Source organism: Ambystoma mexicanum, chromosome 14 (genome assembly GCF_040938575.1).
Source record: "Ambystoma mexicanum isolate Mex_15411 chromosome 14, UKY_AmexF1_1, whole genome shotgun sequence".
In the NCBI taxonomy this organism is placed as follows: domain Eukaryota; kingdom Metazoa; phylum Chordata; class Amphibia; order Caudata; family Ambystomatidae; genus Ambystoma; species Ambystoma mexicanum.
Window position 1 is genome coordinate 660,457,950 of NC_090940.1, and position 144,179 is coordinate 660,602,128.

The following is a 144,179-nucleotide window of genomic DNA, read 5'->3' on the forward strand; positions in this document are numbered from 1 at the left end:
ATGGTGCCATGCACCTCCCTGGTCATTTCTGACCCCTGGCCTCTGTCTACGCTGTGTCCATGGTGCTATGCACCTCCCTGGTCATTTCTGACCCATGGCCTCTCTCTATGCTGTGTCCATGGTGCTGTGCAGCATCTTGGTCATTTCTGACCCATGGCCTCTGTCTATGCTGTGTCCAGGGTGCTATGCACCTCCCTGGTCATTTCTGACCCATGGCCTGTCTCTATGCTGTGTCCATGGTGCTGTGCAGCTTCTTGGTCATTTCTGACCCATGGCCTCTGTCTATGCTGTGTCCATGGTGCTATGCACTTCCCTGGTCATTTCTGACCCCTGTCCTCTGTCTACGCTGTGTCCATGGTGCTATGCACCTCCCTGGTCATTTCTGACCCATGGCCTCTGTCTATGCTGTGTCCAGGGTGCTATGCACCTCCCTGGTCATTCCTGACCCATGGCCTCTGTCTATGCTGTGTCCATGGTGCTATGCACCTCCCTGGTCATTTCTGACCCCTGGCCTCTGGTCATTTCTGACCCATGCCCTCTGTCTATGCTGTGTCCATGGTGCTATGCACCTCCCTGGTCAATGGTGCTATGCACCTCCCTGGTCATTTCTGACCCATGGCCCATGTCTATGCTGTGTCCATGGTGCTATGCACCTCCCTGGCCATTTCTGACCCATGGCCTCTATGCTGTGTCCATGGTGCTATGCACCTCCCTGGTCATTTCTGACCCATGGCCTCTGTCTATGCTGTATCCATAGTGCCATGCACCTCCCTGGTCATTTCTGACCCGTGGCCTATTGGTGCTATGCACCTTCCTGGTCATTTCTGACCCATGGCCTCTGTCTATGCTGTGTCCATGGTGCTATGCACCTCCCTGGTCATGTCTGACCCATTGCCTCTGTCTATCCTATATCCATGGTGCCATGCACCTCCCTGGTCATTTCCGACCCATGGCCTCTCTCTATGCTGTGTCCATGGTGCTGTGCACCTCCCTGGTCATGTCTGACCCATGGCCTCTGTCTATGCTGTGTCCATGGTGCTATGCACCTCCCTGGTCATTTCTGACCCATGGCCTCTATCTACGCTGTGTCCATGGTGCTGTGCACCTCCCTGGTCATTTCTGACCCGTGCCCTCTGGCTATGCTGTGTCCATGGCGCTGTGCACCTCCCTGGTCATTTCTGACCCGTGGCCTCTTGGTGCTATGCACCTCCCTGGTCATGTCTGACCCATGGCCTCTGTCTATCCTGTATCCATGGTGCCATGCACCTCCCTGGTCATTTCTGACCCATGGCATCTGTCTTTGCTGTGTCCATGGTGCTATGCACCTCCCTGGTCCTTTCTGATCCATGCCCTCTGTCTATCCTGTGTCCATGGTGCCATGCACCTCCCTGGTCATTTCTGACCCATGGCCTCTGTCTATGCTGTGTCCATGGTGCTATGCACCTCCCTGGTCATTTCTGACCCATGGCTTCTGTCTATGCTGTGTCCATGGTGCTATGCACCTCCCTGATCATGTCTGACCAGTGGCCTCTGTCTATGCTGTGTCCATGGTGCCATGCACCTCCCTGGTCATTTCTGACCCGTGCCCTCTGTCTATGCTGTGTCCATGGTGCTATGCACCTCCCTGGTCATTTCTGACCCGTGGCCTCTTGGTGCTATGCACCTCCCTGGTCATGCCTGACCCGTGGCCTCTTGGTGCTATGCACCTCCCTGGTCATGTCTGATCCGTGGCCTCTGTCTATGCTGTGTCCATGGTGCTGTGCACCTCCTATGTCATTTTTGACCTGTGCCCTCTGTCTATGCTGTGTCCATGGTGCTATGCATCTCCCTGTCATTTCTGACCCGTGCCCTCTGTCTATGCTGTGTCCATGGTGCTATGCACCTCCCTGGTCATTTCTGACCAATGGCCTCTGTCTATGCTGTGTCCATGGTGCTATGCACTTCCCTGGTCATTTCTGACCCCTGGCCTCTGTCTATGCTGTGTCCATGGTGCTATGCACCTCCCTGGTCATTTCTGACCCATGCCCTCTGTCTATGCTGTGTCCATGGTGCTATGCACCTCCCTGGTCATTTCTGACCCATGCCCTCTGTCTATCCTATATCCATGGTGCCATGCACCTCCCTGGTCATTTCCGACCCATGGCCTCTGTCTATGATGTGTCCAGGGTGCTATGCACCTCCCTGGTCTTTTCTGACCCATGGCCTCTGTCTATGCTGTGTCCATGGTGCTATGCACCTCCCTGGTCATTTCTGACCCATGGCCTCTGTCTATGCTGTGTCCATGGTGCCATGCACCTCCCTGGTCATTTCTGACCCCTGGCCTCTGTCTACGCTGTGTCCATGGTGCTATGCACCTCCCGGGTCATTTCTGACCCGTGCCCTCTGTCTATGCTGTGTCCATGGTGCTATGCACCTCCCTGGTCATTTCTGACCCATTGTCTCTCTCTATGCTGTGTCCATGGTGCTGTGCAGCTTCTTGGTCATTTCGGACCCATGCCCTCTGTCTATGCTGTGTCCATGGTGCCATGCACCTCCCTGGTCATTTCTGACCCCTGGCCTCTGTCTACGCTGTGTCCATGGTGCTATGCACCTTCCTGGTCATTTCTGACCCATGGCCTCTGTCTATGCTGTATCCATAGTGCCATGCACCTCCCTGGTCATTTCTGACCCGTGGCCTATTGGTGCTATGCACCTTCCTGGTCATTTCTGACCCATGGCCTCTATCTACGCTGTGTCCATGGTGCTGTGCACCTCCCTGGTCATTTCTGACCCGTGCCCTCTGGCTATGCTGTGTCCATGGCGCTGTGCACCTCCCTGGTCATTTCTGACCCGTGGCCTCTTGGTGCTATGCACCTCCCTGGTCATGTCTGACCCATGGCCTCTGTCTATCCTGTATCCATGGTGCCATGCACCTCCCTGGTCATTTCTGACCCATGGCATCTGTCTTTGCTGTGTACATGGTGCTATGCACCTCCCTGGTCCTTTCTGATCCATGCCCTCTGTCTATCCTGTGTCCATGGTGCCATGCACCTCCCTGGTCATTTCTGACCCATGGCCTCTGTCTATGCTGTGTCCATGGTGCTATGCACCTCCCTGGTCATTTCTGACCCATGGCTTCTGTCTATGCTGTGTCCATGGTGCTATGCACCTCCCTGATCATGTCTGACCAGTGGCCTCTGTCTATGCTGTGTCCATGGTGCCATGCACCTCCCTGGTCATTTCTGACCCGTGCCCTCTGTCTATGCTGTGTCCATGGTGCTATGCACCTCCCTGGTCATTTCTGACCCGTGGCCTCTTGGTGCTATGCACCTCCCTGGTCATGCCTGACCCGTGGCCTCTTGGTGCTATGCACCTCCCTGGTCAGGTCTGATCCGTGGCCTCTGTCTATGCTGTGTCCATGGTGCTGTGCACCTCCTATGTCATTTTTGACCTGTGCCCTCTGTCTATGCTGTGTCCATGGTGCTATGCATCTCCCTGTCATTTCTGACCCGTGCCCTCTGGCTATGCTGTGTCCATGGTGCTATGCACCTCCCTGGTCATTTCTGACCAATGGCCTCTGTCTATGCTGTGTCCATGGTGCTATGCACTTCCCTGGTCATTTCTGACCCCTGGCCTCTGTCTATGCTGTGTCCATGGTGCTATGCACCTCCCTGGTCATTTCTGACCCATGCCCTCTGTCTATGCTGTGTCCATGGTGCTATGCACCTCCCTTGTCATTTCTGACCCATGCCCTCTGTCTATCCTATATCCATGGTGCCATGCACCTCCCTGGTCATTTCCGACCCATGGCCTCTGTCTATGATGTGTCCAGGGTGCTATGCACCTCCCTGGTCTTTTCTGACCCATGGCCTCTGTCTATGCTGTGTCCATGGTGCTATGCACCTCCCTGGTCATTTCTGACCCATGGCCTCTGTCTATGCTGTGTCCATGGTGCCATGCACCTCCCTGGTCATTTCTGACCCCTGGCCTCTGTCTACGCTGTGTCCATGGTGCTATGCACCTCCCTGGTCATTTCTGACCCATGCCCTCTGTCTATGCTGTGTCCATGGTGCTATGCACCTCCCTTGTCATTTCTGACCCATGCCCTCTGTCTATCCTATATCCATGGTGCCATGCACCTCCCTGGTCATTTCCGACCCATGGCCTCTGTCTATGATGTGTCCAGGGTGCTATGCACCTCCCTGGTCTTTTCTGACCCATGGCCTCTGTCTATGCTGTGTCCATGGTGCTATGCACCTCCCGGGTCATTTCTGACCCGTGCCCTCTGTCTATGCTGTGTCCATGGTGCTATGCACCTCCCTGGTCATTTCTGACCCATTGTCTCTCTCTATGCTGTGTCCATGGTGCTGTGCAGCTTCTTGGTCATTTCGGACCCATGCCTTCTGTCTATGCTGTGTCCATGGTGCCATGCACCTCCCTGGTCATTTCTGACCCCTGGCCTCTGCCTATGCTGTGCCCAGGGTGCTATGCACCTCCCTGGTCATTTCTGACCCATGGCCTGTCTCTATGCTGTGTCCATGGTGCTGTGCAGCTTCTTGGTCATTTCTGACCCATGGCCTCTGTCTATGCTGTGTCTATGGTGCTATGCACTTCCCTGGTCATTTCTGACCCCTGGCCTCTGTCTATGCTGTGTCCATGGTGCCATGCACCTCCCTGGTCATTTCTGACCCCTGGCCTCTGTCTACGCTGTGTCCATGGTGCTATGCACCTCCCTGGTCATTTCTGACCCATGGCCTCTGTCTATGCTGTGTCCAGGGTGCTATGCACCTCCCTGGTCATTTCTGACCCATGGCCTCTGTCTATGCTGTGTCCATGGTGCTATGCACCTCCCTGGTCATTTCTGACCCCTGGCCTCTGGTCATTTCTGATCCATGCCCTCTGTCTATGCTGTGTCCATGGTGCTATGCACCTCCCTGGTCATTTCTGACCCATGGCCCATGTCTATACTGTGTCCTTGGTGCTATGCACCTCCCTGGCCATTTCTGACCCATGGCCTCTGTCTATGCTGTGTCCATGGTCCATGCACCTCCCTGGTCATTTCTGGCCCCTGGCCTCTGTCTACGCTGTGTCCATGGTGCTATGCACCTCCCTGGTCATTTCCGGTCCATGACCTCTGTCTATTTTGTGTCCATGGTGCTATGCACCTCCCTGGTCATTTCTGACCCGTGGCCTCTGTCTATGCTGTGTCCATGGTGCTATGCACCTCCCTGATCATGTCTGACCCGTGGCCTCTGTCTACGCTGTGTCCATGGTGCTGTGCACCTCCCATGTCATTTCTGACCCGTGCGCTCTGTCTATGCTGTGTCCATGGTGCTGTGCACCTCCCAGTCATTTCTGATCCGTGCCCTCTGTCTATGCTGTGTCCATGGTGCTGTGCAACTCCCTGTCATTTGTGACCCATGGCCTCTGTCTATGTTGTGTCCATGGTGCTGTGCACCTCCCTGGTCATTTCTGACCCGTGCCCTCTGTCTATGCTGTGTCCATGGTGCTGTGCACCTCCCTGTCATTTCTGACCCGTGCCCTCTGTCTATGCTGTGTCCATGGTGCTATGCACTTCCCTGGTCATTTCTGACCCGTGCCCTCTGTCTATGCTGTGTCCATGGTGCTATGCACCTCCCTGGTCATTTCTGACCCATGGCCTCTGTCTATGCTGTGTCCATGGTGCTGTGCACCTCCCTGTCATTTGTGACCCATGGCCTCTGTCTATGCTGTGTCCATGGTGCTGTGCACTCCCTGGTCATTTCTGACCCATGGCCCCTGTCTATGCTGTGTCCAGGGTGCTATGCACCTCCGTGGTCATTTCTGACCCGTGGCCTCTTGGTGCTATGCACCTCCCTGGTCATGTCTGACCTGTGGCCTCTGTCTATGCTGTGTCCAGGGTGCTATGCACCTCCCTGTTCATTTCTGACCCATGGCCTCTCTCTATGCTGTGTCCAGGGTGCTATGCACCTCCCTGGTCATTTCTGACCATGGCCTCTGTCTATGCTGTGCCCATGGTTCTGTGCACCTCCCTGGTCATTTCTGACCCGTGGCCTCTTGGTGCTATGCACCTCCCTGGTCATGTCTGACCCATGGCCTCTGTCTATCCTGTATCCATGGTGCCGTGCACCTCCCTGGTCATTTCTGACCCATGGCCTCTGTCTTTGCTGTGTCCATGGTGCTATGCACCGCCCTGGTCATTTCTGATCCATGCCCTCTGTCTATCCTGTGTCCATGGTGCCATGCACCTCCCTGGTCATTTCTGACCCATGGCCTCTGTCTATGCTGTGTCCATGGTGCTATGCACCTCCCTGGTAATTTCTGACCCATGGCCTCTGTCTATGCTGTGTCCATGGTGCTATGCAACTCCCTGATCATGTCTGACCAGTGGCCTCTGTCTATGCTGTGTCCATGGTGCCATGCACCTCCCTGGTCATTTCTGACCCGTGCCCTCTGTCTATGCTGTGTCCATAGTGCTATGCACCTCCCTGGTCATTTCTGACCCGTGGCCCCTTGGTGCTATGCACCTCCCTGGTCATGCCTGACCCGTGGCCTCTTGGTGCTATGCACCTCCCTGGTCATGTCTGATCCGTGGTCTCTGTCTATGCTGTGTCCATGGTGCTGTGCATCTCCCTGTCATTTCTGACCCGTGCCCTCTGTCTATGCTGTGTCCATGGTGCTATGCACCTCCCTGGTCATTTCTGACCAATGGCCTCTGTCTATGATGTGTCCATGGTGCTATGCACTTCCCTGGTCATTTCTGACACCTGGCCTTTGTCTATGCTGTGCCATGGTGCTATGCACCTCCCTGGTCATTTCTGACCCATGCCCTCTGTCTATGCTGTGTCCATGGTGCTATGCACCTCCCTGGTTTTTTCTGACCCATGCCCTCTGTCTATCCTATATCCATGGTGCCATGCACCTCCCTGGTCATTTCCGACCCATGGCCTCTGTCTATGATGTGTCCAGGGTGCTATGCACCTCCCTGGTCTTTTCTGACCCATGGCCTCTGTCTATGCTGTGTCCATGGTGCTATGCACCTGCCTGGTCATTTCTGACCCATGGCCTCTGTCTATGCTGTGTCCATGGTGCTATGCACCTCCCTGGTCATTTCTGACCCATGGCCTCTCTCTATGCTGTGTCCATGGTGCTGTGCAGCATCTTGGTCATTTCTGACCCATGGCCTCTGTCAATGCTGTGTCCAGGGTGCTATGCACCTCCCTGGTCATTTCTGACCCATGGCCTGTCTCTATGCTGTGTCCATGGTGCTGTGCAGCTTCTTGGTCATTTCTGACCCATGGCCTCTGTCTATGCTGTGTCCATGGTGCTATGCACCTCCCTGGTCATTTCTGACCCATGGCCTCTCTCTATGCTGTGTCCATGGTGCTGTGCAGCTTCTTGGTCATTTCGGACCCATGCCCTCTGTCTATGCTGTGTCCATGGTGCCATGCACCTCCCTGGTCATTTCTGACCCCTGGCCTCTGTCTACGCTGTGTCCATGGTGCTATGCACCTCCCTGGTCATTTCTGACCCATGGCCTCTCTCTATGCTGTGTCCATGGTGCTGTGCAGCATCTTGGTCATTTCTGACCCATGGCCTCTGTCTATGCTGTGTCCAGGGTGCTATGCACCTCCCTGGTCATTTCTGACCCATGGCCTGTCTCTATGCTGTGTCCATGGTGCTATGCACCTCCCTGGTCATTTCTGACCCATGGCCTGTCTCTATGCTGTGTCCATGGTGCTGTGCAGCTTCTTGGTCATTTCTGACCCCTGGCCTCTGTCTATGCTGTGTCCATGGTGCTATGCACTTCCCTGGTCATTTCTGACCCCTGGCCTCTGTCTATGCTGTGTCCATGGTGCCATGCACCTCCCTGGTCATTTCTGACCCATGGCCTCTGTCTATGCTGTGTCCAGGGTGCTATGCACCTCCCTGGTCATTCCTGACCCACGGCCTCTGTCTATGCTGTGTCCATGGTGCTATGCACCTCCCTGGTCAATGGTGCTATGCACCTCCCTGGTCATTTCTGACCCATGGCCCATGTCTATGCTGTGTCCATGGTGCTATGCACCTCCCTGGCCATTTCTGACACATGGCCTCTATGCTGTGTCCATGGTGCTATGCACCTCCCTGGTCATTTCTGACCCATGGCCTCTGTCTATGCTGTATCCATAGTGCCATGCACCTCCCTGGTCATTTCTGACCCGTGGCCTATTGGTGCTATGCACCTTCCTGGTCATTTATGACCCATGGCCTCTGTCTATGCTGTGTCCATGGTGCTTTGCACCTCCCTGGTCATGTCTGACCCATTGCCTCTGTCTATCCTATATCCATGGTGCCATGCACCTCCCTGCTCATTTCCGACCCATGGCCTCTCTCTATGCTGTGTCCATGGTGCTGTGCACCTCCCTGGTCATGTCTGACGCATGGCCTCTGTCTATGCTGTGTCCATGGTGCTATGCACCTCCCTGGTCATTTCTGACCCATGGCCTCTGTCTACGCTGTGTCCATGGTGCTGTGCACCTCCCTGGTCATTTCTGACCCGTGCCCTCTGGCTATGCTGTGTCCATGGTGCTGTGCACCTCCCTGGTAATTTCTGACCCGTGGCCTCTTGGTGCTATGCACCTCCCTGGTCATGTCTGACCCATGGCCTCTGTCTATCCTGTATCCATGGTGCCATGCACCTCCCTGGTCATTTCTGACCCATGGCATCTGTCTTTGCTGTGTCCATGGTGCTATGCACCTCCCTGGTCCTTTCTGATCCATGCCCTCTGTCTATCCTGTGTCCATGGTGCCATGCACCTCCCTGGTCATTTCTGACCCATGGCCTCTGTCTATGCTGTGTCCATGGTGCTATGCACCTCCCTGGTCATTTCTGACCCATGGCCTCTGTCTATGCTGTGTCCATGGTGCTATGCACCTCCCTGATCATGTCTGACCAGTGGCCTCTGTCTATGCTGTGTCCATGGTGCCATGCACCTCCCTGGTCATTTCTGACCCGTGCCCTCTGTCTATGCTGTGTCCATGGTGCTATGCACCTCCCTGGTCATTTCTGACCCGTGGCCTCTTGGTGCTATGCACCTCCCTGGTCATGCCTGACCCGTGGCCTCTTGGTGCTATGCACCTCCCTGGTCATGTCTGATCCGTGGCCTCTGTCTATGCTGTGTCCATGGTGCTGTGCACCTCCTATGTCATTTTTGACCTGTGCCCTCTGTCTATGCTGTGTCCATGGTGCTGTGCATCTCCCTGTCATTTCTGACCCGTGCCCTCTGTCTATGCTGTGTCCATGGTGCTATGCACCTCCCTGGTCATTTCTGACCAATGGCCTCTGTCTATGCTGTGTCCATGGTGCTATGCACTTCCCTGGTCATTTCTGACCCCTGGCCTCTGTCTATGCTGTGTCCATGGTGCTATGTACCTCCCTGGTCATTTCTGACCCATGCCCTCTGTCTATGCTGTGTCCATGGTGCTATGCACCTCCCTGGTCATTTCTGACCCATGCCCTCTGTCTATCCTATATCCATGGTGCCATGCACCTCCCTGGTCATTTCCGACCCATGGCCTCTGTCTATGATGTGTCCAGGGTGCTATGCACCTCCCTGGTCTTTTCTGACCCATGGCCTCTGTCTATGCTGTGTCCATGGTGCTATGCACCTCCCTGGTCATTTCTGACCCATGGCCTCTGTCTATGCTGTGTCCATGGTGCCATGCACCTCCCTGGTCATTTCTGACCCCTGGCCTCTGTCTACGCTGTGTCCATGGTGCTATGCACCTCCCGGGTCATTTCTGACCCATGCCCTCTGTCTATGCTCTGTCCATGGTGCTATGCACCTCCCTGGTCATTCCTGACCCATTGTCTCTCTCTATGCTGTGTCCATGGTGCTGTGCAGCTTCTTGGTCATTTCGGACCCATGCCCTCTGTCTATGCTGTGTCCATGGTGCCATGCACCTCCCTGGTCATTTCTGACCCCTGGCCTCTGTCTACGCTGTGTCCATGGTGCTATGCACCTCCCTGGTCATTTCTGACCCATGGCCTCTCTCTATGCTGTGTCCATGGTGCTGTGCAGCATCTTGGTCATTTCTGACCCATGGCCTCTGCCTATGCTGTGTCCAGGGTGCTATGCACCTCCCTGGTCATTTCTGACCCATGGCCTGTCTCTATGCTGTGTCCATGGTGCTGTGCAGCTTCTTGGTCATTTCTGACCCATGGCCTCTGTCTATGCTGTGTCCATGGTGCTATGCACTTCCCTGGTCATTTCTGACCCCTGGCCTCTGTCTATGCTGTGTCCATGGTGCCATGCACCTCCCTGGTCATTTCTGACCCCTGGCCTCTGTCTACGCTGTGTCCATGGTGCTATGCACCTCCCTGGTCATTTCTGACCCATGGCCTCTGTCTATGCTGTGTCCAGGGTGCTATGCACCTCCCTGGTCATTTCTGACCCATGGCCTCTGTCTATGCTGTGTCCATGGTGCTATGCACCTCCCTGGTCATTTCTGACCCCTGGCCTCTGGTCATTTCTGACCCATGCCCTCTGTCTATGCTGTGTCCATGGTGCTATGCACCTCCCTGGTCATTTCTGACCCATGGCCCATGTCTATACTGTGTCCATGGTGCTATGCACCTCCCTGGCCATTTCTGACCCATGGCCTCTGTCTATGCTGTGTCCATGGTGCTATGCACCTCCCTGGTCATTTCTGACCCATGGCCTCTGTCTATGCTGTATACATGGTGCCATGCACCTCCCTGGTCATTTCTGACCCGTGGCCTCTTGGTGCTATGCACCTTCCTGGTCATTTCTGACCCATGGCCTCTGTCTACGCTGTGTCCATGGTGCTATGCACCTCCCTGGTCATTTCTGACCCATGGCCTCTGTCTATGCTGTGTCCAGGGTGCTATGCACCTCCCTGGTCATTTCTGACCCATGGCCTCTGTCTATGCTGTGTCCATGGTGCTATGCACCTCCCTGGTCATTTCTGACCCCTGGCCTCTGGTCATTTCTGACCCATGGCCTCTGTCTATGCTGTGTCCATGGTGCTATGCACCTCCCTGGTCATGTCTGACCCATTGCCTCTGTCTATCCTATATCCATGGTGCCATGCACCTCCCTGGTCATTTCCGACCCATGGCCTCTCTCTATGCTGTGTCCATGGTGCTGTGAACCTCCCTGGTCATGTCTGACCCATGGCCTCTGTCTATGCTGTGTCCATGGTGCTATGCACCTCCCTGGTCATTTCTGACCCATGGCCTCTGTCTACGCTGTCTCCATGGTGCTGTGCACCTCCCTGGTCATTTCTGACCCGTGCCCTCTGGCTATGCTGTGTCCATGATGCTGTGCACTTCCCTGGTCATTTCTGACCCATGGCCTCTGTCTATGCTGTGTCCATGGTGCTATGCACCTCCCTGGTCATTTCTGACCCATGGCCTCTCTCTATGCTGTGTCCATAGTGCTGTGCAGCTTCTTGGTCATTTCTGACCCATGGCCTCTGTCTATGCTGTGTCCAGGGTGCTATGCACCTCCCTGGTCATTTCTGACACATGGCCTCTCTCTATGCTGTGTCCATGGTGCTGTGCAGCTTCTTGGTCATTTCTGACCCATGGCCTCTGTCTATGCTGTGTCCATGGTGCTATGCACTTCCCTGGTCATTTCTGACCCCTGGCCTCTGTCTATGCTGTGTCCATGGTGCCATGCACCTCCCTGGTCATTTCTGACCCATGGCCTCTGTCTATGCTGTGTCCATGGTGCTATGCACCTCCCCGGTCATTTCTGACCCATGGCCTCTGTCTATGCTGCGTCCATGGTGCTGTACACCTCCCTGGTCATGTCTGACCCGTGGCCTCTGTCTATGATGTGTCCAGGGTGCTATGCACCTCCCTGGTCATTTCTGAGACGTGGCCTCTTGGTGCTATGCACCTCCCTGGTCATGTCTGACCCGTGGCCTCTGTCTATGCTGTGTCCATGGTGCTATGCACCTCCCTGGTCATTTCTGACCGCTGGCCTCTGTCTATGCTGTGTCCATGGTGCTATGCACCTCCCATGTCATTTCTGACCCATATCCTCTGTCTATGCTGTGTCCATGGTGCTGTGCAGCTTCCTGGTCATTTCTGACCCCTGGCCTCTGTCTATGCTGTGTCCAGGGTGCTATGCACCTCCCTGGTCATTTCTGACCCATGGCCTCTGTCTATGCTGTGTCCATGGTGCTGTGCATCTCCCATGTCATTTCTGACCCATGGCCTCTGTCTATGCTGTGTCCATGGTGCTGTGATGCACCATCCTGGTCATTTCTGATCCATGCCTTCTGTCTATGCTGTGTCCATGGTGCTATGCACCTCCCTGGTCATTTCTGACACATGGCCTCTGTCTATGCTGTGTCCATGGTGCTATGCACCTCCCTGATCATGTCTGACCCGTGGCCTCTGTCTATGCTGTGTCCATGGTTCTGTGCAGCTTCCTGGTCATTTCTGACCCGTGGCCTCTGTCTATGCTGTGTCCATGGTGCTATGCACCTCCCCGATCATGTCTGACCCGTGGCCTCTGTCTATGCTGTGTCCATGGTGCTGTGCAGCTTCCTGGTCATTTCTGACCTGTGGCCTCTGTCTATGCTGTGTCCATGGTGCTGTGATGCACCGTCCTGGCCATTTCCGACCCATGGCCTCTGTCTATGCTGTGTCCATGGTGCCATGCACCTCCCTGGTCATTTCTGACCCATGACCTCTGTCTACGCTGTGTCCATGGTGCTATGCACCTCCCTGGTCATTTCCGGTCCATGCCCTCTGTCTATGCTGTGTCCATGGTGCTGTGCACCTCCCTGTCATTTCTGACCAATGCCCTCTCTCTATGCTGTGTACATGGTGCTGTGCACCTCCCATGTCATTTCTGACCCATGCCCTCTGTCTATGCTGTGTCCATGGTGCTATGCAGCTTCTTGGTCATTTCTGACCCATGGCCTCTGTCTATGCTGTGTCCATGGTGCCATGCACTTCCCTGGTCATTTCTGACCCGTGCCCTCTGTCTATGTTGTGTCCATGGTGCTATGCACCTCCCTGGTCATTTCTGACCCATGGCCTCTGTCTATGCTGTGTCCATGGTGCTGTGCACCTCCCTGTCATTTGTGACCCATGGCCTCTGTCTATGATGTGTCCATGGTGCTGTGCACTTCCCTGGTCATTTCTGACCCATGGCCCCTGTCTATGCTGTGTCCAGGGTGCTATGCACCTCCCTGGTCATTTCTGACCCGTGGCCTCTTGGTGCTATGCACCTCCCTGGTCATGTCTGACCTGTGGCCTCTGTCTATGCTGTGTCCAGGGTGCTATGCACCTCCCTGGTCATTTCTGACCCATGGCCTCTCTCTATGCTGTGTCCAGGGTGCTATGCACCTCTCTGGTCATTTCTGACCATGGCCTCTGTCTATGCTGTGTCCATGGTGCTGTGCACCTCCCTGGTCATTTCTGACCCGTGGCCTCTTGGTGCTAAGCACCTCCCTGGTCATGTCTGACCCATGGCCTCTGTCTATCCTGTATCCATGGTGCCATGCACCTCCCTGGTCATTTCTGACCCATGGCCTCTGTCTTTGCTGTGTCCATGGTGCTATGCACCTCCCTGGTCATTTCTGACCCATGGCCTCTGTCTATGCTGTGTACATGGTGCCATGCACCTCCCTGGTCATTTCTGACCCATGGCCTCTGTCTATGCTGTGTCCATGGTGCTATGCACCTCCCTGGTCATTTCTGACCCATGGCCTCTGTCTATGCTGTGTCCATGGTGCTATGCACCTCCCTGATCATGTCTGACCAGTGGCCTCTGTCTATGCTGTGTCCATGGTGCTGTGCACCTCCCTGGTCATTTCTGACCCGTGCCCTCTCTCTATGCTGTGTCCATGGTGCTATGCACCTCCCTGGTCATTTCTGACCCGTGGCCTCTTGGTGCTATGCACCTCCCTGGTCATGCCTGACCCGTGGCCTCTTGGTGCTATGCACCTCCCTGGTCATGTCTGATCCGTGGCCTCTGTCTATGCTGTGTCCATGGTGCTGTGCACCTCCCATGTCATTTTTGACCTGTGCCCTCTGTCTATGCTGTGTCCATGGTGCTGTGCATCTCCCTGTCATTTCTGACCCGTGCCCTCTGTCTATGCTGTGTCCATGGTGCTATGCACCTCCCTGGTCATTTCTGACCAATGGCCTCTGTCTATGATGTGTCCATGGTGCTATGCACTTCCCTGGTCATTTCTGACCCCTGGTCTCTGTCTATGCTGTGTCCATGGTGCTATGCACCTCCCTGGTCATTTCTGACCCATGCCCTCTGTCTATGCTGTGTCCATGGTGCTATGCACCTCCCTGGTCATTTCTGACCCATGCCCTCTGTCTATCCTATATCCATGGTGCCATGCACCTCCCTGGTCATTTCCGACCCATGGCCTCTGTCTATGATGTGTCCACGGTGCTATGCACCTCCCTGGTCTTTTCTGACCCATGGCCTCGGTCTATTCTGTGTCCATGGTGCTATGCACCTCCCTGGTCATTTCTGACCCATGGCTTCTGTCTATGCTGTGTCCATGGTGCCATGCACCTCCCTGGTCATTTCTGACCCCTGGCCTCTGTCTACGCTGTGTCCATGGTGCTATGCACCTCCCTGGTCATTTCTGACCCGTGCCCTCTGTCTATGCTGTGTCCATGGTGCTATGCACCTCCCTGGTCATTTCTGACCCATGGCCTCTCTCTATGCTGTGTCCATGGTGCTGTGCAGCTTCTTGGTCATTTCGGACCCATGGCCTCTGTCTATGCTGTGTCCATGGTGCCATGCACCTCCCTGGTCATTTCTGACCCCTGGCCTCTGTCTATGCTGTGTCCATGGTGCTGTGCAGCATCTTGGTCATTTCTGACCCATGGCCTCTGTCTATGCTGTGTCCAGGGTGCTATGCACCTCCCTGGTCATTTCTGACCCATGGCCTGTCTCTATGCTGTGTCCATGGTGCTGTGCAGCTTCTTGGTCATTTCTGACCCATGGCCTCTGTCTATGCTGTGAGATGGTGCTATGCACTTCCCTGGTCATTTCTGACCCCTGGCCTCTGTCTATGCTGTGTCCATGGTGCCATGCACCTCCCTGATCATTTCTGACCCCTGGCCTCTGTCTACGCTGTGTCCATGGTGCTATGCACCTCCCTGGTCATTTCTGACCCATGGCCTCTGTCTATGCTGTGTCCAGGGTGCTATGCACCTCCCTGGTCATTTCTGACCCATGGCCTCTGTCTATGCTGTGTCCATGGTGCTATGCACCTCCCTGGTCATTTCTGACCCCTGGCCTCTGGTCATTTCTGACCCATGCCCTCTGTCTATGCTGTGTCCATGGTGCTATGCACCTCCCTGGTCATGTCTGACCCATGGCCCATGTCTATGCTGTGTCCATGGTGCTATGCACCTCCCTGGCCATTTCTGACCCATGGCCTCTGTCTATGCTGTGTCCATGGTGCTATGCACCTCCCTGGTCATTTCTGACCCATGGCCTCTGTCTATGCTGTATCCATGGTGCCATGCACCTCCCTGGTCATTTCTGACCCGTGGCCTCTTGGTGCTATGCACCTCCCTGGTCATTTCTGACCCATGGCCTCTGTCTATGCTGTGTCCATGGTGCTATGCACCTCCCTGGTTATGTCTGACCCATGGCCTCTGCCTATCCTATATCCATGGTGCCATGCACCTCCCTGGTCATTTCTGACCCGTGCCCTCTGGCTATGCTGTGTCCATGATGCTGTGCACTTCCCTGGTCATTTCTGACCCATGGCCTCTGTCTATGCTGTGTCCATGGTGCTATGCACCTCCCTGGTCATTTCTGACCCATGGCCTCTCTCTATGCTGTGTCCATGGTGCTGTGCAGCTTCTTGATCATTTCTGACCCATGGCCTCTGTCTATGCTGTGTCCAGGGTGCTATGCACCTCCCTGGTCATTTCGGACCCATGGCCTCTCTCTATGCTGTGTCCATGGTGCCATGCACCTCCCTGGTCATTTCTGACCCCTGGCCTCTGTCTACGCTGTGTCCATGGTGCTATGCACCTCCCGGGTCATTTCTGACCCGTGCCCTCTGTCTATGCTGTGTCCATGGTGCTATGCACCTCCCTGGTCATTTCTGACCCATTGTCTCTCTCTATGCTGTGTCCATGGTGCTGTGCAGCTTCTTGGTCATTTCGGACCCATGCCCTCTGTCTATGCTGTGTCCATGGTGCCATGCACCTCCCTGGTCATTTCTGACCCCTGGCCTCTGTCTACGCTGTGTCCATGGTGCTATGCACCTTCCTGGTCATTTCTGACCCATGGCCTCTGTCTATGCTGTATCCATAGTGCCATGCACCTCCCTGGTCATTTCTGACCCGTGGCCTATTGGTGCTATGCACCTTCCTGGTCATTTCTGACCCATGGCCTCTGTCTATGCTGTGTCCATGGTGCTATGCACCTCCCTGGTCATGTCTGACCCATTGCCTCTATCTACGCTGTGTCCATGGTGCTGTGCACCTCCCTGGTCATTTCTGACCCGTGCCCTCTGGCTATGCTGTGTCCATGGCGCTGTGCACCTCCCTGGTCATTTCTGACCCGTGGCCTCTTGGTGCTATGCACCTCCCTGGTCATGTCTGACCCATGGCCTCTGTCTATCCTGTATCCATGGTGCCATGCACCTCCCTGGTCATTTCTGACCCATGGCATCTGTCTTTGCTGTGTACATGGTGCTATGCACCTCCCTGGTCCTTTCTGATCCATGCCCTCTGTCTATCCTGTGTCCATGGTGCCATGCACCTCCCTGGTCATTTCTGACCCATGGCCTCTGTCTATGCTGTGTCCATGGTGCTATGCACCTCCCTGGTCATTTCTGACCCATGGCTTCTGTCTATGCTGTGTCCATGGTGCTATGCACCTCCCTGATCATGTCTGACCAGTGGCCTCTGTCTATGCTGTGTCCATGGTGCCATGCACCTCCCTGGTCATTTCTGACCCGTGCCCTCTGTCTATGCTGTGTCCATGGTGCTATGCACCTCCCTGGTCATTTCTGACCCGTGGCCTCTTGGTGCTATGCACCTCCCTGGTCATGCCTGACCCGTGGCCTCTTGGTGCTATGCACCTCCCTGGTCAGGTCTGATCCGTGGCCTCTGTCTATGCTGTGTCCATGGTGCTGTGCACCTCCTATGTCATTTTTGACCTGTGCCCTCTGTCTATGCTGTGTCCATGGTGCTATGCATCTCCCTGTCATTTCTGACCCGTGCCCTCTGGCTATGCTGTGTCCATGGTGCTATGCACCTCCCTGGTCATTTCTGACCAATGGCCTCTGTCTATGCTGTGTCCATGGTGCTATGCACTTCCCTGGTCATTTCTGACCCCTGGCCTCTGTCTATGCTGTGTCCATGGTGCTATGCACCTCCCTGGTCATTTCTGACCCATGCCCTCTGTCTATGCTGTGTCCATGGTGCTATGCACCTCCCTTGTCATTTCTGACCCATGCCCTCTGTCTATCCTATATCCATGGTGCCATGCACCTCCCTGGTCATTTCCGACCCATGGCCTCTGTCTATGATGTGTCCAGGGTGCTATGCACCTCCCTGGTCTTTTCTGACCCATGGCCTCTGTCTATGCTGTGTCCATGGTGCTATGCACCTACCTGGTCATTTCTGACCCATGGCCTCTGTCTATGCTGTGTCCATGGTGCCATGCACCTCCCTGGTCATTTCTGACCCCTGGCCTCTGTCTACGCTGTGTCCATGGTGATATGCACCTCCCGGGTCATTTCTGACCCGTGCCCTCTGTCTATGCTGTGTCCATGGTGCTATGCACCTCCCTGGTCATTTCTGACCCATTGTCTCTCTCTATGCTGTGTCCATGGTGCTGTGCAGCTTCTTGGTCATTTCGGACCCATGCCCTCTGTCTATGCTGTGTCCATGGTGCCATGCACCTCCCTGGTCATTTCTGACCCCTGGCCTCTGCCTATGCTGTGCCCAGGGTGCTATGCACCTCCCTGGTCATTTCTGACCCATGGCCTGTCTCTATGCTGTGTCCATGGTGCTGTGCAGCTTCTTGGTCATTTCTGACCCATGGCCTCTGTCTATGCTGTGTCTATGGTGCTATGCACTTCCCTGGTCATTTCTGACCCCTGGCCTCTGTCTATGCTGTGTCCATGGTGCCATGCACCTCCCTGGTCATTTCTGACCCCTGGCCTCTGTCTACGCTGTGTCCATGGTGCTATGCACCTCCCTGGTCATTTCTGACCCATGGCCTCTGTCTATGCTGTGTCCAGGGTGCTATGCACCTCCCTGGTAATTTCTGACCCATGGCCTCTGTCTATGCTGTGTCCATGGTGCTATGCACCTCCCTGGTCATTTCTGACCCCTGGCCTCTGGTCATTTCTGATCCATGCCCTCTGTCTATGCTGTGTCCATGGTGCTATGCACCTCCCTGGTCATTTCTGACCCATGGCCCATGTCTATACTGTGTCCTTGGTGCTATGCACCTCCCTGGCCATTTCTGACCCATGGCCTCTGTCTATGCTGTGTCCATGGTCCATGCACCTCCCTGGTCATTTCTGGCCCCTGGCCTCTGTCTACGCTGTGTCCATGGTGCTATGCACCTCCCTGGTCATTTCCGGTCCATGACCTCTGTCTATTTTGTGTCCATGGTGCTATGCACCTCCCTGGTCATTTCTGACCCGTGGCCTCTGTCTATGCTGTGTCCATGGTGCTATGCACCTCCCTGATCATGTCTGACCCGTGGCCTCTGTCTACGCTGTGTCCATGGTGCTGTGCACCTCCCATGTCATTTCTGACCCGTGCGCTCTGTCTATGCTGTGTCCATGGTGCTGTGCACCTCCCTGTCATTTCTGATCCGTGCCCTCTGTCTATGCTGTGTCCATGGTGCTGTGCAACTCCCTGTCATTTGTGACCCATGGCCTCTGTCTATGTTGTGTCCATGGTGCTGTGCACCTCCCTGGTCATTTCTGACCCGTGCCCTCTGTCTATGCTGTGTCCATGGTGCTGTGCACCTCCCTGTCATTTCTGACCCGTGCCCTCTGTCTATGCTGTGTCCATGGTGCTATGCACTTCCCTGGTCATTTCTGACCCGTGCCCTCTGTCTATGCTGTGTCCATGGTGCTATGCACCTCCCTGGTCATTTCTGACCCATGGCCTCTGTCTATGCTGTGTCCATGGTGCTGTGCACCTCCCTGTCATTTGTGACCCATGGCCTCTGTCTATGCTGTGTCCATGGTGCTGTGCACTCCCTGGTCATTTCTGACCCATGGCCCCTGTCTATGCTGTGTCCAGGGTGCTATGCACCTCCCTGGTCATTTCTGACCCGTGGCCTCTTGGTGCTATGCACCTCCCTGGTCATGTCTGACCTGTGGCCTCTGTCTATGCTGTGTCCAGGGTGCTATGCACCTCCCTGTTCATTTCTGACCCATGGCCTCTCTCTATGCTGTGTCCAGGGTGCTATGCACCTCCCTGGTCATTTCTGACCATGGCCTCTGTCTATGCTGTGCCCATGGTTCTGTGCACCTCCCTGGTCATTTCTGACCCGTGGCCTCTTGGTGCTATGCACCTCCCTGGTCATGTCTGACCCATGGCCTCTGTCTATCCTGTATCCATGGTGCCGTGCACCTCCCTGGTCATTTCTGACCCATGGCCTCTGTCTTTGCTGTGTCCATGGTGCTATGCACCGCCCTGGTCATTTCTGATCCATGCCCTCTGTCTATCCTGTGTCCATGGTGCCATGCACCTCCCTGGTCATTTCTGACCCATGACCTCTGTCTATGCTGTGTCCATGGTGCTATGCACCTCCCTGGTAATTTCTGACCCATGGCCTCTGTCTATGCTGTGTCCATGGTGCTATGCAACTCCCTGATCATGTCTGACCAGTGGCCTCTGTCTATGCTGTGTCCATGGTGCCATGCACCTCCCTGGTCATTTCTGACCCGTGCCCTCTGTCTATGCTGTGTCCATAGTGCTATGCACCTCCCTGGTCATTTCTGACCCGTGGCCCCTTGGTGCTATGCACCTCCCTGGTCATGCCTGACCCGTGGCCTCTTGGTGCTATGCACCTCCCTGGTCATGTCTGATCCGTGGTCTCTGTCTATGCTGTGTCCATGGTGCTGTGCATCTCCCTGTCATTTCTGACCCGTGCCCTCTGTCTATGCTGTGTCCATGGTGCTATGCACCTCCCTGGTCATTTCTGACCAATGGCCTCTGTCTATGATGTGTCCATGGTGCTATGCACTTCCCTGGTCATTTCTGACACCTGGCCTTTGTCTATGCTGTGCCATGGTGCTATGCACCTCCCTGGTCATTTCTGACCCATGCCCTCTGTCTATGCTGTGTCCATGGTGCTATGCACCTCCCTGGTTTTTTCTGACCCATGCCCTCTGTCTATCCTATATCCATGGTGCCATGCACCTCCCTGGTCATTTCCGACCCATGGCCTCTGTCTATGATGTGTCCAGGGTGCTATGCACCTCCCTGGTCTTTTCTGACCCATGGCCTCTGTCTATGCTGTGTCCATGGTGCTATGCACCTGCCTGGTCATTTCTGACCCATGGCCTCTGTCTATGCTGTGTCCATGGTGCTATGCACCTCCCTGGTCATTTCTGACCCATGGCCTCTCTCTATGCTGTGTCCATGGTGCTGTGCAGCATCTTGGTCATTTCTGACCCATGGCCTCTGTCTATGCTGTGTCCAGGGTGCTATGCACCTCCCTGGTCATTTCTGACCCATGGCCTGTCTCTATGCTGTGTCCATGGTGCTGTGCAGCTTCTTGGTCATTTCTGACCCATGGCCTCTGTCTATGCTGTGTCCATGGTGCTATGCACCTCCCTGGTCATTTCTGACCCATGGCCTCTCTCTATGCTGTGTCCATGGTGCTGTGCAGCTTCTTGGTCATTTCGGACCCATGCCCTCTGTCTATGCTGTGTCCATGGTGCCATGCACCTCCCTGGTCATTTCTGACCCGTGGCCTCTGTCTACGCTGTGTCCATGGTGCTATGCACCTCCCTGGTCATTTCTGACCCATGGCCTCTCTCTATGCTGTGTCCATGGTGCTGTGCAGCATCTTGGTCATTTCTGACCCATGGCCTCTGTCTATGCTGTGTCCAGGGTGCTATGCACCTCCCTGGTCATTTCTGACCCATGGCCTGTCTCTATGCTGTGTCCATGGTGCTATGCACCTCCCTGGTCATTTCTGACCCATGGCCTGTCTCTATGCTGTGTCCATGGTGCTGTGCAGCTTCTTGGTCATTTCTGACCCCTGGCCTCTGTCTATGCTGTGTCCATGGTGCTATGCACTTCCCTGGTCATTTCTGACCCCTGGCCTCTGTCTATGCTGTGTCCATGGTGCCATGCACCTCCCTGGTCATTTCTGACCCATGGCCTCTGTCTATGCTGTGTCCAGGGTGCTATGCACCTCCCTGGTCATTCCTGACCCACGGCCTCTGTCTATGCTGTGTCCATGGTGCTATGCACCTCCCTGGTCAATGGTGCTATGCACCTCCCTGGTCATTTCTGACCCATGGCCCATGTCTATGCTGTGTCCATGGTGCTATGCACCTCCCTGGCCATTTCTGACACATGGCCTCTATGCTGTGTCCATGGTGCTATGCACCTCCCTGGTCATTTCTGACCCATGGCCTCTGTCTATGCTGTATCCATAGTGCCATGCACCTCCCTGGTCATTTCTGACCCGTGGCCTATTGGTGCTATGCACCTTCCTGGTCATTTATGACCCATGGCCTCTGTCTATGCTGTGTCCATGGTGCTATGCACCTCCCTGGTCATGTCTGACCCATTGCCTCTGTCTATCCTATATCCATGGTGCCATGCACCTCCCTGCTCATTTCCGACCCATGGCCTCTCTCTATGCTGTGTCCATGGTGCTGTGCACCTCCCTGGTCATGTCTGACGCATGGCCTCTGTCTATGCTGTGTCCATGGTGCTATGCACCTCCCTGGTCATTTCTGACCCATGGCCTCTGTCTACGCTGTGTCCATGGTGCTGTGCACCTCCCTGGTCATTTCTGACCCGTGCCCTCTGGCTATGCTGTGTCCATGGTGCTGTGCACCTCCCTGGTAATTTCTGACCCGTGGCCTCTTGGTGCTATGCACCTCCCTGGTCATGTCTGACCCATGGCCTCTGTCTATCCTGTATCCATGGTGCCATGCACCTCCCTGGTCATTTCTGACCCATGGCATCTGTCTTTGCTGTGTCCATGGTGCTATGCACCTCCCTGGTCCTTTCTGATCCATGCCCTCTGTCTATCCTGTGTCCATGGTGCCATGCACCTCCCTGGTCATTTCTGACCCATGGCCTCTGTCTATGCTGTGTCCATGGTGCTATGCACCTCCCTGGTCATTTCTGACCCATGGCCTCTGTCTATGCTGTGTCCATGGTGCTATGCACCTCCCTGATCATGTCTGACCAGTGGCCTCTGTCTATGCTGTGTCCATGGTGCCATGCACCTCCCTGGTCATTTCTGACCCGTGCCCTCTGTCTATGCTGTGTCCATGGTGCTATGCACCTCCCTGGTCATTTCTGACCCGTGGCCTCTTGGTGCTATGCACCTCCCTGGTCATGCCTGACCCGTGGCCTCTTGGTGCTATGCACCTCCCTGGTCATGTCTGATCCGTGGCCTCTGTCTATGCTGTGTCCATGGTGCTGTGCACCTCCTATGTCATTTTTGACCTGTGCCCTCTGTCTATGCTGTGTCCATGGTGCTGTGCATCTCCCTGTCATTTCTGACCCGTGCCCTCTGTCTATGCTGTGTCCATGGTGCTATGCACCTCCCTGGTCATTTCTGACCAATGGCCTCTGTCTATGCTGTGTCCATGGTGCTATGCACTTCCCTGGTCATTTCTGACCCCTGGCCTCTGTCTATGCTGTGTCCATGGTGCTATGTACCTCCCTGGTCATTTCTGACCCATGCCCTCTGTCTATGCTGTGTCCATGGTGCTATGCACCTCCCTGGTCATTTCTGACCCATGCCCTCTGTCTATCCTATATCCATGGTGCCATGCACCTCCCTGGTCATTTCCGACCCATGGCCTCTGTCTATGATGTGTCCAGGGTGCTATGCACCTCCCTGGTCTTTTCTGACCCATGGCCTCTGTCTATGCTGTGTCCATGGTGCTATGCACCTCCCTGGTCATTTCTGACCCATGGCCTCTGTCTATGCTGTGTCCATGGTGCCATGCACCTCCCTGGTCATTTCTGACCCCTGGCCTCTGTCTACGCTGTGTCCATGGTGCTATGCACCTCCCGGGTCATTTCTGACCCATGCCCTCTGTCTATGCTGTGTCCATGGTGCTATGCACCTCCCTGGTCATTTCTGACCCATTGTCTCTCTCTATGCTGTGTCCATGGTGCTGTGCAGCTTCTTGGTCATTTCGGACCCATGCCCTCTGTCTATGCTGTGTCCATGGTGCCATGCACCTCCCTGGTCATTTCTGACCCCTGGCCTCTGTCTACGCTGTGTCCATGGTGCTATGCACCTCCCTGGTCATTTCTGACCCATGGCCTCTCTCTATGCTGTGTCCATGGTGCTGTGCAGCATCTTGGTCATTTCTGACCCATGGCCTCTGCCTATGCTGTGTCCAGGGTGCTATGCACCTCCCTGGTCATTTCTGACCCATGGCCTGTCTCTATGCTGTGTCCATGGTGCTGTGCAGCTTCTTGGTCATTTCTGACCCATGGCCTCTGTCTATGCTGTGTCCATGGTGCTATGCACTTCCCTGGTCATTTCTGACCCCTGGCCTCTGTCTATGCTGTGTCCATGGTGCCATGCACCTCCCTGGTCATTTCTGACCCCTGGCCTCTGTCTACGCTGTGTCCATGGTGCTATGCACCTCCCTGGTCATTTCTGACCCATGGCCTCTGTCTATGCTGTGTCCAGGGTGCTATGCACCTCCCTGGTCATTTCTGACCCATGGCCTCTGTCTATGCTGTGTCCATGGTGCTATGCACCTCCCTGGTCATTTCTGACCCCTGGCCTCTGGTCATTTCTGACCCATGCCCTCTGTCTATGCTGTGTCCATGGTGCTATGCACCTCCCTGGTCATTTCTGACCCATGGCCCATGTCTATACTGTGTCCATGGTGCTATGCACCTCCCTGGCCATTTCTGACCCATGGCCTCTGTCTATGCTGTGTCCATGGTGCTATGCACCTCCCTGGTCATTTCTGACCCATGGCCTCTGTCTATGCTGTATACATGGTGCCATGCACCTCCCTGGTCATTTCTGACCCGTGGCCTCTTGGTGCTATGCACCTTCCTGGTCATTTCTGACCCATGGCCTCTGTCTACGCTGTGTCCATGGTGCTATGCACCTCCCTGGTCATTTCTGACCCATGGCCTCTGTCTATGCTGTGTCCAGGGTGCTATGCACCTCCCTGGTCATTTCTGACCCATGGCCTCTGTCTATGCTGTGTCCATGGTGCTATGCACCTCCCTGGTCATTTCTGACCCCTGGCCTCTGGTCATTTCTGACCCATGGCCTCTGTCTATGCTGTGTCCATGGTGCTATGCACCTCCCTGGTCATGTCTGACCCATTGCCTCTGTCTATCCTATATCCATGGTGCCATGCACCTCCCTGGTCATTTCCGACCCATGGCCTCTCTCTATGCTGTGTCCATGGTGCTGTGAACCTCCCTGGTCATGTCTGACCCATGGCCTCTGTCTATGCTGTGTCCATGGTGCTATGCACCTCCCTGGTCATTTCTGACCCATGGCCTCTGTCTACGCTGTCTCCATGGTGCTGTGCACCTCCCTGGTCATTTCTGACCCGTGCCCTCTGGCTATGCTGTGTCCATGATGCTGTGCACTTCCCTGGTCATTTCTGACCCATGGCCTCTGTCTATGCTGTGTCCATGGTGCTATGCACCTCCCTGGTCATTTCTGACCCATGGCCTCTCTCTATGCTGTGTCCATAGTGCTGTGCAGCTTCTTGGTCATTTCTGACCCATGGCCTCTGTCTATGCTGTGTCCAGGGTGCTATGCACCTCCCTGGTCATTTCTGACACATGGCCTCTCTCTATGCTGTGTCCATGGTGCTGTGCAGCTTCTTGGTCATTTCTGACCCATGGCCTCTGTCTATGCTGTGTCCATGGTGCTATGCACTTCCCTGGTCATTTCTGACCCCTGGCCTCTGTCTATGCTGTGTCCATGGTGCCATGCACCTCCCTGGTCATTTCTGACCCATGGCCTCTGTCTATGCTGTGTCCATGGTGCTATGCACCTCCCCGGTCATTTCTGACCCATGGCCTCTGTCTATGCTGCGTCCATGGTGCTGTACACCTCCCTGGTCATGTCTGACCCGTGGCCTCTGTCTATGATGTGTCCAGGGTGCTATGCACCTCCCTGGTCATTTCTGAGACGTGGCCTCTTGGTGCTATGCACCTCCCTGGTCATGTCTGACCCGTGGCCTCTGTCTATGCTGTGTCCATGGTGCTATGCACCTCCCTGGTCATTTCTGACCCCTGGCCTCTGTCTATGCTGTGTCCAGGGTGCTATGCACCTCCCTGGTCATTTCTGACCCATGGCCTCTGTCTATGCTGTGTCCATGGTGCTGTGCATCTCCCATGTCATTTCTGACCCATGGCCTCTGTCTATGCTGTGTCCATGGTGCTGTGATGCACCATCCTGGTCATTTCTGATCCATGCCTTCTGTCTATGCTGTGTCCATGGTGCTATGCACCTCCCTGGTCATTTCTGACACATGGCCTCTGTCTATGCTGTGTCCATGGTGCTATGCACCTCCCTGATCATGTCTGACCCGTGGCCTCTGTCTATGCTGTGTCCATGGTTCTGTGCAGCTTCCTGGTCATTTCTGACCCGTGGCCTCTGTCTATGCTGTGTCCATGGTGCTATGCACCTCCCCGATCATGTCTGACCCGTGGCCTCTGTCTATGCTGTGTCCATGGTGCTGTGCAGCTTCCTGGTCATTTCTGACCTGTGGCCTCTGTCTATGCTGTGTCCATGGTGCTGTGATGCACCGTCCTGGCCATTTCCGACCCATGGCCTCTGTCTATGCTGTGTCCATGGTGCCATGCACCTCCCTGGTCATTTCTGACCCATGACCTCTGTCTACGCTGTGTCCATGGTGCTATGCACCTCCCTGGTCATTTCCGGTCCATGCCCTCTGTCTATGCTGTGTCCATGGTGCTGTGCACCTCCCTGTCATTTCTGACCAATGCCCTCTCTCTATGCTGTGTACATGGTGCTGTGCACCTCCCATGTCATTTCTGACCCATGCCCTCTGTCTATGCTGTGTCCATGGTGCTATGCAGCTTCTTGGTCATTTCTGACCCATGGCCTCTGTCTATGCTGTGTCCATGGTGCCATGCACTTCCCTGGTCATTTCTGACCCGTGCCCTCTGTCTATGTTGTGTCCATGGTGCTATGCACCTCCCTGGTCATTTCTGACCCATGGCCTCTGTCTATGCTGTGTCCATGGTGCTGTGCACCTCCCTGTCATTTGTGACCCATGGCCTCTGTCTATGATGTGTCCATGGTGCTGTGCACTTCCCTGGTCATTTCTGACCCATGGCCCCTGTCTATGCTGTGTCCAGGGTGCTATGCACCTCCCTGGTCATTTCTGACCCGTGGCCTCTTGGTGCTATGCACCTCCCTGGTCATGTCTGACCTGTGGCCTCTGTCTATGCTGTGTCCAGGGTGCTATGCACCTCCCTGGTCATTTCTGACCCATGGCCTCTCTCTATGCTGTGTCCAGGGTGCTATGCACCTCTCTGGTCATTTCTGACCATGGCCTCTGTCTATGCTGTGTCCATGGTGCTGTGCACCTCCCTGGTCATTTCTGACCCGTGGCCTCTTGGTGCTATGCACCTCCCTGGTCATGTCTGACCCATGGCCTCTGTCTATCCTGTATCCATGGTGCCATGCACCTCCCTGGTCATTTCTGACCCATGGCCTCTGTCTTTGCTGTGTCCATGGTGCTATGCACCTCCCTGGTCATTTCTGACCCATGGCCTCTGTCTATGCTGTGTACATGGTGCCATGCACCTCCCTGGTCATTTCTGACCCATGGCCTCTGTCTATGCTGTGTCCATGGTGCTATGCACCTCCCTGGTCATTTCTGACCCATGGCCTCTGTCTATGCTGTGTCCATGGTGCTATGCACCTCCCTGATCATGTCTGACCAGTGGCCTCTGTCTATGCTGTGTCCATGGTGCTGTGCACCTCCCTGGTCATTTCTGACCCGTGCCCTCTGTCTATGCTGTGTCCATGGTGCTATGCACCTCCCTGGTCATTTCTGACCCGTGGCCTCTTGGTGCTATGCACCTCCCTGGTCATGCCTGACCCGTGGCCTCTTGGTGCTATGCACCTCCCTGGTCATGTCTGATCCGTGGCCTCTGTCTATGCTGTGTCCATGGTGCTGTGCACCTCCCATGTCATTTTTGACCTGTGCCCTCTGTCTATGCTGTGTCCATGGTGCTGTGCATCTCCCTGTCATTTCTGACCCGTGCCCTCTGTCTATGCTGTGTCCATGGTGCTATGCACCTCCCTGGTCATTTCTGACCAATGGCCTCTGTCTATGCTGTGTCCATGGTGCTATGCACTTCCCTGGTCATTTCTGACCCCTGGTCTCTGTCTATGCTGTGTCCATGGTGCTATGCACCTCCCTGGTCATTTCTGACCCATGCCCTCTGTCTATGCTGTGTCCATGGTGCTATGCACCTCCCTGGTCATTTCTGACCCATGCCCTCTGTCTATCCTATATCCATGGTGCCATGCACCTCCCTGGTCATTTCCGACCCATGGCCTCTGTCTATGATGTGTCCACGGTGCTATGCACCTCCCTGGTCTTTTCTGACCCATGGCCTCGGTCTATTCTGTGTCCATGGTGCTATGCACCTCCCTGGTCATTTCTGACCCATGGCTTCTGTCTATGCTGTGTCCATGGTGCCATGCACCTCCCTGGTCATTTCTGACCCCTGGCCTCTGTCTACGCTGTGTCCATGGTGCTATGCACCTCCCTGGTCATTTCTGACCCGTGCCCTCTGTCTATGCTGTGTCCATGGTGCTATGCACCTCCCTGGTCATTTCTGACCCATGGCCTCTCTCTATGCTGTGTCCATGGTGCTGTGCAGCTTCTTGGTCATTTCGGACCCATGGCCTCTGTCTATGCTGTGTCCATGGTGCCATGCACCTCCCTGGTCATTTCTGACCCCTGGCCTCTGTCTATGCTGTGTCCATGGTGCTGTGCAGCATCTTGGTCATTTCTGACCCATGGCCTCTGTCTATGCTGTGTCCAGGGTGCTATGCACCTCCCTGGTCATTTCTGACCCATGGCCTGTCTCTATGCTGTGTCCATGGTGCTGTGCAGCTTCTTGGTCATTTCTGACCCATGGCCTCTGTCTATGCTGTGAGATGGTGCTATGCACTTCCCTGGTCATTTCTGACCCCTGGCCTCTGTCTATGCTGTGTCCATGGTGCCATGCACCTCCCTGATCATTTCTGACCCCTGGCCTCTGTCTACGCTGTGTCCATGGTGCTATGCACCTCCCTGGTCATTTCTGACCCATGGCCTCTGTCTATGCTGTGTCCAGGGTGCTATGCACCTCCCTGGTCATTTCTGACCCATGGCCTCTGTCTATGCTGTGTCCATGGTGCTATGCACCTCCCTGGTCATTTCTGACCCCTGGCCTCTGGTCATTTCTGACCCATGCCCTCTGTCTATGCTGTGTCCATGGTGCTATGCACCTCCCTGGTCATGTCTGACCCATGGCCCATGTCTATGCTGTGTCCATGGTGCTATGCACCTCCCTGGCCATTTCTGACCCATGGCCTCTGTCTATGCTGTGTCCATGGTGCTATGCACCTCCCTGGTCATTTCTGACCCATGGCCTCTGTCTATGCTGTATCCATGGTGCCATGCACCTCCCTGGTCATTTCTGACCCATGGCCTCTGTCTATGCTGTGTCCATGGTGCTATGCACCTCCCTGGTTATGTCTGACCCATGGCCTCTGCCTATCCTATATCCATGGTGCCATGCACCTCCCTGGTCATTTCTGACCCGTGCCCTCTGGCTATGCTGTGTCCATGATGCTGTGCACTTCCCTGGTCATTTCTGACCCATGGCCTCTGTCTATGCTGTGTCCATGGTGCTATGCACCTCCCTGGTCATTTCTGACCCATGGCCTCTCTCTATGCTGTGTCCATGGTGCTGTGCAGCTTCTTGATCATTTCTGACCCATGGCCTCTGTCTATGCTGTGTCCAGGGTGCTATGCACCTCCCTGGTCATTTCGGACCCATGGCCTCTCTCTATGCTGTGTCCATGGTGCTGTGCAGCTTCTTGGTCATTTCTGACCCATGGCCTCTGTCTATGCTGTGTCCATGGTGCTATGCACTTCCCTGGTCATTTCTGACCCCTGGCCTCTGTCTATGCTGTGTCCATGGTGCCATGCACCTCCCTGGTCATTTCTGACCCATGGCCTCTGTCTATGCTGTGTCCATGGTGCTATGCACCTCCCTGGTCATTTCTGACCCATGGCCTCTCTCTATGCTGTGTCCATGGTGCTGTACACCTCCCTGGTCATGTCTGACCCGTGGCCTCTGTCTATGATGTGTCCAGGGTGCTATGCACCTCCCTGGTCATTTCTGAGACGTGGCCTCTTGGTGCTATGCACCTCCCTGGTCATGTCTGACCCGTGGCCTCTGTCTATGCTGTGTCCATGGTGCTATGCACCTCCCTGGTCATTTCTGACCGCTGGCCTCTGTCTATGCTGTGTCCATGGTGCTATGCACCTCCCTGGTCATTTCTGACCCATGTCCTCTGTCTATGCTGTGTCCATGGTGCTGTGCAGCTTCCTGGTCATTTCTGACCCCTGGCCTCTGTCTATGCTGTGTCCAGGGTGCTATGCACCTCCCTGGTCATTTCTGACCCATGGCCTCTCTCTATGCTGTGTCCATGGTGCTATGCACCTCCCATGTCATTTCTGACCCATGGCCTCTGTCTATGCTGTGTCCATGGTGCTGTGATGCACCATCCTGGTCATTTCTGATCCATGCCTTCTGTCTATGCTGTGTCCATGGTGCTATGCACCTCCCTGGTCATTTCTGACACATGGCCTCTGTCTATGCTGTGTCCATGGTGCTATGCACCTCCCTGGTCATTTCTGACACATAGCCTCTGTCTATGCTGTGTCCATGGTGCTATGCACCTCCCCGATCATGTCTGACCCGTGGCCTCTGTCTATGCTGTGTCCATGGTGCTGTGCAGCTTCCTGGTCATTTCTGACCTGTGGCCTCTGTCTATGCTGTGTCCATGGTGCTGTGATGCACCTTCCTGGCCATTTCCGACCCATGGCCTCTGTCTATGCTGTGTCCATGGTGCCATGCACCTCCCTGGTCATTTCTGACCCCTGGCCTTTGTCTACGCTGTGTCCATGGTGCTATGCACCTCCCTGGTCATTTCCGGTCCATGCCCTCTGTCTATGCTGTGTCGATGGTGCTATGCACCTCCCTGGTCATTTCTGACCCGTGGCCTCTGTCTATGCTGTGTCCATGGTGCTATCCACCTCCCTGATCATGTCTGACCCGTGGCCTCTGTCTATGCTGTGTCCATGGTGCTGTGCACCTCCCATGTCATTTCTGACCCGTGCCCTCTGTCTATGCTGTGTCCATGGTGTTGTGCACCTCCCTGTCATTTCTGTCCCGTGCCCTCTCTCTATGCTGTGTCCATGGTGCTGTGCACTTCCCTGGTCATTTCTGACCCCTGGCCTCTGTCTATGCTGTGTTCATGATGCTGTGCACCTCCCTGGTCATTTCTGACCCGTGCCCTCTGTCTATGCTGTGTCCATGGTGCTGTGCACCTCCCTGTCATTTCTGACCCGTGCCCTCTGTCTATGCTGTGTCCATGGTGCTATGCACTTCCCTGGTCATTTCTGACCCGTGCCCTCTGTCTATGCTGTGTCCATGGTGCTATGCACCTCCCTGGTCATTTCTGACCCATGGCCTCTGTCTATGCTGTGTCCATGGTGCTGTGCACTTCCCGGGTCATTTCTGACCCATTGCCCCTGTCTATGCTGTGTCCAGGGTGCTATGCACCTCCCTGGTCATTTCTGACCCGTGGCCTCTTGGTGCTATGCACCTCCCTGGTCATTTCTGACCCGTGCCCTCTGTCTATGCTGTGTCCATGGTGCTATGCACCTCCCTGGTCATTTCTGACCCATGGCCTCTGTCTTTGCTGTGTCCATGGTGCTGTGCACTTCCCGGGTCATTTCTGACCCATGGCCTCTGTCTATGCTGTGTCCATGGTGCTGTGCACTTCCCGGGTCATTTCTGACCCATGGCCCCTGTCTATGCTGTGTCCAGGGTGCTATGCACCTCCCTGGTCATTTCTGACCCGTGGCCTCTTGGTGCTATGCACCTCCCTGGTCATGTCTGACCCGTGGCCTCTGTCTATGCTGTGTCCAGGGTGCTATGCACCTCCCTGGTCATTTCTGACCCATGGCCTCTCTATATGCTGTGTCCAGGGTGCTATGCACCTCCCTGGTCATTTCTGACCATGGCCTCTGTCTATGCTGTGTCCATGGTGCTGTGCACCTCCCTGGTCATTTCTGACCCGTGGCCTCTTGGTGCTATGCACCTCCCTGGTCATGTCTGACCCATGGCCTCTGTCTATCCTGTATCCATGGTGCCATGCACCTCCCTGGTCATTTCTGACCCATGGCCTCTGTCTTTGCTGTGTCCATGGTGCTATGCACCTCCCTGGTCATTTCTGATCCATGCCCTCTGTCTATCCTGTGTCCATGGTGCCATGCACCTCCCTGGTCATTTCAGACCCATGGCCTCTGTCTATGCTGTGTCCATGGTGCTATGCACCTCCCTGGTCATTTCTGACCCATGGCCTCTGTCTATGCTGTGTCCATGTTGCTATGCACCTCCCTGGTCATGTCTGACCCGTGGCCTCTTGGTGCTATGCACCTCCCTGGTCATGTCTGACCCATGGCCTCTGTCTATCCTGTATCCATGGTGCCATGCACCTCCCTGGTCATTTCTGACCCATGGCCTCTGTCTTTGCTGTGTCCATAGTGCTATGCACCTCCCTGGTCATTTCTGATCCATGCCCTCTGTCTATCCTGTGTCCATGGTGCCATGCACCTCCCTGGTCATTTCTGACCCATGGCCTCTGTCTATGCTGTGTCCATGGTGCTATGCACCTCCCTGGTCATTTCTGACCCATGGCCTCTGTCTATCCTGTGTCCATGGTGCCATGCACCTCCCTGGTCATTTCTGACCCATGGCCTGTCTCTATGCTGTGTCCATGGTGCTGTGCAGCTTCTTGGTCATTTCTGACCCATGGCCTCTGTCTATGCTGTGACATGGTGCTATGCACTTCCCTGGTCATTTCTGACCCCAGGCCTCTGTCTATGCTGTGTCCATGGTGCCATGCACCTCCCTGATCATTTCTGACCCCTGGCCTCTGTCTACGCTGTGTCCATGGTGCTATGCACCTCCCTGGTCATTTCTGACCCATGGCCTCTGTCTATGCTGTGTCCAGGGTGCTATGCACCTCCCTGGTCATTTCTGACCCATGGCCTCTGTCTATGCTGTGTCCATGGTGCTATGCACCTCCCTGGTCATTTCTGACCCCTGGCCTCTGGTCATTTCTGACCCATGCCCTCTGTCTATGCTGTGTCCATGGTGCTATGCACCTCCCTGGTCATGTCTGGCCCATGGCCCATGTCTATGCTGTGTCCATGGTGCTATGCACCTCCCTGGCCATTTCTGACCCATGGCCTCTGTCTATGCTGTGTCCATGGTGCTATGCACCTCCCTGGTCATTTCTGACCCATGGCCTCTGTCTATGCTGTATCCATGGTGCCATGCACCTCCCTGGTCATTTCTGACCCGTGGCCTCTTGGTGCTATGCATCTCCCTGGTCATTTCTGACCCATGGCCTCTGTCTATGCTGTGTCCATGGTGCTATTCACCTCCCTGGTCATGTCTGACCCCTGGCCTCTGCCTATCCTATATCCATGGTGCCATGCACCTCCCTGGTCATTTCTGACCCGTGCCCTCTGGCTATGCTGTGTCCATGATGCTGTGCACTTCCCTGGTCATTTCTGACCCATGGCCTCTGTCTATGCTGTGTCCATGGTGCTATGCACCTCCCTGGTCATTTCTGACCCATGGCCTCTCTCTATGCTGTGTCCATGGTGCTGTGCAGCTTCTTGGTCATTTCTGACCCATGGCCTCTGTCTATGCTGTGTCCAGGGTGCTATGCACCTCCCTGGTCATTTCGGACCCATGGCCTCTCTCTATGCTGTGTCCATGGTGCTGTGCAGCTTCTTGGTCATTTCTGACCCATGGCCTCTGTCTATGCTGTGTCCATGGTGCTATGCACTTCCCTGGTCATTTCTGACCCCTGCCCTCTGTCTATGCTGTGTCCATGGTGCCATGCACCTCCCTGGTCATTTCTGACCCATGGCCTCTGTCTATGCTGTGTCCATGGTGCTATGCACCTCCCTGGTCATTTCTGACCCATGGCCTCTCTCTATGCTGTGTCCATGGTGCTGTACACCTCCCTGGTCATGTCTGACCCGTGGCCTCTGTCTATGATGTGTCCAGGGTGCTATGCACCTCCCTGGTCATTTCTGAGACGTGGCCTCTTGGTGCTATGCACCTCCCTGGTCATGTCTGACCCGTGGCCTCTGTCTATGCTGTGTCCATGGTGCTATGCACCTCCCTGGTCATTTCTGACCGCTGGCCTCTGTCTATGCTGTGTCCATGGTGCTATGCACCTCCCTGGACATTTCTGACCCATGTCCTCTGTCTATGCTGTGTCCATGGTGCTGTGCAGCTTCCTGGTCATTTCTGACCCCTGGCCTCTGTCTATGCTGTGTCCAGGGTGCTATGCACCTCCCTGGTCATTTCTGACCCATGGCCTCTGTCTATGCTGTGTCCATGGTGCTATGCACCTCCCATGTCATTTCTGACCCATGGCCTCTGTCTATGCTGTGTCCATGGTGCTGTGATGCACCATCCTGGTCATTTCTGATCCATGCCTTCTGTCTATGCTGTGTCCATGGTGCTATGCACCTCCCTGGTCATTTCTGACACATGGCCTCTGTCTATGCTGTGTCCATGGTGCTATGCACCTCCCTGGTCATTTCTGACACATGGCCTCTGTCTATGCTGTGTCCATGGTGCTATGCACCTCCCCGATCATGTCTGACCCGTGGCCTCTGTCTATGCTGTGTCCATGGTGCTGTGCAGCTTCCTGGTCATTTCTGACCTGTGGCCTCTGTCTATGCTGTGTCCATGGTGCTGTGATGCACCTTCCTGGCCATTTCCAACCCATGGCCTCTGTCTATGCTGTGTCCATGGTGCCATGCACCTCCCTGGTCATTTCTGACCCCTGGCCTTTGTCTAGCTGTGTCCATGGTGCTATGCACCTCCCTGGTCATTTCCGGTCCATGCCCTCTGTCTATGCTGTGTCCATGGTGCTATGCACCTCCCTGGTCATTTCTGACCCGTGGCGTCTGGCTATGCTGTGTCCATGATGCTATCCACCTCCCTGATCATGTCTGACCCGTGGCCTCTGTCTATGCTGTGTCCATGGTGCTGTGCACCTACCATGTCATTTCTGACCCGTGCCCTCTGTCTATGCTGTGTCCATGGTGCTATGCACCTCCCATGTCATTTCTGACCCATGGCCTCTGTCTATGCTGTGTCCATGGTGCTGTGATGCACCATCCTGGTCATTTCTTATCCATGCCTTCTGTCTATGCTGTGTCCATGGTGCTATGCACCTCCCTGGTCATTTCTGACACATGGCCTCTGTCTATGCTGTGTCCATTGTGCTATGCACCTCCCTGGTCATTTCTGACACATGGCCTCTGTCTATGCTGTGTCCATGGTGCTATGCACCTCCCCGATCATGTCTGACCCGTGGCCTCTGTCTATGCTGTGTCCATGGTGCTGTGCAGCTTCCTGGTCATTTCTGACCTGTGGCCTCTGTCTATGCTGTGTCCATGGTGCTGTGATGCACCTTCCTGGCCATTTCCGACCCATGGCCTCTGTCTATGCTGTGTCCATGGTGCCATGCACCTCCCTGGTCATTTCTGACCCCTGGCCTTTGTCTACGCTGTGTCCATGGTGCTATGCACCTCCCTGGTCATTTCCGGTCCATGCCCTCTGTCTATGCTGTGTCCATGGTGCTATGCACCTCCCTGGTCATTTCTGACACATGGCCTCTGTCTATGCTGTGTCCATGGTGCTATGCACCTCCCCGATCATGTCTGACCCGTGGCCTCTGTCTATGCTGTGTCCATGGTGCTGTGCAGCTTCCTGGTCATTTCTGACCTGTGGCCTCTGTCTATGCTGTGTCCATGGTGCTGTGATGCACCTTCCTGGCCATTTCCGACCCATGGCCTCTGTCTATGCTGTGTCCATGGTGCCATGCACCTCCCTGGTCATTTCTGACCCCTGGCCTTTGTCTACGCTGTGTCCATGGTGCTATGCACCTCCCTGGTCATTTCCGGTCCATGCCCTCTGTCTATGCTGTGTCCATGGTGCTATGCACCTCCCTGGTCATTTCTGACCCGTGGCCTCTGTCTATGCTGTGTCCATGATGCTATCCACCTCCCTGATCATGTCTGACCCGTGGCCTCTGTCTATGCTGTGTCCATGGTGCTGTGCACCTACCATGTCATTTCTGACCCGTGCCCTCTGTCTATGCTGTGTCCATGGTGCTATGCACCTCCCATGTCATTTCTGACCCATGGCCTCTGTCTATGCTGTGTCCATGGTGCTGTGATGCACCATCCTGGTCATTTCTGATCCATGCCTTCTGTCTATGCTGTGTCCATGGTGCTATGCACCTCCCTGGTCATTTCTGACACATGGCCTCTGTCTATGCTGTGTCCATGGTGCTATGCACCTCCCTGGTCATTTCTGACACATGGCCTCTGTCTATGCTGTGTCCATGGTGCTATGCACCTCCCCGATCATGTCTGACCCGTGGCCTCTGTCTATGCTGTGTCCATGGTGCTGTCCAGCTTCCTGGTCATTTCTGACCTGTGGCCTCTGTCTATGCTGTGTCCATGGTGCTGTGATGCACCTTCCTGGCCATTTCCGACCCATGGCCTCTGTCTATGCTGTGTCCATGGTGCCATGCACCTCCCTGGTCATTTCTGACCCCTGGCCTTTGTCTACGCTGTGTCCATGGTGCTATGCACCTCCCTGGTCATTTCCGGTCCATGCCCTCTGTCTATGCTGTGTCCATGGTGCTATGCACCTCCCTGGTCATTTCTGACCCGTGGCCTCTGTCTATGCTGTGTCCATGGTGCTATCCACCTCCCTGATCATGTCTGACCCGTGGCCTCTGTCTATGCTGTGTCCATGGTGCTGTGCACCTCCCATGTCATTTCTGACCCGTGCCCTCTGTCTATGCTGTGTCCATGGTGTTGTGCACCTACCTGTCATTTCTGACCCGTGCCCTCTTTCTATGCTGTGTCCATGGTGCTGTGCACTTCCCTGGTCATTTCTGACCCCTGGCCTCTGTCTATGCTGTGTTCATGATGCTGTGCACCTCCCTGGTCATTTCTGACCCGTGCCCTCTGTCTATGCTGTGTCCATGGTGCTGTGCACCTCCCTGTCATTTCTGACCCGTGCCCTCTGTCTATGCTGTGTCCATGGTGCTATGCACTTCCCTGGTCATTTCTGACCCGTGCCCTCTGTCTATGCTGTGTCCATGGTGCTATGCACCTCCCTGGTCATTTCTGACCCATGGCCTCTGTCTATGCTGTGTCCATGGTGCTGTGCACTTCCCGGGTCATTTCTGACCCATGGCCCCTGTCTATGCTGTGTCCAGGGTGCTATGCACCTCCCTGGTCATTTCTGACCCGTGGCCTCTTGGTGCTATGCACCTCCCTGGTCATTTCTGACCCGTGCCCTCTGTCTATGCTGTGTCCATGGTGCTATGCACCTCCCTGGTCATTTCTGACCCATGGCCTCTGTCTATGCTGTGTCCATGGTGCTGTGCACTTCCCGGGTCATTTCTGACCCATGGCCTCTGTCTATGCTGTGTCCATGGTGCTGTGCACTTCCCGGGTCATTTCTGACCCATGGCCCCTGTCTATGCTGTGTCCAGGGTGCTATGCACCTCCCTGGTCATTTCTGACCCGTGGCCTCTTGGTGCTATGCACCTCCCTGGTCATGTCTGACCCGTGGCCTCTGTCTATGCTGTGTCCAGGGTGCTATGCACCTCCCTGGTCATTTCTGACCCATGGCCTCTCTATATGCTGTGTCCAGGGTGCTATGCACCTCCCTGGTCATTTCTGACCATGGCCTCTGTCTATGCTGTGTCCATGGTGCTGTGCACCTCCCTGGTCATTTCTGACCCGTGGCCTCTTGGTGCTATGCACCTCCCTGGTCATGTCTGACCCATGGCCTCTGTCTATCCTGTATCCATCGTGCCATGCACCTCCCTGGTCATTTCTGACCCATGGCCTCTGTCTTTGCTGTGTCCATGGTGCTGTGCACTTCCCTGGTCATTTCTGACCCCTGGCCTCTGTCTATGCTGTGTTCATGATGCTGTGCACCTCCCTGGTCATTTCTGACCCGTGCCCTCTGTCTATGCTGTGTCCATGGTGCTGTGCACCTCCCTGTCATTTCTGACCCGTGCCCTCTGTCTATGCTGTGTCCATGGTGCTATGCACTTCCCTGGTCATTTCTGACCCGTGCCCTCTGTCTATGCTGTGTCCATGGTGCTATGCACCTCCCTGGTCATTTCTGACCCATGGCCTCTGTCTATGCTGTGTCCATGGTGCTGTGCACTTCCCGGGTCATTTCTGACCCATGGCCCCTGTCTATGCTGTGTCCAGGGTGCTATGCACCTCCCTGGTCATTTCTGACCCGTGCCCTCTGTCTATGCTGTGTCCATGGTGCTATGCACCTCCCTGGTCATTTCTGACCCATGGCCTCTGTCTATGCTGTGTCCATGGTGCTGTGCACTTCCCGGGTCATTTCTGACCCATGGCCTCTGTCTATGCTGTGTCCATGGTGCTGTGCACTTCCCGGGTCATTTCTGACCCATGGCCCCTGTCTATGCTGTGTCCAGGGTGCTATGCACCTCCCTGGTCATTTCTGACCCGTGGCCTCTTGGTGCTATGCACCTCCCTGGTCATGTCTGACCCGTGGCCTCTGTCTATGCTGTGTCCAGGGTGCTATGCACCTCCCTGGTCATTTCTGACCCATGGCCTCTCTATATGCTGTGTCCAGGGTGCTATGCACCTCCCTGGTCATTTCTGACCATGGCCTCTGTCTATGCTGTGTCCATGGTGCTGTGCACCTCCCTGGTCATTTCTGACCCGTGGCCTCTTGGTGCTATGCACCTCCCTGGTCATGTCTGACCCATGGCCTCTGTCTATCCTGTATCCATCGTGCCATGCACCTCCCTGGTCATTTCTGACCCATGGCCTCTGTCTTTGCTGTGTCCATGGTGCTATGCACCTCCCTGGTCATTTCTGATCCATGCCCTCTGTCTATCCTGTGTCCATGGTGCCATGCACCTCCCTGGTCATTTCTGACCCATGGCCTCTGTCTATGCTGTGTCCATGGTGCTATGCACCTCCCTGGTCATTTCTGACCCATGGCCTCTGTCTATGCTGTGTCTATGGTGCTATGCACCTCCCTGGTCATGTCTGACCCGTGGCCTCTTGGTGCTATGCACCTCCCTGGTCATGTCTGACCCATGGCCTCTGTCTATCCTGTATCCATGGTGCCATGCACCTCCCTGGTCATTTCTGACCCATGGCCTCTGTCTTTGCTGTGTCCATGGTGCTATGCACCTCCCTGGTCATTTCTGATCCATGCCCTCTGTCTATCCTGTGTCCATGGTGCCATGCACCTCCCTGGTCATTTCTGACCCATGGCCTCTGTCTATGCTGTGTCCATGGTGCTATGCACCTCCCTGGTCATTTCTGACCCATGGCCTCTGTCTACGCTGTGTCCATGGTGCTGTGCACCTCCCTGGTCATTTCTGACCCGTGCCCTCTGGCTATGCTGTGTCCATGGTGCTGTGCACCTCCCTGGTAATTTCTGACCCGTGGCCTCTTGGTGCTATGCACCTCCCTGGTCATGTCTGACCCATGGCCTCTGTCTATCCTGTATCCATGGTGCCATGCACCTCCCTGGTCATTTCTGACCCATGGCATCTGTCTTTGCTGTGTCCATGGTGCTATGCACCTCCCTGGTCATTTCTGATCCATGCCCTCTGTCTATCCTGTGTCCATGGTGCCATGCACCTCCCTGGTCATTTCTGACCCATGGCCTGTCTCTATGCTGTGTCCATGGTGCTGTGCAGCTTTTTGGTCATTTCTGACCCATGGCCTCTGTCTATGCTGTGACATGGTGCTATGCACTTCCCTGGTCATTTCTGACCCCAGGCCTCTGTCTATGCTGTGTCCATGGTGCCATGCACCTCCCTGATCATTTCTGACCCCTGGCCTCTGTCTACGCTGTGTCCATGGTGCTATGCACCTCCCTGGTCATTTCTGACCCATGGCCTCTGTCTATGCTGTGTCCAGGGTGCTATGCACCTCCCTGGTCATTTCTGACCCATGGCCTCTGTCTATGCTGTGTCCATGGTGCTATGCACTTCCCTGGTCATTTCTGACCCCTGGCCTCTGGTCATTTCTGACCCATGCCCTCTGTCTATTCTGTGTCCATGGTGCTATGCACCTCCCTGGTCATGTCTGGCCCATGGCCCATGTCTATGCTGTGTCCATGGTGCTATGCACCTCCCTGGCCATTTCTGACCCATGGCCTCTGTCTATGCTGTGTCCATGGTGCTATGCACCTCCCTGGTCATTTCTGACCCATGGCCTCTGTCTATGCTGTATCCATGGTGCCATGCACCTCCCTGGTCATTTCTGACCCGTGGCCTCTTGGTGCTATGCATCTCCCTGGTCATTTCTGACCCATGGCCTCTGTCTATGCTGTGTCCATGGTGCTATGCACCTCCCTGGTCATGTCTGACCCATGGCCTCTGCCTATCCTATATCCATGGTGCCATGCACCTCCCTGGTCATTTCTGACCCGTGCCCTCTGGCTATGCTGTGTCCATGATGCTATGCACTTCCCTGGTCATTTCTGACCCATGGCCTCTGTCTATGCTGTGTCCATGGTGCTATGCACCTCCCTGGTCATTTCTGACCCATGGCCTCTCTCTATGCTGTGTCCATGGTGCTGTGCAGATTCTTGGTCATTTCTGACCCATGGCCTCTGTCTATGCTGTGTCCAGGGTGCTATGCACCTCCCTGGTCATTTCGGACCCATGGCCTCTGTCTATGCTGTGTCCAGGGTGCTATGCACCTCCCTGGTCATTTCGGACCCATGGCCTCTCTCTATGCTGTGTCCATGGTGCTGTGCAGCTTCTTGGTCATTTCTGACCCATGGCCTCTGTCTATGCTGTGTCCATGGTGCTATGCACTTCCCTGGTCATTTCTGACCCCTGGCCTCTGTCTATGCTGTGTCCATGGTGCCATGCACCTCCCTGGTCATTTCTGACCCATGGCCTCCGTCTATGCTGTGTCCATGGTGCTATGCACCTCCCTGGTCATTTCTGACCCATGGCCTCTCTCTATGCTGTGTCCATGGTGCTGTACACCTTCCTGGTCATGTCTGACCCGTGGCCTCTGTCTATGATGTGTCCAGGGTGCTATGCACCTCCCTGGTCATTTCTGAGACGTGGCCTCTTGGTGCTATGCACCTCCCTGGTCATGTCTGACCCGTGGCCTCTGTCTATGCTGTGTCCATGGTGCTATGCACCTCCCTGGTCATTTCTGACCGCTGGCCTCTGTCTATGCTGTGTCCATGGTGCTATGCACCTCCCTGGTCATTTCTGACCCATGTCCTCTGTCTATGCTGTGTCCATGGTGCTGTGCAGCTTCCTGGTCATTTCTGACCCCTGGCCTCTGTCTATGCTGTGTCCAGGGTGCTATGCACCTCCCTGGTCATTTCTGACCCATGGCCTCTGTCTATGCTGTGTCCATGGTGCTATGCACCTCCCATGTCATTTCTGACCCATGGCCTCTGTCTATGCTGTGTCCATGGTGCTGTGATGCACCATCCTGGTCATTTCTGATCCATGCCTTCTGTCTATGCTGTGTCCATGGTGCTATGCACCTCCCTGGTCATTTCTGACACATGGCCTCTGTCTATGCTGTGTCCATGGTGCTATGCACCTCCCTGGTCATTTCTGACACGTGGCCTCTGTCTATGCTGTGTCCATGGTGCTATGCACCTCCCCGATCATGTCTGACCCGTGGCCTCTGTCTATGCTGTGTCCATGGTGCTGTGCAGCTTCCTGGTCATTTCTGACCTGTGGCCTCTGTCTATGCTGTGTCCATGGTGCTGTGATGCACCTTCCTGGCCATTTCCGACCCATGGCCTCTGTCTATGCTGTGTCCATGGTGCCATGCACCTCCCTGGTCATTTCTGACCCCTGGCCTTTGTCTACGCTGTGTCCATGGTGCTATGCACCTCCCTGGTCATTTCCGGTCCATGCCCTCTGTCTATGCTGTGTCCATGGTGCTATGCACCTCCCTGGTCATTTCTGACCCATGGCCTCTGTCTATGCTGTGTCCATGATGCTATCCACCTCCCTGATCATGTCTGACCCGTGGCCTCTGTCTATGCTGTGTCCATGGTGCTGTGCACCTACCATGTCATTTCTGACCCGTGCCCTCTGTCTATGCTGTGTCCATGGTGTTGTGCACCTCCCTGTCTTTTCTGACCCGTGCCCTCTCTCTATGCTGTGTCCATGGTGCTGTGCACTTCCCTGGTCATTTCTGACCCCTGGTCTGTCTATGCTGTGTTCATGGTGCTGTGCACCTCCCTGGTCTTTTCTGACCCGTTCCCTCTGTCTATGCTGTGTCCATGGTACTGTGCACCTCCCTGTCATTTCTGACCCGTGCCCTCTGTCTATGCTGTGTCCATGGTGCTATGCACTTCCCTGGTCATGTCTGACCCATTGCCTCTGTCTATCCTATATCCATGGTGCCATGCACCTCCCTGGTCATTTCCGACCCATGGCCTCTCTCTATGCTGTGTCCATGGTGCTGTGCACCTCCCTGGTCATGTCTGACCCATGGCCTCTATGCTGTGTCCATGGTGCTATGCACCTCCCTGGTCATTTCTGACCCATGGCCTCTGTCTACGCTGTGTCCATGGTGCTGTGCACCTCCCTGGTCATTTCTGACCCGTGCCCTCTGGCTATGCTGTGTCCATGATGCTATGCACTTCCCTGGTCATTTCTGACCCATGGCCTCTGTCTATGCTGTGTCCATGGTGCTATGCACCTCCCTGGTCATTTCGGACCCATGGCCTCTCTCTATGCTGTGTCCATGGTGCTGTGCAGCTTCTTGGTCATTTCTGACCCATGGCCTCTGTCTATGCTGTGTCCAGGGTGCTATGCACCTCCCTGGTCATTTCTGACCCATGGCCTCTCTCTATGCTGTGTCCATGGTGCTGTGCTTCTTCTTGGTCATTTCTGACCCATGGCCTCTGTCTATGCTGTGTCCATGGTGCTATGCCCTTCCCTGGTCATTTCTGACCCCTGGCCTGATTCTATGCTGTGTCCATGGTGCCATGCACCTCCCTGGTCATTTCTGACCCATGGCCTCTGTCTATGCTGTGTCCATGGTGCTATGCACCTCCCTGGTCATTTCTGACCCATGGCCTCTGTCTATGCTGCGTCCATGGTGCTGTACACCTCCCTGGTCATGTCTGACCCGTGGCCTCTGTCTATGATGTGTCCAGGGTGCTATGCACCACCCTGGTCATTTCTGAGACGTGGCCTCTTGGTGCTATGCACCTCCCTGGTCATGTCTGACCCGTGGCCTCTGTCTATGCTGTGTCCATGGTGCTATGCACCTCCCTGGTCATTTCTGACCGCTGGCCTCTGTCTAGGCTGTGTCCATGGTGCTATGCACCTCCGTGGTCATTTCTGACCCATGTCCTCTGTCTATGCTGTGTCCATGGTGCTGTGCAGCTTCCTGGTCATTTCTGACCCCTGGCCTCTGTCTATGCTGTGTCCAGGGTGCTATGCACCTCCCTGGTCATTTCTGCCCCATGGCCTCTGTCTATGCTGTGTCCATGGTGCTGTGCATCTCCCATGTCATTTCTGACCCATGGCCTCTGTCTATGCTGTGTCCATGGTGCTGTGATGCACCATCCTGGTCATTTCTGATTCATGCCTTCTGTCTATGCTGTGTCCATGGTGCTATGCACCTCCCTGGTCATTTCTGACACATGGCCTCTGTCTATGCTGTGTCCATGGTGCTATGCACCTACCTGATCATGTCTGACCCGTGGCCTCTGTCTATGCTGTGTCCATTGTGCTGTGCAGCTTCCTGGTCATTTCTGACCCGTGGCCTCTGTCTATGCTGTGTCCATGGTGCTATGCACCTCCCCGATCATGTCTGACCCGTGGCCTCTGTCTATGCTGTGTCCATGGTGCTGTGCAGCTTCCTGGTCATTTCTGACCTGTGGCCTCTGTCTATGCTGTGTCCATGGTGCTGTGATGCACCTTCCTGGCCATTTCCGACCCATGGCCTCTGTCTATGCTGTGTCCATGGTGCCATGCACCTCCCTGGTCATTTCTGACCCTTGGCCTCTGTCTACGCTGTGTCCATGGTGCTATGCACCTCCCTGGTCATTTCCGGTCCATGCCCTCTGTCTATGCTGTGTCCATGGTGCTATGCACCTCCCTGGTCATTTCTGACTTGTGGCCTCTGTCTATGCTGTGTCCATGGTGCTGTGCACCTCCCTGTCATTTCTGACCCGTGCCCTCTCTCTATGCTGTGTCCATGGTGCTGTGCACCTCCCATGTCATTTCTGACCCGTGCCCTCTGTCTATGCTGTGTCCATGGTGCTATGCAGCTTCTTGGTCATTTCTGACCCATGGCCTCTGTCTATGCTGTGTCCATGGTGCCATGCACTTCCCTGGTCATTTCTGACCCATGGCCTCTGTCTATGCTGTGTCCATGGTGCTGTGCATCTCCCATGTCATTTCTGACCCATGGCCTCTGTCTATGCTGTGTCCATGGTGCTGTGATGCACCATCCTGGTCATTTCTGATTCATGCCTTCTGTCTATGCTGTGTCCATGGTGCTATGCACCTCCCTGGTCATTTCTGACACATGGCCTCTGTCTATGCTGTGTCCATGGTGCTATGCACCTACCTGATCATGTCTGACCCGTGGCCTCTGTCTATGCTGTGTCCATTGTGCTGTGCAGCTTCCTGGTCATTTCTGACCCGTGGCCTCTGTCTATGCTGTGTCCATGGTGCTATGCACCTCCCCGATCATGTCTGACCCGTGGCCTCTGTCTATGCTGTGTCCATGGTGCTGTGCAGCTTCCTGGTCATTTCTGACCTGTGGCCTCTGTCTATGCTGTGTCCATGGTGCTGTGATGCACCTTCCTGGCCATTTCCGACCCATGGCCTCTGTCTATGCTGTGTCCATGGTGCCATGCACCTCCCTGGTCATTTCTGACCCTTGGCCTCTGTCTACGCTGTGTCCATGGTGCTATGCACCTCCCTGGTCATTTCCGGTCCATGCCCTCTGTCTATGCTGTGTCCATGGTGCTATGCACCTCCCTGGTCATTTCTGACTTGTGGCCTCTGTCTATGCTGTGTCCATGGTGCTGTGCACCTCCCTGTCATTTCTGACCCGTGCCCTCTCTCTATGCTGTGTCCATGGTGCTGTGCACCTCCCATGTCATTTCTGACCCGTGCCCTCTGTCTATGCTGTGTCCATGGTGCTATGCAGCTTCTTGGTCATTTCTGACCCATGGCCTCTGTCTATGCTGTGTCCATGGTGCCATGCACTTCCCTGGTCATTTCTGACCCGTGCCCTCTGCCTATGCTGTGTCCATGGTGCTATGCACCTCCCTGGTCATTTCTGACCCATGGCCTCTGTCTATGCTGTGTCCATGGTGCTGTGCACCTCCCTGTCATTTGTGACCCATGGCCTCTGTCTATGCTGTGTCCATGGTGCTGTGCACTTCCCTGGTCATTTCTGACCCATGGCCCCTGTCTATGCTGTGTCCAGGGTGCTATGCACCTCCCTGGTCATTTCTGACCCGTGGGCTCTTGGTGCTATGCACCTCCCTGGTCATGTCTGACCTGTGGCCTCTGTCTATGCTGTGTCCAGGGTGCTATGCACCTCCCTGGTCATTTCTGACCCATGGCCTCTCTCTATGCTGTGTCCAGGGTGCTAAGCACCTCCCTGGTCATTTCTGACCATGGCCTCTGTCTATGCTGTGTCCATGGTGCTGTGCACCTCCCTGGTCATTTCTGACCCGTGGCCTCTTGGTGCTATGCACCTCCCTGGTCATGTCTGACCCATGGCCTCTGTCTATCCTGTATCCATGGTGCCATGCACCTCCCTGGTCATTTCTGACCCATGGCCTCTGTCTTTGCTGTGTCCATGGTGCTATGCACCTCCCTGGTCATTTCCGATCCATGCCTTCTGTCTATCCTGTGTACATGGTGCCATGCACCTCCCTGATCATGTCTGACCAGTGGCCTCTGTCTATGCTGTGTCCATGGTGCTGTGCACCTCCCTGGTCATTTCTGACCCGTGCCCTCAGTCGTGTCCATGGTGCTATGCACCTCCCTTGTCATTTCTGACCAGTGGCCTCTTGGTGCTATGCACCTCCCTGGTCATGCCTGAACCGTGGCCTCTTGGTGCTATGCACCTCCCTGGTCATGTCTGATCCGTGGCCTCTGTCTATGCTGTGTCCATGGTGCTGTGCACCTCCCATGTCATTTTTGACCTGTGCCCTCTGTCTATGCTGTGTCCATGGTGCTGTGCATTTCCCTGTCATTTCTGACCCGTGCCCTCTGTCTATGCTGTGTCCATGGTGCTATGCACCTCCCTGGTCATTTCTGACCAATGGCCTCTGTCTATGCTGTGTCCATGGTGCTATGCACTTCCCAGGTCATTTCTGACCTCTGGCCTCTGTCTATGCTGTGTCCATGGTGCTATGCACCTCCCTGGTCATTTCTGACCCATGCCCTCTGTCTATGCTGTGTCCATGGTGCTATGCACCTCCCTGGTCATTTCTGACCCATGCCCTCTGTCTATCCTATATCCATGGTGCCATGCACCTCCCTGGTCATTTCCGACCCATGGCCTCTGTCTATGATGTGTCCAGGGTGCTATGCACCTCCCTGGTCTTTTCTGACCCATGGCCTCGGTCTATGCTGTGTCCATGGTGCTATGCACCTCCCTGGTCATTTCTGACCCATGGCCTCTGTCTATGCTGTGTCCATGGTGCCATGCACCTCCCTGGTCATTTCTGACCCCTGGCCTCTGTCTACGCTGTGTCCATGGTGCTATGCACCTCCCTGGTCATTTCTGACCCGTGCCCTCTGTCTATGCTGTGTCCATGGTGCTATGCACCTCCCTGGTGATTTCTGACCCATGGCCTCTCTCTATGCTGTGTCCATGGTGCTGTGCAGCTTCTTGGTCATTTCGGACCCATGGCCTCTGTCTATGCTGTGTCCATGGTGCCATGCACCTCCCTGGTCATTTCTGACCCCTGGCCTCTGTCTACGCTGTGTCCATGGTGCTATGCACCTCCCTGGTCATTTCTGACCCATGGCCTCTCTCTATGCTGTGTCCATGGTGCTGTGCAGCATCTTGGTCATTTCTGACCCATGGCCTCTGTCTATGCTGTGTCCAGGGTGCTATGCACCTCCCTGGTCATTTCTGACCCATGGCCTGTCTCTATGCTGTGTCCATGGTGCTGTGCAGCTTCTTGGTCATTTCTGACCCATGGCCCCTGTCTATGCTGTGTCCATGGTGCTATGCACTTCCCTGGTCATTTCTGACCCCTGGCCTCTGTCTATGCTGTGTCCATGGTGCCATGCACCTCCCTGGTCATTTCTGACCCCTGGCCTCTGTCTACGCTGTGTCCATGGTGCTATGCACCTCCCTGGTCATTTCTGACCCATGGCCTCTGTCTATGCTGTGTCCAGGGTGCTATGCACCTCCCTGGTCATTTCTGACCCATGGCCTCTGTCTATGCTGTGTCCATGGTGCTATGCACCTCCCTGGTCATTTCTGACCCCTGGCCTCTGGTCATTTCTGACCCATGCCCTCTGTCTATGCTGTGTCCATGGTGCTATGCACCTCCCTGGTCATGTCTGACCCATGGCCCATGTCTATGCTGTGTCCATGGTGCTATGCACCTCCCTGGCCATTTCTGACCCATGGCCTCTGTCTATGCTGTGTCCATGGTGCTATGCACCTCCCTGGTCATTTCTGACCCATGGCCTCTGTCTATGCTGTATCCATGGTGCCATGCACCTCCCTGGTAATTTCTGACCCGTGGCCTCTTGGTGCTATGCACCTCCCTGGTCATTTCTGACCCATGGCCTCTGTCCATGCTGTGTCCATGGTGCTATGCACCTCCCTGGTCATGTCTGACCCATGGCCTCTGTCTATCCTATATCCATGGTGCCATGCACCTCCCTGGTCATTTCTGACCCGTGCCCTCTGGCTATGCTGTGTCCATGATGCTGTGCACTTCCCTGGTCATTTCTGACCCATGGCCTCTGTCTATGCTGTGTCCATGGTGCTATGCACCTCCCTGGTCATTTCTGACCCATGGCCTCTCTCTATGCTGTGTCCATGGTGCTGTGCAGCTTCTTGGTCATTTCTGACCCATGGCCTCTGTCTATGCTGTGTCCAGGGTGCTATGCACCTCCCTGGTCATTTCTGACCCATGGCCTGTCTCTATGCTGTGTCCATGGTGCTGTGCAGCTTCTTGGTCATTTCTGACCCATGGCCTCTGTCTATGCTGTGTCCATGGTGCTATGCACCTCCCTGGTCATTTCTGACCCATGGCCTCTCTCTATGCTGTGTCCATGGTGCTGTACACCTCCCTGGTCATGTCTGACCCGTGGCCTCTGTCTATGATGTGTCCAGGGTGCTCTGCACTTCCCTGGTCATTTCTGACCCATGGCCTCTGTCTATGCTGTGTCCATGGTGCTATGCACTTCCCTGGTCATTTCTGACCCATGGCCTCTCTCTATGCTGTGTCCATGGTCTGTGCAGCTTCTTGGTCATTTCTGACCCATGGCCTCTGTCTATGCTGTGTCCAGGGTGCTATGCACCTCCCTGGTCATGTCTGACCCGTGGCCTCTGTCTATGATGTGTCCAGGGTGCTATGCACTTCCCTGGTCATGTCTGACCCGTGGCCTCTGTCTATGATGTGTCCAGGGTGCTATGCACTTCCCTGGTCATTTCTGACCCATGGCCTCTCTCTATGCTGTGTCCATGGTGCTGTGCAGCTTCTTGGTCATTTCTGACCCATGGCCTCTGTCTATGCTGTGTCCAGGGTGCTATGCACCTCCCTGGTCATTTCGGACCCATGGCCTCCCTCTATGCTGTGTCCATGGTGCTGTGCAGCTTCTTGGTCATTTCTGACCCATGGCCTCTGTCTATGCTGTGTCCATGGTGCTATGCACTTCCCTGGTCATTTCTGACCCCTGGCCTCTGTCTATGCTGTGTCCATGGTGCCATGCACCTCCCTGGTCATTTCTGACCCATGGCCTCTGTCTATGCTGTGTCCTAGGTGCTATGCACCTCCCTGGTCATTTCTGACCCATGGCCTCTCTCTATGCTGTGTCCATGGTGCTGTACACCTCCCTGGTCATGTCTGACCCGTGGCCTCTGTCTATGCTGTGTCCATGGTGCTATGCACCTCCCTGGTCATTTCTGACCGCTGGCCTCTGTCTATGCTGTGTCCATGGTGCTATGCACCTCCCTGGTCATTTCTGACCCATGTCCTCTGTCTATGCTGTGTCCATGGTGCTGTGCAGCTTCCTGGTCATTTCTGACCCCTGGCCTCTGTCTATGCTGTGTCCAGGGTGCTATGCACCTCCCTGGTCATTTCTGACCCATGGCCTCTGTCTATGCTGTGTCCATGGTGCTATGCACCTCCCATGTCATTTCTGACCCATGGCCTCTGTCTATGCTGTGTCCATGGTGCTGTGATGCACCATCCTGGTCATTTCTGATCCATGCCTTCTGTCTATGCTGTGTCCATGGTGCTATGCACCTCCCTGGTCATTTCTGACACATGGCCTCTGTCTATGCTGTGTCCATGGTGCTATGCACCTCCCTGGTCATTTCTGACACATGGCCTCTGTCTATGCTGTGTCCATGGTGCTGTGCACCTCCCCGATCATGTCTGACCCGTGGCCTCTGTCTATGCTGTGTCCATGGTGCTGTGCAGCTTCCTGGTCATTTCTGACCTGTGGCCTCTGTCTATGCTGTGTCCATGGTGCTGTGATTCACCTTCCTGGCCATTTCCGACCCATGGCCTCTGTCTATGCTGTGTCCATGGTGCCATGCACCTCCCTGGTCATTTCTGACCCCTGGCCTTTGTCTACGCTGTGTCCATGGTGCTATGCACCTCCCTGGTCATTTCCGGTCCATGCCCTCTGTCTATGCTGTGTCCATGGTGCTATGCACCTCCCTGGTCATTTCTGACCCGTGGCCTCTGTCTATGCTGTGTCCATGGTGCTATGCACCTCCCTGATCATGTCTGACCCGTGGCCTCTGTCTATGCTGTGTCCATGGTGCTGTGCACCTCCCATGTCATTTCTGACCCGTGCCCTCTGTCTATGCTGTGTCCATGGTGTTGTGCACCTCCCTGTCATTTCTGACCCGTGCCCTCTCTCTATGCTGTGTCCATGGTGCTATGCATTTCCCTGGTCATTTCTGACCCCTGGCCTCTGTCTATGCTGTGTTCATGGTGCTGTGCACCTCCCTGGTCATTTCTGACCCGTGCCCTCTGTCTATGCTGTGTCCATGGTGCTGTGCACCTCCCTGTCATTTCTGACCCGTGCCCTCTGTCTATGCTGTGTCCATGGTGCTATGCACTTCCCTGGTCATTTCTGACCAGTGCCCTCTGTCTATGCTGTGTCCATGGTGCTATGCACCTCCCTGGTCATTTCTGACCCATGGCCTCTGTCTATGCTGTGTCCATGGTGCTGTGCACTTCCCGGGTCATTTCTGACCCATGGCCCCTGTCTATGCTGTGTCCAGGGTGCTATGCACCTCCCTGGTCATTTCTGACCCGTGGCCTCTTGGTGCTATGCACCTCCCTGGTCATGTCTGACCCGTGGCCTCTGTCTATGCTGTGTCCAGGGTGCTATGCACCTCCCTGGTCATTTCTGACCCATGGCCTCTCTCTATGCTGTGTCCAGGGTGCTATGCACCTCCCTGGTCATTTCTGATCATGGCCTCTGTCTATGCTGTGTCCATGGTGCTGTGCACCTCCCTGGTCATGTCTGACCCATGGCCTCTGTCTATCCTCTATCCATGGTGCCATGCACCTCCCTGGTCATTTCTGACCCATGGCCTCTGTCTTTGCTGTGTCCATGGTGCTATGCACCTCCCTGGTCATTTCTGATCCATGCCCTCTGTCTATCCTGTGTCCATGGTGCCATGCACCTCCCTGGTCATTTCTGACCCATGGCCTCTGTCTATGCTGTGTCCATGGTGCTATGCACCTCCCATGTCATTTCTGACCCATGGCCTCTGTCTATGCTGTGACCATGGTGCTATACACCTCCCTGGTCATGTCTGACCCATTGCCTCTGTCTATCCTATATCCATGGTGCCATGCACCTCCCTGGTCATTTCCGACCCATGGCCTCTCTCTATGCTGTGTCCATGGTGCTGTGCACCTCCCTGGTCATGTCTGACCCATGGCCTCTGTCTATGCTGTGCCCATGGTGCTATGCACCTCCCTGGTCATGTCTGACCCATGGCCTCTGTCTATCCTGTATCCATGGTGCCATGCACCTCCCTGGTCATTTCTGACCCATGGCCTCTGTCTTTGCTGTGTCCATGGTGCTATGCACCTCCCTGGTCATTTCTGATCCATGCCCTCTGTCTATCCTGTGTCCATGGTGCCATGCACCTCCCTGGTCATTTCTGACCCATGGCCTCTGTCTATGCTGTGTCCATGGTGCTGTGCACTTCCCGGGTCATTTCTGACCCATGGCCCCTGTCTATGCTGTGTCCAGGGTGCTATGCACCTCCCTGGTCATTTCTGACCCGTGGCCTCTTGGTGCTATGCAACTCCCTGGTCATGTCTGACCCTTGGCCTCTGTCTATGCTGTGTCCAGGGTGCTATGCACCTCCCTGGTCATTTCTGACCCATGGCCTCTCTCTATGCTGTGTCCAGGGTGCTATGCACCTCCCTGGTCATTTCTGACCATGGCCTCTGTCTATGCTGTGTCCATGGTGCTGTGCACCTCCCTGGTCATTTCTGACCCGTGGCCTCTTGGTGCTATGCACCTCCCTGGTCATGTCTGACCCATGGCCTCTGTCTATCCTGTATCCATGGTGCCATGCACCTCCCTGGTCATTTCTGACCCATGGCCTCTGTCTATGCTGTGTCCATGGTGCTATGCACCTCCCATGTCATTTCTGACCCATGGCCTCTGTCTATGCTGTGTCCATGGTGCTATACACCTCCCTGGTCATGTCTGACCCATTGCCTCTGTCTATCCTATATCCATGGTGCCATGCACCTCCCTGGTCATTTCCGACCCATGGCCTCTCTCTATGCTGTGTCCATGGTGCTGTGCACCTCCCTGGTCATGTCTGACCCATGGCCTCTGTCTATGCTGTGTCCATGGTGCTATGCACCTCCCTGGTCATTTCTGACCCATGGCCTCTGTCTACGCTGTGTCCATGGTGCTGTGCACCTCCCTGGTCATTTCTGACCCGTGCCCTCTGGCTATGCTGTGTCCATGGTGCTGTGCACCTCCCTGGTCATTTCTGACCCGTGGCCTCTTGGTGCTATGCACCTCCCTGGTCATGTCTGACCCATGGCCTCTGTCTATCCTGTTTCCATGGTGCCATGCACCTCCCTGGTCATTTCAGACCCATGGCATCTGTCTTTGCTGTGTCCATGGTGCTATGCACCTCCCTGGTCATTTCTGATCCATGCCCTCTGTCTATCCTGTGTCCATGGTGCCATGCACCTCCCTGGTCATTTCTGACCCATGGCCTCTGTCTATGCTGTGTCCATGGTGCTATGCACCTCCCTGATCATGTCTGACCAGTGGCCTCTGTCTATGCTGTGTCCATGGTGCCATGCACCTCCCTGGTCATTTCTGACCAGTGCCCTCTGTCTATGCTGTGTCCATGGTGCTATGCACCTCCCTGGTCATTTCTGACCCGTGGCCTCTTGGTGCTATGCACCTCCCTGGTCATGCCTGACCCGTGGCCTCTTGGTGCTATGCACCTCCCTGGCCATGTCTGATCCGTGGCCTCTGTCTATGCTGTGTCCATGGTGCTGTGCACCTCCCATGTCATTTTTGACCTGTGCCCTCTGTCTATGCTGTGTCCATGGTGCTGTGCCTCTCCCTGTCATTTCTGACCAGTGCCCTCTGTCTATGCTGTGTCCATGGTGCTATGCACCTCCCTGGTCATTTCTGACCAATGGCCTCTGTCTATGCTGTGTCCATGGTGCTATGCACTTCCCTGGTCATTTCTGACCCCTGGCCTCTGTCTATGCTGTGTCCATGGTGCTATGCACCTCCCTGGTCATTTCTGACCCATGCCCTCTGTCTATGCTGTGTCCATGGTGCTATGCACCTCCCTGGTCATTTCTGACCCATGCCCTCTGCCTATCCTATATCCATGGTGCCATGCACCTCCCTGGTCATTTCTGACCCATGGCCTCTGTCTATGATGTGTCCAGGGTGCTATGCACCTCCCTGGTCTTTTCTGACCCATGGCCTCTGTCTATGCTGTGTCCATGGTGCTATGCACCTCCCTGGTCATTTCTGACCCATGGCCTCTGTCTATGCTGTGTCCATGGTGCCATGCACCTCCCTGGTCATTTCTGACCCCTGGCCTATGTCTACGCTGTGTCCATGGTGCTATGCACCTCCCGGGTCATTTCTGATCCGTGCCCTCTGTCTATGCTGTGTCCATGGTGCTATGCACCTCCCTGGTCATTTCTGACCCATGGCCTCTCTCTATGCTGTGTCCATGGTGCTGTGCAGCTTCTTGGTCATTTCGGACCCATGCCCTCTGTCTATGCTGTGTCCATGGTGCCATGCACCTCCCTGGTCATTTCTGACCCCTGGCCTCTGTCTACGCTGTGTCAATGGTGCTATGCACCTCCCTGGTCATTTCTGACCCATGGCCTCTCTCTATGCTGTGTCCATGGTGCTGTGCAGCATCTTGGTCATTTCTGACCCATGGCCTCTGCCTATGCTGTGTCCAGGGTGCTATGCACCTCCCTGTTCTGACCCATGGCCTGTCTCTATGCTGTGTCCATGGTGCTGTGCAGCTTCTTGGTCATTTCTGACCCATGGCCTCTGTCTATGCTGTGTCCATGGTGCTATGCACTTCCCTGGTCATTTCTGACCCCTGGCCTCTGTCTATGCTGTGTCCATGGTGCCATGCACCTCCCTGGTCATTTCTGACCCCTGGCCTCTGTCTACGCTGTGTCCATGGTGCTATGCACCTCCCTGGTCATTTCTGACCCATGGCCTCTGTCTATGCTGTGTCCAGGGTGCTATGCACCTCCCTGGTCATTTCTGACCCATGGCCTCTGTCTATGCTGTGTCCATGGTGCTATGCACCTCCCTGGTCATTTCTGACCCCTGGCCTCTGGTCATTTCTGACCCATGCCCTCTGTCTATGCTGTGTCCATGGTGCTATGCACCTCCCTGGTCATTTCTGACCCATGGCCCATGTCTATACTGTGTCCATGGTGCTATGCACCTCCCTGGCCAATTCTGACCCATGGCCTCTGTCTATGCTTTGTCCATGCTGCTATGCACCTCCCTGGTCATTTCTGACCCATGGCCTCTGTCTATGCTGTATACATAGTGCCATGCACTTCCCTGGTCATTTCTGACCCGTGGCCTCTTGGTGCTATGCACCTTCCTGGTCATTTCTGACCCATGGCCTCTGTCTATGCTGTGTCCATGGTGCTATGCACTTCCCTGGTCATTTCGGACCCATGGCCTCTCTCTATGCTGTGTCCATGGTGCTGTGCAGCTTCTTGGTCATTTCTGACCCATGGCCTCTGTCTATGCTGTGTCCAGGGTGCTATGCACCTCCCTGGTCATGTCTGACCCGTGGCCTCTGTCTATGATGTGTCCAGGGTGCTATGCACTTCCCTGGTCATGTCTGACCCGTGGCCTCTGTCTATGATGTGTCCAGGGTGCTATGCACTTCCCTGGTCATTTCTGACCCATGGCCTCTCTCTATGCTGTGTCCATGGTGCTGTGCAGCTTCTTGGTCATTTCTGACCCATGGCCTCTGTCTATGCTGTGTCCAGGGTGCTATGCACCTCCCTGGTCATTTCGGACCCATGGCCTCTCTCTATGCTGTGTCCATGGTGCTGTGCAGCTTCTTGGTCATTTCTGACCCATGGCCTCTGTCTATGCTGTGTCCATGGTGCTATGCACTTCCCTGGTTATTTCTGACCCATGGGCTCTCTCTATGCTGTGTCCATGGTGCTGTGCAGCTTCTTGGTCATTTCTGCCCCATGGCCTCTGTCTATGCTGTGTCCAGGGTGCTATGCACCTCCCTGGTCATGTCTGACCCGTGGCCTCTGTCTATGATGTGTCCAGGGTGCTATGCACTTCCCTGGTCATGTCTGACCTGTGGCCTCTGTCTATGATGTGTCCAGGGTGCTATGCACTTCCCTGGTCATTTCTGACCCATGGCCTCTCTCTATGCTGTGTCCATGGTGCTGTGCAGCTTCTTGGTCATTTCTGACCCATGGCCTCTGTCTATGCTGTGTCCAGGGTGCTATGCACCTCCCTGGTAATTTCGGACCCATGGCCTCTCTCTATGCTGTGTCCATGGTGCTGTGCAGCTTCTTGGTCATTTCTGACCCATGGCCTCTGTCTATGCTGTGTCCATGGTGCTATGCACTTCCCTGGTCATTTCTGACCCCTGGCCTCTGTCTATGCTGTGTCCATGGTGCCATGCACCTCCCTGGTCATTTCTGACCCATGGCCTCTGTCTATGCTGTGTCCTAGGTGCTATGCACCTCCCTGGTCATTTCTGACCCATGGCCTCTCTCTATGCTGTGTCCATGGTGCTGTACACCTCCCTGGTCATGTCTGACCCGTGGCCTCTGTCTATGCTGTGTCCATGGTGCTATGCACCTCCCTGGTCATTTCTGACCGCTGGCCTCTGTCTATGCTGTGTCCATGGTGCTATGCACCTCCCTGGTCATTTCTGACCCATGTCCTCTGTCTATGCTGTGTCCATGGTGCTGTGCAGCTTCCTGGTCATTTCTGACCCCTGGCCTCTGTCTATGCTGTGTCCAGGGTGCTATGCACCTCCCTGGTCATTTCTGACCCATGACCCCTGTCTATGCTGTGTCCATGGTGCTATGCACCTCCAATGTCATTTCTGACCCATGGCCTCTGTCTATGCTGTGTCCATGGTGCTGTGATGCACCATCCTGGTCATTTCTGATCCATGCCTTCTGTCTATGCTGTGTCCATGGTGCTATGCACCTCCCTGGTCATTTCTGACACATGGCCTCTGTCTATGCTGTGTCCATGGTGCTATGCACCTCCCTGGTCATTTCTGACACATGGCCTCTGTCTATGCTGTGTCCATGGTGCTGTGCACCTCCCCGATCATGTCTGACCCGTGGCCTCTGTCTATGCTGTGTCCATGGTGCTGTGCAGCTTCCTGGTCATTTCTGACCTGTGGCCTCTGTCTATGCTGTGTCCATGGTGCTGTGATTCACCTTCCTGGCCATTTCCGACCCATGGCCTCTGTCTATGCTGTGTCCATGGTGCCATGCACCTCCCTGGTCATTTCTGACCCCTGGCCTTTGTCTACGCTGTGTCCATGGTGCTATGCACCTCCTTGGTCATTTCCGGTCCATGCCCTCTGTCTATGCTGTGTCCATGGTGCTATGCACCTCCCTGGTCATTTCTGACCCGTGGCCTCTGTCTATGCTGTGTCCATGGTGCTATGCACCTCCCTGATCATGTCTGACCCGTGGCCTCTGTCTATGCTGTGTCCATGGTGCTGTGCACCTCCCATGTCATTTCTGACCCGTGCCCTCTGTCTATGCTGTGTCCATGGTGTTGTGCACCTCCCTGTCATTTCTGACCCGTGCCCTCTCTCTATGCTGTGTCCATGGTGCTATGCATTTCCCTGGTCATTTCTGACCCCTGGCCTCTGTCTATGCTGTGTTCATGGTGCTGTGCACCTCCCTGGTCATTTCTGACCCGTGCCCTCTGTCTATGCTGTGTCCATGGTGCTGTGCACCTCCCTGTCATTTCTGACCCGTGCCCTCTGTCTATGCTGTGTCCATGGTGCTATGCACTTCCCTGGTCATTTCTGACCCGTGCCCTCTGTCTATGCTGTGTCCATGGTGCTATGCACCTCCCTGGTCATTTCTGACCCATGGCCTCTGTCTATGCTGTGTCCATGGTGCTGTGCACTTCCCGGGTCATTTCTGACCCATGGCCCCTGTCTATGCTGTGTCCAGGGTGCTATGCACCTCCCTGGTCATTTCTGACCCGTGGCCTCTTGGTGCTATGCACCTCCCTGGTCATGTCTGACCCGTGGCCTCTGTCTATGCTGTGTCCAGGGTGCTATGCACCTCCCTGGTCATTTCTGACCCATGGCCTCTCTCTATGCTGTGTCCAGGGTGCTATGCACCTCCCTGGTCATTTCTGACCATGGCCTCTGTCTATGCTGTGTCCATGGTGCTGTGCACCTCCCTGGTCATTTCTGACCCGTGGCCTCTTGGTGCTATGCACCTCTCTGGTCATGTCTGACCCATGGCCTCTGTCTATCCTCTATCCATGGTGCCATGCACCTCCTTGGTCATTTCTGACCCATGGCCTCTGTCTTTGCTGTGTCCATGGTGCTATGCACCTCCCTGGTCATTTCTGATCCATGCCCTCTGTCTATCCTGTGTCCATGGTGCCATGCACCTCCCTGGTCATTTCTGACCCATGGCCTCTGTCTATGCTGTGTCCATGGTGCTATGCACCTCCCATGTCATTTCTGACCCATGGCCTCTGTCTATGCTGTGTCCATGGTGCTATACACCTCCCTGGTCATGTCTGACCCATTGCCTCTGTCTATCCTATATCCATGGTGCCATGCACCCCCCTGGTCATTTCCGACCCATGGCCTCTCTCTATGCTGTGTCCATGGTGCTGTGCACCTCCCTGGTCATGTCTGACCCATGGCCTCTGTCTATGCTGTGTCCATGGTGCTATGCACCTCCCTGGTCATGTCTGACCCATGGCCTCTGTCTATCCTGTATCCATGGTGCCATGCACCTCCCTGGTCATTTCTGACCCATGGCCTCTGTCTTTGCTGTGTCCATGGTGCTATGCACCTCCCTGGTCATTTCTGATCCATGCCCTCTGTCTATCCTGTGTCCATGGTGCCATGCACCTCCCTGGTCATTTCTGACCCATGGCCTCTGTCTATGCTGTGTCCATGGTGCTGTGCACTTCCCGGGTCATTTCTGACCCATGGCCCCTGTCTATGCTGTGTCCAGGGTGCTATGCACCTCCCTGGTCATTTCTGACCCGTGGCCTCTTGGTGCTATGCAACTCCCTGGTCATGTCTGACCCTTGGCCTCTGTCTATGCTGTGTCCAGGGTGCTATGCACCTCCCTGGTCATTTCTGACCCATGGCCTCTCTCTATGCTGTGTCCAGGGTGCTATGCACCTCCCTGGTCATTTCTGACCATGGCCTCTGTCTATGCTGTGTCCATGGTGCTGTGCACCTCCCTGGTCATTTCTGACCCGTGGCCTCTTGGTGCTATGCACCTCCCTGGTCATGTCTGACCCATGGCCTCTGTCTATCCTGTATCCATGGTGCCATGCACCTCCCTGGTCATTTCTGACCCATGGCCTCTGTCTTTGCTGTGTCCATGGTGCTATGCACCTCCCTGGTCATTTCTGATCCATGCCCTCTGTCTATCCTGTGTCCATGGTGCCATGCACCTCCCTGGTCATTTCTGACCCATGGCCTCTGTCTATGCTGTGTCCATGGTGCTATGCACCTCCCATGTCATTTCTGACCCATGGCCTCTGTCTATGCTGTGTCCATGGTGCTATACACCTCCCTGGTCATGTCTGACCCATTGCCTCTGTCTATCCTATATCCATGGTGCCATGCACCTCCCTGGTCATTTCCGACCCATGGCCTCTCTCTATGCTGTGTCCATGGTGCTGTGCACCTCCCTGGTCATGTCTGACCCATGGCCTCTGTCTATGCTGTGTCCATGGTGCTATGCACCTCCCTGGTCATTTCTGACCCATGGCCTCTGTCTACGCTGTGTCCATGGTGCTGTGCACCTCCCTGGTCATTTCTGACCCGTGCCCTCTGGCTATGCTGTGTCCATGGTGCTGTGCACCTCCCTGGTCATTTCTGACCCGTGGCCTCTTGGTGCTATGCACCTCCCTGGTCATGTCTGACCCATGGCCTCTGTCTATCTTGTTTCCATGGTGCCATGCACCTCCCTGGTCATTTCAGACCCATGGCATCTGTCTTTGCTGTGTCCATGGTGCTATGCACCTCCCTGGTCATTTCTGATCCATGCCCTCTGTCTATCCTGTGTCCATGGTGCCATGCACCTCCCTGGTCATTTCTGACCCATGGCCTCTGTCTATGCTGTGTCCATGGTGCTATGCACCTCCCTGATCATGTCTGACCAGTGGCCTCTGTCTATGCTGTGTCCATGGTGCCATGCACCACCCTGGTCATTTCTGACCAGTGCCCTCTGTCTATGCTGTGTCCATGGTGCTATGCACCTCCCTGGTCATTTCTGACCCGTGGCCTCTTGGTGCTATGCACCTCCCTGGTCATGCCTGACCCGTGGCCTCTTGGCGCTATGAACCTCCCTGGTCATGTCTGATCCGTGGCCTCTGTCTATGCTGTGTCCATGGTGCTGTGCACCTCCCATGTCATTTTTGACCTGTGCCCTCTGTCTATGCTGTGTCCATGGTGCTGTGCCTCTCCCTGTCATTTCTGACCAGTGCCCTCTGTCTATGCTGTGTCCATGGTGCTATGCACCTCCCTGGTCATTTCTGACCAATGGCCTCTGTCTATGCTGTGTCCATGGTGCTATGCACTTCCCTGGTCATTTCTGACCCCTGGCCTCTGTCTATGCTGTGTCCATGGTGCTATGCACCTCCCTGGTCATTTCTGACCCATGCCCTCTGTCTATGCTGTGTCCATGGTGCTATGCACCTCCCTGGTCATTTCTGACCCATGCCCTCTGTCTATCCTATATCCATGGTGCCATGCACCTCCCTGGTCATTTCCGACCCATGGCCTCTGTCTATGATGTGTCCAGGGTGCTATGCACCTCCCTGGTCTTTTCTGACCCATGGCCTCTGTCTATGCTGTGTCCATGGTGCTATGCACCTCCCTGGTCATTTCTGACCCATGGCCTCTGTCTATGCTGTGTCCATGGTGCCATGCACCTCCCTGGTCATTTCTGACCCCTGGCCTATGTCTACGCTGTGTCCATGGTGCTATGCACCTCCCGGGTCATTTCTGATCCGTGCCCTCTGTCTATGCTGTGTCCATGGTGCTATGCACCTCCCTGGTCATTTCTGACCCATGGCCTCTCTCTATGCTGTGTCCATGGTGCTGTGCAGCTTCTTGGTCATTTCGGACCCATGCCCTCTGTCTATGCTGTGTCCATGGTGCCATGCACCTCCCTGGTCATTTCTGACCCCTGGCCTCTGTCTATGCTGTGTTCATGATGCTGTGCACCTCCCTGGTCATTTCTGACCCGTGCCCTCTGTCTATGCTGTGTCCATGGTGCTGTGCACCTCCCTGTCATTTCTGACCCGTGCCCTCTGTCTATGCTGTGTCCATGGTGCTATGCACTTCCCTGGTCATTTCTGACCCGTGCCCTCTGTCTATGCTGTGTCCATGGTGCTATGCACCTCCCTGGTCATTTCTGACCCATGGCCTCTGTCTATGCTGTGTCCATGGTGCTGTGCACTTCCCGGGTCATTTCTGACCCATGGCCCCTGTCTATGCTGTGTCCAGGGTGCTATGCACCTCCCTGGTCATTTCTGACCCGTGGCCTCTTGGTGCTATGCACCTCCCTGGTCATTTCTGACCCGTGCCCTCTGTCTATGCTGTGTCCATGGTGCTATGCACCTCCCTGGTCATTTCTGACCCATGGCCTCTGTCTATGCTGTGTCCATGGTGCTGTGCACTTCCCGGGTCATTTCTGACCCATGGCCTCTGTCTATGCTGTGTCCATGGTGCTGTGCACTTTCCGGGTCATTTCTGACCCATGGCCCCTGTCTATGCTGTGTCCAGGGTGCTATGCACCTCCCTGGTCATTTCTGACCCGTGGCCTCTTGGTGCTATGCACCTCCCTGGTCATGTCTGACCCGTGGCCTCTGTCTATGCTGTGTCCAGGGTGCTATGCACCTCCCTGGTCATTTCTGACCCATGGCCTCTCTATATGCTGTGTCCAGGGTGCTATGCACCTCCCTGGTCATTTCTGACCATGGCCTCTGTCTATGCTGTGTCCATGGTGCTGTGCACCTCCCTGGTCATTTCTGACCCGTGGCCTCTTGGTGCTATGCACCTCCCTGGTCATGTCTGACCCATGGCCTCTGTCTATCCTGTATCCATCGTGCCATGCACCTCCCTGGTCATTTCTGACCCATGGCCTCTGTCTTTGCTGTGTCCATGGTGCTATGCACCTCCCTGGTCATTTCTGATCCATGCCCTCTGTCTATCCTGTGTCCATGGTGCCATGCACCTCCCTGGTCATTTCTGACCCATGGCCTCTGTCTATGCTGTGTCCATGGTGCTATGCACCTCCCTGGTCATTTCTGACCCATGGCCTCTGTCTACGCTGTGTCCATGGTGCTGTGCACCTCCCTGGTCATTTCTGACCCGTGCCCTCTGGCTATGCTGTGTCCATGGTGCTGTGCACCTCCCTGGTAATTTCTGACCCGTGGCCTCTTGGTGCTATGCACCTCCCTGGTCATGTCTGACCCATGGCCTCTGTCTATCCTGTATCCATGGTGCCATGCACCTCCCTGGTCATTTCTGACCCATGGCATCTTTCTTTGCTGTGTCCATGGTGCTATGCACCTCCCTGGTCATTTCTGATCCATGCCCTCTGTCTATCCTGTGTCCATGGTGCCATGCACCTCCCTGGTCATTTCTGACCCATGGCCTGTCTCTATGCTGTGTCCATGGTGCTGTGCAGCTTTTTGGTCATTTCTGACCCATGGCCTCTGTCTATGCTGTGACATGGTGCTATGCACTTCCCTGGTCCTTTCTGACCCCAGGCCTCTGTCTATGCTGTGTCCATGGTGCCATGCACCTCCCTGATCATTTCTGACCCCTGGCCTCTGTCTACGCTGTGTCCATGGTGCTATGCACCTCCCTGGTCATTTCTGACCCATGGCCTCTGTCTATGCTGTGTCCAGGGTGCTATGCACCTCCCTGGTCATTTCTGACCCATGGCCTCTGTCTATGCTGTGTCCATGGTGCTATGCACTTCCCTGGTCATTTCTGACCCCTGGCCTCTGGTCATTTCTGACCCATGCCCTCTGTCTATTCTGTGTCCATGGTGCTATGCACCTCCCTGGTCATGTCTGGCCCATGGCCCATGTCTATGCTGTGTCCATGGTGCTATGCACCTCCCTGGCCATTTCTGACCCATGGCCTCTGTCTATGCTGTGTCCATGGTGCTATGCACCTCCCTGGTCATTTCTGACCCATGGCCTCTGTCTATGCTGTATCCATGGTGCCATGCACCTCCCTGGTCATTTCTGACCCGTGGCCTCTTGGTGCTATGCATCTCCCTGGTCATTTCTGACCCATGGCCTCTGTCTATGCTGTGTCCATGGTGCTATGCACCTCCCTGGTCATGTCTGACCCATGGCCTCTGCCTATCCTATATCCATGGTGCCATGCACCTCCCTGGTCATTTCTGACCCGTGCCCTCTGGCTATGCTGTGTCCATGATGCTGTGCACTTCCCTGGTCATTTCTGACCCATGGCCTCTGTCTATGCTGTGTCCATGGTGCTATGCACCTCCCTGGTCATTTCTGACCCATGGCCTCTCTCTATGCTGTGTCCATGGTGCTGTGCAGATTCTTGGTCATTTCTGACCCATGGCCTCTGTCTATGCTGTGTCCAGGGTGCTATGCACCTCCCTGGTCATTTCGGACCCATGGCCTCTGTCTATGCTGTGTCCAGGGTGCTATGCACCTCCCTGGTCATTTCGGACCCATGGCCTCTCTCTATGCTGTGTCCATGGTGCTGTGCAGCTTCTTGGTCATTTCTGACCCATGGCCTCTGTCTATGCTGTGTCCATGGTGCTATGCACTTCCCTGGTCATTTCTGACCCCTGGCCTCTGTCTATGCTGTGTCCATGGTGCCATGCACCTCCCTGGTCATTTCTGACCCATGGCCTCCGTCTATGCTGTGTCCATGGTGCTATGCACCTCCCTGGTCATTTCTGACCCATGGCCTCTCTCTATGCTGTGTCCATGGTGCTGTACACCTTCCTGGTCATGTCTGACCCGTGGCCTCTGTCTATGATGTGTCCAGGGTGCTATGCACCTCCCTGGTCATTTCTGAGACGTGGCCTCTTGGTGCTATGCACCTCCCTGGTCATGTCTGACCCGTGGCCTCTGTCTATGCTGTGTCCATGGTGCTATGCACCTCCCTGGTCATTTCTGACCGCTGGCCTCTGTCTATGCTGTGTCCATGGTGCTATGCACCTCCCTGGTCATTTCTGACCCATGTCCTCTGTCTATGCTGTGTCCATGGTGCTGTGCAGCTTCCTGGTCATTTCTGACCCCTGGCCTCTGTCTATGCTGTGTCCAGGGTGCTATGCACCTCCCTGGTCATTTCTGACCCATGGCCTCTGTCTATGCTGTGTCCATGGTGCTATGCACCTCCCATGTCATTTCTGACCCATGGCCTCTGTCTATGCTGTGTCCATGGTGCTGTGATGCACCATCCTGGTCATTTCTGATCCATGCCTTCTGTCTATGCTGTGTCCATGGTGCTATGCACCTCCCTGGTCATTTCTGACACATGGCCTCTGTCTATGCTGTGTCCATGGTGCTATGCACCTCCCTGGTCATTTCTGACACGTGGCCTCTGTCTATGCTGTGTCCATGGTGCTATGCACCTCCCCGATCATGTCTGACCCGTGGCCTCTGTCTATGCTGTGTCCATGGTGCTGTGCAGCTTCCTGGTCATTTCTGACCTGTGGCCTCTGTCTATGCTGTGTCCATGGTGCTGTGATGCACCTTCCTGGCCATTTCCGACCCATGGCCTCTGTCTATGCTGTGTCCATGGTGCCATGCACCTCCCTGGTCATTTCTGACCCCTGGCCTTTGTCTACGCTGTGTCCATGGTGCTATGCACCTCCCTGGTCATTTCCGGTCCATGCCCTCTGTCTATGCTGTGTCCATGGTGCTATGCACCTCCCTGGTCATTTCTGACCCATGGCCTCTGTCTATGCTGTGTCCATGATGCTATCCACCTCCCTGATCATGTCTGACCCGTGGCCTCTGTCTATGCTGTGTCCATGGTGCTGTGCACCTACCATGTCATTTCTGACCCGTGCCCTCTGTCTATGCTGTGTCCATGGTGTTGTGCACCTCCCTGTCTTTTCTGACCCGTGCCCTCTCTCTATGCTGTGTCCATGGTGCTGTGCACTTCCCTGGTCATTTCTGACCCCTGGTCTGTCTATGCTGTGTTCATGGTGCTGTGCACCTCCCTGGTCTTTTCTGACCCGTTCCCTCTGTCTATGCTGTGTCCATGGTACTGTGCACCTCCCTGTCATTTCTGACCCGTGCCCTCTGTCTATGCTGTGTCCATGGTGCTATGCACTTCCCTGGTCATGTCTGACCCATTGCCTCTGTCTATCCTATATCCATGGTGCCATGCACCTCCCTGGTCATTTCCGACCCATGGCCTCTCTCTATGCTGTGTCCATGGTGCTGTGCACCTCCCTGGTCATGTCTGACCCATGGCCTCTATGCTGTGTCCATGGTGCTATGCACCTCCCTGGTCATTTCTGACCCATGGCCTCTGTCTACGCTGTGTCCATGGTGCTGTGCACCTCCCTGGTCATTTCTGACCCGTGCCCTCTGGCTATGCTGTGTCCATGATGCTATGCACTTCCCTGGTCATTTCTGACCCATGGCCTCTGTCTATGCTGTGTCCATGGTGCTATGCACCTCCCTGGTCATTTCGGACCCATGGCCTCTCTCTATGCTGTGTCCATGGTGCTGTGCAGCTTCTTGGTCATTTCTGACCCATGGCCTCTGTCTATGCTGTGTCCAGGGTGCTATGCACCTCCCTGGTCATTTCTGACCCATGGCCTCTCTCTATGCTGTGTCCATGGTGCTGTGCTTCTTCTTGGTCATTTCTGACCCATGGCCTCTGTCTATGCTGTGTCCATGGTGCTATGCCCTTCCCTGGTCATTTCTGACCCCTGGCCTGATTCTATGCTGTGTCCATGGTGCCATGCACCTCCCTGGTCATTTCTGACCCATGGCCTCTGTCTATGCTGTGTCCATGGTGCTATGCACCTCCCTGGTCATTTCTGACCCATGGCCTCTGTCTATGCTGCGTCCATGGTGCTGTACACCTCCCTGGTCATGTCTGACCCGTGGCCTCTGTCTATGATGTGTCCAGGGTGCTATGCACCACCCTGGTCATTTCTGAGACGTGGCCTCTTGGTGCTATGCACCTCCCTGGTCATGTCTGACCCGTGGCCTCTGTCTATGCTGTGTCCATGGTGCTATGCACCTCCCTGGTCATTTCTGACCGCTGGCCTCTGTCTAGGCTGTGTCCATGGTGCTATGCACCTCCGTGGTCATTTCTGACCCATGTCCTCTGTCTATGCTGTGTCCATGGTGCTGTGCAGCTTCCTGGTCATTTCTGACCCCTGGCCTCTGTCTATGCTGTGTCCAGGGTGCTATGCACCTCCCTGGTTATTTCTGCCCCATGGCCTCTGTCTATGCTGTGTCCATGGTGCTGTGCATCTCCCATGTCATTTCTGACCCATGGCCTCTGTCTATGCTGTGTCCATGGTGCTGTGATGCACCATCCTGGTCATTTCTGATTCATGCCTTCTGTCTATGCTGTGTCCATGGTGCTATGCACCTCCCTGGTCATTTCTGACACATGGCCTCTGTCTATGCTGTGTCCATGGTGCTATGCACCTACCTGATCATGTCTGACCCGTGGCCTCTGTCTATGCTGTGTCCATTGTGCTGTGCAGCTTCCTGGTCATTTCTGACCCGTGGCCTCTGTCTATGCTGTGTCCATGGTGCTATGCACCTCCCCGATCATGTCTGACCCGTGGCCTCTGTCTATGCTGTGTCCTTGGTGCTGTGCAGCTTCCTGGTCATTTCTGACCTGTGGCCTCTGTCTATGCTGTGTCCATGGTGCTGTGATGCACCTTCCTGGCCATTTCCGACCCATGGCCTCTGTCTATGCTGTGTCCATGGTGCCATGCACCTCCCTGGTCATTTCTGACCCTTGGCCTCTGTCTACGCTGTGTCCATGGTGCTATGCACCTCCCTGGTCATTTCCGGTCCATGCCCTCTGTCTATGCTGTGTCCATGGTGCTATGCACCTCCCTGGTCATTTCTGACTTGTGGCCTCTGTCTATGCTGTGTCCATGGTGCTGTGCACCTCCCTGTCATTTCTGACCCGTGCCCTCTCTCTATGCTGTGTCCATGGTGCTGTGCACCTCCCATGTCATTTCTGACCCGTGCCCTCTGTCTATGCTGTGTCCATGGTGCTATGCAGCTTCTTGGTCATTTCTGACCCATGGCCTCTGTCTATGCTGTGTCCATGGTGCCATGCACTTCCCTGGTCATTTCTGACCCATGGCCTCTGTCTATGCTGTGTCCATGGTGCTGTGCATCTCCCATGTCATTTCTGACCCATGGCCTCTGTCTATGCTGTGTCCATGGTGCTGTGATGCACCATCCTGGTCATTTCTGATTCATGCCTTCTGTCTATGCTGTGTCCATGGTGCTATGCACCTCCCTGGTCATTTCTGACACATGGCCTCTGTCTATGCTGTGTCCATGGTGCTATGCACCTACCTGATCATGTCTGACCCGTGGCCTCTGTCTATGCTGTGTCCATTGTGCTGTGCAGCTTCCTGGTCATTTCTGACCCGTGGCCTCTGTCTATGCTGTGTCCATGGTGCTATGCACCTCCCCGATCATGTCTGACCCGTGGCCTCTGTCTATGCTGTGTCCATGGTGCTGTGCAGCTTCCTGGTCATTTTTGACCTGTGGCCTCTGTCTATGCTGTGTCCATGGTGCTGTGATGCACCTTCCTGGCCATTTCCGACCCATGGCCTCTGTCTATGCTGTGTCCATGGTGCCATGCACCTCCCTGGTCATTTCTGACCCTTGGCCTCTGTCTACGCTGTGTCCATGGTGCTATGCACCTCCCTGGTCATTTCCGGTCCATGCCCTCTGTCTATGCTGTGTCCATGGTGCTATGCACCTCCCTGGTCATTTCTGACTTGTGGCCTCTGTCTATGCTGTGTCCATGGTGCTGTGCACCTCCCTGTCATTTCTGACCCGTGCCCTCTCTCTATGCTGTGTCCATGGTGCTGTGCACCTCCCATGTCATTTCTGACCCGTGCCCTCTGTCTATGCTGTGTCCATGGTGCTATGCAGCTTCTTGGTCATTTCTGACCCATGGCCTCTGTCTATGCTGTGTCCATGGTGCCATGCACTTCCCTGGTCATTTCTGACCCGTGCCCTCTGCCTATGCTGTGTCCATGGTGCTATGCACCTCCCTGGTCATTTCTGACCCATGGCCTCTGTCTATGCTGTGTCCATGGTGCTGTGCACCTCCCTGTCATTTGTGACCCATGGCCTCTGTCTATGCTGTGTCCATGGTGCTGTGCACTTCCCTGGTCATTTCTGACCCATGGCCCCTGTCTATGCTGTGTCCAGGGTGCTATGCACCTCCCTGGTCATTTCTGACCAGTGGGCTCTTGGTGCTATGCACCTCCCTGGTCATGTCTGACCTGTGGCCTCTGTCTATGCTGTGTCCAGGGTGCTATGCACCTCCCTGGTCATTTCTGACCCATGGCCTCTCTCTATGCTGTGTCCAGGGTGCTAAGCACCTCCCTGGTCATTTCTGACCATGGCCTCTGTCTATGCTGTGTCCATGGTGCTGTGCACCTCCCTGGTCATTTCTGACCCGTGGCCTCTTGGTGCTATGCACCTCCCTGGTCATGTCTGACCCATGGCCTCTGTCTATCCTGTATCCATGGTGCCATGCACCTCCCTGGTCATTTCTGACCCATGGCCTCTGTCTTTGCTGTGTCCATGGTGCTATGCACCTCCCTGGTCATTTCCGATCCATGCCTTCTGTCTATCCTGTGTACATGGTGCCATGCACCTCCCTGATCATGTCTGACCAGTGGCCTCTGTCTATGCTGTGTCCATGGTGCTGTGCACCTCCCTGGTCATTTCTGACCCGTGCCCTCAGTCGTGTCCATGGTGCTATGCACCTCCCTTGTCATTTCTGACCAGTGGCCTCTTGGTGCTATGCACCTCCCTGGTCATGCCTGAACCGTGGCCTCTTGGTGCTATGCACCTCCCTGGTCATGTCTGATCCGTGGCCTCTGTCTATGCTGTGTCCATGGTGCTGTGCACCTCCCATGTCATTTTTGACCTGTGCCCTCTGTCTATGCTGTGTCCATGGTGCTGTGCATTTCCCTGTCATTTCTGACCCGTGCCCTCTGTCTATGCTGTGTCCATGGTGCTATGCACCTCCCTGGTCATTTCTGACCAATGGCCTCTGTCTATGCTGTGTCCATGGTGCTATGCACTTCCCAGGTCATTTCTGACCTCTGGCCTCTGTCTATGCTGTGTCCATGGTGCTATGCACCTCCCTGGTCATTTCTGACCCATGCCCTCTGTCTATGCTGTGTCCATGGTGCTATGCACCTCCCTGGTCATTTCTGACCCATGCCCTCTGTCTATCCTATATCCATGGTGCCATGCACCTCCCTGGTCATTTCCGACCCATGGCCTCTGTCTATGATGTGTCCAGGGTGCTATGCACCTCCCTGGTCTTTTCTGACCCATGGCCTCGGTCTATGCTGTGTCCATGGTGCTATGCACCTCCCTGGTCATTTCTGACCCATGGCCTCTGTCTATGCTGTGTCCATGGTGCCATGCACCTCCCTGGTCATTTCTGACCCCTGGCCTCTGTCTACGCTGTGTCCATGGTGCTATGCACCTCCCTGGTCATTTCTGACCCGTGCCCTCTGTCTATGCTGTGTCCATGGTGCTATGCACCTCCCTGGTGATTTCTGACCCATGGCCTCTCTCTATGCTGTGTCCATGGTGCTGTGCAGCTTCTTGGTCATTTCGGACCCATGGCCTCTGTCTATGCTGTGTCCATGGTGCCATGCACCTCCCTGGTCATTTCTGACCCCTGGCCTCTGTCTACGCTGTGTCCATGGTGCTATGCACCTCCCTGGTCATTTCTGACCCATGGCCTCTCTCTATGCTGTGTCCATGGTGCTGTGCAGCATCTTGGTCATTTCTGACCCATGGCCTCTGTCTATGCTGTGTCCAGGGTGCTATGCACCTCCCTGGTCATTTCTGACCCATGGCCTGTCTCTATGCTGTGTCCATGGTGCTGTGCAGCTTCTTGGTCATTTCTGACCCATGGCCCCTGTCTATGCTGTGTCCATGGTGCTATGCACTTCCCTGGTCATTTCTGACCCCTGGCCTCTGTCTATGCTGTGTCCATGGTGCCATGCACCTCCCTGGTCATTTCTGACCCCTGGCCTCTGTCTACGCTGTGTCCATGGTGCTATGCACCTCCCTGGTCATTTCTGACCCATGGCCTCTGTCTATGCTGTGTCCAGGGTGCTATGCACCTCCCTGGTCATTTCTGACCCATGGCCTCTGTCTATGCTGTGTCCATGGTGCTATGCACCTCCCTGGTCATTTCTGACCCCTGGCCTCTGGTCATTTCTGACCCATGCCCTCTGTCTATGCTGTGTCCATGGTGCTATGCACCTCCCTGGTCATGTCTGACCCATGGCCCATGTCTATGCTGTGTCCATGGTGCTATGCACCTCCCTGGCCATTTCTGACCCATGGCCTCTGTCTATGCTGTGTCCATGGTGCTATGCACCTCCCTGGTCATTTCTGACCCATGGCCTCTGTCTATGCTGTATCCATGGTGCCATGCACCTCCCTGGTAATTTCTGACCCGTGGCCTCTTGGTGCTATGCACCTCCCTGGTCATTTCTGACCCATGGCCTCTGTCCATGCTGTGTCCATGGTGCTATGCACCTCCCTGGTCATGTCTGACCCATGGCCTCTGTCTATCCTATATCCATGGTGCCATGCACCTCCCTGGTCATTTCTGACCCGTGCCCTCTGGCTATGCTGTGTCCATGATGCTGTGCACTTCCCTGGTCATTTCTGACCCATGGCCTCTGTCTATGCTGTGTCCATGGTGCTATGCACCTCCCTGGTCATTTCTGACCCATGGCCTCTCTCTATGCTGTGTCCATGGTGCTGTGCAGCTTCTTGGTCATTTCTGACCCATGGCCTCTGTCTATGCTGTGTCCAGGGTGCTATGCACCTCCCTGGTCATTTCTGACCCATGGCCTGTCTCTATGCTGTGTCCATGGTGCTGTGCAGCTTCTTGGTCATTTCTGACCCATGGCCTCTGTCTATGCTGTGTCCATGGTGCTATGCACCTCCCTGGTCATTTCTGACCCATGGCCTCTCTCTATGCTGTGTCCATGGTGCTGTACACCTCCCTGGTCATGTCTGACCCGTGGCCTCTGTCTATGATGTGTCCAGGGTGCTATGCACTTCCCTGGTCATTTCTGACCCATGGCCTCTGTCTATGCTGTGTCCATGGTGCTATGCACTTCCCTGGTCATTTCTGACCCATGGCCTCTCTCTATGCTGTGTCCATGGTCTGTGCAGCTTCTTGGTCATTTCTGACCCATGGCCTCTGTCTATGCTGTGTCCAGGGTGCTATGCACCTCCCTGGTCATGTCTGACCCGTGGCCTCTGTCTATGATGTGTCCAGGGTGCTATGCACTTCCCTGGTCATGTCTGACCCGTGGCCTCTGTCTATGATGTGTCCAGGGTGCTATGCACTTCCCTGGTCATTTCTGACCCATGGCCTCTCTCTATGCTGTGTCCATGGTGCTGTGCAGCTTCTTGGTCATTTCTGACCCATGGCCTCTGTCTATGCTGTGTCCAGGGTGCTATGCACCTCCCTGGTCATTTCGGACCCATGGCCTCTCTCTATGCTGTGTCCATGGTGCTGTGCAGCTTCTTGGTCATTTCTGACCCATGGCCTCTGTCTATGCTGTGTCCATGGTGCTATGCACTTCCCTGGTCATTTCTGACCCCTGGCCTCTGTCTATGCTGTGTCCATGGTGCCATGCACCTCCCTGGTCATTTCTGACCCATGGCCTCTGTCTATGCTGTGTCCTAGGTGCTATGCACCTCCCTGGTCATTTCTGACCCATGGCCTCTCTCTATGCTGTGTCCATGGTGCTGTACACCTCCCTGGTCATGTCTGACCCGTGGCCTCTGTCTATGCTGTGTCCATGGTGCTATGCACCTCCCTGGTCATTTCTGACCGCTGGCCTCTGTCTATGCTGTGTCCATGGTGCTATGCACCTCCCTGGTCATTTCTGACCCATGTCCTCTGTCTATGCTGTGTCCATGGTGCTGTGCAGCTTCCTGGTCATTTCTGACCCCTGGCCTCTGTCTATGCTGTGTCCAGGGTGCTATGCACCTCCCTGGTCATTTCTGACCCATGGCCTCTGTCTATGCTGTGTCCATGGTGCTATGCACCTCCCATGTCATTTCTGACCCATGGCCTCTGTCTATGCTGTGTCCATGGTGCTGTGATGCACCATCCTGGTCATTTCTGATCCATGCCTTCTGTCTATGCTGTGTCCATGGTGCTATGCACCTCCCTGGTCATTTCTGACACATGGCCTCTGTCTATGCTGTGTCCATGGTGCTATGCACCTCCCTGGTCATTTCTGACACATGGCCTCTGTCTATGCTGTGTCCATGGTGCTGTGCACCTCCCCGATCATGTCTGACCCGTGGCCTCTGTCTATGCTGTGTCCATGGTGCTGTGCAGCTTCCTGGTCATTTCTGACCTGTGGCCTCTGTCTATGCTGTGTCCATGGTGCTGTGATTCACCTTCCTGGCCATTTCCGACCCATGGCCTCTGTCTATGCTGTGTCCATGGTGCCATGCACCTCCCTGGTCATTTCTGACCCCTGGCCTTTGTCTACGCTGTGTCCATGGTGCTATGCACCTCCCTGGTCATTTCCGGTCCATGCCCTCTGTCTATGCTGTGTCCATGGTGCTATGCACCTCCCTGGTCATTTCTGACCCGTGGCCTCTGTCTATGCTGTGTCCATGGTGCTATGCACCTCCCTGATCATGTCTGACCCGTGGCCTCTGTCTATGCTGTGTCCATGGTGCTGTGCACCTCCCATGTCATTTCTGACCCGTGCCCTCTGTCTATGCTGTGTCCATGGTGTTGTGCACCTCCCTGTCATTTCTGACCCGTGCCCTCTCTCTATGCTGTGTCCATGGTGCTATGCATTTCCCTGGTCATTTCTGACCCATGGCCTCTGTCTACGCTGTGTCCATGGTGCTGTGCACCTCCCTGGTCATTTCTGACCCGTGCCCTCTGGCTATGCTGTGTCCATGGTGCTGTGCACCTCCCTGGTCATTTCTGACCCGTGGCCTCTTGGTGCTATGCACCTCCCTGGTCATGTCTGACCCATGGCCTCTGTCTATCCTGTTTCCATGGTGCCATGCACCTCCCTGGTCATTTCAGACCCATGGCATCTGTCTTTGCTGTGTCCATGGTGCTATGCACCTCCCTGGTCATTTCTGATCCATGCCCTCTGTCTATCCTGTGTCCATGGTGCCATGCACCTCCCTGGTCATTTCTGACCCATGGCCTCTGTCTATGCTGTGTCCATGGTGCTATGCACCTCCCTGATCATGTCTGACCAGTGGCCTCTGTCTATGCTGTGTCCATGGTGCCATGCACCTCCCTGGTCATTTCTGACCAGTGCCCTCTGTCTATGCTGTGTCCATGGTGCTATGCACCTCCCTGGTCATTTCTGACCCGTGGCCTCTTGGTGCTATGCACCTCCCTGGTCATTTCTGACCCATGGCCTCTGTCTATGCTGTGTCCTAGGTGCTATGCACCTCCCTGGTCATTTCTGACCCATGGCCTCTCTCTATGCTGTGTCCATGGTGCTGTACACCTCCCTGGTCATGTCTGACCCGTGGCCTCTGTCTATGCTGTGTCCATGGTGCTATGCACCTCCCTGGTCATTTCTGACCGCTGGCCTCTGTCTATGCTGTGTCCATGGTGCTATGCACCTCCCTGGTCATTTCTGACCCATGTCCTCTGTCTATGCTGTGTCCATGGTGCTGTGCAGCTTCCTGGTCATTTCTGACCCCTGGCCTCTGTCTATGCTGTGTCCAGGGTGCTATGCACCTCCCTGGTCATTTCTGACCCATGGCCTCTGTCTATGCTGTGTCCATGGTGCTATGCACCTCCCATGTCATTTCTGACCCATGGCCTCTGTCTATGCTGTGTCCATGGTGCTGTGATGCACCATCCTGGTCATTTCTGATCCATGCCTTCTGTCTATGCTGTGTCCATGGTGCTATGCACCTCCCTGGTCATTTCTGACACATGGCCTCTGTCTATGCTGTGTCCATGGTGCTATGCACCTCCCTGGTCATTTCTGACACATGGCCTCTGTCTATGCTGTGTCCATGGTGCTGTGCACCTCCCCGATCATGTCTGACCCGTGGCCTCTGTCTATGCTGTGTCCATGGTGCTGTGCAGCTTCCTGGTCATTTCTGACCTGTGGCCTCTGTCTATGCTGTGTCCATGGTGCTGTGATTCACCTTCCTGGCCATTTCCGACCCATGGCCTCTGTCTATGCTGTGTCCATGGTGCCATGCACCTCCCTGGTCATTTCTGACCCCTGGCCTTTGTCTACGCTGTGTCCATGGTGCTATGCACCTCCCTGGTCATTTCCGGTCCATGCCCTCTGTCTATGCTGTGTCCATGGTGCTATGCACCTCCCTGGTCATTTCTGACCCGTGGCCTCTGTCTATGCTGTGTCCATGGTGCTATGCACCTCCCTGATCATGTCTGACCCGTGGCCTCTGTCTATGCTGTGTCCATGGTGCTGTGCACCTCCCATGTCATTTCTGACCCGTGCCCTCTGTCTATGCTGTGTCCATGGTGTTGTGCACCTCCCTGTCATTTCTGACCCGTGCCCTCTCTCTATGCTGTGTCCATGGTGCTATGCATTTCCCTGGTCATTTCTGACCCCTGGCCTCTGTCTATGCTGTGTTCATGGTGCTGTGCACCTCCCTGGTCATTTCTGACCCGTGCCCTCTGTCTATGCTGTGTCCATGGTGCTGTGCACCTCCCTGTCATTTCTGACCCGTGCCCTCTGTCTATGCTGTGTCCATGGTGCTATGCACTTCCCTGGTCATTTCTGACCAGTGCCCTCTGTCTATGCTGTGTCCATGGTGCTATGCACCTCCCTGGTCATTTCTGACCCATGGCCTCTGTCTATGCTGTGTCCATGGTGCTGTGCACTTCCCGGGTCATTTCTGACCCATGGCCCCTGTCTATGCTGTGTCCAGGGTGCTATGCACCTCCCTGGTCATTTCTGACCCGTGGCCTCTTGGTGCTATGCACCTCCCTGGTCATGTCTGACCCGTGGCCTCTGTCTATGCTGTGTCCAGGGTGCTATGCACCTCCCTGGTCATTTCTGACCCATGGCCTCTCTCTATGCTGTGTCCAGGGTGCTATGCACCTCCCTGGTCATTTCTGACCATGGCCTCTGTCTATGCTGTGTCCATGGTGCTGTGCACCTCCCTGGTCATGTCTGACCCATGGCCTCTGTCTATCCTCTATCCATGGTGCCATGCACCTCCCTGGTCATTTCTGACCCATGGCCTCTGTCTTTGCTGTGTCCATGGTGCTATGCACCTCCCTGGTCATTTCTGATCCATGCCCTCTGTCTATCCTGTGTCCATGGTGCCATGCACCTCCCTGGTCATTTCTGACCCATGGCCTCTGTCTATGCTGTGTCCATGGTGCTATGCACCTCCCATGTCATTTCTGACCCATGGCCTCTGTCTATGCTGTGACCATGGTGCTATACACCTCCCTGGTCATGTCTGACCCATTGCCTCTGTCTATCCTATATCCATGGTGCCATGCACCTCCCTGGTCATTTCCGACCCATGGCCTCTCTCTATGCTGTGTCCATGGTGCTGTGCACCTCCCTGGTCATGTCTGACCCATGGCCTCTGTCTATGCTGTGCCCATGGTGCTATGCACCTCCCTGGTCATGTCTGACCCATGGCCTCTGTCTATCCTGTATCCATGGTGCCATGCACCTCCCTGGTCATTTCTGACCCATGGCCTCTGTCTTTGCTGTGTCCATGGTGCTATGCACCTCCCTGGTCATTTCTGATCCATGCCCTCTGTCTATCCTGTGTCCATGGTGCCATGCACCTCCCTGGTCATTTCTGACCCATGGCCTCTGTCTATGCTGTGTCCATGGTGCTGTGCACTTCCCGGGTCATTTCTGACCCATGGCCCCTGTCTATGCTGTGTCCAGGGTGCTATGCACCTCCCTGGTCATTTCTGACCCGTGGCCTCTTGGTGCTATGCAACTCCCTGGTCATGTCTGACCCTTGGCCTCTGTCTATGCTGTGTCCAGGGTGCTATGCACCTCCCTGGTCATTTCTGACCCATGGCCTCTCTCTATGCTGTGTCCAGGGTGCTATGCACCTCCCTGGTCATTTCTGAACATGGCCTCTGTCTATGCTGTGTCCATGGTGCTGTGCACCTCCCTGGTCATTTCTGACCCGTGGCCTCTTGGTGCTATGCACCTCCCTGGTCATGTCTGACCCATGGCCTCTGTCTATCCTGTATCCATGGTGCCATGCACCTCCCTGGTCATTTCTGACCCATGGCCTCTGTCTATGCTGTGTCCATGGTGCTATGCACCTCCCATGTCATTTCTGACCCATGGCCTCTGTCTATGCTGTGTCCATGGTGCTATACACCTCCCTGGTCATGTCTGACCCATTGCCTCTGTCTATCCTATATCCATGGTGCCATGCACCTCCCTGGTCATTTCCGACCCATGGCCTCTCTCTATGCTGTGTCCATGGTGCTGTGCACCTCCCTGGTCATGTCTGACCCATGGCCTCTGTCTATGCTGTGTCCATGGTGCTATGCACCTCCCTGGTCATTTCTGACCCATGGCCTCTGTCTACGCTGTGTCCATGGTGCTGTGCACCTCCCTGGTCATTTCTGACCCGTGCCCTCTGGCTATGCTGTGTCCATGGTGCTGTGCACCTCCCTGGTCATTTCTGACCCGTGGCCTCTTGGTGCTATGCACCTCCCTGGTCATGTCTGACCCATGGCCTCTGTCTATCCTGTTTCCATGGTGCCATGCACCTCCCTGGTCATTTCAGACCCATGGCATCTGTCTTTGCTGTGTCCATGGTGCTATGCACCTCCCTGGTCATTTCTGATCCATGCCCTCTGTCTATCCTGTGTCCATGGTGCCATGCACCTCCCTGGTCATTTCTGACCCATGGCCTCTGTCTATGCTGTGTCCATGGTGCTATGCACCTCCCTGATCATGTCTGACCAGTGGCCTCTGTCTATGCTGTGTCCATGGTGCCATGCACCTCCCTGGTCATTTCTGACCAGTGCCCTCTGTCTATGCTGTGTCCATGGTGCTATGCACCTCCCTGGTCATTTCTGACCCGTGGCCTCTTGGTGCTATGCACCTCCCTGGTCATGCCTGACCCGTGGCCTCTTGGTGCTATGCACCTCCCTGGCCATGTCTGATCCGTGGCCTCTGTCTATGCTGTGTCCATGGTGCTGTGCACCTCCCATGTCATTTTTGACCTGTGCCCTCTGTCTATGCTGTGTCCATGGTGCTGTGCCTCTCCCTGTCATTTCTGACCAGTGCCCTCTGTCTATGCTGTGTCCATGGTGCTATGCACCTCCCTGGTCATTTCTGACCAATGGCCTCTGTCTATGCTGTGTCCATGGTGCTATGCACTTCCCTGGTCATTTCTGACCCCTGGCCTCTGTCTATGCTGTGTCCATGGTGCTATGCACCTCCCTTGTCATTTCTGACCAATGCCCTCTGTCTATGCTGTGTCCATGGTGCTATGCACTTTCCTGGTCATTTCTGACCCCTGGCCTCTGTCTATGCTGTGTCCATGGTGCTATGCACCTCCCTGGTCATTTCTGATCCATGCCCTCTGAATATGCTGTGTCCATGGTGCTATGCACCTCCCTGGTCATTTCTGACCCATGCCCTCTGTCTATCCTATATCCATGGTGCCATGCACCCCCCTGGTCATTTCCGACCCATGGCCTCTGTCTATGATGTGTCCAGGGTGCTATGCACCTCCCTGGTCTTTTCTGACCCATGGCCTCGGTATATGCTGTGTCCATGGTGCTATGCACCTCCCTGGTCATTTCTGAACCATGGCCTCTGTCTATGCTGTGTCCATGGTGCCATGCACCTCCCTGGTCATTTCTGACCCCTGGCCTCTGTCTACGCTGTGTCCATGGTGCTATGCACCTCCCTGGTCATTTCTGACCCGTGCCCTCTGTCTATGCTGTGTCCATGGTGCTATGCACCTCCTTGGTCATTTCTGACCCATGGCCTCTCTCTATGCTGTGTCCATGGTGCTGTGCAGCTTCTTGGTCATTTCGGACACATGGCCTCTGTCTATGCTGTGTCCATGGTGCTATGCACCTCCCTGCTCATTTCTGACACATGGCCTCTGTCTATGCTGTGTCCATGGTGCTGTGCACCTCCCCGATCATGTCTGACCCGTGGCCTCTGTCTATGCTGTGTCCATGGTGCTGTGCAGCTTCCTGGTCATTTCTGACCTGTGGCCTCTGTCTATGCTGTGTCCATGGTGCTGTGATTCACCTTCCTGGCCATTTCCGACCCATGGCCTCTGTCTATGCTGTGTCCATGGTGCCATGCACCTCCCTGGTCATTTCTGACCCCTGGCCTTTGTCTACGCTGTGTCCATGGTGCTATGCACCTCCCTGGTCATTTCCGGTCCATGCCCTCTGTCTATGCTGTGTCCATGGTGCTATGCACCTCCCTGGTCATTTCTGACCCGTGGCCTCTGTCTATGCTGTGTCCATGGTGCTATGCACCTCCCTGATCATGTCTGACCCGTGGCCTCTGTCTATGCTGTGTCCATGGTGCTGTGCACCTCCCATGTCATTTCTGACCCGTGCCCTCTGTCTATGCTGTGTCCATGGTGTTGTGCACCTCCCTGTCATTTCTGACCCGTGCCCTCTCTCTATGCTGTGTCCATGGTGCTATGCATTTCCCTGGTCATTTCTGACCCCTGGCCTCTGTCTATGCTGTGTTCATGGTGCTGTGCACCTCCCTGGTCATTTCTGACCCGTGCCCTCTGTCTATGCTGTGTCCATGGTGCTGTGCACCTCCCTGTCATTTCTGACCCGTGCCCTCTGTCTATGCTGTGTCCATGGTGCTATGCACTTCCCTGGTCATTTCTGACCAGTGCCCTCTGTCTATGCTGTGTCCATGGTGCTATGCACCTCCCAGGTCATTTCTGACCCATGGCCTCTGTCTATGCTGTGTCCATGGTGCTGTGCACTTCCCGGGTCATTTCTGACCCATGGCCCCTGTCTATGCTGTGTCCAGGGTGCTATGCACCTCCCTGGTCATTTCTGACCCGTGGCCTCTTGGTGCTATGCACCTCCCTGGTCATGTCTGACCCGTGGCCTCTGTCTATGCTGTGTCCAGGGTGCTATGCACCTCCCTGGTCATTTCTGACCCATGGCCTCTCTCTATGCTGTGTCCAGGGTGCTATGCACCTCCCTGGTCATTTCTGACCATGGCCTCTGTCTATGCTGTGTCCATGGTGCTGTGCACCTCCCTGGTCATGTCTGACCCATGGCCTCTATCTATCCTCTATCCATGGTGCCATGCACCTCCCTGGTCATTTCTGACCCATGGCCTCTGTCTTTGCTGTGTCCATGGTGCTATGCACCTCCCTGGTCATTTCTGATCCATGCCCTCTGTCTATCCTGTGTCCATGGTGCCATGCACCTCCCTGGTCATTTCTGACCCATGGCCTCTGTCTATGCTGTGTCCATGGTGCTATGCACCTCCCATGTCATTTCTGACCCATGGCCTCTGTCTATGCTGTGACCATGGTGCTATACACCTCCCTGGTCATGTCTGACCCATTGCCTCTGTCTATCCTATATCCATGGTGCCATGCACCTCCCTGGTCATTTCCGACCCATGGCCTCTCTCTATGCTGTGTCCATGGTGCTGTGCACCTCCCTGGTCATGTCTGACCCATGGCCTCTGTCTATGCTGTGCCCATGGTGCTATGCACCTCCCTGGTCATGTCTGACCCATGGCCTCTGTCTATCCTGTATCCATGGTGCCATGCACCTCCCTGGTCATTTCTGACCCATGGCCTCTGTCTTTGCTGTGTCCATGGTGCTATGCACCTCCCTGGTCATTTCTGATCCATGCCCTCTGTCTATCCTGTGTCCATGGTGCCATGCACCTCCCTGGTCATTTCTGACCCATGGCCTCTGTCTATGCTGTGTCCATGGTGCTGTGCACTTCCCGGGTCATTTCTGACCCATGGCCCCTGTCTATGCTGTGTCCAGGGTGCTATGCACCTCCCTGGTCATTTCTGACCCATGGCCTCTTGGTGCTATGCAACTCCCTGGTCATGTCTGACCCTTGGCCTCTGTCTATGCTGTGTCCAGGGTGCTATGCACCTCCCTGGTCATTTCTGACCCATGGCCTCTCTCTATGCTGTGTCCAGGGTGCTATGCACCTCCCTGGTCATTTCTGACCATGGCCTCTGTCTATGCTGTGTCCATGGTGCTGTGCACCTCCCTGGTCATTTCTGACCCGTGGCCTCTTGGTGCTATGCACCTCCCTGGTCATGTCTGACCCATGGCCTCTGTCTATCCTGTATCCATGGTGCCATGCACCTCCCTGGTCATTTCTGACCCATGGCCTCTGTCTATGCTGTGTCCATGGTGCTATGCACCTCCCATGTCATTTCTGACCCATGGCCTCTGTCTATGCTGTGTCCATGGTGCTATACACCTCCCTGGTCATGTCTGACCCATTGCCTCTGTCTATCCTATATCCATGGTGCCATGCACCTCCCTGGTCATTTCCGACCCATGGCCTCTCTCTATGCTGTGTCCATGGTGCTGTGCACCTCCCTGGTCATGTCTGACCCATGGCCTCTGTCTATGCTGTGTCCATGGTGCTATGCACCTCCCTGGTCATTTCTGACCCATGGCCTCTGTCTACGCTGTGTCCATGGTGCTGTGCACCTCCCTGGTCATTTCTGACCCGTGCCCTCTGGCTATGCTGTGTCCATGGTGCTGTGCACCTCCCTGGTCATTTCTGACCCGTGGCCTCTTGGTGCTATGCACCTCCCTGGTCATGTCTGACCCATGGCCTCTGTCTATCCTGTTTCCATGGTGCCATGCACCTCCCTGGTCATTTCAGACCCATGGCATCTGTCTTTGCTGTGTCCATGGTGCTATGCACCTCCCTGGTCATTTCTGATCCATGCCCTCTGTCTATCCTGTGTCCATGGTGCCATGCACCTCCCTGGTCATTTCTGACCCATGGCCTCTGTCTATGCTGTGTCCATGGTGCTATGCACCTCCCTGATCATGTCTGACCAGTGGCCTCTGTCTATGCTGTGTCCATGGTGCCATGCACCTCCCTGGTCATTTCTGACCAGTGCCCTCTGTCTATGCTGTGTCCATGGTGCTATGCACCTCCCTGGTCATTTCTGACCCGTGGCCTCTTGGTGCTATGCACCTCCCTGGTCATTTCTGACCCATGGCCTCTGTCTATGCTGTGTCCTAGGTGCTATGCACCTCCCTGGTCATTTCTGACCCATGGCCTCTCTCTATGCTGTGTCCATGGTGCTGTACACCTCCCTGGTCATGTCTGACCCGTGGCCTCTGTCTATGCTGTGTCCATGGTGCTATGCACCTCCCTGGTCATTTCTGACCGCTGGCCTCTGTCTATGCTGTGTCCATGGTGCTATGCACCTCCCTGGTCATTTCTGACCCATGTCCTCTGTCTATGCTGTGTCCATGGTGCTGTGCAGCTTCCTGGTCATTTCTGACCCCTGGCCTCTGTCTATGCTGTGTCCAGGGTGCTATGCACCTCCCTGGTCATTTCTGACCCATGGCCTCTGTCTATGCTGTGTCCATGGTGCTATGCACCTCCCATGTCATTTCTGACCCATGGCCTCTGTCTATGCTGTGTCCATGGTGCTGTGATGCACCATCCTGGTCATTTCTGATCCATGCCTTCTGTCTATGCTGTGTCCATGGTGCTATGCACCTCCCTGGTCATTTCTGACACATGGCCTCTGTCTATGCTGTGTCCATGGTGCTATGCACCTCCCTGGTCATTTCTGACACATGGCCTCTGTCTATGCTGTGTCCATGGTGCTGTGCACCTCCCCGATCATGTCTGACCCGTGGCCTCTGTCTATGCTGTGTCCATGGTGCTGTGCAGCTTCCTGGTCATTTCTGACCTGTGGCCTCTGTCTATGCTGTGTCCATGGTGCTGTGATTCACCTTCCTGGCCATTTCCGACCCATGGCCTCTGTCTATGCTGTGTCCATGGTGCCATGCACCTCCCTGGTCATTTCTGACCCCTGGCCTTTGTCTACGCTGTGTCCATGGTGCTATGCACCTCCCTGGTCATTTCCGGTCCATGCCCTCTGTCTATGCTGTGTCCATGGTGCTATGCACCTCCCTGGTCATTTCTGACCCGTGGCCTCTGTCTATGCTGTGTCCATGGTGCTATGCACCTCCCTGATCATGTCTGACCCGTGGCCTCTGTCTATGCTGTGTCCATGGTGCTGTGCACCTCCCATGTCATTTCTGACCCGTGCCCTCTGTCTATGCTGTGTCCATGGTGTTGTGCACCTCCCTGTCATTTCTGACCCGTGCCCTCTCTCTATGCTGTGTCCATGGTGCTATGCATTTCCCTGGTCATTTCTGACCCCTGGCCTCTGTCTATGCTGTGTTCATGGTGCTGTGCACCTCCCTGGTCATTTCTGACCCGTGCCCTCTGTCTATGCTGTGTCCATGGTGCTGTGCACCTCCCTGTCATTTCTGACCCGTGCCCTCTGTCTATGCTGTGTCCATGGTGCTATGCACTTCCCTGGTCATTTCTGACCAGTGCCCTCTGTCTATGCTGTGTCCATGGTGCTATGCACCTCCCTGGTCATTTCTGACCCATGGCCTCTGTCTATGCTGTGTCCATGGTGCTGTGCACTTCCCGGGTCATTTCTGACCCATGGCCCCTGTCTATGCTGTGTCCAGGGTGCTATGCACCTCCCTGGTCATTTCTGACCCGTGGCCTCTTGGTGCTATGCACCTCCCTGGTCATGTCTGACCCGTGGCCTCTGTCTATGCTGTGTCCAGGGTGCTATGCACCTCCCTGGTCATTTCTGACCCATGGCCTCTCTCTATGCTGTGTCCAGGGTGCTATGCACCTCCCTGGTCATTTCTGACCATGGCCTCTGTCTATGCTGTGTCCATGGTGCTGTGCACCTCCCTGGTCATGTCTGACCCATGGCCTCTGTCTATCCTCTATCCATGGTGCCATGCACCTCCCTGGTCATTTCTGACCCATGGCCTCTGTCTTTGCTGTGTCCATGGTGCTATGCACCTCCCTGGTCATTTCTGATCCATGCCCTCTGTCTATCCTGTGTCCATGGTGCCATGCACCTCCCTGGTCATTTCTGACCCATGGCCTCTGTCTATGCTGTGTCCATGGTGCTATGCACCTCCCATGTCATTTCTGACCCATGGCCTCTGTCTATGCTGTGACCATGGTGCTATACACCTCCCTGGTCATGTCTGACCCATTGCCTCTGTCTATCCTATATCCATGGTGCCATGCACCTCCCTGGTCATTTCCGACCCATGGCCTCTCTCTATGCTGTGTCCATGGTGCTGTGCACCTCCCTGGTCATGTCTGACCCATGGCCTCTGTCTATGCTGTGCCCATGGTGCTATGCACCTCCCTGGTCATGTCTGACCCATGGCCTCTGTCTATCCTGTATCCATGGTGCCATGCACCTCCCTGGTCATTTCTGACCCATGGCCTCTGTCTTTGCTGTGTCCATGGTGCTATGCACCTCCCTGGTCATTTCTGATCCATGCCCTCTGTCTATCCTGTGTCCATGGTGCCATGCACCTCCCTGGTCATTTCTGACCCATGGCCTCTGTCTATGCTGTGTCCATGGTGCTGTGCACTTCCCGGGTCATTTCTGACCCATGGCCCCTGTCTATGCTGTGTCCAGGGTGCTATGCACCTCCCTGGTCATTTCTGACCCGTGGCCTCTTGGTGCTATGCAACTCCCTGGTCATGTCTGACCCTTGGCCTCTGTCTATGCTGTGTCCAGGGTGCTATGCACCTCCCTGGTCATTTCTGACCCATGGCCTCTCTCTATGCTGTGTCCAGGGTGCTATGCACCTCCCTGGTCATTTCTGAACATGGCCTCTGTCTATGCTGTGTCCATGGTGCTGTGCACCTCCCTGGTCATTTCTGACCCGTGGCCTCTTGGTGCTATGCACCTCCCTGGTCATGTCTGACCCATGGCCTCTGTCTATCCTGTATCCATGGTGCCATGCACCTCCCTGGTCATTTCTGACCCATGGCCTCTGTCTATGCTGTGTCCATGGTGCTATGCACCTCCCATGTCATTTCTGACCCATGGCCTCTGTCTATGCTGTGTCCATGGTGCTATACACCTCCCTGGTCATGTCTGACCCATTGCCTCTGTCTATCCTATATCCATGGTGCCATGCACCTCCCTGGTCATTTCCGACCCATGGCCTCTCTCTATGCTGTGTCCATGGTGCTGTGCACCTCCCTGGTCATGTCTGACCCATGGCCTCTGTCTATGCTGTGTCCATGGTGCTATGCACCTCCCTGGTCATTTCTGACCCATGGCCTCTGTCTACGCTGTGTCCATGGTGCTGTGCACCTCCCTGGTCATTTCTGACCCGTGCCCTCTGGCTATGCTGTGTCCATGGTGCTGTGCACCTCCCTGGTCATTTCTGACCCGTGGCCTCTTGGTGCTATGCACCTCCCTGGTCATGTCTGACCCATGGCCTCTGTCTATCCTGTTTCCATGGTGCCATGCACCTCCCTGGTCATTTCAGACCCATGGCATCTGTCTTTGCTGTGTCCATGGTGCTATGCACCTCCCTGGTCATTTCTGATCCATGCCCTCTGTCTATCCTGTGTCCATGGTGCCATGCACCTCCCTGGTCATTTCTGACCCATGGCCTCTGTCTATGCTGTGTCCATGGTGCTATGCACCTCCCTGATCATGTCTGACCAGTGGCCTCTGTCTATGCTGTGTCCATGGTGCCATGCACCTCCCTGGTCATTTCTGACCAGTGCCCTCTGTCTATGCTGTGTCCATGGTGCTATGCACCTCCCTGGTCATTTCTGACCCGTGGCCTCTTGGTGCTATGCACCTCCCTGGTCATGCCTGACCCGTGGCCTCTTGGTGCTATGCACCTCCCTGGCCATGTCTGATCCGTGGCCTCTGTCTATGCTGTGTCCATGGTGCTGTGCACCTCCCATGTCATTTTTGACCTGTGCCCTCTGTCTATGCTGTGTCCATGGTGCTGTGCCTCTCCCTGTCATTTCTGACCAGTGCCCTCTGTCTATGCTGTGTCCATGGTGCTATGCACCTCCCTGGTCATTTCTGACCAATGGCCTCTGTCTATGCTGTGTCCATGGTGCTATGCACTTCCCTGGTCATTTCTGACCCCTGGCCTCTGTCTATGCTGTGTCCATGGTGCTATGCACCTCCCTTGTCATTTCTGACCAATGCCCTCTGTCTATGCTGTGTCCATGGTGCTATGCACTTTCCTGGTCATTTCTGACCCCTGGCCTCTGTCTATGCTGTGTCCATGGTGCTATGCACCTCCCTGGTCATTTCTGATCCATGCCCTCTGAATATGCTGTGTCCATGGTGCTATGCACCTCCCTGGTCATTTCTGACCCATGCCCTCTGTCTATCCTATATCCATGGTGCCATGCACCCCCCTGGTCATTTCCGACCCATGGCCTCTGTCTATGATGTGTCCAGGGTGCTATGCACCTCCCTGGTCTTTTCTGACCCATGGCCTCGGTATATGCTGTGTCCATGGTGCTATGCACCTCCCTGGTCATTTCTGAACCATGGCCTCTGTCTATGCTGTGTCCATGGTGCCATGCACCTCCCTGGTCATTTCTGACCCCTGGCCTCTGTCTACGCTGTGTCCATGGTGCTATGCACCTCCCTGGTCATTTCTGACCCGTGCCCTCTGTCTATGCTGTGTCCATGGTGCTATGCACCTCCTTGGTCATTTCTGACCCATGGCCTCTCTCTATGCTGTGTCCATGGTGCTGTGCAGCTTCTTGGTCATTTCGGACACATGGCCTCTGTCTATGCTGTGTCCATGGTGCTATGCACCTCCCTGGTCATTTCTGACACATGGCCTCTGTCTATGCTGTGTCCATGGTGCTGTGCACCTCCCCGATCATGTCTGACCCGTGGCCTCTGTCTATGCTGTGTCCATGGTGCTGTGCAGCTTCCTGGTCATTTCTGACCTGTGGCCTCTGTCTATGCTGTGTCCATGGTGCTGTGATTCACCTTCCTGGCCATTTCCGACCCATGGCCTCTGTCTATGCTGTGTCCATGGTGCCATGCACCTCCCTGGTCATTTCTGACCCCTGGCCTTTGTCTACGCTGTGTCCATGGTGCTATGCACCTCCCTGGTCATTTCCGGTCCATGCCCTCTGTCTATGCTGTGTCCATGGTGCTATGCACCTCCCTGGTCATTTCTGACCCGTGGCCTCTGTCTATGCTGTGTCCATGGTGCTATGCACCTCCCTGATCATGTCTGACCCGTGGCCTCTGTCTATGCTGTGTCCATGGTGCTGTGCACCTCCCATGTCATTTCTGACCCGTGCCCTCTGTCTATGCTGTGTCCATGGTGTTGTGCACCTCCCTGTCATTTCTGACCCGTGCCCTCTCTCTATGCTGTGTCCATGGTGCTATGCATTTCCCTGGTCATTTCTGACCCCTGGCCTCTGTCTATGCTGTGTTCATGGTGCTGTGCACCTCCCTGGTCATTTCTGACCCGTGCCCTCTGTCTATGCTGTGTCCATGGTGCTGTGCACCTCCCTGTCATTTCTGACCCGTGCCCTCTGTCTATGCTGTGTCCATGGTGCTATGCACTTCCCTGGTCATTTCTGACCAGTGCCCTCTGTCTATGCTGTGTCCATGGTGCTATGCACCTCCCTGGTCATTTCTGACCCATGGCCTCTGTCTATGCTGTGTCCATGGTGCTGTGCACTTCCCGGGTCATTTCTGACCCATGGCCCCTGTCTATGCTGTGTCCAGGGTGCTATGCACCTCCCTGGTCATTTCTGACCCGTGGCCTCTTGGTGCTATGCACCTCCCTGGTCATGTCTGACCCGTGGCCTCTGTCTATGCTGTGTCCAGGGTGCTATGCACCTCCCTGGTCATTTCTGACCCATGGCCTCTCTCTATGCTGTGTCCAGGGTGCTATGCACCTCCCTGGTCATTTCTGACCATGGCCTCTGTCTATGCTGTGTCCATGGTGCTGTGCACCTCCCTGGTCATGTCTGACCCATGGCCTCTGTCTATCCTCTATCCATGGTGCCATGCACCTCCCTGGTCATTTCTGACCCATGGCCTCTGTCTTTGCTGTGTCCATGGTGCTATGCACCTCCCTGGTCATTTCTGATCCATGCCCTCTGTCTATCCTGTGTCCATGGTGCCATGCACCTCCCTGGTCATTTCTGACCCATGGCCTCTGTCTATGCTGTGTCCATGGTGCTATGCACCTCCCATGTCATTTCTGACCCATGGCCTCTGTCTATGCTGTGACCATGGTGCTATACACCTCCCTGGTCATGTCTGACCCATTGCCTCTGTCTATCCTATATCCATGGTGCCATGCACCTCCCTGGTCATTTCCGACCCATGGCCTCTCTCTATGCTGTGTCCATGGTGCTGTGCACCTCCCTGGTCATGTCTGACCCATGGCCTCTGTCTATGCTGTGCCCATGGTGCTATGCACCTCCCTGGTCATGTCTGACCCATGGCCTCTGTCTATCCTGTATCCATGGTGCCATGCACCTCCCTGGTCATTTCTGACCCATGGCCTCTGTCTTTGCTGTGTCCATGGTGCTATGCACCTCCCTGGTCATTTCTGATCCATGCCCTCTGTCTATCCTGTGTCCATGGTGCCATGCACCTCCCTGGTCATTTCTGACCCATGGCCTCTGTCTATGCTGTGTCCATGGTGCTGTGCACTTCCCGGGTCATTTCTGACCCATGGCCCCTGTCTATGCTGTGTCCAGGGTGCTATGCACCTCCCTGGTCATTTCTGACCCATGGCCTCTTGGTGCTATGCAACTCCCTGGTCATGTCTGACCCTTGGCCTCTGTCTATGCTGTGTCCAGGGTGCTATGCACCTCCCTGGTCATTTCTGACCCATGGCCTCTCTCTATGCTGTGTCCAGGGTGCTATGCACCTCCCTGGTCATTTCTGACCATGGCCTCTGTCTATGCTGTGTCCATGGTGCTGTGCACCTCCCTGGTCATTTCTGACCCGTGGCCTCTTGGTGCTATGCACCTCCCTGGTCATGTCTGACCCATGGCCTCTGTCTATCCTGTATCCATGGTGCCATGCACCTCCCTGGTCATTTCTGACCCATGGCCTCTGTCTATGCTGTGTCCATGGTGCTATGCACCTCCCATGTCATTTCTGACCCATGGCCTCTGTCTATGCTGTGTCCATGGTGCTATACACCTCCCTGGTCATGTCTGACCCATTGCCTCTGTCTATCCTATATCCATGGTGCCATGCACCTCCCTGGTCATTTCCGACCCATGGCCTCTCTCTATGCTGTGTCCATGGTGCTGTGCACCTCCCTGGTCATGTCTGACCCATGGCCTCTGTCTATGCTGTGTCCATGGTGCTATGCACCTCCCTGGTCATTTCTGACCCATGGCCTCTGTCTACGCTGTGTCCATGGTGCTGTGCACCTCCCTGGTCATTTCTGACCCGTGCCCTCTGGCTATGCTGTGTCCATGGTGCTGTGCACCTCCCTGGTCATTTCTGACCCGTGGCCTCTTGGTGCTATGCACCTCCCTGGTCATGTCTGACCCATGGCCTCTGTCTATCCTGTTTCCATGGTGCCATGCACCTCCCTGGTCATTTCAGACCCATGGCATCTGTCTTTGCTGTGTCCATGGTGCTATGCACCTCCCTGGTCATTTCTGATCCATGCCCTCTGTCTATCCTGTGTCCATGGTGCCATGCACCTCCCTGGTCATTTCTGACCCATGGCCTCTGTCTATGCTGTGTCCATGGTGCTATGCACCTCCCTGATCATGTCTGACCAGTGGCCTCTGTCTATGCTGTGTCCATGGTGCCATGCACCTCCCTGGTCATTTCTGACCAGTGCCCTCTGTCTATGCTGTGTCCATGGTGCTATGCACCTCCCTGGTCATTTCTGACCCGTGGCCTCTTGGTGCTATGCACCTCCCTGGTCATGCCTGACCCGTGGCCTCTTGGTGCTATGCACCTCCCTGGCCATGTCTGATCCGTGGCCTCTGTCTATGCTGTGTCCATGGTGCTGTGCACCTCCCATGTCATTTTTGACCTGTGCCCTCTGTCTATGCTGTGTCCATGGTGCTGTGCCTCTCCCTGTCATTTCTGACCAGTGCCCTCTGTCTATGCTGTGTCCATGGTGCTATGCACCTCCCTGGTCATTTCTGACCAATGGCCTCTGTCTATGCTGTGTCCATGGTGCTATGCACTTCCCTGGTCATTTCTGACCCCTGGCCTCTGTCTATGCTGTGTCCATGGTGCTATGCACCTCCCTGGTCATTTCTGACCCATGCCCTCTGTCTATGCTGTGTCCATGGTGCTATGCACCTCCCTGGTCATTTCTGACCCATGCCCTCTGCCTATCCTATATCCATGGTGCCATGCACCTCCCTGGTCATTTCCGACCCATGGCCTCTGTCTATGATGTGTCCAGGGTGCTATGCACCTCCCTGGTCTTTTCTGACCCATGGCCTCTGTCTATGCTGTGTCCATGGTGCTATGCACCTCCCTGGTCATTTCTGACCCATGGCCTCTGTCTATGCTGTGTCCATGGTGCCATGCACCTCCCTGGTCATTTCTGACCCCTGGCCTATGTCTACGCTGTGTCCATGGTGCTATGCACCTCCCGGGTCATTTCTGATCCGTGCCCTCTGTCTATGCTGTGTCCATGGTGCTATGCACCTCCCTGGTCATTTCTGACCCATGGCCTCTCTCTATGCTGTGTCCATGGTGCTGTGCAGCTTCTTGGTCATTTCGGACCCATGCCCTCTGTCTATGCTGTGTCCATGGTGCCATGCACCTCCCTGGTCATTTCTGACCCCTGGCCTCTGTCTACGCTGTGTCAATGGTGCTATGCACCTCCCTGGTCATTTCTGACCCATGGCCTCTCTCTATGCTGTGTCCATGGTGCTGTGCAGCATCTTGGTCATTTCTGACCCATGGCCTCTGCCTATGCTGTGTCCAGGGTGCTATGCACCTCCCTGTTCTGACCCATGGCCTGTCTCTATGCTGTGTCCATGGTGCTGTGCAGCTTCTTGGTCATTTCTGACCCATGGCCTCTGTCTATGCTGTGTCCATGGTGCTATGCACTTCCCTGGTCATTTCTGACCCCTGGCCTCTGTCTATGCTGTGTCCATGGTGCCATGCACCTCCCTGGTCATTTCTGACCCCTGGCCTCTGTCTACGCTGTGTCCATGGTGCTATGCACCTCCCTGGTCATTTCTGACCCATGGCCTCTGTCTATGCTGTGTCCAGGGTGCTATGCACCTCCCTGGTCATTTCTGACCCATGGCCTCTGTCTATGCTGTGTCCATGGTGCTATGCACCTCCCTGGTCATTTCTGACCCCTGGCCTCTGGTCATTTCTGACCCATGCCCTCTGTCTATGCTGTGTCCATGGTGCTATGCACCTCCCTGGTAATTTCTGACCCATGGCCCATGTCTATACTGTGTCCATGGTGCTATGCACCTCCCTGGCCAATTCTGACCCATGGCCTCTGTCTATGCTTTGTCCATGCTGCTATGCACCTCCCTGGTCATTTCTGACCCATGGCCTCTGTCTATGCTGTATACATAGTGCCATGCACTTCCCTGGTCATTTCTGACCCGTGGCCTCTTGGTGCTATGCACCTTCCTGGTCATTTCTGACCCATGGCCTCTGTCTATGCTGTGTCCATGGTGCTATGCACTTCCCTGGTCATTTCGGACCCATGGCCTCTCTCTATGCTGTGTCCATGGTGCTGTGCAGCTTCTTGGTCATTTCTGACCCATGGCCTCTGTCTATGCTGTGTCCAGGGTGCTATGCACCTCCCTGGTCATGTCTGACCCGTGGCCTCTGTCTATGATGTGTCCAGGGTGCTATGCACTTCCCTGGTCATGTCTGACCCGTGGCCTCTGTCTATGATGTGTCCAGGGTGCTATGCACTTCCCTGGTCATTTCTGACCCATGGCCTCTCTCTATGCTGTGTCCATGGTGCTGTGCAGCTTCTTGGTCATTTCTGACCCATGGCCTCTGTCTATGCTGTGTCCAGGGTGCTATGCACCTCCCTGGTCATTTCGGACCCATGGCCTCTCTCTATGCTGTGTCCATGGTGCTGTGCAGCTTCTTGGTCATTTCTGACCCATGGCCTCTGTCTATGCTGTGTCCATGGTGCTATGCACTTCCCTGGTTATTTCTGACCCATGGGCTCTCTCTATGCTGTGTCCATGGTGCTGTGCAGCTTCTTGGTCATTTCTGCCCCATGGCCTCTGTCTATGCTGTGTCCAGGGTGCTATGCACCTCCCTGGTCATGTCTGACCCGTGGCCTCTGTCTATGATGTGTCCAGGGTGCTATGCACTTCCCTGGTCATGTCTGACCCGTGGCCTCTGTCTATGATGTGTCCAGGGTGCTATGCACTTCCCTGGTCATTTCTGACCCATGGCCTCTCTCTATGCTGTGTCCATGGTGCTGTGCAGCTTCTTGGTCATTTCTGACCCATGGCCTCTGTCTATGCTGTGTCCAGGGTGCTATGCACCTCCCTGGTAATTTCGGACCCATGGCCTCTCTCTATGCTGTGTCCATGGTGCTGTGCAGCTTCTTGGTCATTTCTGACCCATGGCCTCTGTCTATGCTGTGTCCATGGTGCTATGCACTTCCCTGGTCATTTCTGACCCCTGGCCTCTGTCTATGCTGTGTCCATGGTGCCATGCACCTCCCTGGTCATTTCTGACCCATGGCCTCTGTCTATGCTGTGTCCTAGGTGCTATGCACCTCCCTGGTCATTTCTGACCCATGGCCTCTCTCTATGCTGTGTCCATGGTGCTGTACACCTCCCTGGTCATGTCTGACCCGTGGCCTCTGTCTATGCTGTGTCCATGGTGCTATGCACCTCCCTGGTCATTTCTGACCGCTGGCCTCTGTCTATGCTGTGTCCATGGTGCTATGCACCTCCCTGGTCATTTCTGACCCATGTCCTCTGTCTATGCTGTGTCCATGGTGCTGTGCAGCTTCCTGGTCATTTCTGACCCCTGGCCTCTGTCTATGCTGTGTCCAGGGTGCTATGCACCTCCCTGGTCATTTCTGACCCATGACCCCTGTCTATGCTGTGTCCATGGTGCTATGCACCTCCAATGTCATTTCTGACCCATGGCCTCTGTCTATGCTGTGTCCATGGTGCTGTGATGCACCATCCTGGTCATTTCTGATCCATGCCTTCTGTCTATGCTGTGTCCATGGTGCTATGCACCTCCCTGGTCATTTCTGACACATGGCCTCTGTCTATGCTGTGTCCATGGTGCTATGCACCTCCCTGGTCATTTCTGACACATGGCCTCTGTCTATGCTGTGTCCATGGTGCTGTGCACCTCCCCGATCATGTCTGACCCGTGGCCTCTGTCTATGCTGTGTCCATGGTGCTGTGCAGCTTCCTGGTCATTTCTGACCTGTGGCCTCTGTCTATGCTGTGTCCATGGTGCTGTGATTCACCTTCCTGGCCATTTCCGACCCATGGCCTCTGTCTATGCTGTGTCCATGGTGCCATGCACCTCCCTGGTCATTTCTGACCCCTGGCCTTTGTCTACGCTGTGTCCATGGTGCTATGCACCTCCTTGGTCATTTCCGGTCCATGCCCTCTGTCTATGCTGTGTCCATGGTGCTATGCACCTCCCTGGTCATTTCTGACCCGTGGCCTCTGTCTATGCTGTGTCCATGGTGCTATGCACCTCCCTGATCATGTCTGACCCGTGGCCTCTGTCTATGCTGTGTCCATGGTGCTGTGCACCTCCCATGTCATTTCTGACCCGTGCCCTCTGTCTATGCTGTGTCCATGGTGTTGTGCACCTCCCTGTCATTTCTGACCCATGCCCTCTCTCTATGCTGTGTCCATGGTGCTATGCATTTCCCTGGTCATTTCTGACCCCTGGCCTCTGTCTATGCTGTGTTCATGGTGCTGTGCACCTCCCTGGTCATTTCTGACCCGTGCCCTCTGTCTATGCTGTGTCCATGGTGCTGTGCACCTCCCTGTCATTTCTGACCCGTGCCCTCTGTCTATGCTGTGTCCATGGTGCTATGCACTTCCCTGGTCATTTCTGACCCGTGCCCTCTGTCTATGCTGTGTCCATGGTGCTATGCACCTCCCTGGTCATTTCTGACCCATGGCCTCTGTCTATGCTGTGTCCATGGTGCTGTGCACTTCCCGGGTCATTTCTGACCCATGGCCCCTGTCTATGCTGTGTCCAGGGTGCTATGCACCTCCCTGGTCATTTCTGACCCGTGGCCTCTTGGTGCTATGCACCTCCCTGGTCATGTCTGACCCGTGGCCTCTGTCTATGCTGTGTCCAGGGTGCTATGCACCTCCCTGGTCATTTCTGACCCATGGCCTCTCTCTATGCTGTGTCCAGGGTGCTATGCACCTCCCTGGTCATTTCTGACCATGGCCTCTGTCTATGCTGTGTCCATGGTGCTGTGCACCTCCCTGGTCATTTCTGACCCGTGGCCTCTTGGTGCTATGCACCTCTCTGGTCATGTCTGACCCATGGCCTCTGTCTATCCTCTATCCATGGTGCCATGCACCTCCTTGGTCATTTCTGACCCATGGCCTCTGTCTTTGCTGTGTCCATGGTGCTATGCACCTCCCTGGTCATTTCTGATCCATGCCCTCTGTCTATCCTGTGTCCATGGTGCCATGCACCTCCCTGGTCATTTCTGACCCATGGCCTCTGTCTATGCTGTGTCCATGGTGCTATGCACCTCCCATGTCATTTCTGACCCATGGCCTCTGTCTATGCTGTGTCCATGGTGCTATACACCTCCCTGGTCATGTCTGACCCATTGCCTCTGTCTATCCTATATCCATGGTGCCATGCACCCCCCTGGTCATTTCCGACCCATGGCCTCTCTCTATGCTGTGTCCATGGTGCTGTGCACCTCCCTGGTCATGTCTGACCCATGGCCTCTGTCTATGCTGTGTCCATGGTGCTATGCACCTCCCTGGTCATGTCTGACCCATGGCCTCTGTCTATCCTGTATCCATGGTGCCATGCACCTCCCTGGTCATTTCTGACCCATGGCCTCTGTCTTTGCTGTGTCCATGGTGCTATGCACCTCCCTGGTCATTTCTGATCCATGCCCTCTGTCTATCCTGTGTCCATGGTGCCATGCACCTCCCTGGTCATTTCTGACCCATGGCCTCTGTCTATGCTGTGTCCATGGTGCTGTGCACTTCCCGGGTCATTTCTGACCCATGGCCCCTGTCTATGCTGTGTCCAGGGTGCTATGAACCTCCCTGGTCATTTCTGACCCGTGGCCTCTTGGTGCTATGCAACTCCCTGGTCATGTCTGACCCTTGGCCTCTGTCTATGCTGTGTCCAGGGTGCTATGCACCTCCCTGGTCATTTCTGACCCATGGCCTCTCTCTATGCTGTGTCCAGGGTGCTATGCACCTCCCTGGTCATTTCTGACCATGGCCTCTGTCTATGCTGTGTCCATGGTGCTGTGCACCTCCCTGGTCATTTCTGACCCGTGGCCTCTTGGTGCTATGCACCTCCCTGGTCATGTCTGACCCATGGCCTCTGTCTATCCTGTATCCATGGTGCCATGCACCTCCCTGGTCATTTCTGACCCATGGCCTCTGTCTTTGCTGTGTCCATGGTGCTATGCACCTCCCTGGTCATTTCTGATCCATGCCCTCTGTCTATCCTGTGTCCATGGTGCCATGCACCTCCCTGGTCATTTCTGACCCATGGCCTCTGTCTATGCTGTGTCCATGGTGCTATGCACCTCCCATGTCATTTCTGACCCATGGCCTCTGTCTATGCTGTGTCCATGGTGCTATACACCTCCCTGGTCATGTCTGACCCATTGCCTCTGTCTATCCTATATCCATGGTGCCATGCACCTCCCTGGTCATTTCCGACCCATGGCCTCTCTCTATGCTGTGTCCATGGTGCTGTGCACCTCCCTGGTCATGTCTGACCCATGGCCTCTGTCTATGCTGTGTCCATGGTGCTATGCACCTCCCTGGTCATTTCTGACCCATGGCCTCTGTCTACGCTGTGTCCATGGTGCTGTGCACCTCCCTGGTCATTTCTGACCCGTGCCCTCTGGCTATGCTGTGTCCATGGTGCTGTGCACCTCCCTGGTCATTTCTGACCCGTGGCCTCTTGGTGCTATGCACCTCCCTGGTCATGTCTGACCCATGGCCTCTGTCTATCTTGTTTCCATGGTGCCATGCACCTCCCTGGTCATTTCAGACCCATGGCATCTGTCTTTGCTGTGTCCATGGTGCTATGCACCTCCCTGGTCATTTCTGATCCATGCCCTCTGTCTATCCTGTGTCCATGGTGCCATGCACCTCCCTGGTCATTTCTGACCCATGGCCTCTGTCTATGCTGTGTCCATGGTGCTATGCACCTCCCTGATCATGTCTGACCAGTGGCCTCTGTCTATGCTGTGTCCATGGTGCCATGCACCTCCCTGGTCATTTCTGACCAGTGCCCTCTGTCTATGCTGTGTCCATGGTGCTATGCACCTCCCTGGTCATTTCTGACCCGTGGCCTCTTGGTGCTATGCACCTCCCTGGTCATGCCTGACCCGTGGCCTCTTGGCGCTATGCACCTCCCTGGTCATGTCTGATCCGTGGCCTCTGTCTATGCTGTGTCCATGGTGCTGTGCACCTCCCATGTCATTTTTGACCTGTGCCCTCTGTCTATGCTGTGTCCATGGTGCTGTGCCTCTCCCTGTCATTTCTGACCAGTGCCCTCTGTCTATGCTGTGTCCATGGTGCTATGCACCTCCCTGGTCATTTCTGACCAATGGCCTCTGTCTATGCTGTGTCCATGGTGCTATGCACTTCCCTGGTCATTTCTGACCCCTGGCCTCTGTCTATGCTGTGTCCATGGTGCTATGCACCTCCCTGGTCATTTCTGACCCATGCCCTCTGTCTATGCTGTGTCCATGGTGCTATGCACCTCCCTGGTCATTTCTGACCCATGCCCTCTGTCTATCCTATATCCATGGTGCCATGCACCTCCCTGGTCATTTCCGACCCATGGCCTCTGTCTATGATGTGTCCAGGGTGCTATGCACCTCCCTGGTCTTTTCTGACCCATGGCCTCTGTCTATGCTGTGTCCATGGTGCTATGCACCTCCCTGGTCATTTCTGACCCATGGCCTCTGTCTATGCTGTGTCCATGGTGCCATGCACCTCCCTGGTCATTTCTGACCCCTGGCCTATGTCTACGCTGTGTCCATGGTGCTATGCACCTCCCGGGTCATTTCTGATCCGTGCCCTCTGTCTATGCTGTGTCCATGGTGCTATGCACCTCCCTGGTCATTTCTGACCCATGGCCTCTCTCTATGCTGTGTCCATGGTGCTGTGCAGCTTCTTGGTCATTTCGGACCCATGCCCTCTGTCTATGCTGTGTCCATGGTGCCATGCACCTCCCTGGTCATTTCTGACCCCTGGCCTCTGTCTACGCTGTGTCAATGGTGCTATGCACCTCCCTGGTCATTTCTGACCCATGGCCTCTCTCTATGCTGTGTCCATGGTGCTCTGCAGCATCTTGGTCATTTCTGACCCATGGCCTCTGCCTATGCTGTGTCCAGGGTGCTATGCACCTCCCTGTTCTGACCCATGGCCTGTCTCTATGCTGTGTCCATGGTGCTGTGCAGCTTCTTGGTCATTTCTGACCCATGGCCTCTGTCTATGCTGTGTCCATGGTGCTATGCACTTCCCTGGTCATTTCTGACCCCTGGCCTCTGTCTATGCTGTGTCCATGGTGCCATGCACCTCCCTGGTCATTTCTGACCCCTGGCCTCTGTCTACGCTGTGTCCATGGTGCTATGCACCTCCCTGGTCATTTCTGACCCATGGCCTCTGTCTATGCTGTGTCCAGGGTGCTATGCACCTCCCTGGTCATTTCTGACCCATGGCCTCTGTCTATGCTGTGTCCATGGTGCTATGCACCTCCCTGGTCATTTCTGACCCCTGGCCTCTGGTCATTTCTGACCCATGCCCTCTGTCTATGCTGTGTCCATGGTGCTATGCACCTCCCTGGTCATTTCTGACCCATGGCCCATGTCTATACTGTGTCCATGGTGCTATGCACCTCCCTGGCCATTTCTGACCCATGGCCTCTGTCTATGCTTTGTCCATGCTGCTATGCACCTCCCTGGTCATTTCTGACCCATGGCCTCTGTCTATGCTGTATACATAGTGCCATGCACTTCCCTGGTCATTTCTGACCCGTGGCCTCTTGGTGCTATGCACCTTCCTGGTCATTTCTGACCCATGGCCTCTGTCTATGCTGTGTCCATGGTGCTATGCACCTCCCTGGTCATTTCTGACCCCTGGCCTCTGGTCATTTCTGACCCATGGCCTCTGTCTATGCTGTATACATAGTGCCATGCACTTCCCTGGTCATTTCTGACCCGTGGCCTCTTGGTGCTATGCACCTTCCTGGTCATTTCTGACCCATGGCCTCTGTCTATGCTGTGTCCATGGTGCTATGCTCCTCCCTGGTCATTTCTGACCCATGGCCTCTGTCTATGCTGTATACATAGTGCCATGCACTTCCCTGGTCATTTCTGACCCGTGGCCTCTTGGTGCTATGCACCTTCCTGGTCATTTCTGACCCATGGCCTCTGTCCTTGCTGTGTCCATGGTGCTATGCACCTCCCTGGTCATGTCTGACCCATTGCCTCTGTCTATCCTATATCCATGGTGCCGTGCACCTCCCTGGTCATTTCCGACCCATGGCCTCTCTCTATGCTGTGTCCATGGTGCCGTGCACCTCCCTGGTCATGTCTGACCCATGGCCTCTGTCTATGCTGTGTCCATGGTGCTATGCATCTCCCTGGTCATTTCTGACCCATGGCCTCTGTCTGCGCTGTGCCCATGGTGCTGTGCACCTCCCTGGTCATTTCTGACCCGTGCCCTCTGGCTATGCTGTGTCCATGATGCTGTGCACTTCCCTGGTCATTGCTGACCCATGGCCTCTGTCTATGCTGTGTCCATGGTGCTATGCACCTCCCTGGTCATTTCTGACCCATGGCCTCTCTCTATGCTGTGTCCATGGTGCTGTGCAGCTTCTTGGTCATTTCTGACCCATGGCCTCTGTCTATGCTGTGTCCAGGGTGCTATGCACCTCCCTGGTCATTTCTGACCCATGGCCTCTGTCTGCGCTGTGTCCATGGTGCTGTGCACCTCCCTGGTCATTTTTGACCCGTGCCCTCTGGCTATGCTGTGTCCATGGTGCTATGCACTTCCCTGGTCATTTCTGACCCCTGGCCTCTGTCTATGCTGTGTCCATGGTGCCATGCACCTCCCTGGTCATTTCTGACCCATGGCCTCTGTCTATGCTGTGTCCATGGTCCTATGCACCTCCCTGGTCATTTCTGACCCATGGCCTCTGTCTATGCTGCGTCCATGGTGCTGTACACCTCCCTGGTCATGTCTGACCCCTGGCCTCTGTCTATGATGTGTCCAGGGTGCTATGCACCTACCTGGTCATTTCTGAGACGTGGCCTCTTGGTGCTATGCACCTCCCTGGTCATGTCTGACCCGTGGACTCTGACTATGCTGTGTCCAGGGTGCTATGCACCTCCCTGGTAATTTCGGACCCATGGCCTCTGTCTGTGCTGTGTCCATGATGCTGTGCATCTCCCATGTCATTTCTGACCCATGGCCTCTGTCTATGCTGTGTCCATGGTGCTGTGATGCACCATCCTGGTCATTTCTGATCCATGCCTTCTGTCTATGCTGTGTCCATGGTGCTATGCACCTCCCTGGTCATTTCTGACACATGGCCTCTGTCTATGCTGTGTCCATGGTGCTATGCACCTCCCTGATCATGTCTGACCCGTGGCCTCTGTCTATGCTGTGTCCATGGTGCTGTGCAGCTTCCTGGTCATTTCTGACCCGTGGCCTCTGTCTATGCTGTGTCCATGGTGCTATGCACCTCCCCGATCATGTCTGACCCGTGGCCTCTGTCTATGCTGTGTCCATGGTGCTGTGCAGCTTCCTGGTCATTTCTGACCCGTGGCCTCTGTCTATGCTGTGTCCATGGTGCTATGCACCTCCCCGATCATGTCTGACCCGTGGCCTCTGTCTATGCTGTGTCCATGGTGCTGTGCAGCTTCCTGGTCATTTCTGACCCATGGCCTCTGTCTATGCTGTGTCCATGGTGCTATGCTCCTCCCTGGTCATTTCTGACCCATGGCCTCTGTCTATGCTGTATACATAGTGCCATGCACTTCCCTGGTCATTTCTGACCCGTGGCCTCTTGGTGCTATGCACCTTCCTGGTCATTTCTGACCCATGGCCTCTGTCCTTGCTGTGTCCATGGTGCTATGCACCTCCCTGGTCATGTCTGACCCATTGCCTCTGTCTATCCTATATCCATGGTGCCGTGCACCTCCCTGGTCATTTCCGACCCATGGCCTCTCTCTATGCTGTGTCCATGGTGCCGTGCACCTCCCTGGTCATGTCTGACCCATGGCCTCTGTCTATGCTGTGTCCATGGTGCTATGCATCTCCCTGGTCATTTCTGACCCATGGCCTCTGTCTGCGCTGTGCCCATGGTGCTGTGCACCTCCCTGGTCATTTCTGACCCGTGCCCTCTGGCTATGCTGTGTCCATGATGCTGTGCACTTCCCTGGTCATTGCTGACCCATGGCCTCTGTCTATGCTGTGTCCATGGTGCTATGCACCTCCCTGGTCATTTCTGACCCATGGCCTCTCTCTATGCTGTGTCCATGGTGCTGTGCAGCTTCTTGGTCATTTCTGACCCATGGCCTCTGTCTATGCTGTGTCCAGGGTGCTATGCACCTCCCTGGTCATTTCTGACCCATGGCCTCTGTCTGCGCTGTGTCCATGGTGCTGTGCACCTCCCTGGTCATTTTTGACCCGTGCCCTCTGGCTATGCTGTGTCCATGGTGCTATGCACTTCCCTGGTCATTTCTGACCCCTGGCCTCTGTCTATGCTGTGTCCATGGTGCCATGCACCTCCCTGGTCATTTCTGACCCATGGCCTCTGTCTATGCTGTGTCCATGGTGCTATGCACCTCCCTGGTCATTTCTGACCCATGGCCTCTGTCTATGCTGCGTCCATGGTGCTGTACACCTCCCTGGTCATGTCTGACCCCTGGCCTCTGTCTATGATGTGTCCAGGGTGCTATGCACCTACCTGGTCATTTCTGAGACGTGGCCTCTTGGTGCTATGCACCTCCCTGGTCATGTCTGACCCGTGGACTCTGTCTATGCTGTGTCCAGGGTGCTATGCACCTCCCTGGTAATTTCGGACCCATGGCCTCTGTCTGTGCTGTGTCCATGATGCTGTGCATCTCCCATGTCATTTCTGACCCATGGCCTCTGTCTATGCTGTGTCCATGGTGCTGTGATGCACCATCCTGGTCATTTCTGATCCATGCCTTCTGTCTATGCTGTGTCCATGGTGCTATGCACCTCCCTGGTCATTTCTGACACATGGCCTCTGTCTATGCTATGTCCATGGTGCTATGCACCTCCCTGATCATGTCTGACCCGTGGCCTCTGTCTATGCTGTGTCCATGGTGCTGTGCAGCTTCCTGGTCATTTCTGACCCGTGGCCTCTGTCTATGCTGTGTCCATGGTGCTATGCACCTCCCCGATCATGTCTGACCCGTGGCCTCTGTCTATGCTGTGTCCATGGTGCTGTGCAGCTTCCTGGTCATTTCTGACCTGTGGCCTCTGTCTATGCTGTGTCCATGGTGCTGTGATGCACCTTCCTGGCCATTTCCGACCCATGGCCTCTGTCTATGCTGTGTCCATGGTGCCATGCACCTCCCTGGTCATTTCTGACCCCTGGCCTCTGTCTACGCTGTGTCTATGGTGCTATGCACCTCCCTGGTCATTTCCGGTCCATGCCCTCTGACTCGTGGCCTCTGTCTATGCTGTGTCCATGGTGCTGTGCACCTCCCTGTCATTTCTGACCCGTGCCCTCTCTCTATGCTGTGTCCATGGTGCTGTGCACCTCCCATGTCATTTCTGACCCGTGCCCTCTGTCTATGCTGTGTCCATGGTGCTATGCAGCTTCTTGGTCATTTCTGACCCATGGCCTCTGTCTTTGCTGTGTCCATGGTGCCATGCACTTCCCTGGTCATTTCTGACCCGTGCCCTCTGTCTATGCTGTGTCCATGGTGCTATGCACCTCCCTGGTCATTTTTGACCCATGGCCTCTGTCTATGCTGTGTCCATGGTGCTGTGCACCTCCCTGTCATTTGTGACCCATGGCCTCTGGCTATGCTGTGTCCATGGTGCTGTGCACTTCCCTGGTCATTTCTGACCTATGGCCCCTGTCTATGCTGTGTCCAGGGTGCTATGCACCTCCCTGGTCATTTCTGACCCGTGGCCTCTTGGTGCTATGCACCTCCCTGATCATGTCTGACCCGTGGCCTCTGTCTATGCTGTGTCCATGGTGCTGTGCAGCTTCCTGGTCATTTCTGACCCCTGGCCTCTGTCTATGCTGTGTCCATGGTGCTATGCACCTCCCCGATCATGTCTGACCCGTGGCCTCTGTCTATGCTGTGTCCATGGTGCTGTGCAGCTTCCTGGTCATTTCTGACCTGTGGCCTCTGTCTATGCTGTGTCCATGGTGCTGTGATGCACCTTCCTGGCCATTTCCGACCCATGGCCTCTGTCTATGCTGTGTCCATGGTGCCATTCACCTCCCTGGTCATTTCTGACCCCTGGCCTCTGTCTACGCTGTGTCTATGGTGCTATGCACCTCCCTGGTCATTTCCGGTCCATGCCCTCTGACTCGTGGCCTCTGTCTATGCTGTGTCCATGGTGCTGTGCACCTCCCTGTCATTTCTGACCCGTGCCCTCTCTCTATGCTGTGTCCATGGTGCTGTGCACCTCCCATGTCATTTCTGACCCGTGCCCTCTGTCTATGCTGTGTCCATGGTGCTATGCAGCTTCTTGGTCATTTCTGACCCATGGCCTCTGTCTTTGCTGTGTCCATGGTGCCATGCACTTCCCTGGTCATTTCTGACCCGTGCCCTCTGTCTATGCTGTGTCCATGGTGCTATGCACCTCCCTGGTCATTTCTGACCCATGGCCTCTGTCTAGGCTGTGTCCATGGTGCTGTGCACCTCCCTGTCATTTGTGACCCATGGCCTCTGTCTATGCTGTGTCCATGGTGCTGTGCACTTCCCTGGTCATTTCTGACCTATGGCCCCTGTCTATGCTGTGTCCAGGGTGCTATGCACCTCCCTGGTCATTTCTGACCCGTTGCCTCTTGGTGCTATGCACCTCCCTGGTCATGTCTGACCTGTGGCCTCTGTCTATGCTGTGTCCAGGGTGCTATGCACCTCCCTGGTCATTTCTGGCCCATGGCCTCTCTCTATGCTGTGTCCAGGGTGCTATGCACCTCCCTGGTCATTTCTGACCATGGCCTCTGTCTATGCTGTGTCCATGGTGCTGTGCACCTCCCTGGTCATTTCTGACCAGTGGCCTCTTGGTGCTATGCACCTCCCTGGTCATGTCTGACCCATGGCCTCTGTCTATCCTGTATCCATGGTGCCATGCACCTCCCTGGTCATTTCTGACCCATGGCCTCTGTCTTTGATGTGTCCATGGTGCTATGCACCTCCCTGGTCATTTCTGATCCATGCCCTCTGTCTGTCCTGTGTACATGGTGCCATGCACCTCCCTGGTCATTTCTGACCCATGGCCTCTGTCTATGCTGTGTCCATGGTGCTATGCACCTCCCTGGTCATTTCTGACCCATGGCCTCTGTCTATGCTGTGTCCATGGTGCTATGCACCTCCCTGATCATGTCTGACCAGTGGCCTCTGTCTATGATGTGTCCATGGTGCTGTGCACCTCCCTGGTCATTTCTGACCCGTGACCTCTGTCTATGCTGTGTCCATGGTGCTATGCACCTCCCTGGTCATTTCTGACCCGTGGCCTCTTGGTGCTATGCACCTCCCTGGTCATGCCTGACCCGTGGCCTCTTGGTGCTATGCACCTCCCTGGTCATGTCTGATCCGTGGCCTCTGTCTATGCTGTGTCCATGGTGCTGTGCACCTCCCATGTCATTTTTGACCTGTGCCCTCTGTCTATGCTGTGTCCATGGTGCTGTGCATCTCCCTGTCATTTCTGACCCGTGGCCTCTGTCTATGCTGTGTCCATGGTGCTATGCACCTCCCTTGTCATTTCTGACCAATGCCCTCTGTCTATGCTGTGTCCATGGTGCTATGCACTTTCCTGGTCATTTCTGACCCCTGGCCTCTGTCTATGCTGTGTCCATGGTGCTATGCACCTCCCTGGTCATTTCTGATCCATGCCCTCTGAATATGCTGTGTCCATGGTGCTATGCACCTCCCTGGTCATTTCTGACCCATGCCCTCTGTCTATCCTATATCCATGGTGCCATGCACCCCCCTGGTCATTTCCGACCCATGGCCTCTGTCTATGATGTGTCCAGGGTGCTATGCACCTCCCTGGTCTTTTCTGACCCATGGCCTCGGTATATGCTGTGTCCATGGTGCTATGCACCTCCCTGGTCATTTCTGAACCATGGCCTCTGTCTATGCTGTGTCCATGGTGCCATGCACCTCCCTGGTCATTTCTGACCCCTGGCCTCTGTCTACGCTGTGTCCATGGTGCTATGCACCTCCCTGGTCATTTCTGACCCGTGCCCTCTGTCTATGCTGTGTCCATGGTGCTATGCACCTCCTTGGTCATTTCTGACCCATGGCCTCTCTCTATGCTGTGTCCATGGTGCTGTGCAGCTTCTTGGTCATTTCGGACCCATGGCCTCTGTCTATGCTGTGTCCATGGTGCCATGCACCTCCCTGGTCATTTCTGACCCCTGACCTCTGTCTACGCTGTGTCCATGGTGCTATGCACCTCCCTGGTCATTTCTGACCCATGGCCTCTCTCTATGCTGTGTCCATGGTGCTGTGCAGCATCTTGGTCATTTCTGACCCATGGCCTCTGTCTATGCTGTGTCCAGGGTGCTATGCACCTCCCTGGTCATTTCTGACCCATGGCCTGTCTCTATGCTGTGTCCATGGTGCTGTGCAGCTTCTTGGTCATTTCTGACCCATGGCCTCTGTCTATGCCGTGTCCATGGTGCTATGCACTTCCCTGGTCATTTCTGACCCCTGGCCTCTGTCTATGCTGTGTCCATGGTGCCATGCACCTCCCTGGTCATTTCTGACCCCTGGCCTCTGTCTACGCTGTGTCCATGGTGCTATGCACCTCCCTGGTCATTTCTGACCCATGGCCTCTGTCTATGCTGTGTCCAGGGTGCTATGCACCTCCCTGGTCATTTCTGACCCATGGCCTCTGTCTATGCTGTGTCCATGGTGCTATGCACCTCCCTGGTCATTTCTGACCCCTGGCCTCTGGTCATTTCTGACCCATGCCCTCTGTCTATGTTGTGTCCATGGTGCTATGCACCTCCCTGGTCATGTCTGACCCATGGCCCATGTCTATGCTGTGCCCATGGTGCTATGCACCTCCCTGGCCATTTCTGACCCATGGCCTCTGTCTATGCTGTGTCCATGGTGCTATGCACCTCCCTGGTCATTTCTGACCCATGGCCTCTGTCTATGCTGTATCCATGGTGCCATGCACCTCCCTGGTCATTTCTGACCCGTGGCCTCTTGGTGCTATGCACCTCCCTGGTCATTTCTGACCCATGGCCTCTGTCTATGCTGTGTCCATGGTGCTATGCACCTCCCTGGTCATGTCTGACCCATGGCCTCTGTCTATCCTATATCCATGGTGCCATGCACCTCCCTGGTCATTTCCGACCCATGGCCTCTGTCTATGCTGTGTCCATGGTGCTATGCACCTCCCTGGTCATTTCTGACCCATGGCCTCTGTCTACGCTGTGTCCATGGTGCTGTGCACCTCCCTGGTCATTTCTGACCCGTGCCCTCTGGCTATGCTGTGTCCATGATGCTGTGCACTTCCCTGGTAATTTCTAACCCATTGCCTCTGTCTATGCTGTGTCCATGGTGCTATGCACCTCCCTGGTCATTTCTGACCCATGGCCTCTCTCTATCCTGTGTCCATGGTGCTGTGCATCTTCTTGGTCATTTCTGACCCATGGCCTCTGTCTATGCTGTGTCCAGGGTGCTATGCACCTCCCTGGTCATTTCGGACCCATGGCCTCTCTCTATGCTGTGTCCATGGTGCTGTGCAGCTTCTTGGTCATTTCTGACCCATGGCCTCTGTCTATGCTGTGTCCATGGTGCTATGCACTTCCCTGGTCATTTCTGACCACTGGCCTCTGTCTATGCTGTGTCCATGGTGCCATGCACCTCCCTGGTCATTTCTGACCCATGGCCTCTGTCTATGCTGTGTCCATGGTGCTATGCACCTCCCTGGTCATTTCTGACCCATGGCCTCTCTCTATGCTGTGTCCATGGTGCTGTACACCTCCCTGGTCATGTCTGACCCGTGGCCTCTGTCTATGATGTGTCCAGGGTGCTATGCACCTCCCTGGTAATTTCTGAGACGTGGCCTCTTGGTGCTATGCACCTCTCTGGTCATGTCTGACCCGTGGCCTCTGTCTATGCTGTGTCCATGGTGCTATGCACCTCCCTGGTCATTTCTGACCGCTGGCCTCTGTCTATGCTGTGTCCATGGTGCTATGCACCTCCCTGGTCATTTCTGACCCATGTCCTCTGTCTATGCTGTGTCCATGGTGCTGTGCAGCTTCCTGGTCATTTCTGACCCCTGGCCTCTGTCTATGCTGTGTCCAGGGTGCTATGCACCTCCCTGGTCATTTCTGACCCATGGCCTCTGTCTATGCTGTGTCCATGGTGCTATGCACCTCCCATGTCATTTCTGACCCATGGCCTCTGTCTATGCTGTGTCCATGGTGCTGTGATGCACCATCCTGGTCATTTCTGATCCATGCCTTCTGTCTATGCTGTGTCCATGGTGCTATGCACCTCCCTGGTCATTTCTGACACATGGCCTCTGTCTATGCTGTGTCCATGGTGCTATGCACCTCCCTGGTCATTTCTGACACATGGCCTCTGTCTATGCTGTGTCCATGGTGCTATGCACCTCCCCGATCATGTCTGACCCGTGGCCTCTGTCTATGCTGTGTCCATGGTGCTGTGCAGCTTCCTGGTCATTTCTGACCTGTGGCCTCTGTCTATGCTGTGTCCATGGTGCTGTGATGCACCTTCCTGGCCATGTCCGACCCATGGCCTCTGTCTATGCTGTGTCCATGGTGCCATGCACCTCCCTGGTCATTTCTGACCCCTGGCCTTTGTCTACGCTGTGTCCATGGTGCTATGCACCTCCCTGGTCATTTCCGGTCAATGCCCTCTGTCTATGCTGTGTCCATGGTGCTATGCACCTCCCTTGTCATTTCTGACCCGTGGCCTCTGTCTATGCTGTGTCCATGGTGCTATGCACCTCCCTGATCATGTCTGACCCGTGGCCTCTGTCTATGCTGTGTCCATGGTGCTGTGCACCTCCCATGTCATTTCTGACCCGTGCCCTCTGTCTATGCTGTGTCCATGGTGTTGTGCACCTCCCTGTCATTTCTGACCCGTGCCCTCTCTCAATGCTGTGTCCATGGTGCTATGCACTTCCCTGGTCATTTCTGACCCCTGGCCTCTGTTTATGCTGTGTTCATGGTGCTGTGCACCTCCCTGGTCATTTCTGACCCGTGCCCTCTGTCTATGCTGTGTCCATGGTGCTGTGCACCTCCCTGTCATTTCTGACCCGTGCCCTCTGTCTATGCTGTGTCCATGGTGCTATGCACTTCCCTGGTCATTTCTGACCCGTGCCCTCTGTCTATGCTGTGTCCATGGTGCTGTGCACTTCCCGGGTCATTTCTGACCCATGGCCCCTGTCTATGCAGTGTCCAGGGTGCTATGCACCTCCCTGGTCATTTCTGACCCGTGGCCTCTTGGTGCTATGCACCTCCCTGGTCATGTCTGACCCGTGGCCTCTGTCTATGCTGTGTCCAGGGTGCTATGCACCTCCCTGGTCATTTCTGACTCATGGCCTCTCTCTATGCTGTGTCCAGGGTGCTATGCACCTCCCTGGTCATTTCTGACCATGGCCTCTGTCTATGCTGTGTCCATGGTGCTGTGCACCTCCCTGGTCATTTCTGACCCGTGGCTTCTTGGTGCTATGCACCTCCCTGGTCATGTCTGACCCATGGCCTCTGTCTATCCTGTATCCATGGTGCCATGCACCTCCCTGGTCATTTCTGACCCATGGCCTCTGTCTTTGCTGTGTCCATGGTGCTATGCACCTCCCTGGTCATTTCTGATCCATGCCCTCTGTCTATCCTGTGTCCATGGTGCCATGCACCTCCCTGGTCATTTCCGACCCATGGCCTCTGTCTATGCTGTGTCCATGGTGTGCTATGCACCTCCCTGGTCATTTCTGACCCATGGCCTCTGTCTATGCTGTGGGCTACGTTCCTTCATTGCTGTTTCCATCTGCTCCTCGATCCATGCTTGAGCCTTTGCACATTGTGCAAGGCTGCTCATCGGAGGTCTGTAGCTATGCTGGGTTATGGGCACCTTTCTCATGCGGCTTCTGATCTGTGACCTGAATCTCTCCAGCAAGCCAGGCTTCCTTACTGCTGGCTGCTATTGGTAAAGCATGTCCTGCTCCTATGCCAGGGCACAAGTACCCTCACCATGGACTGTTAAGCTTGCCCTGGAAATGCCACTTTTTCATTCTGATTCCAGCACCGTTGAAGGGGCTTCTAGGAATACCCCGTGCTTCTTGTGATTGCTGCCAGGGCAGCCTATCAACATGTCTGATGGTACAAGGACAAGGTGGGGGAAAAAGGTTCCTGGAGCCCTTAATGTATTTGATGTGTAGTGTGAGGTGGTAAATTGGCTGTGCCTCGGTCCTCAGAAACCCTTAGGGCCCGATTCATGGAAATGTGCACAGAAATCCTGCAAGGGCCACACACCAAGAAGGACACTTTGCGAGCCTGCGCGCAGAATAAAAAATGTACGCCCCCTGCGCAAAGTAACCGTATTCGTAAGTCGCAGCCGGAACGCCCCAGCCACGCCAGAACAGCTACCTTTGAGCGCTCCCCCCGACCGCGAATACACGCACTTTTTAAACAGTTTGTGGTGTCCCCCAAAAGCACGTGTGCATCTTGGGAACCCTGCGCAGTGACCCACAATAACATGCGTATGAAAAATTATAACTCGCTCTCATACTTCCTGCACCCTGCTCGCAGAGCCCTGCCAGCTTTTATTCTGATAACCGCTCTCACACTACCTGCACGATGCTCGCAGAGCCCTGCTAGCTTTCATTCTGATCAACGCTTTCATACTTCCTGCACAATGCTCGCAGAGTCCTGGTAGCTTTTATTCTGATCCCCGCTCTCATGCTCCCTGCACCATGCTTGCAGACCCCTGCTAACTTTCATTCTGATCCTGACTCTCATGCTCCCTGCACCCTGCTTGCAGAGCCCTGCGAGCTTGCTCGCAGAGCCTTGCTAGCTTTCATTCTTATCAATGCTCTCATACTTCCTGCACCATGCACGCAGAGCCCTGCCAGCTTTTATTCTGATCCCCGCTCGCACACTCCCTGCACCATGCTCGCAGAGCCCTGCCAGCTTTTATTCTGATCCCCGCTCTCATACTTCCTGCACCCTGCTCGCAGAGCCCTGCCAGCTTTTATTCTGATAACCATTCTCACACTACCTGCACCATGCTCGCAGAGCCCTGCTAGCTTTCATTCTGATCAACGCTTTCATACTTCCTGCACCATGCTCGCAGAGTCCTGGTAGCTTTCATTCTGATCACTGCTCTCATACTCCCTGCAGCATGCTCGCAGAGCCCTGCTAGCTTTCATTTTGATCACCGCTCTCATACTCCCTGCACCATGCTCGCAGAGCTGTGCTAGCTTTCATTCTGATCCCCACTCTCATACTCCCTGCACCCTGCTTGCAGAGCCTTGCTAGCTTTCATTCTGATCCCCACTCTCATACTCCCTGCACCATGCTTCCAGAACCCTGCCAGCTTTTATTCTGTTACCCTCTCTCATACTCCCTGCACCCTGCTTGCAGAGCCCGGCTAGCTTTTATTCTGATCCCCGCTCTCATACTTCCTGCACCATGCTCGCAGTGCCCTGCCAGCTTTCATTCTGATCACCGCTCTCACACTCCCTGCACCATGCTCGCAGAGCCCTGCTAGCTTTCAATCTGATCACCGCTCTCATACGCCCTGCACCATGCTCGCAGAGCCATGCTAGCTTTCATTCTGATCCCCACTCTCATACTCCCTGCACCCTGCTTGCAGAGCCCTGCTAGCTTTCATTCTGATCACCGCTCTTGTACTCCCTGCACCATGCTCGCAGAGCCGTGCTAGCTTTCATTCTGATCACTGCTCTCATACTCCCTGCACCATGCTCGCAGAGCCGTGCTAGCTTTCATTCTGATCCCCACTCTCATACTCCCTGCACCCTGCTTGCAGAGCCCTGCTAGCTTTCATTTTGATCACCGCTCTCATACTCATGCTCCATGCTTGCAGAGCCCTGCTAGCTTTCATTCTGATCCACGCTCTCATACTCCCTCCACCACGCTTGCAGAGCCCTGCTAGCTTTCATTCTGTTCCCTGCTCTCATACTCCCTCCACCACGCTTGCAGAGCCTTGCTAGCTTTCATTCTGATCCACGCTCTCATACTCCCTCCACCACGCTTGCAGAGCCCTGCTAGCTTTCATTCTGATCCCTGCTCTCATACTTCCTCCACCACGCTTGCAGAGCCTTGCTAGCTTTCATTCTGATCCCTGTTCTCATACTCCCTCCACCATGCTTGAAGAGCCTTGCTAGCTTTCATTCTGATCCCCGCTCTCATACTCCCTGCACCATGCTCGCAGAGCCCTGCTAGCTTTCATTCTGAACCCCTCTCTCATACTCTCTGCACCCTGCTTGCATAGCCCTTCTAGCTTTCATTCTGATTGCCTCTCTCATACTCCCTCCACCACGCTTGCAGAGCCCTGCTAGCTTTGATTCTGATCCCTGCTCTCATACTCCCTCCACCATGCTCGCATAGCCCTGCTAGCTTTCATTCTGATCCCTTCTCTCATACTCCCTGCACCCTGCTTGCATAGCCCTGCTAGCTTTCATTCTGATCGCCTCTCTCATACTCCCTCCACCACGCTTGCAGAGCCTTGCTAGCTTTCATTCTGATCCCCGCTCTCATACTCCCTCCACCACGCTTGCAGAGCCTTGCTAGCTTTCATTCTGATCACCGCTCTCATACTCCCTCCACCACGCTTGCAGAGCCCTGCTAGCTTTCATTCTGATCACCAATCTCATACTCCCTCCACCACGCTTGCAGAGCCCTGCTAGCTTTCATTCTGATCGCCTCTCTCATACTCCCTGCACCATGCTTGCAGAGCCCTGCTAGCTTTCATTCTGATCCACCCTCTCATACTCCCTCCACCACGCTTGCAGAGCCCTGCTAGCTTTCATTCTGATCCCCGCTCTCATACTCCCTCCACCATGCTTGCAGAGCCCTGATAGCTTTCATTCTGATCCCCGCTCTCATACTCCCTGCACCATGCTCGCAGAGCCGTGCTAGCTTTCATTCTGATCCCTGCTCTCATACTCCCTGCACCATGCTTGCATAGCCCTGCTAGCTTTCATTCTGATCACTGCTCTCCTACTCAATTCACCATGCTCGCAAAGCCTTGCTAGCTTTCATGCTCATCCCGCTCACATACTCCCTGCACCATGCTCGCCGAGCCCGGCTACCTTTAATTTTGATCACCGCTCTCATACTCATGCTCCATGCTTGCAGAGCCCTGCTAGCTTTCATTCTGATCCACGCTCTCATACTCCCTCCACCACGCTTGCAGAGCCCTGCTAGCTTTCATTCTGATCCCCGCTCTCATACTCCCTCCACCACGCTTGCAGAGCCTTGCTAGCTTTCATTCTGATCCACGCTCTCATAATCCCTCCACCACGCTTGCAGAGCCCTGCTAGCTTTCATTCTGATCCCTGCTCTCATACTCCCTCCACCACGCTTCAGAGCCTTGCTAGCTTTCATTCTGATCCCTGCTCTCATACTCCCTCCACCACGCTTGAAGAGCCTTGCTAGCTTTCATTCTGATCCCCGCTCTCATACTCCCTCCACAATGCTTGCAGAGCCCTGCTAGCTTTCATTCTGATCCATGCTCTCATACTCCCTGCACCATGCTCGCATAGCCCTGCTAGCTTTCATTCTGATCCCCTCTCTCATACTCCCTGCACCCTGCTTGCATAGCCCTGCTAGCTTTCATTCTGATCGCCTCTCTCATACTCCCTCCACCACGCTTGCAGAGCCATGCTAGCTTTCATTCTGATCCCTGCTCTCATACTCCCTCCACCATGCTCGCAGAGCCCTGCTAGCTTTCATTCTGATCCCCTCTCTCATACTCCCTGCACCCTGCTTGCATACCCCTGCTAGCTTTCATTCTGATCGCCTCTCTCATACTCCCTGCACCATGCTTGCAGAGCCCTGCTAGCTTTCATTCTGATCCACCCTCTCATACTCCCTCCACCACGCTTGCAGAGCCCTGCTAGCTTTCATTCTGATCCCCTCTCTCATTCTCCCTGCACCCTGCTTGCATAGCCCTGCTAGCTTTCATTCTGATCACCTCTCTCATTCTCCCTGCACCATGCTCGCTGAGCCCTGCCAGCTTTTATTCTGATCCCCGCTCGCACACTCCCTGCACCATGCTCGCAGAGCCCTGCCAGCTTTTATTCGGATCCCCGCTCTCATACTTCCTGCACCCTGCTCGCAGAGCCCTGCCAGCTTTCATTCTGATCACCGCTCTCACACTCCCTGCACCATGCTCGCAGAGCCCTGCTAGCTTTCATTCTGATCAACGCTCTCATACTTCCTGCACCATGCTCGCAGAGTTCTGTTAGCTTTCATTCTGATCACCGCTCTCATACTCCCTGCAGCATGCTCGAAGAGCCCTGCTAGCTTTCATTTTGATCACCGCTCTCATACTCCCTGCACCATGCTCCAGAGCCATGCTAGCTTTCATTCTGATCCCCACTCTCATACTCCCTGCACCATGCTTCCAGAACCCTGCCAGCTTTTATTCTGATACCCTCTCTCATACTCCCTGCACCCTGCTTGCAGAGCCTTGCTAGCTTTCATTCTGATCCCCACTCTCATACTCCCTGCACCATGCTTCCAGAACCCTGCCAGCTTTTATTCTGATACCCTCTCTCATACTCCCTGCACCCTGCTTGCAAAGCCCGGCTAGCTTTTATTCTGATCCCCGCTCTCATACTTCCTGCACCATGCTCGCAGTGCCCTGCCAGCTTTCATTCTGATCACCGCTCTCACACTCCCTGCACCATGCTCTCAGAGCCCTGCCGGCTTTTATTCTGATCCCCGCTCTCATGCTCCCTGCACCATGCTTGCAGACCCCTGCTAACTTTCATTCTGATCCTGACTCTCATGCTGCCTGCACTCTGCTTGCAGAGCCCTGCGAGCTTGCTCGCAGAGCCTTGCTAGCTTTCATTCTAATCAATGCTCTCATACTTCCTGCACCATGCTCGCAGAGCCCTGTCAGCTTTTATTCTGATCACCACTCTCACACTCCGTGCACCATGCTCGCAGAGCCCTGCCAGCTTTTATTCTGATCCCCGCTCTCATGCTTCCTGCACCATGCTTGCAGACCCCTGCTAACTTTCATTCTGATCCTGACTCTCATGCTGCCTGCACCCTGCTTGCAGAGCCCTGCGAGCTTGCTCGCAGAGCCTTGCTAGCTTTCATTCTGATCAATGCTCTCATACTTCCTGCACCATGCTCGCAGAGCCCTGTCAGCTTTTATTCTGATCACCACTCTCACACTCCGTGCACCATGCTCGCAGAGCCCTGCCAGCTTTTATTCTGATCCCCGCTCTCATGCTCCCTGCACCATGCTTGCAGACCCCTGCTAACTTTCATTCTGATCCTGACTCTCATGCTTCCTGCACCCTGCTTGCAGAGCCCTGCGAGCTTGCTCGCAGAGCCTTGCTGGCTTTCATTCTTATCAATGCTCTCATACTTCCTGCACCATGCTCGCAGAGCCCTGCCAGCTTTTATTCTGATACCCGCTCGCACACTCCCTGCACCATGCTCGCAGAGCCCTGCCAGCTTTTATTCTGATCCCCGCTCTCATACTTCCTGCACCCTGTTTGCAGAGCACTGCCAGCTTTTATTCTGATCACCGCTCTCACACTACCTGCACCATGCTCGCAGAGCCCTGCTAGCTTTCATTCTGATCAACGCTTTCATACTTCCTGCACCATGCTCGCAGAGTCCTGGTAGCTTTCATTCTGATCACCGCTCTCATACTCCCTGCAGCATGCTCGCAGAGCCCTGCTAGCTTTCATTTTGATCACCGCTCTCATACTGCCTGCACCATGCTCGCAGAGCCGTGCTAGCTTTCATTCTGATCCCCACTCTCATACTCCCTGCACCCTGCTTGCAGAGCCTTGCTAGCTTTCATTCTGATCCCCACTCTCATACTCCCTGCACCATGCTTCCAGAACCCTGCCAGCTTTTATTCTGATACCCTCTCTCATACTCCCTGCACCCTGCTTGCAAAGCCCGGCTAGCTTTTATTCTGATCCCCGCTCTCATACTTCCTGCACCATGCTTGCAGTGCCCTGCCAGCTTTCATTCTGATCACCGCTCTCACACTCCCTGCACCATGCTCGCAGAGCCCTGCTAGCTTTCATTCTGATCACCGCTCTCATACGCCCTGCACCATGCTCGCAGAGCCATGCTAGCTTTCATTCTGATCCCCACTCTCATACTCCCTGCTTCCAGATCCCTGCCAGTTTTTATTCTGATCCCCGCTCTCATGCTCCCTGCACCATGCTTGCAGACCCCTGCTAACTTTCATTCTGATCCCGACTCTCATGCTCCCTGCACCCTGCTTGCAGAGCCCTGCGAGCTTGCTCGCAGAGCCTTGCTAGCTTTCATTCTGATCAATGCTCTCATACTTCCTGCACCATGCTCGCAGAGCCCTGCCAGCTTTTATTCTGATCCCCGCTCGCACACTCCCTGCACCATGCTCGCAGAGCCCTGCCAGCTTTTATTCTGATCACCGCTCTCATACTCCCTGCAGCATGCTCGCAGAGCCCTGCTAGCTTTCATTTTGATCACCGCTCTCATACTCCCTGCACCATGCTCGCAGAGCCGTGCTAGCTTTCATTCTGATCCCCACTCTCATACTCCCTGCACCCTGCTTGCAGAGCCTTGCTAGCTTTCATTCTGAACCCCACTCTCATACTCCCTGCACCATGCTTCCAGAACCCTGCCAGCTGTTATTCTGATACCCTCTCTCATACTCCCTGCACCCTGCTTGCAGAGCCCGCTAGCTTTTATTCTGATCCCCGCTCTCATACTTCCTGCACCATGCTCGCAGTGCCCTGCCAGCTTTCATTCTGATCACCGCTCTCACACTCCCTGCACCATGCTAGCAGAGCCCTGCCAGCTTTTATTCTGATCCCCGCTCTCATGCTCCCTGCACCATGCTTGCAGACCCCTGCTAACTTTCGTTCTGATCCTGACTCTCATGCTCCCTGCACCATGCTTGCAGAGCCCTGCGAGCTTGCTCGCAGAGCCTTGCTAGCTTTCATTCTGATCAATGCTCTCATACTTCCTTCACCATGCTCGCAGAGCCCTGCCAGCTTTTATTCTGATCACCGCTCTCACACTCCGTGCACCATGCTCGCAGAGCCCTGCCAGATTTTATTCTGATCCCCGCTCTCATGCTCCCTGCACCATGCTTGCAGACCCCTGCTAACTGTCATTCTGATCCTGACTCTCATGCTCCCTGCACCCTGCTTGCAGAGCCCTGCGAGCTTGCTCGCAGAGCCTTGCTAGCTTTCATTCTTATCAATGCTCTCATACTTCCTGCACCATGCTCGCAGAGCCCTGCCAGCTTTTATTCTGATCCCCGCTCGCACACTCCCTGCACCATGCTCGCAGAGCCCTGCCAGCTTTTATTCTGATCCCCGCTCTCATACTTCCTGCACCCTGCTCGCAGAGCCCTGCCAGCTTTTATTCTGATAACCGCTCTCACACTACCTGCACGATGCTCGCAGAGCCCTGCTAGCTTTCATTCTGATCAACGCTTTCATACTTCCTGCACCATGCTCGCAGAGTCCTGGTAGCTTTCATTCTGATCACCGCTCTCATACTCCCTGCAGCATGCTCGCAGAGCCCTGCTAGCTTTCATTTTTATCCCCACTCTCATACTCCCTGCACCCTGCTTGCAGAGCCTTGCTAGCTTTCATTGTGATCCCCACTCTCATACTCCCTGCACCATGCTTCCAGAACCCTGCCAGCTTTTATTCTGATACCCTCTCTCATACTCCCTGCACCCTGCTCGCAGTGCCCTGCCAGCTTTTATTCTGATCCCCGCTCTCATGCTCCCTGCACCATGCTTGCAGACCCCTGCTAACTTTCATTCTGATCCTGACTCTCATGCTCCCTGCACCCTGCTTGCAGAGCCCTGCGAGCTTGCTCGCAGAGCCTTGCTAGCTTTCATTCTTATCAATGCTCTCATACTTCCTGCACCATGCACGCAGAGCCCTGCCAGCTTTTATTCTGATCCCCACTCGCACACTCCCTGCACCATGCTCGCAGAGCCCTGCCAGCTTTTATTCTGATCCCCGCTCTCATACTTCCTGCACCCTGCTCGCAGAGCCCTGCCAGCTTTTATTCTGATAACCGCTCTCACACTACCTGCACCATGCTCGCAGAGCCCTGCTAGCTTTCATTCTGATCAACGCTTTCATACTTCCTGCACCATGCTCGCAGAGTCCTGGTAGCTTTCATTCTGATCACTGCTCTCATACTCCCTGCAGCATGCTCGCAGAGCCCTGCTAGCTTTCATTTTGATCACCGCTCTCATACTCCCTGCACCATGCTCGCAGAGCTGTGCTAGCTTTCATTCTGATCCCCACTCTCATACTCCCTGCACCCTGCTTGCAGAGCCTTGCTAGCTTTCATTCTGATCCCCACTCTCATACTCCCTGCACCATGCTTCCAGAACCCTGCCAGCTTTTATTCTGATACCCTCTCTCATACTCCCTGCACCCTGCTTGCAGAGCCCGGCTAGCTTTTATTCTGATCCCCGCTCTCATACTTCCTGCACCATGCTCGCAGTGCCCTGCCAGCTTTCATTCTGATCACCGCTCTCACACTCCCTGCACCATGCTCGCAGAGCCCTGCTAGCTTTCATTCTGATCACCGCTCTCATACGCCCTGCACCATGCTCGCAGAGCCATGCTAGCTTTCATTCTGATCCCCACTCTCATACTCCCTGCACCCTGCTTGCAGAGCCCTGCTAGCTTTCATTCTGATCACCGCTCTTATACTCCCTGCACCATGCTCGCAGAGCCGTGCTAGCTTTCATTCTGATCACTGCTCTCATACTCCCTGCACCATGCTCGCAGAGCCGTGCTAGCTTTCATTCTGATCCCCACTCTCATACTCCCTGCACCCTGCTTGCAGAGCCCTGCTAGCTTTCATTCTGATCACCGCTCTCATACTCCCTGCACCATGCTCGCAGAGCCGTGCTAGCTTTCATTCTGATCCCCGCTCTCATACTCCCTGCACCATGCTCGCCGAGCACAGCTACCTTTCATTTTGATCACCGCTCTCATACTCATGCTCCATGCTTGCAGAGCCCTGCTAGCTTTCATTCTGATCCACGCTCTCATACTCCCTCCACCACGCTTGCAGAGCCCTGCTAGCTTTCATTCTGATCCCCGCTCTCATACTCCCTCCACCACGCTTGCAGAGCCTTGCTAGCTTTCATTCTGATCCACGCTCTCATACTCCCTCCACCACGCTTGCAGAGCCCTGCTAGCTTTCATTCTGATCCCTGCTCTCATACTCCCTCCACCACGCTTGCAGAGCCTTGCTAGCTTTCATTCTGATCCCTGTTCTCATACTCCCTCCACCATGCTTGAAGAGCCTTGCTAGCTTTCATTCTGATTCCCGCTCTCATACTCCCTCCACAATGCTTGCAGAGCCCTGCCAGCTTTTATTCTGATCACCGCTCTCACACTCCGTGCACCATGCTCGCAGAGCCCTGCCAGCTTTTATTCTGATCCCCGCTCTCATGCTCCCTGCACCATGCTTGCAGACCCCTGCTAACTTTCATTCTGATCTTGACTCTCATGCTCCCTGCACCCTGCTTGCAGAGCCCTGCGAGCTTGCTCGCAGAGCCTTGCTAGCTTTCATTCTTATCAATGCTCTCATACTTCCTGCACCATGCTCGCAGAGCCCTGCCAGCTTTTATTCTGATACCCGCTCGCACACTCCCTGCACCATGCTCGCAGAGCCCTGCCAGCTTTTATTCTGATCCCCGCTCTCATACTCCCTGCACCATGCTCGCAGAGCCGTGCTAGCTTTCATTCTGATCCCCGCTCTCATACTCCCTGCACCATGCTCGCCGAGCCCAGCTACCTTTCATTTTGATCACCGCTCTCATACTCATGCTCCATGCTTGCAGAGCCCTGCTAGCTTTCATTCTGATCCACGCTCTCATACTCCCTCCACCACGCTTGCAGAGCCCTGCTAGCTTTCATTCTGATCCCTGCTCTCATACTCCCTCCACCACGCTTGCAGAGCCTTGCTAGCTTTCATTCTGATCCCTGTTCTCATACTCCCTCCACCATGCTTGAAGAGCCTTGCTAGCTTTTATTCTGATTCCCGCTCTCATACTCCCTCCACAATGCTTGCAGAGCCCTGCCAGCTTTTATTCTGATCACCGCTCTCACACTCCGTGCACCATGCTCGCAGAGCCCTGCCAGCTTTTATTCTGATCCCCGCTCTCATGCTCCCTGCACCATGCTTGCAGACCCCTGCTAACTTTCATTCTGATCCTGATTCTCATGCTCCCTGCACCCTGCTTGCAGAGCCCTGCGAGCTTGCTCGCAGAGCCTTGCTAGCTTTCATTCTTATCAATGCTCTCATACTTCCTGCACCATGCTCGCAGAGCCCTGCCAGCTTTTATTCTGATCCCCGCTCGCACACTCCCTGCACCATGCTCGCAGAGCCCTGCCAGCTTTTATTCTGATCCCCGCTCTCATACTTCCTGCACCCTGCTCGCAGAGCCCTGCCAGCTTTTATTCTGATAACCGCTCTCACACTACCTGCACGATGCTCGCAGAGCCCTGCTAGCTTTCATTCTGATCAACACTTTCATACTTCCTGCACCATGCTCGCAGAGTCCTGGTAGCTTTCATTCTGATCACCGCTCTCATACTCCCTGCAGCATGCTCGCAGAGGCCTGCTAGCTTTCATTTTTATCCCCACTCTCATACTCCCTGCACCCTGCTTGCAGAGCCTTGCTAGCTTTCATTCTGATCCCCACTCTCATACTCCCTGCACCATGCTTCCAGAACCCTGCCAGCTTTTATTCTGATACCCTCTCTCATACTCCCTGCACCCTGCTCGCAGTGCCCTGCCAGCTTTCATTCTGATCACCGCTCTCACACTCCCTGCACCATGCTAGCAGAGCCCTGCCAGCTTTTATTCTGATCCCCGCTCTCATGCTCCCTGCACCATGCTTGCAGACCCCTGCTAACTTTCATTCTGATCCCGACTCTCATGCTCCCTGCACCCTGCTTGCAGAGCCCTGCGAGCTTGCTCGCAGAGCCTTGCTAGCTTTCATTCTTATCAATGCTCTCATACTTCCTGCACCATGCACGCAGAGCCCTGCCAGCTTTTATTCTGATCCCCGCTCGCACACTCCCTGCACCATGCTCGCAGAGCCCTGCCAGCTTTTATTCTGATCCCCGCTCTCATACTTCCTGCTCCCTGCTCGCAGAGCCCTGCCAGCTTTTATTCTGATAACCGCTCTCACACTACCTGCACCATGCTCGCAGAGCCCTGCTAGCTTTCATTCTGATCAACGCTTTCATACTTCCTGCACCATGCTCGCAGAGTCCTGGTAGCTTTCATTCTGATCACTGCTCTCATACTCCCTGCAGCATGCTCGCAGAGCCCTGCTAGCTTTCATTTTGATCACCGCTCTCATACTCCCTGCACCATGCTCGCAGAGCTGTGCTAGCTTTCATTCTGATCCCCACTCTCATACTCCCTGCACCCTGCTTACAGAGCCTTGCTAGCTTTCATTCTGATCCCCACTCTCATACTCCCTGCACCATGCTTCCAGAACCCTGCCAGCTTTTATTCTGATACCCTCTCTCATACTCCCTGCACCCTGCTTGCAGAGCCCGGCTAGCTTTTATTCTGATCCCCGCTCTCATACTTCCTGCACCATGCTCGCAGTGCCCTGCCATCTTTCATTCTGATCACCGCTCTCACACTCCCTGCACTATGCTCGCAGAGCCCTGCTAGCTTTCATTCTGATCACCGCTTTCATACGCCCTGCACCATGCTCGCAGAGCCATGCTAGCTTTCATTCTGATCCCCACTCTCATACTCCCTGCACCCTGCTTGCAGAGCCCTGCTAGCTTTCATTCTGATCACCGCTCTTATACTCCCTGCACCATGCTCGCAGAGCCGTGCTAGCTTTCATTCTGATCACTGCTCTCATACTCCCTGCACCATGCTCGCAGAGCCGTGCTAGCTTTCATTCTGATCCCCACTCTCATACTCCCTGCACCCTGCTTGCAGAGCCCTGCTAGCTTTCATTCTGATCACCGCTCTCATACTCCCTGCACCATGCTCGCAGAGCCGTGCTAGCTTTCATTCTGATCCCCGCTCTCATACTCCCTGCACCATGCTCGCCGAGCCCAGCTACCTTTCATTTTGATCACCGCTCTCATACTCATGCTCCATGCTTGCAGAGCCCTGCTAGCTTTCATTCTGATCCACGCTCTCATACTCCCTCCACCACGCTTGCAGAGCCCTGCTAGCTTTCATTCTGATCCCCGCTCTCATACTCCCTCCACCACGCTTGCAGAGCCTTGCTAGCTTTCATTCTGATCCACGCTCTCATACTCCCTCCACCACGCTTGCAGAGCCCTGCTAGCTTTCATTCTGATCCCTGCTCTCATACTCCCTCCACCACGCTTGCAGAGCCTTGCTAGCTTTCATTCTGATCCCTGTTCTCATACTCCCTCCACCATGCTTGAAGAGCCTTTCTAGCTTTCATTCTGATCCCCGCTCTCATACTCCCTCCACAATGCTTGCAGAGCCCTGCTAGCTTTCATTCTGATCCCCGCTCTCATACTCCCTGCACCATGCTCGCAGAGCCCTGCTAGCTTTCATTCTGATTGCCTCTCTCATACTCCCTCCACCACGCTTGCAGAGCCCTGCTAGCTTTGATTCTGATCCCTGCTCTCATACTCCCTCCACCATGCTCGCAGCGCCCTGCTAGCTTTCATTCTGATCCCTTCTCTCATACTCCCTGCACCCTGCTTGCATAGCCCTGCTAGCTTTCATTCTGATCGCCTCTCTCATACTCCCTCCACCACGCTTGCAGAGCCTTGCTAGCTTTCATTCTGATCCCCGCTCTCATACTCCCTCCACCATGCTTGCAGAGCCTTGCTAGCTTTCATTCTGATCACCGCTCTCATACTCCCTCCACCACGCTTGCAGAGCCCTGCTAGCTTTCCTTCTGATCGCCTCTCTCATACTCCCTGCACCATGCTTGCAGAGCCCTGCTAGCTTTCATTCTGATCGCCTCTCTCATACTCCCTCCACCACGCTTGCAGAGCCTTGCTAGCTTTCATTCTGATCCCCGCTCTCATACTCCCTGCACCATGCTCGCAGAGCCGTGCTAGCTTTCATTCTGATCCCCACTCTCATACTCCCTGCACCCTGCTTGCAGAGCCTTGCTAGCTTTCATTCTGAACCCCACTCTCATACTCCCTGCACCATGCTTCCAGAACCCTGCCAGCTGTTATTCTGATACCCTCTCTCATACTCCCTGCACCCTGCTTGCAGAGCCCGGCTAGCTTTTATTCTGATCCCCGCTCTCATACTTCCTGCACCATGCTCGCAGTGCCCTGCCAGCTTTCATTCTGATCACCGCTCTCACACTCCCTGCACCATGCTAGCAGAGCCCTGCCAGCTTTTATTCTGATCCCCGCTCTCATGCTCCCTGCACCATGCTTGCAGACCCCTGCTAACTTTCGTTCTGATCCTGACTCTCATGCTCCCTGCACCCTGCTTGCAGAGCCCTGCGAGCTTGCTCGCAGAGCCTTGCTAGCTTTCATTCTGATCAATGCTCTCATACTTCCTGCACCATGCTCGCAGAGCCCTGCCAGCTTTTATTCTGATCACCGCTCTCACACTCCGTGCACCATGCTCGCAGAGCCCTGCCAGCTTTTATTCTGATCCCCGCTCTCATGCTCCCTGCACCATGCTTGCAGACCCCTGCTAACTGTCATTCTGATCCTGACTCTCATGCTCCCTGCACCCTGCTTGCAGAGCCCTGCGAGCTTGCTCGCAGAGCCTTGCTAGCTTTCATTCTTATCAATGCTCTCATACTTCCTGCACCATGCTCGCAGAGCCCTGCCAGCTTTTATTCTGATCCCCGCTCGCACACTCCCTGCACCATGCTCGCAGAGCCCTGCCAGCTTTTATTCTGATCCCCGCTCTCATACTTCCTGCACCCTGCTCGCAGAGCCCTGCCAGCTTTTATTCTGATAACCGCTCTCACACTACCTGCACGATGCTCGCAGAGCCCTGCTAGCTTTCATTCTGATCAACGCTTTCATACTTCCTGCACCATGCTCGCAGAGTCCTGGTAGCTTTCATTCTGATCACCGCTCTCATACTCCCTGCAGCATGCTCGCAGAGCCCTGCTAGCTTTCATTTTTATCCCCACTCTCATACTCCCTGCACCCTGCTTGCAGAGCCTTGCTAGCTTTCATTGTGATCCCCACTCTCATACTCCCTGCACCATGCTTGCAGACCCCTGCTAACTTTCATTCTGATCCTGACTCTCATGCTCCCTGCACCCTGCTTGCAGAGCCCTGCGAGCTTGCTCGCAGAGCCTTGCTAGCTTTCATTCTTATCAATGCTCTCATACTTCCTGCACCATGCACGCAGAGCCCTGCCAGCTTTTATTCTGATCCCCACTCGCACACTCCCTGCACCATGCTCGCAGAGCCCTGCCAGCTTTTATTCTGATCCCCGCTCTCATACTTCCTGCACCCTGCTCGCAGAGCCCTGCCAGCTTTTATTCTGATAACCGCTCTCACACTACCTGCACCATGCTCGCAGAGCCCTGCTAGCTTTCATTCTGATCAACGCTTTCATACTTCCTGCACCATGCTCGCAGAGTCCTGGTAGCTTTCATTCTGATCACTGCTCTCATACTCCCTGCAGCATGCTCGCAGAGCCCTGCTAGCTTTCATTTTGATCACCGCTCTCATACTCCCTGCACCATGCTCGCAGAGCTGTGCTAGCTTTCATTCTGATCCCCACTCTCATACTCCCTGCACCCTGCTTGCAGAGCCTTGCTAGCTTTCATTCTGATCCCCACTCTCATACTCCCTGCACCATGCTTCCAGAACCCTGCCAGCTTTTATTCTGATACCCTCTCTCATACTCCCTGCACCCTGCTTGCAGAGCCCGGCTAGCTTTTATTCTGATCCCCGCTCTCATACTTCCTGCACCATGCTCGCAGTGCCCTGCCAGCTTTCATTCTGATCACCGCTCTCACACTCCCTGCACCATGCTCGCAGAGCCCTGCTAGCTTTCATTCTGATCACCGCTCTCATACGCCCTGCACCATGCTCGCAGAGCCATGCTAGCTTTCATTCTGATCCCCACTCTCATACTCCCTGCACCCTGCTTGCAGAGCCCTGCTAGCTTTCATTCTGATCACCGCTCTTATACTCCCTGCACCATGCTCGCAGAGCCGTGCTAGCTTTCATTCTGATCACTGCTCTCATACTCCATGCACCATGCTCGCAGAGCCGTGCTAGCTTTCATTCTGATCCCCACTCTCATACTCCCTGCACCCTGCTTGCAGAGCCCTGCTAGCTTTCATTCTGATCACCGCTCTCATACTCCCTGCACCATGCTCGCAGAGCCGTGCTAGCTTTCATTCTGATCCCCGCTCTCATACTCCCTGCACCATGCTCGCCGAGCCCAGCTACCTTTCATTTTGATCACCGCTCTCATACTCATGCTCCATGCTTGCAGAGCCCTGCTAGCTTTCATTCTGATCCACGCTCTCATACTCCCTCCACCACGCTTGCAGAGCCCTGCTAGCTTTCATTCTGATCCCCGCTCTCATACTCCCTCCACCACGCTTGCAGAGCCTTGCTAGCTTTCATTCTGATCCACGCTCTCATACTCCCTCCACCACGCTTGCAGAGCCCTGCTAGCTTTCATTCTGATCCCTGCTCTCATACTCCCTCCACCACGCTTGCAGAGCCTTGCTAGCTTTCATTCTGATCCCTGTTCTCATACTCCCTCCACCATGCTTGAAGAGCCTTGCTAGCTTTCATTCTGATTCCCGCTCTCATACTCCCTCCACAATGCTTGCAGAGCCCTGCCAGCTTTTATTCTGATCACCGCTCTCACACTCCGTGCACCATGCTCGCAGAGCCCTGCCAGCTTTTATTCTGATCCCCGCTCTCATGCTCCCTGCACCATGCTTGCAGACCCCTGCTAACTTTCATTCTGATCCTGACTCTCATGCTCCCTGCACCCTGCTTGCAGAGCCCTGCGAGCTTGCTCGCAGAGCCTTGCTAGCTTTCATTCTTATCAATGCTCTCATACTTCCTGCACCATGCTCGCAGAGCCCTGCCAGCTTTTATTCTGATCCCCGCTCGCACACTCCCTGCACCATGCTCGCAGAGCCCTGCCAGCTTTTATTCTGATCCCCGCTCTCATACTCCCTGCACCATGCTCGCAGAGCCGTGCTAGCTTTCATTCTGATCCCCGCTCTCATACTCCCTGCACCATGCTCGCCGAGCCCAGCTACCTTTCATTTTGATCACCGCTCTCATACTCATGCTCCATGCTTGCAGAGCCCTGCTAGCTTTCATTCTGATCCACGCTCTCATACTCCCTCCACCACGCTTGCAGAGCCCTGCTAGCTTTCATTCTGATCCCCGCTCTCATACTCCCTCCACCACGCTTGCAGAGCCTTGCTAGCTTTCATTCTGATCCACGCTCTCATACTCCCTCCACCACGCTTGCAGAGCCCTGCTAGCTTTCATTCTGATCCCTGCTCTCATACTCCCTCCACCACGCTTGCAGAGCCTTGCTAGCTTTCATTCTGATCCCTGTTCTCATACTCCCTCCACCATGCTTGAAGAGCCTTGCTAGCTTTTATTCTGATTCCCGCTCTCATACTCCCTCCACAATGCTTGCAGAGCCCTGCCAGCTTTTATTCTGATCACCGCTCTCACACTCCGTGCACCATGCTCGCAGAGCCCTGCCAGCTTTTATTCTGATCCCCGCTCTCATGCTCCCTGCACCATGCTTGCAGACCCCTGCTAACTTTCATTCTGATCCTGACTCTCATGCTCCCTGCACCCTGCTTGCAGAGCCCTGCGAGCTTGCTCGCAGAGCCTTGCTAGCTTTCATTCTTATCAATGCTCTCATACTTCCTGCACCATGCTCGCAGAGCCCTGCCAGCTTTTATTCTGATCCCCACTCGCACACTCCCTGCACCATGCTCGCAGAGCCCTGCCAGCTTTTATTCTGATCCCCGCTCTCATACTTCCTGCACCCTGCTCGCAGAGCCCTGCCAGCTTTTATTCTGATAACCGCTCTCACACTACCTGCACGATGCTCGCAGAGCCCTGCTAGCTTTCATTCTGATCAACACTTTCATACTTCCTGCACCATGCTCGCAGAGTCCTGGTAGCTTTCATTCTGATCACCGCTCTCATACTCCCTGCAGCATGCTCGCAGAGCCCTGCTAGCTTTCATTTTTATCCCCACTCTCATACTCCCTGCACCCTGCTTGCAGAGCCTTGCTAGCTTTCATTCTGATCCCCACTCTCATACTCCCTGCACCATGCTTCCAGAACCCTGCCAGCTTTTATTCTGATACCCTCTCTCATACTCCCTGCACCCTGCTCGCAGTGCCCTGCCAGCTTTCATTCTGATCACCGCTCTCACACTCCCTGCACCATGCTAGCAGAGCCCTGCCAGCTTTTATTCTGATCCCCGCTCTCATGCTCCCTGCACCATGCTTGCAGACCCCTGCTAACTTTCATTCTGATCCCGACTCTCATGCTCCCTGCACCCTGCTTGCAGAGCCCTGCGAGCTTGCTCGCAGAGCCTTGCTAGCTTTCATTCTTATCAATGCTCTCATACTTCCTGCACCATGCACGCAGAGCCCTGCCAGCTTTTATTCTGATCCCCGCTCGCACACTCCCTGCACCATGCTCGCAGAGCCCTGCCAGCTTTTATTCTGATCCCCGCTCTCATACTTCCTGCACCGTGCTCGCAGAGCCCTGCCAGCTTTTATTCTGATAACCGCTCTCACACTACCTGCACCATGCTCGCAGAGCCCTGCTAGCTTTCATTCTGATCAACGCTTTCATACTTCCTGCACCATGCTCGCAGAGTCCTGGTAGCTTTCATTCTGATCACTGCTCTCATACTCCCTGCAGCATGCTCGCAGAGCCCTGCTAGCTTTCATTTTGATCACCGCTCTCATACTCCCTGCACCATGCTCGCAGAGCTGTGCTAGCTTTCATTCTGATCCCCACTCTCATACTCCCTGCACCCTGCTTACAGAGCCTTGCTAGCTTTCATTCTGATCCCCACTCTCATACTCCCTGCACCATGCTTCCAGAACCCTGCCAGCTTTTATTCTGATACCCTCTCTCATACTCCCTGCACCCTGCTTGCAGAGCCCGGCTAGCTTTTATTCTGATCCCCGCTCTCATACTTCCTGCACCATGCTCGCAGTGCCCTGCCATCTTTCATTCTGATCACCGCTCTCACACTCCCTGCACTATGCTCGCAGAGCCCTGCTAGCTTTCATTCTGATCACCGCTTTCATACGCCCTGCACCATGCTCGCAGAGCCATGCTAGCTTTCATTCTGATCCCCACTCTCATACTCCCTGCACCCTGCTTGCAGAGCCCTGCTAGCTTTCATTCTGATCACCGCTCTTATACTCCCTGCACCATGCTCGCAGAGCCGTGCTAGCTTTCATTCTGATCACTGCTCTCATACTCCCTGCACCATGCTCGCAGAGCCGTGCTAGCTTTCATTCTGATCCCCACTCTCATACTCCCTGCACCCTGCTTGCAGAGCCCTGCTAGCTTTCATTCTGATCACCGCTCTCATACTCCCTGCACCATGCTCGCAGAGCCGTGCTAGCTTTCATTCTGATCCCCGCTCTCATACTCCCTGCACCATGCTCGCCGAGCCCAGCTACCTTTCATTTTGATCACCGCTCTCATACTCATGCTCCATGCTTGCAGAGCCCTGCTAGCTTTCATTCTGATCCACGCTCTCATACTCCCTCCACCACGCTTGCAGAGCCCTGCTAGCTTTCATTCTGATCCCCGCTCTCATACTCCCTCCACCACGCTTGCAGAGCCTTGCTAGCTTTCATTCTGATCCACGCTCTCATACTCCCTCCACCACGCTTGCAGAGCCCTGCTAGCTTTCATTCTGATCCCTGCTCTCATACTCCCTCCACCACGCTTGCAGAGCCTTGCTAGCTTTCATTCTGATCCCTGTTCTCATACTCCCTCCACCATGCTTGAAGAGCCTTTCTAGCTTTCATTCTGATCCCCGCTCTCATACTCCCTCCACAATGCTTGCAGAGCCCTGCTAGCTTTCATTCTGATCCCCGCTCTCATACTCCCTGCACCATGCTCGCAGAGCCCTGCTAGCTTTCATTCTGATCCCCTCTCTCATACTCTCTGCACCCTGCTTGCATAGCCCTTCTAGCTTTCATTCTGATTGCCTCTCTCATACTCCCTCCACCACGCTTGCAGAGCCCTGCTAGCTTTGATTCTGATCCCTGCTCTCATACTCCCTCCACCATGCTCGCAGCGCCCTGCTAGCTTTCATTCTGATCCCTTCTCTCATACTCCCTGCACCCTGCTTGCATAGCCCTGCTAGCTTTCATTCTGATCGCCTCTCTCATACTCCCTCCACCACGCTTGCAGAGCCTTGCTAGCTTTCATTCTGATCCCCGCTCTCATACTCCCTCCACCATGCTTGCAGAGCCTTGCTAGCTTTCATTCTGATCACCGCTCTCATACTCCCTCCACCACGCTTGCAGAGCCCTGCTAGCTTTCATTCTGATCGCCTCTCTCATACTCCCTGCACCATGCTTGCAGAGCCCTGCTAGCTTTCATTCTGATCGCCTCTCTCATACTCCCTCCACCACGCTTGCAGAGCCTTGCTAGCTTTCATTCTGATCCCCGCTCTCATACTCCCTCCACCACGCTTGCAGAGCCTTGCTAGCTTTCATTCTGATCACCGCTCTCATACTCCCTCCACCATGCTTGCAGAGCCCTGCTAGCTTTCATTCTCATCACCGCTCTCATACTCCCTCCACCACGCTCGCAGAGCCGTGCTAGCTTTCATTCTGATCACTGCTCTCATACTCCCTGCACCATGCTCGCAGAGCCGTGCTAGCTTTCATTCTGATCCCCACTCTCATACTCCCTGCACCCTGCTTGCAGAGCCCTGCTAGCTTTCATTCTGATCACCGCTCTCATACTCCCTGCACCATGCTCGCAGAGCCGTGCTAGCTTTCATTCTGATCCCCGCTCTCATACTCCCTGCACCATGCTCGCCGAGCCCAGCTACCTTTCATTTTGATCACCGCTCTCATACTCATGCTCCATGCTTGCAGAGCCCTGCTAGCTTTCATTCTGATCCACGCTCTCATACTCCCTCCACCACGCTTGCAGAGCCCTGCTAGCTTTCATTCTGATCCCCGCTCTCATACTCCCTCCACCACGCTTGCAGAGCCTTGCTAGCTTTCATTCTGATCCACGCTCTCATACTCCCTCCACCACGCTTGCAGAGCCCTGCTAGCTTTCATTCTGATCCCTGCTCTCATACTCCCTCCACCACGCTTGCAGAGCCTTGCTAGCTTTCATTCTGATCCCTGTTCTCATACTCCCTCCACAATGCTTGCAGAGCCCTGCTAGCTTTCATTCTGATCCCCGCTCTCATACTCCCTGCACCATGCTCGCAGAGCCCTGCTAGCTTTCATTCTGATCCCCTCTCTCATACTCTCTGCACCCTGCTTGCATAGCCCTTCTAGCTTTCATTCTGATTGCCTCTCTCATACTCCCTCCACCACGCTTGCAGAGCCCTGCTAGCTTTGATTCTGATCCCTGCTCTCATACTCCCTCCACCATGCTCGCAGAGCCCTGCTAGCTTTCATTCTGTTCCCTTCTCTCATACTCCCTGCACCCTGCTTGCATAGCCCTGCTAGCTTTCATTCTGATCGCCTCTCTCATACTCCCTCCACCACGCTTGCAGAGCCTTGCTAGCGTTGATTCTGATCCCCGCTCTCATACTCCCTCCACCACGCTTGCAGAGCCTTGCTAGCTTTCATTCTGATCACCGCTCTCATACTCCCTCCACCACGCTTGCAGACCCCTGCTAGCTTTCATTCTGATCACCGCTCTCATACTCCCTCCACCACGCTTGCAGAGCCCTGCTAGCTTTCATTCTGATCGCCTCTCTCATACTCCCTGCACCATGCTTGCAGAGCCCTGCTAGCTTTCACACTGACCACCCTCTCATACTCCCTCCACCACGCTTGGAGAGCCCTGCTAGCTTTCATTCTGATCCCCGCTCTCATACTCCCTCCACCATGCTTGCAGAGCCCTGATAGCTTTCATTCTGATCCCCGCTCTCATACTCCCTGCACCATGCTCGCAGAGCCGTGCTAGCTTTCATTCTGATCCCCGCTCTCATACTCCCTGCACCATGCTTGCATAGCCCTGCTAGCTTTCATTCTGATCACTGCTCTCGTACTCAATTCACCATGCTCGCAGAGCCTTGCTAGCTTTCATGCTCATCCCGCTCACATACTCCCTGCACCATGCTCGCCGAGCCCGGCTACCTTTAATTTTGATCACCGCTCTCATACTCATGCTCCATGCTTGCAGAGCCCTGCTAGCTTTCATTCTGATCGACGCTCTCATACTCCCTCCACCACGCTTGCAGAGCCCTGCTAGCTTTCATTCTGATCCCCGCTCTCATACTCCCTCCACCACGCTTGCAGAGCCTTGCTAGCTTTCATTCTGATCCACGCTCTCATACTCCCTCGACCACGCTTGCAGAGCCCTGCTAGCTTTCTTTCTGATCCCTGCTCTCATACTCCCTCCACCACGCTTCAGAGCCTTGCTAGCTTTCATTCTGATCCCTGCTCTCATACTCCCTCCACCACGCTTGAAGAGCCTTGCTAGCTTTCATTCTGATCCCCGCTCTCATACTCCCTCCACAATGCTTGCCGAGCCCTGCTAGCTTTCATTCTGATCCATGCTCTCATACTCCCTGCACCATGCTCGCATAGCCCTGCTAGCTTTCATTCTGATCCCCTCTCTCATACTCCCTGCACCCTGCTTGCATAGCCCTGCTAGCTTTCATTCTGATCGCCTCTCTCATACTCCCTCCACCACGCTTGCAGAGCCCTGCTAGCTTTCATTCTGATCCCTGCTCTCATACTCCCTCCACCATGCTCGCAGAGCCCTGCTAGCTTTTATTCTGATCCCCTCTCTCATACTCCCTGCACCCTGCTTGCATAGCCCTGCTAGCTTTCATTCTGATCGATTCTCTCATACTCCCTTCACCACGCTTGCAGAGCCTTGCTAGCTTTCATTCTGATCCCCGCTCTCATACTCCCTCCACCACGCTTGCAGAGCCTTGATAGCTTTCATTGTGATCACCGCTCTCATACTCCCTCCACCACGCTTGCAGAGCCCTGCTAGCTTTCATTCTGATCACCGCTCTCATACTCCCTCCACCATGCTTGCAGAGCCCTGCTAGCTTTCATTCTGATCCCCGCTCTCATACTACCTGCACCCTGCTTGCATACCCCTGCTAGCTTTCATTCTGATCGCCTCTCTCATACTCCCTGCACCATGCTTGCAGAGCCCTGCTAGCTTTCATTCGGATCCACCCTCTCATACTCCCTCCACCACGCTTGCAGAGCCCTGCTAGCTTTCATTCTGATCCCCTCTCTCATTCTCCCTGCACCCTGCTTGCATAGCCCTGCTAGCTTTCATTCTGATCACCTCTCTCATACTCCCTGCACCATGCTCGCAGAGCCCTGCTACCTTTCATTCTGATCCCCGCTCTCATTCTCCCTCCACCATGCTCGCAGAGCCCTGCTAGCTTTCATTCTGATCCCCGCCCTCATTCTCCCTCCACCATGCTCGCAGAGCCCTGCTAGCTTTCATTCTGATCCCTGTTCTCATTCTCCCTCCACCACGCTTGCAGAGCCCTGCTAGCTTTCATTCTGATCGCCTCTCTCATACTCCTTGCACCAAGCTCGCAAAGCCCTGCTACCTTTCATTGTGATCACCTCTCTCATACTCCCTCCACCACGCTTGCAGAGCCCTGCTAGCTTTCATTCTGATCACCGCTCTCATACTCCCTCCACCATGCTTGCAGAGCCCTGCTAGCTTTCATTCTGATCCCTGCTCTCATACTACCTGCACCCTGCTTGCATACCCCTGCTAGCTTTCATTCTGATCGCCTCTCTCATACTCCCTGCACCATGCTTGCAGAGCCCTGCTAGCTTTCATTCTGATCCACCCTCTCATACTCCCTCCACCACGCTTGCAGAGCCCTGCTAGCTTTCATTCTGATCGCCTCTCTCATACTCCCTGCACCATGCTTGCAGAGCCCTGCTAGCTTTCATTCTGATCCACCCTCTCATACTCCCTGCACCACGCTTGCAGAGCCCTGCTAGCTTTCATTCTGATCCCCTCTCTCATTCTCCCTGCACCCTGCTTGCATAGCCCTGCTAGCTTTCATTCTGATCACCTCTCTCATACTCCCTGCACCATGCTCGCAGAGCCCTGCTACCTTTCATTCTGATCCCCGCTCTCATTCTCCCTCCACCATGCTCGCAGAGCCCTGCTAGCTTTCATTCTGATCCCCGCCCTCATTCTCCCTCCGCCATGCTCGCAGAGCCCTGCTAGCTTTCATTCTGATCCCTGTTCTCATTCTCCCTCCACCACGCTTGCAGAGCCCTGCTAGCTTTCATTCTGATCGCCTCTCTCATAGTCCTTGCACCAAGCTCGCAGAGCCCTGCTACCTTTCATTGTGATCACCTCTCTCATACTCCCTGCACCACGCTTGCAGAGCCCTGCTAGCTTTCATTCTGATCCCCTCTCTCATTCTCCCTGCACCCTGCTTGCATAGCCCTGCTAGCTTTCATTCTGATCACCTCTCTCATTCTCCCTGCACCCTGCTTGCATAGCCCTGCTAGCTTTCATTCTGATCACCTCTCTCATACTCCCTGCACCATGCTTGCAGAGCCCTGCTAGCTTTCATTCTGATCCACCCTCTCATACTCCCTCCACCACGCTTGCAGAGCCCTGCTAGCTTTCATTCTGATTGCCTCTCTCATACTCCCTGCACCATGCTCGCAGAGCCCTGCTACCTTTCATTCTGATCCACCCTCTCATACTCCCTGCACCACGCTTGCAGAGCCCTGCTAGCTTTCATTCTGATCCCCTCTCTCGTTCTCCCTGCACCCTGCTTGCATAGCCCTGCTAGCTTTCATTCTGATCACCTCTCTCATACTCCCTGCACCATGCTCGCAGAGCCCTGCTACCTTTCATTCTGATCCCCGCTCTCATTCTCCCTCCACCATGCTCGCAGAGCCCTGCTAGCTTTCATTCTGATCCCCGCCCTCATTCTCCCTCCACCATGCTCACAGAGCCCTGCTAGCTTTCATTCTGATCCCCGCTCTCATTCTCCCTCCACCACGCTTGCAGAGCCCTGCTAGCTTTCATTCTGATCCCCTCTCTCATACTCCTTGCACCAAGCTCGCAGAGCCCTGCTAGCTTTCATTCTGATCCCCGCTCTCATTCTCCCTCCACCATGCTCGCAGAGCCCTGCTACCTTTCATTCTGATCCCCGCTCTCATTCTCCCTCCACCATGCTCGCAGAGCCCTGCTAGCTTTCATTCTGATCCCTGTTCTCATTCTCCCTCCACCACGCTTGCAGAGCCCTGCTAGCTTTCATTCTGATCCCTGTTCTCATTCTCCCTCCACCACGCTTGCAGAGCCCTGCTAGCTTTCATTCTGATCCCTGTTCTCATACTCCCTCCACCACGCTTGCAGAGCCATGCTAGCTTTCATTCTGATCCCTGTTCTCATACTCCCTCCACCACGCTTGCAGAGCCCTGCTAGCTTTCATTCTGATCCCTGTTCTCATACTCCTTGCACCAAGCTCGCAGAGCCCTGCTACCTTTCATTCTGATACCCTCTCTCATACTCCCTGCACCCTGCTTGCAGAGCCCGGCTAGCTTTTATTCTGATCCCCGCCCTCATTCTCCCTCCACCATGCTCGCAGAGCCCTGCTACCTTTCATTCTGATCCCCGCTCTCATACTCCCTCCACAATGCTTGCAGAGCCCTGCTAGCTTTCATTCTGATCCCCGCTCTCATACTCCCTGCACCCTGCTTGCAGAGCCCTGCTACCTTTCATTCTGATCCCCGCTCTCATACTCCCTGCACCATGCTTGCAGAGCCTTGCTAGCTTTCATTCTGATCCCCGCTCTCATACTCCCTGCACTGTTGGTCAGCTTCTTTAATAACCCTCAATGAACTTGGGCTTTCCCCTAAATTATCTTCCACAGGCAACAAATGGAATAGGGGTCCAATTCCATCCATTTTGTAGATTCCCTTAATGGGATGGAGTCCAATGTGGTATTCTTGTGGCTATACCCTGCTCCATTGCTGATGGCATGATGTGAGTAGCCAGGAGAACCTCCCCACACTGCTCTTAGGGCAAGCATCATAGAGTGTGTGGCTGCACCTGCCACTCTAGGTAACCCCAACATTTCACCCCCTAACTCAGGTAGGGGGCTGACACACAACATACTCTGCCATCACTTATAATAACCACGAGGACCAATCACCCAGTCAATCATTTTAGGCTGCAAAATGCATATAGTAGTGTAAAGACTGGAGGGGGTTTCTGCACTTCTGACCACTATATAGTTGGGGGAGAGACACAGAGCACCACAGCCAAGGCTCTCAATTGGTAGCAACGGACGAGCAGCCAAGGCTGAGACTCAAGGGAGGTGATGCAGGCTGGTTCTTAGGTACAGTGAATCCCCAAAGCCCCACAAAGGAATGTCCACACAATATGTTAGGTGCTACCCTGGTTATTTTATTCACCAACATAAAGGGTACAAAGTCAGGTAGGTATATACAAATAAATAAGACAGACTTTATACTAGAAATCTAAAGAGGTAATGTACCTTAAGATATATATATATATAGTTCTATGTGGTACCACTGTTACCTTTCAATTCAATTGGAAGCACAAACTGCTGACAATTAGTCAAAAGCATTTAAATTATTAGGCAAGGGTTAACTTCATAACACATTACTGTAGAAGGGCAGGTAATGATTAGTACATGGGCAGGCTGCTTTCCTTAGGATAAAAATGCAATACTGTGTGAGGACCCCCCACCTTGGCAACCTGTAAGGAAACGTTAAGGTTGTACTTTAAGGTGTATAGTACAGCCCAGTCCAAATATGTTTATTAATAGTCTGGTTCTCTTTCTACAGATCCACTACCCCCATAGTACCTGGGAAGCCACAGGAGAACAGGATCCAACATGTATCTGGGACCCCCGGATGAATCCTGAGGATGGAAGATGCTCTTTCTCGTTGCAGTTCCTTGGGTGCTTTGGAACAAGAAGTGGTGGAGTTTCTTGGCTTTACTTGATGAGACCCCTTGAGGGTAGACCCCCCCTTGGAAGGAGGAGTCACTGGGATGTCGGTGTCGGGAAGAAGAAGGGATCCAAGCCATGTCAAAAAGGCAGTATGCAGGTCTTTCGCGGTGGTCTCCGATGATGGGGGAGTACGTTGGTTGTGGATGTCCCACAAAGATGAAATTTGCTGTGGACCTCAACAAGGCCTGGCCGAAGAAGATAAGACCATTTGTGTCTGTGGATTACTTTCAGTGGTGAAGGGTGGAGTGGCAAAAGTAGATGTTGGGTTTCAAAATGTAACGGTTCACCATCTTTTGAGTCATCAGTGCTGCAGTCGCAGCACAGACCTCAGGATGGCTTCCGGGAACCTGGATAGAACCATTGAACTGGACTGCAGACCCTCACCAAGTCTGGACCCTTGGGACATCTCTTTCGGGATTTTGGTGGCGGGAAACCCACCAGCGGATACTCCTCTGCAGACAGTGACCCTGGATCTTCTCTGGTGTGGAAAAGTGGATCACTATCATGGCAGAGATGCCCCTTGAAGATTTCCTCAGATGGTTGAAACTTTGTCAGCTCCGGATGTCAGACAGCACTATGCCAGGGAACCCCCCCTTCCGGGCGCTACTCAGCAGCTTGGCTTCCAGTGGTCACAAACACTCCTCTGGATCCTTGGTGATACAGACAGGCTTTTTGGATTCACAATGTCCAGGCACTCCTCTTCTGGACCCATGAAGATCCCTTCTCTGGCAGGCAGGCACACAGGACTGGCTTCCATGACACTGTATGTGAAGAGCAGCAGCTGCACGATGTTCCCTCATAGTTCAGGAAGAGGTCCCCTATCCAGGTCCTCTCTGGTTAAGTTCTTGAGCCAGCACAGCAGCTTTCGGATTCAATACAGAGTTACAGCCGCAGATGTCGTCCTCTAGCTGGACTCCAGGATACAAGCTTAAGCTTCTGCTTCTGGTTTTTTGTGTCAGCTTGTGAGAAGGTGGTGAGTGTGAGGCCCCTGTTATAAAGAACAATCTCCATTCACTCACGCAGAGCCAGGCAATCACACACACATGCAATCATGCAGGCAGCACCCAATCAGGCTCACAGGCATACAGGCCATTCACCAGAAACCCGACACCCACAACACAGGATGTGGATTTGGGGCTGCTCCCCTGCTTTTCATATCACTACACTGAATGCATTCCAGTTTCAGTCAGGGTAGGCACAGGCATTGTGTCACACAACCAAAACACAGAAAACATACTGACTACTCACTGCATTCATGCAGGCTGCACCCCAAGGGTGTACCTGCAACAAGCAGCCCCTGGGAAGGATCCAGCCAGACTAGCAGAAGGCAGCCCCAGAGCCATACATGGTCCTTCCACCTAACAGCCTTTCAGGGGAAGGGAACAGGGCCAGGGCTTCTCAGGACTTTGAGAAACAAGGGGGGGACCAACAGGCCACCAGTGGCCATCTTGCCTTTGTGTAGGAATCCATTGATTCCAATGGCAGGGCCTGTGTATCCAACAAATGAAGGAAACTCAGAGTCACTATCAAGTCAGCATGTAGCTGACACCAGCCCATACAATGCTATGTGGGCAAAACACATGGGCACAAAACATAGAATAGGGGTACAAGGATATACCCCCTACCAATGAGTGCCCTAAGGGTATCCCAGCGGTACTGTTCACCAAAAGGTAAAAATGAAGAGCTACACTCCCAGGAGTCCAAACTGGACTCCTGTACAGAAAAGCACACAGAAGACACCAACAGAATATGTAGAACAAGGACGAGGAGGCCCTGTCGCTCCAAAAGCATTTCCAGCATCACACGTGATTCACAAGACATACAGTGTAGCAGCACTGACCTGTCATAATAGTGCATGCAGACTCACAAGCAGCATTTCTCCTAAATGAAAATAAGGTTTACCCTTAAAGGTGAGCAATTATTGTGCAGGAAAGGTGTGTGCTCTGGGAAACCTCGATTCACCATCAGTGAATCAAGGGGTATCCACTTGAGGAGCGTCTCTGCTAAAAGTGACATCCATCGGCCTGGAGTTCCCGCTCATACTATCATCCCTGAGCGTGTGAAGCGAAAGAGAGTGTGCAGCATAACCCCATGCACAGTATCACAAGCACCCACAAATTAAATCCCAGAAGCCGGTGTGTCAGCAGCAACACAGCGATATGCTAGTGCAAGCTCACAAAATCTCGCAAGCCAGACGAGAAATATCACGGAAACATGACCGCTTGAGATCACGGCCACACTGGTGAAAACATCAGTAGCCATTCGACCACTCAGTGGGACTAAAAACATTCCAAAGAGCCTGAATGCAAAGCACTGCTTGCCCAGGAACAATATGACAACGTTTGACAACAGCTGTGTACCTCACTAATCAAAAAAAGCTGCCATAAAAAAAACAAAGTTCTGAGCTGCTGAAGGTGAACCGGATGCCTTATAAGTGGCTGGATAGCAAACCGGGTCGCGCTCAGCTCTGCAGCGTAACAGGCGCCCTGGTCCCAGAGGGAGCGAGAGGCCGCAGAAAGATATAGTGTCGAGAAGCCACTCTCCATAGGAAAAGGCACATAGGAAGTGATGCAGTGTGATATAGAAGAGAAGTGGCGAAGAGCTCCAACAGGAATGAGTGAGATTGGGAGCAGCCAATGGCAGCACACATTACATTTGAACACTAGTTACTGTGAGCAAAATGCACGCCCCTTTCTATGCACACGGCCTTGATCTTGTGGTTGTACATGTTGGGCACGTTCTGGAAGCTTCCAATGGGCCTTTCGGGAACGCTTATAGTGTACACCACGATGTGACACTAGTGCAGTGCCGCTGGAAATCCACACTGCGCATGCTGGGCAACCCATGGGAGCAGGTCAGCGCCCGCGCTAGCAGCCAAAGCAGAGCACCTAAAAAGGAGCTCACTTCTATTTGACAACGTGCACAAAATACATGAAGAAAATAAACGGACGGTTGAGGCATCTCCTGTGTAGTACGGCAGCTGCACGATACCATGAAGCACAGAAGCAAGAGTCTGTGGGTGTCCGCGAGGCGCTGGAGTACCTGCACTCTAGCTAGACGCGAACCTGCCCAAAAACAGATGGGAACACAATGAAAACAGAGCCTAAAGGTACTGGCAGGCGCGTACCCCGCCCGATGCCTTGGCCACGAGCTGCTCCGTGACCCGTCCCGGGGGGTGCTAACACTTCCAGTGGCGGGCTTTTAAGGCTCAGGAGAGCGAGCACATGCATGTTGCAACACGGGAGCCCCTCCCGCTCACTTACCTCACTGGGGCCTCAGTGGGCCACATCCCCTCCCGCTAACTTACCTCACTGGGGCCTCAGCGGGCCACGGATCCCCTCCCGCTCACTTACCTCACTGGTGCCTCAGCGGGCCACGGATCCCCTCCCGCTCACTTACCTCACTGGGACCTCAGCGGGCCACGGATCCCCTCGCCTGCACTTATCTGACAGTTTCCTCTGCTGCCCACCAGACACATGGGCCGCCCCGGGCATGCGTGGTCATGGGTGCAAGTGTCCCCCCGCTCCTGCTAGTTACTGCCTTCCCTCTCCGCCCCTCTCCACCTTGGCAGTCGCTTCTGGCAATGCAACCAGCATTCTCTCCTCTTATGCCCTTTCCTCAATACTAGTTATGCGTGACGTCATGAACGCGTGATAATATCTGACAAGGCTTTCTCACGGTGTATATTAGTGTGTGGGGGGGAGGGGAGGGGTATCGGTCCTGTGCAGTTATTTCTGTGTTCAACTAAGCATGCCATGTGTGTGAGAACCTGTGACGGTACTGGAGCAGTTCCCATATAGTCCTACTCCAACCTGGGTTCCTGGGGGATTCCCTGAAGGGCATTCCTGAAGATCCGTCACCTGCTCATCCAGTAGTGGTGTCGCCTGCTCAAGCCGCCCACCCTCTCACGTGGTCCCTCTGTTAGTGGGTACTGGAAGGGGGTTGCAGAGTCCATGAGGGTCTTCCCTTGTTTCTTCCACCCACTGTCGATGATTCTGCCTCCCTCTCACGCACCCACACCACTGAGAGCTACATGACTTTGATCTCAAGGCGGGATCCAGCGTGCAGGTAGGCTGCCCTCTATGCTAGTGCAGTGTGGGATCCAGCGTGCAGGTAGGATGCCCTCCATGCTAGTGCAGTGTCGGATCCAGCGTGCAGGTAGGCTGCCCTCCATGCTAGTGTAGTGTGGGATCCAGCACGCGGGTAGGCTGTCCTCCATGTTAGTGCAGCATGGGATCCAGCGCGCGGGTAAGCTGCCCTCCATGCTAGTGCAGCGTGGGACCCAGCGCGTGGGTAGGCTGCCCTCCATGCTAGTGCAGTGTGGAACCCAGCGCGCGGGTAGGCTGCCCTCCATGCTAGTGCAGTGTTGGATCCAGCGTGCAGGTAGGCTGCCCTCCATGCTAGTGCAGTGTGGGATCCAGCGCGCAGGTAGGCTGCCCTCCATGCTAGTGCAGTGTGGGACCCAGCGCAGGGGTAGGGTACCCTCCATGCTAGTGCAGTGTGGGACCCAGCGCATGGGTAGGCTGCCCTCCATGCTAGTACAGTGTGGGATCCAGCGTGCGGGAAGGATGCCCTCCATGCTAGTGCAGCGTGGGACCCAGCGCGTGGGTAGGCTGCCCTCCATGCTAGTGCAGTGTGGGATCCAGCGCGCAGGTAGGCTGCCCTCCATGCTAGTGCAGTGTGGGACCCAGCGCAGGGGTAGGGTACCCTCCATGCTAGTGCAGTGTGGGACCCAGCGTGTGGGTAGGCTGACCTCCATGCTAGTGCAGTGTGTGATCCAGCGTGAGGATAGGCTGCCCTCCATGCTAGTGCAGTGTGGGATCCAGCGTGCGGGTAGGCTGCCCTCCATGCTAGTGCAGTGTGGGATCCAACGCGCAGGTAGGCTGCCCTCCATGCTAGTGCAGTGTGGGATCCAGCATGTGGGTAGGCTGCCCTCCATGCTAGTGCAGTGTGGGATCCAGTGTGCGGGTAGGCTGCCCTCCATGCTAGTGCAGTGTGGGATCCAGCGTGCGGTTAAGCTGACCGCCATGTTAGTGCAGTGTGGGATCCAGCATGCGGGTAGGCTGCCCTCCATGCTAGTGCATTGTGGGATCCAGCGTGTGGGTAGGCTGCCCTCCATGCTAGTGCAGTGTGGGAACCAGCGCAAGGGAAGGCTGCCCTCCATGATAGTGCAGTGTGGGACCCAGCGCGTGGGTAGGCTGACCTCCATGCTAGTGCAGTGTGTGATCCAGCGTGCGGGTAGGCTGCCCTCCATGCTAGTGCAGTGTGGGATCCAACGCGCAGGTAGGCTGCCCTCCATGCTAGTGCAGTGTGGGATCCAGCATGTGGGTAGGCTGCCCTCCATGCTAGTGCAGTGTGGGATCCAGTGTGCGGGTAGGCTGCCCTCCATGCTAGTGCAGTGTGGGATCCAGCGTGCGGTTAAGCTGACCGCCATGTTAGTGCAGTGTGGGATCCAGCATGCGGGTAGGCTGCCGTCCATGCTAGTGCAGTGTGGGATCCAGCGCAGGGGTAGGGTACCCTCCGTGCTAGTGCAGTGTGGGATCCAGCGTGCAGGTAGGCTGCCCTCCATGCTAGTGCAGTGTGGGATCCAGCGCGCGGGTAGGCTGCCCTCCATGCTAGTGCAGTTTGTGATCCAGCGTGCGGGTAGGCTGCCCTCCATGCTAGTGCAGTGTGTGATCCAGCGTGCGGCTAGGCTGCCCTCCATGCTAGTGCAGTGTGTGATCCAGCGTGAGGATAGGCTGCCCTCCATGCTATTGCAGTGTGGGATCCAGCGTGCGGGTAGGCTGCCCTCCATGCTAGTGCAGTGTGGGATGCAGCGTGTGGGTAGGCTGCCCTCCATGCTAGTGCAGTGTGGGATCCAGTGTGCGGGTAGGCTGCCCTCCATGCTAGTGCAGTGTGGGATCCAGCGTGCGGGAAGGCTGCCCTCCATGTTAGTGCAGTGTGGGATCCAGCGTGCGGGTAGGCTTCCCTCCATGCTAGTGTAGTGTGGGATCCAGCACGCGGGTAGGCTGTCCTCCATGCTAGTGCAGTGTGGGATCCAGCATGTGGGTAGGATGCCCTCCATGGTAGTGCAGTGTGGGATCCAGTGCGCGAGTAGGCTGCCCTCCATGCTAGTGCAGTGTGGGATCCAGCGTGCGGGTAGGCTGCCCTCCATGCTAGTGCAGTGTGCGATCCAGCGCGCGGGTAGGCTGCCCTCCATGCTAGTGCAGTGTTGGATCCAGCGCACATGTGGGCTGCCCTCCATGCTAGTGCAGTGTGGGATCCAGCGCATGGGTAGGCTGCCCTCCATGCTAGTGCAGTGTGGGATCCAGCGCGTGGGTAGGCTGCCCTCCATGCTAGTGCAGTGTGTGATCCAGCATGCGGGTAAGCTGCCCTCCATGCTAGTGAAGTGCGGGATCCAGTGTGCGGGAAGGCTGCCCTCCATGCTAGTGCAGTGTGGGATCCAGCGCGCGTGTAGGCTGCCCTCCATGCTAGTGTAGTGTGGGATCCAGCACACGGGTAGGCTGTCCTCCATGCTAGTGCAGTGTGGTATCCAGCGGGCGGGTAGACTGCCCTCCATGTTAGTGCAGCATGGGATCCAGCGCGCGGGTAGGGTGCCATCCATGCTAGTGCAGTGTGGGATCAAGCATGTGGGTAGGCTGCCCTCCATGCTAGTGCAGTGTGGGATCCAGCATGTGGGTAGGCTGCCCTCCATGCTAGTGCAGTGTGGGGTCCAGCGCGCAGGTAGGCTGCCCTCCATGCTAGTGCAGTGTGGGATCCATCATGCGGGTAGGCTGCCCTCCATGCTAGTGCAGTGTGGGATCCAAGGCTGCCCTCCATGCTAGTGCAGTGTGGGATCCAGTGTGCAGGATCCTGCGCGCGGGTAGACTGCCCTCCATGCTAGTGCAGTGTGGGATCCAGCGCATGTGTAGGCTGCCCTCCATGCTAGTACAGTGTGGGATCCAGCACGCGGGAAGGCTGCCCTCCATGCTAGTGCAGTGTGGGATACAGCGCAGGGGTAGGCTGCCCTACATGCTAGTGCAGTGTGGGATCCAGTGCAGGTAGGCTGCCCTCCATGCTAGTGCAGTGTGGGATCCAGCACGCGGGTAGGCTGCTCTCCATGTTAGTGCAGTGTGGGATCCAGCATGCGGGTAAGATGCCCTCCATGCTAGTGCAGTGTGGGATCCAGCGTGTGGGTAGGGTACCCTCCGTGCTAGTGCAGTGTGGGATCCAGCATGCGGGTAGGATGCCCTCCATGCTAGTGCAGTGTGGGATCCAGCATGCGGGTAGGCTGCCCTCCATGCTAGTGCAGTGTGGGATCCAGCGCAGGGGTAGGGTACCCTCTGTGCTAGTGCAGTGTGGGATCCAGCATGCGGGTAGGCTGCCCTCCATGATAGTGCAGTATGGGATCCAGCACGCGGGTAGGCTGCCCTCCATGCTAGTGCAGTGTGGGATCCAGCGCGCGGGTAGGCTGCCCTCCATGTTAGTGCAGTGTGGGATCCAGCGCGCGGGTAGGCTGCCCTCCATGCTAGTGCAGTGTGGGATCCAGCGCGCGGGTAGGCTGCCCTCCATGCTAGTGCAGTGTGGGATCCAGCGCAGGTAGGCTGCCCTCCATTCTAGTGCAGTGTGGGATCCAGCATGCGGGTAGGCTGCCCTCCATGCTAGTACAGTGTGGGATCCAGCGTGCGGGAAGGCTGCCCTCCATGCTAGTGCAGTGTGGGATCCAGCGTGCGTGTAGGCGGCCCTCCATGCTAGTGCAGTGTGGGATCCAGCGTGCGGGTAGGCTGCCCTCCATGGTAGTGCAGTGTGGGATCCAGCACAGGTAGGCTGCCCTCCATGCTAGTGCAGTGTGGGATCCAAGGCTGCCCTCCATGCTAGTACAGTGTGGGATCCATTGTGCGGGATCCAGCGCACGGATAGGCTGCCCTCCATGCTAGTGCAGTGTGGGATCCAGCACGGGTAGGCTGCCCTCCATGCTAGTGCAGTGTGGGATCCAGCGCGCGGGTAGGCTGCCCTCCATGCTATTGCAGTGTGGGATCCAGCATGCGGGTAGGCTGACCTCCATGCTAGTGCAGTGTGGGATCCAGCACGCGGGTAGGCTGACCTCCATGCTAGTGCAGTGTGGGGTCCAGTGTGCGGGTAGGCTGCCCTCCATGCTAGTGCAGTGTGGGATCCAGCGTGCCCGTAGGCTGCACACCATGCTAGTGCAGTGCCAGCATGCGGGTAGGCTGCCCTCCATGCTAGTGCAGTGTGGGATCCAGCGCGCGGGTAGGCTACCCTCCATGCTATTTCAGTGTGGGATCCAGCGCAGGTAGGCTGCTCTCCATGCTAGTGCAGTGTGGGATCCAGCATGCGGGTAGGCTGCCCTCCATGCTAGTGCAGTGTGGGGTCCAGCACGCAGGTAGGCTGCCCTCCATGCTAGTGCAGTGTGGGATCCAGCGCAGGTCGGCTGCCCTCCATGCTAGTGCAGTGTGGGATCCAGCATGCGGGTAGGCTGCCCTCCATGCTAGTGCAGTGTGGGATCCAAGGCTGCCCTCCATGCTAGTGCAGTGTGGGATCCAGTGTGCAGGATCCTGCGCGCGGGTAGGCTGCCCTCCATGCTAGTGCAGTGTGGGATCCAGCGCATGTGTAAGCTGCCCTACATGCTAGTACAGTGTGGGATCCAGCACGCGGGAAGGCTGCCCTCCATGCTAGTGTAGTGTGGGATACAGCGTGCAGGTAGGCTGCCCTCCATGGTAGTGCAGTGTGGGATCCAACGCATGTGTAGGCTGCCCTCCATGCTAGTACAGTGTGGGATCCAGCATGCGGGAAGGCTGCCCTCCATGCTAGTGCAGTGTGGGATACAGCGCAGGGGTAGGCTGCCCTACATGCTAGTGCAGTGTGGGATCCAAGGCTGCCCTCCATGCTAGTGCAGTGTGGGATCCAGTGTGCAGGATCCTGCGTGCGGGTAGGCTGCCCTCCATGCTAGTGCAGTGTGGGATCCAGCGCGTGGGTAGGCTGCCCTCCATGCTAGTGCAGTGTGTGATCCAGCATGCGGGTAAGCTGCCCTCCATGCTAGTGAAGTGCGGGATCCAGCGTGCGGGAAGGCTGCCCTCTATGCTAGTGCAGTGTGGGATCCAGCGCGCGTGTAGGCTGCCCTCCATGCTAGTGTAGTGTGGGATCCAGCACACGGGTAGGCTCTCCTCCATGCTAGTGCAGTGTGGTATCCAGCGGGCGGGTAGACTGCCCTCCATGTTAGTGCAGCATGGGATCCAGCGCGCGGGTAGGGTGCCATCCATGCTAGTGCAGTGTGGGATCAAGCATGTGGGTAGGCTGCCCTCCATGCTAGTGCAGTGTGGGATCCAGCATGTGGGTAGGCTGCCCTCCATGCTAGTGCAGTGTGGGGTCCAGCGCGCAGGTAGGCTGCCCTCCATGCTAGTGCAGTGTGGGATCCATCATGCGGGTAGGCTGCCCTCCATGCTAGTGCAGTGTGGGATCCAAGGCTGCCCTCCATGCTAGTGCAGTGTGGGATCCAGTGTGCAGGATCCTGCGCGCGGGTAGACTGCCCTCCATGCTAGTGCAGTGTGGGATCCAGCGCATGTGTAGGCTGCCCTCCATGCTAGTACAGTGTGGGATCCAGCATGCAGGAAGGCTGCCCTCCATGCTAGTGCAGTGTGGGATACAGCGCAGGGTAAGGCTGCCCTACATGCTAGTGCAGTGTGGGATCCAGTGCAGGTAGGCTGCCCTCCATGCTAGTGCAGTGTGGGATCCAGCACGCGGGTAGGCTGCTCTCCATGTTAGTGCAGTGTGGGATCCAGCATGCGGGTAAGATGCCCTCCATGCTAGTGCAGTGTGGGATCCAGCGTGTGGGTAGGGTACCCTCCGTGCTAGTGCAGTGTGGGATCCAGCATGCGGGTAGGATGCCCTGCATGCTAGTGCAGTGTGGGATCCAGCATGCGGGTAGGCTGCCCTCCATGCTAGTGCAGTGTGGGATCCAGCGCAGGGGTAGGGTACCCTCCGTGCTAGTGCAGTGTGGGATCCAGCGTGCGGGTAGGCTGCCCTCCATGCTAGTGCAGTATGGGATCCAGCACGCGGGTAGGCTGCCCTCCATGCTAGTGCAGTGTGGGATCCAGCGCGCGGGTAGGCAGCCCTCCATGTTAGTGCAGTGTGGGATCCAGCGCGCGGGTAGGCTGCCCTCCATGCTAGTGCAGTGTGGGATCCAGCGCGCGGGTAGGCTGCCCTCCATGCTAGTGCAGTGTGGGATCCAGTGCAGGTAGGCTGCCCTCCATTCTAGTGCAGTGTGGGATCCAGCATGCGGGTAGGCTGCCCTCCATGCTAGTACAGTGTGGGATCCAGCGTGCGGGAAGGCTGCCCTCCATGCTAGTGCAGTGTGGGATCCAGCGTGCGTGTAGGCGGCCCTCCATGCTAGTGCAGTGTGGGATCCAGCGCGCGGGTAGGCTGCCCTCCATGCTAGTGCAGTGTGGGATCCAGCACAGGTAGGCTGCCCTCCATGCTAGTGCAGTGTGGGATCCAAGGCTGCCCTCCATGCTAGTACAGTGTGGGATCCATTGTGCGGGATCCAGCGCACGGATAGGCTGCCCTCCATGCTAGTGCAGTGTGGGATCCAGCACGGGTAGGCTGCCCTCCATGCTAGTGCAGTGTGGGATCCAGCACGCGGGTAGGCTGGCCTCCATGCTAGTGCAGTGTGGGATCCAGCACGCGGGTAGGCTGACCTCCATGCTAGTGCAGTGTGGGGTCCAGTGTGCGGGTAGGCTGCCCTCCATGCTAGTGCAGTGTGGGATCCAGCGTGCCCGTAGGCTGCACACCATGCTAGTGCAGTGCCAGCATGCGGGTAGGCTGCCCTCCATGCTAGTGCAGTGTGGGATCCAGCGCGCGGGTAGGCTACCCTCCATGCTATTTCAGTGTGGGATCCAGCGCAGGTAGGCTGCTCTCCATGCTAGTGCAGTGTGGGATCCAGCATGCGGGTAGGCTGCCCTCCATGCTAGTGCAGTGTGGGGTCCAGCACGCAGGTAGGCTGCCCTCCATGCTAGTGCAGTGTGGGATCCAGCGCAGGTCGGCTGCCCTCCATGCTAGTGCAGTGTGGGATCCAGCATGCGGGTAGGCTGCTCTCCATGCTAGTGCAGTGTGGGATCCAAGGCTGCCCTCCATGCTAGTGCAGTGTGGGATCCAGTGTGCAGGATCCTGCGCGCGGGTAGGCTGCCCTCCATGCTAGTGCAGTGTGGGATCCAGCGCATGTGTAGGCTGCCCTACATGCTAGTACAGTGTGGGATCCAGCACGCGGGAAGGCTGCCCTCCATGCTAGTGCAGTGTGGGATACAGCGTGCAGGTAGGCTGCCCTCCATGGTAGTGCAGTGTGGGATCCAGCGCATGTGTAGGCTGCCCTCCATGCTAGTACAGTGTGGGATCCAGCATGCGGGAAGGCTGCCCTCCATGCTAGTGCAGTGTGGGATACAGCACAGG